The 144,179-nt window shown below is 52.8% G+C and overlaps 2 protein-coding genes and 1 long non-coding RNA gene across 3 annotated transcripts; 1 reads left to right on the top strand and 2 right to left on the bottom strand.

The window, feature by feature from the left end:
* Positions 1–61,139: 61,139 nt before the first annotated feature.
* On the bottom strand, positions 61,140–74,170 carry TIMM10B (translocase of inner mitochondrial membrane 10B). The gene is made up of 3 exons (XM_076063395.1): positions 73,310–74,170; positions 68,981–69,076; positions 61,140–61,559 (listed from the first exon to the last, which is right to left on the bottom strand). The coding sequence occupies exons 1-3, from the start codon at positions 73,337–73,339 to the stop codon at positions 61,275–61,277; spliced, it is 411 nt and encodes a 136-aa protein (XP_075919510.1). The 5' UTR covers positions 73,340–74,170; the 3' UTR covers positions 61,140–61,274.
* Positions 74,171–78,218: 4,048 nt separating this feature from the next.
* Positions 78,219–122,067, top strand: LOC116958375 (palmitoyltransferase ZDHHC20-B-like). Its single transcript, XM_076063394.1, has 11 exons — positions 78,219–78,357; positions 83,400–83,426; positions 86,104–86,198; positions 88,509–88,656; positions 93,746–93,815; positions 98,920–98,952; positions 104,914–105,034; positions 106,501–106,633; positions 112,148–112,274; positions 115,040–115,188; positions 121,503–122,067. Exons 1-11 carry the CDS (start codon positions 78,255–78,257, stop codon positions 121,562–121,564), a joined length of 1,068 nt encoding a protein of 355 aa, XP_075919509.1. The 5' UTR covers positions 78,219–78,254; the 3' UTR covers positions 121,565–122,067.
* Positions 122,068–124,273: 2,206 nt separating this feature from the next.
* LOC142922588 (uncharacterized) lies at positions 124,274–129,412 on the bottom strand. The gene is made up of 2 exons (XR_012940182.1): positions 129,217–129,412; positions 124,274–124,884 (listed from the first exon to the last, which is right to left on the bottom strand). It is a non-coding gene; the product is annotated as an uncharacterized LOC142922588 (long non-coding RNA).
* Positions 129,413–144,179: the final 14,767 nt, after the last annotated feature.

Here is a 144,179-nt window from a genome sequence, read left to right as displayed (position 1 = left end):
CCTCTCACAGCTCTTCCTTCACCCACAGCTCTCTCCTTCACCCATAGCTCTCTCCTTCACCCACAGCTCTCTCCTTCACCCACATCTCCATCCTTCAACCACAGCTCTCTCCTCTACCCACAGCTCCCTCCTTCACCCACAGCTCTCTACTTCACACACAGCTCTCTCCTTCACCCACAGCTCTCTCCTTCACTCACAGCTCTCTACTTCACCCACAGAACCCTCTTTCACACACAGCTCTCTCATTCACCCACAGCTCTCTCCTTCACCCACAGCTCTCTCCTTCACCCACAGCTCCCTCTTTCACACACAGCTCTCTCATTCACCCACAGCTCTCTCCTTAACACACAGCTCTCTACTTCACCTGCAGCTCTCTCCTTCACCCACAGCTCTCTCCTTCATTCACAGCTCTCTCCATCACCCACAGCTACCTCCTTCACTCACCGTTCTCTCCTTCACCCACAGCTCTCTCCTTCACACACATCGCTCTCCTTCACACACAGCTCTCTCCTTCACACACAGCTCTCTCCTTCACCCACAGCTCCCTCCTTCACACAAAAGTCTCTCCTTCACACAGCTCTCTCCTTCACCCACAGTTATCTCCTTCACACAGAGCTCTCTCCTTCACCCACAGCTCTCTCCTTCAACCAAAGCTCTCTCCTTCAGACAGCTCTCTACTTCACCCACAGCTCCCCCTTTCACACACAGCTCTCTCATTCACCCACAGCTCTCTCCTTCACCCACAGCTCTCTCCTTCACCCACAGCTCCCTCTTTCACACACAGCTCTCTCATTCACCCACAGCTCTCTCCTTAACATACAGCTCTCTACTTCACCCACAGCTTTCTCCTTCACCCACAGCTCCATCCTTCACCTGCAGCTCTCTCCTTCACCCACAGCTCTCTCCTTCACCCACAGCTCCCTCCTTCACACACAAGTCTCTCCTTCACACAGCTCTCTCCTTCACCCACAGTTCTCTCCTTCACACACAGCTCTCTCCTTCACCCACAGCTCTCTCCTTCACCCACAGCTCTCTCCTTCACACACAGCTCTCTCCTTCACCCACAGCTCTCTCCTTCACACAGCTCTCTACTTCACCCACAGCTCCCTCTTTCACACACAGCTCTCTCATTCACCCACAGCTCTCTCGTTCACCCACAGCTCCCTCTTTCACACACAGCTCTCTCATTCACCCACAGCTCTCTCCTTAACACACAGCTCTCTACTTCACCCACAGCTTTCTCCTTCACCCACAGCTCCATCCTTCACCTGCAGCTCTCTCCTTCACCCACAGCTCTCTCCTTCACTCACAGCTCTCTCCGTCACCCACAGCTCCCTCCTTCACTCACAGCTCTCTCCTTCACCCACAGCTCTCTCCTTCACACACAGCTCTCTCCTTCACCCACAGCTCTCTCCTTCACCCACAGCTCTCTCCTTCACCCACAGCTCTCTCCTTCACACACATCGCTTTCCTTCACACACAGCTTTCTCCTTCACTCACAGCTCTCTCCTCCACCCACAGCTCTCTCCTTCACACACAGCTCTTTCCTTCACACACAGCTCTCTCCTTCACCCACAGCTCTCTCCTTCACTCACAGCTCTCTCCTCCACCCACAGCACTCTCCTTCACACACAGCTCCCTCCTTCGCCCACAGCTCTCTCCTTCACACACAGCTCTCTCCTTCACCCACAGCTCCCTCTTTCACCCACAGCTCTTTCCTTCACATACAGCTCTCTCATTCACCCACAGCTCTCTCCTTCACACACAGCTCCATCCTTCACACACAGCCTTCTCCTTCACGCACAGCTCTCTCCTCTCACAGCTCCTCCTTCACCCACAGCTCTCTTCTTCACCCACAGCTCTCTCCTTCACCCACAGCTCTCTCCTTCACCCACATCTCCATCCTTCAACCGCAGCTCTCTCCTCTACCCACAGCTCCCTCCTTCACCCACAGCTCTCTACTTCACACACAGCTCTCTCCTTCACCCACAGCTCTCTCCTTCACTCACAGTTCTCTACTTCACCCACAGAACCCTCTTTCACACACAGCTCTCTCATTCACCCACAGCTCTCTCCTTCACCCACAGCTCTCTCCTTCACCCACAGCTCCCTCTTTCACACACAGCTCTCTCATTCACCCACAGCTCTCTCCTTAACACACAGCTCTCTACTTCACCTGCAGCTCTCTCCTTCACCCACAGCTCTCTCCTTCATTCACAGCTCTCTCCATCACCCACAGCTACCTCCTTCACTCACCGTTCTCTCCTTCACCCACAGCTCTCTCCTTCACACACATCGCTCTCCTTCACCCACAGTTATCTCCTTCACACAGAGCTCTCTCCTTCACCCACAGCTCTCTCCTTCAACCAAAGCTCTCTCCTTCACACAGCTCTCTACTTCACCCACAGCTCCCCCTTTCACACACAGCTCTCTCATTCACCCACAGCTCTCTCCTTCACCCACAGCTCTCTCCTTCACCCACAGCTCCCTCTTTCACACACAGCTCTCTCATTCACCCACAGCTCTCTCCTTAACACACAGCTCTCTACTTCACCCACAGCTTTCTCCTTCACCCACAGGTCCATCCTTCACCTGCTAGCTCTCTCCTTCACCCACAGTTCTCTCCTTCACCCACAGTTCCCTCTTTCACACACAGCTCTCTCATTCACCCACAGCTCTCTCCTTAACACACAGCTCTCTACTTCACCTGCAGCTCTCTCCTTCACCCACAGCTCTCTCCTTCATTCACAGCTCTCTCCATCACCCACAGCTACCTCCTTCACTCACCGTTCTCTCCTTCACCCACAGCTCTCTCCTTCACACACATCGCTCTCCTTCACACACAGCTCTCTCCTTCACACACAGCTCTCTCCTTCACCCACAGCTCCCTCCTTCACACAAAAGTCTCTCCTTCACACAGCTCTCTCCTTCACCCACAGTTATCTCCTTCACACAGAGCTCTCTCCTTCACCCACAGCTCTCTCCTTCAACCAAAGCTCTCTCCTTCACACAGCTCTCTAATTCACCCACAGCTCCCCCTTTCACACACAGCTCTCTCATTCACCCACAGCTCTCTCCTTCACCCACAGCTCTCTCCTTCACCCACAGCTCCCTCTTTCACACACAGCTCTCTCATTCACCCACAGCTCTCTCCTTAACACACAGCTCTCTACTTCACCCACAGCTTTCTCCTTCACCCACAGCTCCATCCTTCACCTGCAGCTCTCTCCTTCACCCACAGCTCTCTCCTTCACCCACAGCTCCCTCCTTCACACACAAGTCTCTCCTTCACACAGCTCTCTCCTTCACCCACAGTTCTCTCCTTCACACACAGCTCTCTCCTTCACCCACAGCTCTCTCCTTCACCCACAGCTCTCTCCTTCACACACAGCTCTCTCCTTCACCCACAGCTCTCTCCTTCACACAGCTCTCTACTTCACCCACAGCTCCCTCTTTCACACACAGCTCTCTCATTCACCCACAGCTCTCTCCTTAACACACAGCTCTCTACTTCACCCACAGCTTTCTCCTTCACCCACAGCTCCATCCTTCACCTGCAGCTCTCTCCTTCACCCACAGCTCTCTCCTTCACCCACAGCTCTCTCCTTCACACACAGCTCTCTCCTTCACCCACAGCTCTCTCCTTCACACAGCTCTCTCCTTCACCCACAGCTCTCTCCTTCACTCACAGTTCTCTACTTCACCCACAGAACCCTCTTTCACACACAGCTCTCTCATTCACCCACAGCTCTCTCCTTCACCCACAGCTCTCTCCTTCACCCACAGCTCCCTCTTTCACACACAGCTCTCTCATTCACCCACAGCTCTCTCCTTAACACACAGCTCTCTACTTCACCTGCAGCTCTCTCCTTCACCCACAGCTCTCTCATTCATTCACAGCTCTCTCCATCACCCACAGCTACCTCCTTCACTCACCGTTCTCTCCTTCACCCACAGCTCTCTCCTTCACACACATCGCTTTCCTTCACACACAGCTTTCTCCTTCACTCACAGCTCTCTCCTCCACCCACAGCTCTCTCCTTCACACACAGCTCTTTCCTTCACACACAGCTCTCTCCTTCACCCACAGCTCTCTCCTTCACTCACAGCTCTCTCCTCCACCCACAGCACTCTCCTTCACACACAGCTCCCTCCTTCGCCCACAGCTCTCTCCTTCACACACAGCTCTCTCCTTCACCCACAGCTCCCTCTTTCACCCACAGCTCTTTCCTTCACATACAGCTCTCTCATTCACCCACAGCTCTCTCCTTCACACACACCTCCATCCTTTACACACAGCCTTCTCCTTCACGCACAGCTCTCTCCTCTCACAGCTCCTCCTTCACGCACAGCTCTCTCCTCTCACAGCTCCTCCTTCACCCACAGCTCTCTTCTTCACCCACAGCTCTCTCCTTCACCCACAGCTCTCTCCTTCACCCACATCTCCATCCTTCAACCACAGCTCTCTCCTCTACCCACAGCTCCCTCCTTCACCCACAGCTCTCTACTTCACACACAGCTCTCTCCTTCACCCACAGCTCTCTCCTTCACTCACAGTTCTCTACTTCACCCACAGAACCCTCTTTCACACACAGCTCTCTCATTCACCCACAGCTCTCTCCTTCACCCACAGCTCTCTCCTTCACCCACAGCTCCCTCTTTCACACACAGCTCTCTCATTCACCCACAGCTCTCTCCTTAACACACAGCTCTCTACTTCACCTGCAGCTCTCTCCTTCACCCACAGCTCTCTCCTTCATTCACAGCTCTCTCCATCACCCACAGCTACCTCCTTCACTCACCGTTCTCTCCTTCACCCACAGCTCTCTCCTTCACACACATCGCTCTCCTTCACCCACAGTTATCTCCTTCACACAGAGCTCTCTCCTTCACCCACAGCTCTCTCCTTCAACCAAAGCTCTCTCCTTCACACAGCTCTCTACTTCACCCACAGCTCCCCCTTTCACACACAGCTCTCTCATTCACCCACAGCTCTCTCCTTCACCCACAGCTCTCTCCTTCACCCACAGCTCCCTCTTTCACACACAGCTCTCTCATTCACCCACAGCTCTCTCCTTAACACACAGCTCTCTACTTCACCCACAGCTTTCTCCTTCACCCACAGCTCCATCCTTCACCTACAGCTCTCTCCTTCACCCACAGTTCTCTCCTTCACCCACAGTTCCCTCTTTCACACACAGCTCTCTCATTCACCCACAGCTCTCTCCTTAACACACAGCTCTCTACTTCACCTGCAGCTCTCTCCTTCACCCACAGCTCTCTCCTTCATTCACAGCTCTCTCCATCACCCACAGCTACCTCCTTCACTCACCGTTCTCTCCTTCACCCACAGCTCTCTCCTTCACACACATCGCTCTCCTTCACACACAGCTCTCTCCTTCACACACAGCTCTCTCCTTCACCCACAGCTCCCTCCTTCACACAAAAGTCTCTCCTTCACACAGCTCTCTCCTTCACCCACAGTTATCTCCTTCACACAGAGCTCTCTCCTTCACCCACAGCTCTCTCCTTCAACCAAAGCTCTCTCCTTCACACAGCTCTCTAATTCACCCACAGCTCCCCCTTTCACACACAGCTCTCTCATTCACCCACAGCTCTCTCCTTCACCCACAGCTCTCTCCTTCACCCACAGCTCCCTCTTTCACACACAGCTCTCTCATTCACCCACAGCTCTCTCCTTAACACACAGCTCTCTACTTCACCCACAGCTTTCTCCTTCACCCACAGCTCCATCCTTCACCTGCAGCTCTCTCCTTCACCCACAGCTCTCTCCTTCACCCACAGCTCCCTCCTTCACACACAAGTCTCTCCTTCACACAGCTCTCTCCTTCACCCACAGTTCTCTCCTTCACACACAGCTCTCTCCTTCACCCACAGCTCTCTCCTTCACCCACAGCTCTCTCCTTCACACACAGCTCTCTCCTTCACCCACAGCTCTCTCCTTCACACAGCTCTCTACTTCACCCACAGCTCCCTCTTTCACACACAGCTCTCTCATTCACCCACAGCTCTCTCCTTAACACACAGCTCTCTACTTCACCCACAGCTTTCTCCTTCACCCACAGCTCCATCCTTCACCTGCAGCTCTCTCCTTCACCCACAGCTCTCTCCTTCACCCACAGCTCTCTCCTTCACACACAGCTCTCTCCTTCACCCACAGCTCTCTCCTTCACTCACAGTTCTCTACTTCACCCACAGAACCCTCTTTCACACACAGCTCTCTCATTCACCCACAGCTCTCTCCTTCACCCACAGCTCTCTCCTTCACCCACAGCTCCCTCTTTCACACACAGCTCTCTCATTCACCCACAGCTCTCTCCTTAACACACAGCTCTCTACTTCACCTGCAGCTCTCTCCTTCACCCACAGCTCTCTCCTTCATTCACAGCTCTCTCCATCACCCACAGCTACCTCCTTCACTCACCGTTCTCTCCTTCACCCACAGCTCTCTCCTTCACACACATCGCTCTCCTTCACCCACAGTTATCTCCTTCACACAGAGCTCTCTCCTTCACCCACAGCTCTCTCCTTCAACCAAAGCTCTCTCCTTCACACAGCTCTCTACTTCACCCACAGCTCCCCCTTTCACACACAGCTCTCTCATTCACCCACAGCTCTCTCCTTCACCCACAGCTCTCTCCTTCACCCACAGCTCCCTCTTTCACACACAGCTCTCTCATTCACCCACAGCTCTCTCCTTAACACACAGCTCTCTACTTCACCCACAGCTTTCTCCTTCACCCACAGCTCCATCCTTCACCTGCAGCTCTCTCCTTCACCCACAGTTCTCTCCTTCACCCACAGTTCCCTCTTTCACACACAGCTCTCTCATTCACCCACAGCTCTCTCCTTAACACACAGCTCTCTACTTCACCTGCAGCTCTCTCCTTCACCCACAGCTCTCTCCTTCATTCACAGCTCTCTCCATCACCCACAGCTACCTCCTTCACTCACCGTTCTCTCCTTCACCCACAGCTCTCTCCTTCACACACATCGCTCTCCTTCACACACAGCTCTCTCCTTCACACACAGCTCTCTCCTTCACCCACAGCTCCCTCCTTCACACAAAAGTCTCTCCTTCACACAGCTCTCTCCTTCACCCACAGTTATCTCCTTCACACAGAGCTCTCTCCTTCACCCACAGCTCTCTCCTTCAACCAAAGCTCTCTCCTTCACACAGCTCTCTAATTCACCCACAGCTCCCCCTTTCACACACAGCTCTCTCATTCACCCACAGCTCTCTCCTTCACCCACAGCTCTCTCCTTCACCCACAGCTCCCTCTTTCACACACAGCTCTCTCATTCACCCACAGCTCTCTCCTTAACACACAGCTCTCTACTTCACCCACAGCTTTCTCCTTCACCCACAGCTCCATCCTTCACCTGCAGCTCTCTCCTTCACCCACAGCTCTCTCCTTCACCCACAGCTCCCTCCTTCATACACAAGTCTCTCCTTCACACAGCTCTCTCCTTCACCCACAGTTCTCTCCTTCACACACAGCTCTCTCCTTCACCCACAGCTCTCTCCTTCACCCACAGCTCTCTCCTTCACACACAGCTCTCTCCTTCACCCACAGCTCTCTCCTTCACACAGCTCTCTACTTCACCCACAGCTCCCTCTTTCACACACAGCTCTCTCATTCACCCACAGCTCTCTCCTTAACACACAGCTCTCTACTTCACCCACAGCTTTCTCCTTCACCCACAGCTCCATCCTTCACCTGCAGCTCTCTCCTTCACCCACAGCTCTCTCCTTCACCCACAGCTCTCTCCTTCACACACAGCTCTCTCCTTCACCCACAGCTCTCTCCTTCACACAGCTCTCTCCTTCACCCACAGCTCTCTCCTTCACTCACAGTTCTCTACTTCACCCACAGAACCCTCTTTCACACACAGCTCTCTCATTCACCCACAGCTCTCTCCTTCACCCACAGCTCTCTCATTCACCCACAGCTCCCTCTTTCACACACAGCTCTCTCATTCACCCACAGCTCTCTCCTTAACACACAGCTCTCTACTTCACCTGCAGCTCTCTCCTTCACCCACAGCTCTCTCCTTCATTCACAGCTCTCTCCATCACCCACAGCTACCTCCTTCACTCACCGTTCTCTCCTTCACCCACAGCTCTCTCCTTCACACACATCGCTCTCCTTCACCCACAGTTATCTCCTTCACACAGAGCTCTCTCCTTCACCCACAGCTTTCTCCTTCACCCACAGCTCCATCCTTCACCTGCAGCTCTCTCCTTCACCCACAGCTCTCTCCTTCACCCACAGCTCTCTCCTTCACACACAGCTCTCTCCTTCACCCACAGCTCTCTCCTTCACACAGCTCTCTCCTTCACCCACAGCTCTCTCCTTCACTCACAGTTCTCTACTTCACCCACAGAACCCTCTTTCACACACAGCTCTCTCATTCACCCACAGCTCTCTCCTTCACCCACAGCTCTCTCATTCACCCACAGCTCCCTCTTTCACACACAGCTCTCTCATTCACCCACAGCTCTCTCCTTAACACACAGCTCTCTACTTCACCTGCAGCTCTCTCCTTCACCCACAGCTCTCTCCTTCATTCACAGCTCTCTCCATCACCCACAGCTACCTCCTTCACTCACCGTTCTCTCCTTCACCCACAGCTCTCTCCTTCACACACATCGCTCTCCTTCACCCACAGTTATCTCCTTCACACAGAGCTCTCTCCTTCACCCACAGCTCTCTCCTTCAACCAAAGCTCTCTCCTTCACACAGCTCTCTACTTCACCCACAGCTCCCCCTTTCACACACAGCTCTCTCATTCACCCACAGCTCTCTCCTTCACCCACAGCTCTCTCCTTCACCCACAGCTCCCTCTTTCACACACAGCTCTCTCATTCACCCACAGCTCTCTCCTTAACACACAGCTCTCTACTTCACCCACAGCTTTCTCCTTCACCCACAGCTCCATCCTTCACCTGCAGCTCTCTCCTTCACCCACAGTTCTCTCCTTCACCCACAGTTCCCTCTTTCACACACAGCTCTCTCATTCACCCACAGCTCTCTCCTTAACACACAGCTCTCTACTTCACCTGCAGCTCTCTCCTTCACCCACAGCTCTCTCCTTCATTCACAGCTCTCTCCATCACCCACAGCTACCTCCTTCACTCACCGTTCTCTCCTTCACCCACAGCTCTCTCCTTCACACACATCGCTCTCCTTCACACACAGCTCTCTCCTTCACACACAGCTCTCTCCTTCACCCACAGCTCCCTCCTTCACACAAAAGTCTCTCCTTCACACAGCTCTCTCCTTCACCCACAGTTATCTCCTTCACACAGAGCTCTCTCCTTCACCCACAGCTCTCTCCTTCAACCAAAGCTCTCTCCTTCACACAGCTCTCTAATTCACCCACAGCTCCCCCTTTCACACACAGCTCTCTCATTCACCCACAGCTCTCTCCTTCACCCACAGCTCTCTCCTTCACCCACAGCTCCCTCTTTCACACACAGCTCTCTCATTCACCCACAGCTCTCTCCTTAACACACAGCTCTCTACTTCACCCACAGCTTTCTCCTTCACCCACAGCTCCATCCTTCACCTGCAGCTCTCTCCTTCACCCACAGCTCTCTCCTTCACACACAGCTCTCTCCTTCACCCACAGCTCCCTCCTTCACACAAAAGTCTCTCCTTCACACAGCTCTCTCCTTCACCCACAGTTATCTCCTTCACACAGAGCTCTCTCCTTCACCCACAGCTCTCTCCTTCAACCAAAGCTCTCTCCTTCACACAGCTCTCTAATTCACCCACAGCTCCCCCTTTCACACACAGCTCTCTCATTCACCCACAGCTCTCTCCTTCACCCACAGCTCTTTCCTTCACCCACAGCTCCCTCTTTCACACACAGCTCTCTCATTCACCCACAGCTCTCTCCTTAACACACAGCTCTCTACTTCACCCACAGCTTTCTCCTTCACCCACAGCTCCATCCTTCACCTGCAGCTCTCTCCTTCACCCACAGCTCTCTCCTTCACACACAGCTCTCTCCTTCACCCACAGCTCCCTCCTTCACACAAAAGTCTCTCCTTCACACAGCTCTCTCCTTCACCCACAGTTATCTCCTTCACACAGAGCTCTCTCCTTCACCCACAGCTCTCTCCTTCAACCAAAGCTCTCTCCTTCACACAGCTCTCTAATTCACCCACAGCTCCCCCTTTCATCCACAGCTCTCTCATTCACCCACAGCTCTCTCCTTCACCCACAGCTCTCTCCTTCACCCACAGCTCCCTCTTTCACACACAGCTCTCTCATTCACCCACAGCTCTCTCCTTAACACACAGCTCTCTACTTCACCCACAGCTTTCTCCTTCACCCACAGCTCCATCCTTCACCTGCAGCTCTCTCCTTCAACCACAGCTCTCTCCTTCACCCACAGCTCCCTCCTTCACACACAAGTCTCTCCTTCACACAGCTCTCTCCTTCACCCACAGTTCTCTCCTTCACACACAGCTCTCTCCTTCACCCACAGCTCTCTCCTTCACCCACAGCTCTCTCCTTCACACACAGCTCTCTCCTTCACCCACAGCTCTCTCCTTCACACAGCTCTCTACTTCACCCACAGCTCCCTCTTTCACACACAGCTCTCTCATTCACCCACAGCTCTCTCCTTAACACACAGCTCTCTACTTCACCCACAGCTTTCTCCTTCACCCACAGCTCCATCCTTCACCTGCAGCTCTCTCCTTCACCCACAGCTCTTTCCTTCACATACAGCTCTCTCATTCACCCACAGCTCTCTCCTTCACACACAGCTCCATCCTTCACACACAGCCTTCTCCTTCACGCACAGCTCTCTCCTCTCACAGCTCCTCCTTCACCCACAGCTCTCTCCTTCACCCACAGCTCTCTCCTTCACCCACATCTCCATCCTTCAACCACAGCTCTCTCCTCTACCCACAGCTCCCTCCTTCACCCACAGCTCTCTACTTCACACACAGCTCTCTCCTTCACCCACAGCTCTCTCCTTCACTCACAGCTCTCTACTTCACCCACAGAACCCTCTTTCACACACAGCTCTCTCATTCACCCACAGCTCTCTCCTTCACCCACAGCTCTCTCCTTCACCCACAGCTCCCTCTTTCACACACAGCTCTCTCATTCACCCACAGCTCTCTCCTTAACACACAGCTCTCTACTTCACCTGCAGCTCTCTCCTTCACCCACAGCTCTCTCCTTCATTCACAGCTCTCTCCATCACCCACAGCTACCTCCTTCACTCACCGTTCTCTCCTTCACCCACAGCTCTCTCCTTCACACACATCGCTCTCCTTCACCCACAGTTATCTCCTTCACACAGAGCTCTCTCCTTCACCCACAGATCTCTCCTTCAACCAAAGCTCTCTCCTTCACACAGCTCTCTACTTCACCCACAGCTCCCCCTTTCACACACAGCTCTCTCATTCACCCACAGCTCTCTCCTTCACCCACAGCTCTCTCCTTCACCCACAGCTCCCTCTTTCACACACAGCTCTCTCATTCACCCACAGCTCTCTCCTTAACACACAGCTCTCTACTTCACCCACAGCTTTCTCCTTCACCCACAGCTCCATCCTTCACCTGCAGCTCTCTCCTTCACCCACAACTCCCTCCTTCACCCACAGCTCCCTCCTTCACACACAAGTCTCTCCTTCACACAGCTCTCTCCTTCACCCACAGTTCTCTCCTTCACACACAGCTCTCTCCTTCACCCACAGCTCTCTCCTTCACCCACAGCTCTCTCCTTCACACACAGCTCTCTCCTTCACCCACAGCTCTCTCCTTCACACAGCTCTCTACTTCACCCACAGCTCCCTCTTTCACACACAGCTCTCTAATTCACCCACAGCTCTCTCCTTCACCCACAGCTCCCTCTTTCACACACAGCTCTCTCATTCACCCACAGCTCTCTCCTTAACACACAGCTCTCTACTTCACCCACAGCTTTCTCCTTCACCCACAGCTCCATCCTTCACCTGCAGCTCTCTCCTTCACCCACAGCTCTCTCCTTCACTCACAGCTCTCTCCGTCACCCACAGCTCCCTCCTTCACTCACAGCTCTCTCCTTCACCCACAGCTCTCTCCTTCACACACATCGCTTTCCTTCACACACAGCTCTCTCCTTCACCCACAGCTCTCTCCTTCACCCACAGCTCTCTCCTTCACACACATCGCTTTCCTTCACACACAGCTTTCTCCTTCACTCACAGCTCTCTCCTCCACCCACAGCTCTCTCCTTCACACACAGCTCTTTCCTTCACACACAGCTCTCTCCTTCACCCACAGCTCTCTCCTTCACTCACAGCTCTCTCCTCCACCCACAGCTCTCTCCTTCACACACAGCTCCCTCCTTCGCCCACAGCTCTCTCCTTCACACACAGCTCTCTCCTTCACCCACAGCTCCCTCTTTCACCCACAGCTCTTTCCTTCACATACAGCTCTCTCATTCACCCACAGCTCTCTCCTTCACACACAGCTCCATCCTTCACACACAGCCTTCTCCTTCACGCACAGCTCTCTCCTCTCACAGCTCCTCCTTCACCCACAGCTCTCTCCTTCACCCACAGCTCTCTCCTTCACCCACAGCTCTCTCCTTCACCCACATCTCCATCTTTCAACCACAGCTCTCTCCTCTACCCACAGCTCCCTCCTTCACCCACAGCTCTCTACTTCACACACAGCTCTATCCTTCACCCACAGCTCTCTCCTTCACTCACAGCTCTCTACTTCACCCACAGAACCCTCTTTCACACACAGCTCTCTCATTCACCCACAGCTCTCTGCTTCATTCACAGCTCTCTCCATCACCCACAGCTACCTCCTTCACTCACCGTTCTCTCCTTCACCCACAGCTCTCTCCTTCACACACATCGCTCTCCTTCACACACAGCTCTCTCCTTCACACACAGCTCTCTCCTTCACCCACAGTTATCTCCTTCACACAGAGCTCTCTCCTTCACCCACAGCTCTCTCCTTCAACCAAAGCTCTCTCCTTCACACAGCTCTCTACTTCACCCACAGCTCCCCCTTTCACACACAGCTCTCTCATTCACCCACAGCTCTCTCCTTCACCCACAGCTCTCTCCTTCACCCACAGCTCCCTCTTTCACACACAGCTCTCTCATTCACCCACAGCTCTCTCCTTAACACACAGCTCTCTACTTCACCCACAGCTTTCTCCTTCACCCACAGCTCCATCCTTTACCTGCAGCTCTCTCCTTCACCCACAGCTCTCTCCTTCACCCACAGCTCCCTCCTTCACACACAAGTCTCTCCTTCACACAGCTCTCTCCTTCACCCACAGTTCTCTCCTTCACACACAGCTCTCTCCTTCACCCACAGCTCTCTCCTTCACCCACAGCTCTCTCCTTCACACACAGCTCTCTCCTTCACCCACAGCTCTCTCCTTCACACAGCTCTCTACTTCACCCACAGCTCCCTCTTTCACACACAGCTCTCTCATTCACCCACAGCTCTCTCCTTCACCCACAGCTCCCTCTTTCACACACAGCTCTCTCATTCACCCACAGCTCTCTCCTTAACACACAGCTCTCTACTTCACCCACAGCTTTCTCCTTCACCCACAGCTCCATCCTTCACCTGCAGCTCTCTCCTTCACCCACAGCTCTCTCCTTCACTCACAGCTCTCTCCGTCACCCACAGCTCCCTCCTTCACTCACAGCTCTCTCCTTCACCCACAGCTCTCTCCTTCACACACATCGCTTTCCTTCACACACAGCTCTCTCCTTCACCCACAGCTCTCTCCTTCACCCACAGCTCTCTCCTTCACACACATCGCTTTCCTTCACACACAGCTTTCTCCTTCACTCACAGCTCTCTCCTCCACCCACAGCTCTCTCCTTCACACACAGCTCTTTCCTTCACACACAGCTCTCTCCTTCACCCACAGCTCTCTCCTTCACTCACAGCTCTCTCCTCCACCCACAGCTCTCTCCTTCACACACAGCTCCCTCCTTCACCCACAGCTCTCTCCTTCACACACAGCTCTCTCCTTCACCCACAGCTCACTCTTTCACCCACAGCTCTTTCCTTCACATACAGCTCTCTCATTCACCCACAGCTCTCTCCTTCACACACAGCTCCATCCTTCACACACAGCCTTCTCCTTCACGCACAGCTCTCTCCTCTCACAGCTCCTCCTTCACCCACAGCTCTCTCCTTCACCCACAGCTCTCTCCTTCACCCACAGCTCTCTCCTTCACCCACATCTCCATCCTTCAACCACAGCTCTCTCCTCTACCCACAGCTCCCTCCTTCACCCACAGCTCTCTACTTCACACACAGCTCTCTCCTTTACCCACAGCTCTCTCCTTCACTCACAGCTCTCTACTTCACCCACAGAACCCTCTTTCACACACAGCTCTCTCATTCACCCACAGCTCTCTCCTTCACCCACAGCTCTCTCCTTCACCCACAGCTCCCTCTTTCACACACAGCTCTCTCATTCACCCACAGCTCTCTCCTTAACACACAGCTCTCTCCTTCACCCACAGCTCTCTCCTTCACCCACAGCTCTCTCCTTCACCCACATCTCCATCCTTCAACCACAGCTCTCTCCTTCACACACAGCTCCATCCTTCACACACAGCCTTCTCCTTCACGCTCAGCTCTCTCCTCTCACAGCTCCTCCTTCACCCACAGCTCTCTCCTTCACCCACAGCTCTCTCCTTCACCCACAGCTCTCTCCTTCACCCACATCTCCATCCTTCAACCACAGCTCTCTCCTCTACCCACAGCTCCCTCCTTCACCCACAGCTCTCTACTTCACACACAGCTCTCTCCTTCACCCACAGCTCTCTCCTTCACTCACAGCTCTCTACTTCACCCACAGAACCCTCTTTCACACACAGCTCTCTCATTCACCCACAGCTCTCTCCTTCACCCACAGCTCTCTCCTTCACCCACAGCTCCCTCTTTCACACACAGCTCTCTCATTTACCCACAGCTCTCTCCTTAACACACAGCTCTCTACTTCACCTGCAGCTCTCTCCTTCACCCACAGCTCTCTCCTTCATTCACAGCTCTCTCCATCACCCACAGCTACCTCCTTCACTCACCGTTCTCTCCTTCACCCACAGCTCTCTCCTTCACACACATCGCTCTCCTTCACACACAGCTCTCTCCTTCACACACAGCTCTCTCCTTCACCCACAGCTCCCTCCTTCACACAAAAGTCTCTCCTTCACACAGCTCTCTCCTTCACCCACAGTTATCTCCTTCACACAGAGCTCTCTCCTTCACCCACAGCTCTCTCCTTCAACCAAAGCTCTCTCCTTCACACAGCTCTCTACTTCACCCACAGCTCCCCCTTTCACACACAGCTCTCTCATTCACCCACTGCTCTCTCCTTCACCCACAGCTCTCTCCTTCACCCACCACTCCCTCTTTCACACACAGCTCTCTCATTCACCCACAGCTCTCTCCTTAACACACAGCTCTCTACTTCACCCACAGCTTTCTCCTTCACCCACAGCTCCATCCTTTACCTGCAGCTCTCTCCTTCACCCACAGCTCTCTCCTTCACCCACAGCTCCCTCCTTCACACACAAGTCTCTCCTTCACACAGCTCTCTCCTTCACCCACAGTTCTCTCCTTCACACACAGCTCTCTCCTTCACCCACAGCTCTCTCCTTCACCCACAGCTCTCTCCTTCACACACAGCTCTCTCCTTCACCCACAGCTCTCTCCTTCACACAGCTCTCTACTTCACCCACAGCTCCCTCTTTCACACACAGCTCTCTCATTCACCCACAGCTCTCTCCTTCACCCACAGCTCCCTCTTTCACACACAGCTCTCTCATTCACCCACAGCTCTCTCCTTAACACACAGCTCTCTACTTCACCCACAGCTTTCTCCTTCACCCACAGCTCCATCCTTCACCTGGAGCTCTCTCCTTCACCCACAGCTCTCTCCGTCACTCACAGCTCTCTCCGTCACCCACAGCTCCCTCCTTCACTCACAGCTCTCTCCTTCACCCACAGCTCTCTCCTTCACACACATCGCTTTCCTTCACACACAGCTCTCTCCTTCACCCACAGCTCTCTCCTTCACCCACAGCTCTCTCCTTCACACACATCGCTTTCCTTCACACACAGCTTTCTCCTTCACTCACAGCTCTCTCCTCCACCCACAGCTCTCTCCTTCACACACAGCTCTTTCCTTCACACACAGCTCTCTCCTTCACCCACAGCTCTCTCCTTCACTCACAGCTCTCTCCTCCACCCACAGCTCTCTCCTTCACACACAGCTCCCTCCTTCACCCACAGCTCTCTCCTTCACACACAGCTCTCTCCTTCACCCACAGCTCACTCTTTCACCCACAGCTCTTTCCTTCACATACAGCTCTCTCATTCACCCACAGCTCTCTCCTTCACACACAGCTCCATCCTTCACACACAGCCTTCTCCTTCACGCACAGCTCTCTCCTCTCACAGCTCCTCCTTCACCCACAGCTCTATCCTTCACCCACAGCTCTCTACTTCACACACAGCTCTCTACTTCACACACAGCTCTCTCCTTCACCCACAGCTCTCTCCTTCACTCACAGCTCTCTACTTCACCCACAGAACTCTCTTTCACACACAGCTCTCTCATTCACCCACAGCTCTCTCCTTCACCCACAGCTCTCTCCTTCACCCACAGCTCCCTCTTTCACACACAGCTCTCTCATTCACCCACAGCTCTCTCCTTAACACACAGCTCTCTCCTTCACCCACAGCTCTCTCCTTCACCCACAGCTCTCTCCTTCACCCACATCTCCATCCTTCAACCACAGCTCTCTCCTCTACGCACAGCTCCCTCCTTCACCCACAGCTCTCTACTTCACACACAGCTCTCTCCTTCACCCACAGCTCTCTCCTTCACTCACAGCTCTCTACTTCACCCACAGAACCCTCTTTCACACACAGCTCTCTCATTCACCCACAGCTCTCTCCTTCACCCACAGCTCTCTCTTTCACCCACAGCTCCCTCTTTCACACACAGCTCTCTCATTCACCCACAGCTCTCTCCTTAACACACAGCTCTCTCCTTCACCCACAGCTCTCTCCTTCACCCACAGCTCTCTCCTTCACCCACATCTCCATCCTTCAACCACAGCTCTCTCCTCTACGCACAGCTCCCTCCTTCACCCACAGCTCTCTACTTCACACACAGCTCTCTCCTTCACCCACAGCTCTCTCCTTCACTCACAGCTCTCTACTTCACCCACAGAACCCTCTTTCAAACACAGCTCCCTCCTTCACCCACAGCTATCTCCTTCACACACAGCTCTCTCCTTCACCCACAGCTTTGCTCTTTCACCCACAGCTCTTTCCTTCACACACAGCTCTCTCATTCACCCACAGCTCTCTCCTTCACACACAGCTCCATCCTTCACACACAGCCTTCTCCTTCACGCACAGCTCTCTCCTCTCACAGCTCCTCCTTCACCCACAGCTCTCTCCTTCACCCACAGCTCTCTCCTTCACCCACAGCTCTCTCCTTCACCCACATCTCCATCCTTCAACCACAGCTCTCTCCTCTACCCACAGCTCCCTCCTTCACCCACAGCTCTCTACTTCACACACAGGTCTCTCCTTCACCCACAGCTCTCTCCTTCACTCACAGCTCTCTACTTCACCCACAGAACCCTCTTTCACACACAGCTCTCTCATTCACCCACAGCTCTCTCCTTCACCCACAGCTCTCTCCTTCACCCACAGCTCCCTCTTTCACACACAGCTCTCTCATTCACCCACAGCTCTCTCCTTAACAGACAGCTCTCTACTTCACCTACAGCTCTCTCCTTCACCCACAGCTCTCTCCTTCATTCACAGCTCTCTCCATCACCCACAGCTACCTCCTTCACTCACCGTTCTCTCCTTCACCCACAGCTCTCTCCTTCACACACATCGCTCTCCTTCACACACAGCTCTCTCCTTCACACACAGCTCTCTCCTTCACCCACTGCTCCCTCCTTCACACAAAAGTATCTCCTTCACACACAGCTCTCTCCTTCACCCACAGTTATCTCCTTCACACAGAGCTCTCTCCTTCACCCACAGCTCTCTCCTTCACCCAAAGCTCTCTCCTTCACACAGCTCTCTACTTCACCCACAGCTCCCCCTTTCACACACAGCTCTCTCATTCACCCACAGCTCTCTCCTTCACCCACAGCTCTCTCCTTCACCCACAGCTCCCTCTTTCACACACAGCTCTCTCATTCACCCACAGCTCTCTCCTTAACACACAGCTCTCTACTTCACCCACAGCTTTCTCCTTCACCCACAGCTCCATCCTTCACCTGCAGCTCTCTCCTTCACCCACAGCTCTCTCCTTCACCCACAGCTCCCTCCTTCACACACAAGTCTCTCCTTCACACAGCTCTCTCCTTCACCATAGCTATCTCCTTCACCCACAGCTCTCTCCTTCACCCACAGCTCCCTCCTTCACACACAAGTCTCTCCTTCACACAGCTCTCTCCTTCACCATAGCTATCTCCTTCACCCACAGCTCTCTCCTTCACACACAGCTCTCTCCTTCACCCACAGCTCTCTCCTTAACACACAGCTCTCTACTTCACCCACAGCTCTCTACTTCACCCACAGCTTTCTCCTTCACCCACAGCTCCATCCTTCACCTGCAGCTCTCTCCTTCACCCACAGCTCTCTCCTTCACCCACAGTTCTCTCCTTCACACACAGCTCTCTCCTTCACCATAGCTATCTCCTTCACCCACAGCTCTCTCCTTCACACACAGCTCTCTCCTTCACCCACAGCTCTCTCCTTCACACAGCTCTCTACTTCACCCACAGCTCCCTCTTTCACACACAGCTCTCTCATTCACCCACAGCTCTCTCCTTCACCCACAGCTCCCTCTTTCACACACAGCTCTCTCATTCACCCACAGCTCTCTCCTTAACACACAGCTCTCTACTTCACCCACAGCTTTCTCCTTCACCCACAGCTCCATCCTTCACCTGCAGCTCTCTCCTTCACCCACAGCTCTCTCCTTCACTCACAGCTCTCTCCGTCACCCACAGCTCCCTCCTTCACTCACAGCTCTCTCCTTCACCCACAGCTCTCTCCTTCACACACATCGCTTTCCTTCACACACAGCTCTCTCCTTCACCAACAGCTCTCTCCTTCACCCACAGCTCTCTACTTCACTCACATCGCTTTCCTTCACACACAGCTTTCTCCTTCACCCACAGCTCTCTCCTTCACACACAGCTCTCTCCTTCACCCACAGCTCTCTCCTTCACCCACAGCTCCCTCCTTCACCCACAGCTCCTTCCTTCACACACAGCTCTCTCCTTCACACACAGCTCTCTACTTCACACACAGCTCTCTCTTTCACCCACAGCTCCTTCCTTCACCCACAGCTCTCTCATTCACCCACAGCTCTCTGCTTCACCCACAGCTCTCTCCATCACCCACAGCTCTCTCATTCATTCACAGCTTTCTCCTTCACCCACAGCTCTCTCCTTCACCCAGCTCTCTCCTTCACCCACAGCTCTCTCCTTCCCTCACAGCTCTCTCCTTCACCCACAGCTCTCTCTGTCACCCACATCGCTCTCCTTCACCCACAGCTCTCTCCTTCACACACAGCTCTCTCCTTCAGCCACAGCTCCCTGTTTCACCCACAGCTCTCTCCTTCATCAACAGCTCCATCATTCACACAGCTCTCTCCTTCACCCACAGCTCTCTCCTTCACTCACACCTCTCTCCTTCACCCACAGCTCCCTCCTTCACACACAGCTCTCTCCTTCACACACAGCTCGCTCCTTCACACACAGCTCTCTCCTTCACTCACAGCTCTCTCCTTCACACACAGCTCCATCCTTCACGCACAGCTCTCTCCTTCACTCACAGCTCTCTCCTTCACTCACAGCTCCCTGTTTCACCCACAGCTCTCTCCTTCATCAACAGCTCCATCATTCACACAGCTCTCTCATTCACCCACAGCTCTCTCCTTAACACACAGCTCTCTCCTTCACCCACAGCTCTCTCCTTCACACACAGCTCCATCCTTCACACACAGCCTTCTCCTTCACGCACAGATCTCTCCTCTCACAGCTCCTCCTTCACCCACAGCTCTCTCCTTCACCCACAGCTCTCTCCTTCACCCACAGCTCTCTCCTTCACCCACATCTCCATCCTTCAACCACAGCTCTCTCCTCTACCCACAGCTCCCTCCTTCACCCACAGCTCTCTACTTCACACACAGCTCTCTCCTTTACCCACAGCTCTCTCCTTCACTCACAGCTCTCTACTTCACCCACAGAACCCTCTTTCACACACAGCTCTCTCATTCACCCACAGCTCTCTCCTTCACCCACAGCTCTCTCCTTCACCCACAGCTCCCTCTTTCACACACAGCTCTCTCATTCACCCACAGCTCTCTCCTTAACACACAGCTCTCTCCTTCACCCACAGCTCTCTCCTTCACCCACAGCTCTCTCCTTCACCCACATCTCCATCCTTCAACCACAGCTCTCTCCTTCACACACAGCTCCATCCTTCACACACAGCCTTCTCCTTCACGCACAGCTCTCTCCTCTCACAGCTCCTCCTTCACCCACAGCTCTCTCCTTCACCCACAGCTCTCTCCTTCACCCACATCTCCATCCTTCAACCACAGCTCTCTCCTCTACCCACAGCTCCCTCCTTCACCCACAGCTCTCTACTTCACACACAGCTCTCTCCTTCACCCACAGCTCTCTCCTTCACTCACAGCTCTCTACTTCACCCACAGAACCCTCTTTCACACACAGCTCTCTCATTCACCCACAGCTCTCTCCTTCACCCACAGCTCTCTCCTTCACCCACAGCTCCCTCTTTCACACACAGCTCTCTCATTTACCCACAGCTCTCTCCTTAACACACAGCTCTCTACTTCACCTGCAGCTCTCTCCTTCACCCACAGCTCTCTCCTTCATTCACAAATCTCTCCATCAACCACAGCTACCTCCTTCACTCACCGTTCTCTCCTTCACCCACAGCTCTCTCCTTCACACACATCGCTCTCCTTCACACACAGCTCTCTCCTTCACACACAGCTCTCTCCTTCACCCACAGCTCCCTCCTTCACACAAAAGTCTCTCCTTCACACAGCTCTCTCCTTCACCCACAGTTATCTCCTTCACACAGAGCTCTCTCCTTCACCCACAGCTCTCTCCTTCAACCAAAGCTCTCTCCTTCACACAGCTCTCTACTTCACCCACAGCTCCCCCTTTCACACACAGCTCTCTCATTCACCCACAGCTCTCTCCTTCACCCACAGCTCTCTCCTTCACCCACAGCTCTCTCCTTCACCCACAGCTCCCTCTTTCACACACAGCTCTCTCATTCACCCACAGCTCTCTCCTTAACACACAGCTCTCTACTTCACCCACAGCTTTCTCCTTCACCCACAGCTCCATCCTTTACCTGCAGCTCTCTCCTTCACCCACAGCTCTCTCCTTCACCCACAGCTCCCTCCTTCACACACAAGTCTCTCCTTCACACAGCTCTCTCCTTCACCCACAGTTCTCTCCTTCACACACAGCTCTCTCCTTCACCCACAGCTCTCTCCTTCACCCACAGCTCTCTCCTTCACACACAGCTCTCTCCTTCACCCACAGCTCTCTCCTTCACACAGCTCTCTACTTCACCCACAGCTCCCTCTTTCACACACAGCTCTCTCATTCACCCACAGCTCTCTCCTTCACCCACAGCTCCCTCTTTCACACACAGCTCTCTCATTCACCCACAGCTCTCTCCTTAACACACAGCTCTCTACTTCACCCACAGCTTTCTCCTTCACCCACAGCTCCATCCTTCACCTGGAGCTCTCTCCTTCACCCACAGCTCTCTCCGTCACTCACAGCTCTCTCCGTCACCCACAGCTCCCTCCTTCACTCACAGCTCTCTCCTTCACCCACAGCTCTCTCCTTCACACACATCGCTTTCCTTCACACACAGCTCTCTCCTTCACCCACAGCTCTCTCCTTCACCCACAGCTCTCTCCTTCACACACATCGCTTTCCTTCACACACAGCTTTCTCCTTCACTCACAGCTCTCTCCTCCACCCACAGCTCTCTCCTTCACACACAGCTCTTTCCTTCACACACAGCTCTCTCCTTCACCCACAGCTCTCTCCTTCACTCACAGCTCTCTCCTCCACCCACAGCTCTCTCCTTCACACACAGCTCCCTCCTTCACCCACAGCTCTCTCCTTCACACACAGCTCTCTCCTTCACCCACAGCTCACTCTTTCACCCACAGCTCTTTCCTTCACATACAGCTCTCTCATTCACCCACAGCTCTCTCCTTCACACACAGCTCCATCCTTCACACACAGCCTTCTCCTTCACGCACAGCTCTCTCCTCTCACAGCTCGTCCTTCACCCACAGCTCTATCCTTCACCCACAGCTCTCTACTTCACACACAGCTCTCTACTTCACACACAGCTCTCTCCTTCACCCACAGCTCTCTCCTTCACTCACAGCTCTCTACTTCACCCACAGAACTCTCTTTCACACACAGCTCTCTCATTCACCCACAGCTCTCTCCTTCACCCACAGCTCTCTCCTTCACCCACAGCTCCCTCTTTCACACACAGCTCTCTCATTCACCCACAGCTCTCTCCTTAACACACAGCTCTCTCCTTCACCCACAGCTCTCTCCTTCACCCACAGCTCTCTCCTTCACCCACATCTCCATCCTTCAACCACAGCTCTCTCCTCTACGCACAGCTCCCTCCTTCACCCACAGCTCTCTACTTCACACACAGCTCTCTCCTTCACCCACAGCTCTCTCCTTCACTCACAGCTCTCTACTTCACCCACAGAACCCTCTTTCACACACAGCTCTCTCATTCACCCACAGCTCTCTCCTTCACCCACAGCTCTCTCCTTCACCCACAGCTCCCTCTTTCACACACAGCTCTCTCATTCACCCACAGCTCTCTCCTTAACACACAGCTCTCTCCTTCACCCACAGCTCTCTCCTTCACCCACAGCTCTCTCCTTCACCCACATCTCCATCCTTCAACCACAGCTCTCTCCTCTACGCACAGCTCCCTCCTTCACCCACAGCTCTCTACTTCACACACAGCTCTCTCCTTCACCCACAGCTCTCTCCTTCACTCACAGCTCTCTACTTCACCCACAGAACCCTCTTTCAAACACAGCTCCCTCCTTCACCCACAGCTATCTCCTTCACACACAGCTCTCTCCTTCACCCACAGCTTTGCTCTTTCACCCACAGCTCTTTCCTTCACACACAGCTCTCTCATTCACCCACAGCTCTCTCCTTCACACACAGCTCCATCCTTCACACACAGCCTTCTCCTTCACGCACAGCTCTCTCCTCTCACAGCTCCTCCTTCACCCACAGCTCTCTCCTTCACCCACAGCTCTCTCCTTCACCCACAGCTCTCTCCTTCACCCACATCTCCATCCTTCAACCACAGCTCTCTCCTCTACCCACAGCTCCCTCCTTCACCCACAGCTCTCTACTTCACACACAGGTCTCTCCTTCACCCACAGCTCTCTCCTTCACTCACAGCTCTCTACTTCACCCACAGAACCCTCTTTCACACACAGCTCTCTCATTCACCCACAGCTCTCTCCTTCACCCACAGCTCTCTCCTTCACCCACAGCTCCCTCTTTCACACACAGCTCTCTCATTCACCCACAGCTCTCTCCTTAACACACAGCTCTCTACTTCACCTACAGCTCTCTCCTTCACCCACAGCTCTCTCCTTCATTCACAGCTCTCTCCATCACCCACAGCTACCTCCTTCACTCACCGTTCTCTCCTTCACCCACAGCTCTCTCCTTCACACACATCGCTCTCCTTCACACACAGCTCTCTCCTTCACACACAGCTCTCTCCTTCACCCACTGCTCCCTCCTTCACACAAAAGTATCTCCTTCACACACAGCTCTCTCCTTCACCCACAGTTATCTCCTTCACACAGAGCTCTCTCCTTCACCCACAGCTCTCTCCTTCACCCAAAGCTCTCTCCTTCACACAGCTCTCTACTTCACCCACAGCTCCCCCTTTCACACACAGCTCTCTCATTCACCCACAGCTCTCTCCTTCACCCACAGCTCTCTCCTTCACCCACAGCTCCCTCTTTCACACACAGCTCTCTCATTCACCCACAGCTCTCTCCTTAACACACAGCTCTCTACTTCACCCACAGCTTTCTCCTTCACCCACAGCTCCATCCTTCACCTGCAGCTCTCTCCTTCACCCACAGCTCTCTCCTTCACCCACAGCTCCCTCCTTCACACACAAGTCTCTCCTTCACACAGCTCTCTCCTTCACCCACAGTTCTCTCCTTCACACACAGCTCTCTCCTTCACCACAGCTATCTCCTTCACCCACAGCTCTCTCCTTCACACACAGCTCTCTCCTTCACCCACAGCTCTCTCCTTCACACAGCTCTCTACTTCACCCACAGCTCCCTCTTTCACACACAGCTCTCTCATTCACCCACAGCTCTCTCCTTCACCCACAGCTCCCTCTTTCACACACAGCTCTCTCATTCACCCACAGCTCTCTCCTTAACACACAGCTCTCTACTTCACCCACAGCTTTCTCCTTCACCCACAGCTCCATCCTTCACCTGCAGCTCTCTCCTTCACCCACAGCTCTCTCCTTCACTCACAGCTCTCTCCGTCACCCACAGCTCCCTCCTTCACTCACAGCTCTCTCCTTCACCCACAGCTCTCTCCTTCACACACATCGCTTTCCTTCACACACAGCTCTCTCCTTCACCAACAGCTCTCTCCTTCACCCACAGCTCTCTACTTCACTCACATCGCTTTCCTTCACACACAGCTTTCTCCTTCACCCACAGCTCTCTCCTTCACACACAGCTCTCTCCTTCACCCACAGCTCTCTCCTTCACCCACAGCTCCCTCCTTCACCCACAGCTCCTTCCTTCACACACAGCTCTCTCCTTCACACACAGCTCTCTACTTCACACACAGCTCTCTCTTTCACCCACAGCTCCTTCCTTCACCCACAGCTCTCTCATTCACCCACAGCTCTCTGCTTCACCCACAGCTCTCTCCATCACCCACAGCTCTCTCATTCATTCACAGCTTTCTCCTTCACCCACAGCTCTCTCCTTCACCCAGCTCTCTCCTTCACCCACAGCTCTCTCCTTCCCTCACAGCTCTCTCCTTCACCCACAGCTCTCTCTGTCACCCACATCGCTCTCCTTCACCCACAGCTCTCTCCTTCACACACAGCTCTCTCCTTCAGCCACAGCTCCCTGTTTCACCCACAGCTCTCTCCTTCATCAACAGCTCCATCATTCACACAGCTCTCTCCTTCACCCACAGCTCTCTCCTTCACTCACACCTCTCTCCTTCACCCACAGCTCCCTCCTTCACACACAGCTCTCTCCTTCACACACAGCTCGCTCCTTCACACACAGCTCTCTCCTTCACTCACAGCTCTCTCCTTCACACACAGCTCCCTCCTTCACGCACAGCTCTCTCCTTCACTCACAGCTCTCTCCTTCACTCACAGCTCCCTGTTTCACCCACAGCTCTCTCCTTCATCAACAGCTCCATCATTCACACAGCTCTCTCATTCACCCACAGCTCTCTCCTTAACACACAGCTCTCTCCTTCACCCACAGCTCTCTCCTTCACACACAGCTCCATCCTTCACACACAGCCTTCTCCTTCACACAGCTCTCTCCTTCACCCACAGTTATCTCCTTCACACAGAGCTCTCTCCTTCACCCACAGCTCTCTCCTTCAACCAAAGCTCTCTCCTTCACACAGCTCTCTACTTCACCCACAGCTCCCCCTTTCACACACAGCTCTCTCATTCACCCACAGCTCTCTCCTTCACCCACAGCTCTCTCCTTCACCCACAGCTCTCTCCTTCACCCACAGCTCCCTCTTTCACACACAGCTCTCTCATTCACCCACAGCTCTCTCCTTAACACACAGCTCTCTACTTCACCCACAGCTTTCTCCTTCACCCACAGCTCCATCCTTTACCTGCAGCTCTCTCCTTCACCCACAGCTCTCTCCTTCACCCACAGCTCCCTCCTTCACACACAAGTCTCTCCTTCACACAGCTCTCTCCTTCACCCACAGTTCTCTCCTTCACACACAGCTCTCTCCTTCACCCACAGCTCTCTCCTTCACCCACAGCTCTCTCCTTCACACACAGCTCTCTCCTTCACCCACAGCTCTCTCCTTCACACAGCTCTCTACTTCACCCACAGCTCCCTCTTTCACACACAGCTCTCTCATTCACCCACAGCTCTCTCCTTCACCCACAGCTCCCTCTTTCACACACAGCTCTCTCATTCACCCACAGCTCTCTCCTTAACACACAGCTCTCTACTTCACCCACAGCTTTCTCCTTCACCCACAGCTCCATCCTTCACCTGGAGCTCTCTCCTTCACCCACAGCTCTCTCCGTCACTCACAGCTCTCTCCGTCACCCACAGCTCCCTCCTTCACTCACAGCTCTCTCCTTCACCCACAGCTCTCTCCTTCACACACATCGCTTTCCTTCACACACAGCTCTCTCCTTCACCCACAGCTCTCTCCTTCACCCACAGCTCTCTCCTTCACACACATCGCTTTCCTTCACACACAGCTTTCTCCTTCACTCACAGCTCTCTCCTCCACCCACAGCTCTCTCCTTCACACACAGCTCTTTCCTTCACACACAGCTCTCTCCTTCACCCACAGCTCTCTCCTTCACTCACAGCTCTCTCCTCCACCCACAGCTCTCTCCTTCACACACAGCTCCCTCCTTCACCCACAGCTCTCTCCTTCACACACAGCTCTCTCCTTCACCCACAGCTCACTCTTTCACCCACAGCTCTTTCCTTCACATACAGCTCTCTCATTCACCCACAGCTCTCTCCTTCACACACAGCTCCATCCTTCACACACAGCCTTCTCCTTCACGCACAGCTCTCTCCTCTCACAGCTCGTCCTTCACCCACAGCTCTATCCTTCACCCACAGCTCTCTACTTCACACACAGCTCTCTACTTCACACACAGCTCTCTCCTTCACCCACAGCTCTCTCCTTCACTCACAGCTCTCTACTTCACCCACAGAACTCTCTTTCACACACAGCTCTCTCATTCACCCACAGCTCTCTCCTTCACCCACAGCTCTCTCCTTCATCCACAGCTCCCTCTTTCACACACAGCTCTCTCATTCACCCACAGCTCTCTCCTTAACACACAGCTCTCTCCTTCACCCACAGCTCTCTCCTTCACCCACAGCTCTCTCCTTCACCCACATCTCCATCCTTCAACCACAGCTCTCTCCTCTACGCACAGCTCCCTCCTTCACCCACAGCTCTCTACTTCACACACAGCTCTCTCCTTCACCCACAGCTCTCTCCTTCACTCACAGCTCTCTACTTCACCCACAGAACCCTCTTTCACACACAGCTCTCTCATTCACCCACAGCTCTCTCCTTCACCCACAGCTCTCTCCTTCACCCACAGCTCCCTCTTTCACACACAGCTCTCTCATTCACCCACAGCTCTCTCCTTAACACACAGCTCTCTCCTTCACCCACAGCTCTCTCCTTCACCCACAGCTCTCTCCTTCACCCACATCTCCATCCTTCAACCACAGCTCTCTCCTCTACGCACAGCTCCCTCCTTCACCCACAGCTCTCTACTTCACACACAGCTCTCTCCTTCACCCACAGCTCTCTCCTTCACTCACAGCTCTCTACTTCACCCACAGAACCCTCTTTCAAACACAGCTCCCTCCTTCACCCACAGCTATCTCCTTCACACACAGCTCTCTCCTTCACCCACAGCTTTGCTCTTTCACCCACAGCTCTTTCCTTCACACACAGCTCTCTCATTCACCCACAGCTCTCTCCTTCACACACAGCTCCATCCTTCACACACAGCCTTCTCCTTCACGCACAGCTCTCTCCTCTCACAGCTCCTCCTTCACCCACAGCTCTCTCCTTCACCCACAGCTCTCTCCTTCACCCACAGCTCTCTCCTTCACCCACATCTCCATCCTTCAACCACAGCTCTCTCCTCTACCCACAGCTCCCTCCTTCACCCACAGCTCTCTACTTCACACACAGGTCTCTCCTTCACCCACAGCTCTCTCCTTCACTCACAGCTCTCTACTTCACCCACAGAACCCTCTTTCACACACAGCTCTCTCATTCACCCACAGCTCTCTCCTTCACCCACAGCTCTCTCCTTCACCCACAGCTCCCTCTTTCACACACAGCTCTCTCATTCACCCACAGCTCTCTCCTTAACACACAGCTCTCTACTTCACCTACAGCTCTCTCCTTCACCCACAGCTCTCTCCTTCATTCACAGCTCTCTCCATCACCCACAGCTACCTCCTTCACTCACCGTTCTCTCCTTCACCCACAGCTCTCTCCTTCACACACATCGCTCTCCTTCACACACAGCTCTCTCCTTCACACACAGCTCTCTCCTTCACCCACTGCTCCCTCCTTCACACAAAAGTATCTCCTTCACACACAGCTCTCTCCTTCACCCACAGTTATCTCCTTCACACAGAGCTCTCTCCTTCACCCACAGCTCTCTCCTTCACCCAAAGCTCTCTCCTTCACACAGCTCTCTACTTCACCCACAGCTCCCCCTTTCACACACAGCTCTCTCATTCACCCACAGCTCTCTCCTTCACCCACAGCTCTCTCCTTCACCCACAGCTCCCTCTTTCACACACAGCTCTCTCATTCACCCACAGCTCTCTCCTTAACACACAGCTCTCTACTTCACCCACAGCTTTCTCCTTCACCCACAGCTCCATCCTTCACCTGCAGCTCTCTCCTTCACCCACAGCTCTCTCCTTCACCCACAGCTCCCTCCTTCACACACAAGTCTCTCCTTCACACAGCTCTCTCCTTCACCCACAGTTCTCTCCTTCACACACAGCTCTCTCCTTCACCACAGCTATCTCCTTCACCCACAGCTCTCTCCTTCACACACAGCTCTCTCCTTCACCCACAGCTCTCTCCTTCACACAGCTCTCTACTTCACCCACAGCTCCCTCTTTCACACACAGCTCTCTCATTCACCCACAGCTCTCTCCTTCACCCACAGCTCCCTCTTTCACACACAGCTCTCTCATTCACCCACAGCTCTCTCCTTAACACACAGCTCTCTACTTCACCCACAGCTTTCTCCTTCACCCACAGCTCCATCCTTCACCTGCAGCTCTCTCCTTCACCCACAGCTCTCTCCTTCACTCACAGCTCTCTCCGTCACCCACAGCTCCCTCCTTCACTCACAGCTCTCTCCTTCACCCACAGCTCTCTCCTTCACACACATCGCTTTCCTTCACACACAGCTCTCTCCTTCACCAACAGCTCTCTCCTTCACCCACAGCTCTCTACTTCACTCACATCGCTTTCCTTCACACACAGCTTTCTCCTTCACCCACAGCTCTCTCCTTCACACACAGCTCTCTCCTTCACCCACAGCTCTCTCCTTCACCCACAGCTCCCTCCTTCACCCACAGCTCCTTCCTTCACACACAGCTCTCTCCTTCACACACAGCTCTCTACTTCACACACAGCTCTCTCTTTCACCCACAGCTCCTTCCTTCACCCACAGCTCTCTCATTCACCCACAGCTCTCTGCTTCACCCACAGCTCTCTCCATCACCCACAGCTCTCTCATTCATTCACAGCTTTCTCCTTCACCCACAGCTCTCTCCTTCACCCAGCTCTCTCCTTCACCCACAGCTCTCTCCTTCCCTCACAGCTCTCTCCTTCACCCACAGCTCTCTCTGTCACCCACATCGCTCTCCTTCACCCACAGCTCTCTCCTTCACACACAGCTCTCTCCTTCAGCCACAGCTCCCTGTTTCACCCACAGCTCTCTCCTTCATCAACAGCTCCATCATTCACACAGCTCTCTCCTTCACCCACAGCTCTCTCCTTCACTCACACCTCTCTCCTTCACCCACAGCTCCCTCCTTCACACACAGCTCTCTCCTTCACACACAGCTCGCTCCTTCACACACAGCTCTCTCCTTCACTCACAGCTCTCTCCTTCACACACAGCTCCCTCCTTCACGCACAGCTCTCTCCTTCACTCACAGCTCTCTCCTTCACTCACAGCTCCCTGTTTCACCCACAGCTCTCTCCTTCATCAACAGCTCCATCATTCACACAGCTCTCTCATTCACCCACAGCTCTCTCCTTAACACACAGCTCTCTCCTTCACCCACAGCTCTCTCCTTCACACACAGCTCCATCCTTCACACACAGCCTTCTCCTTCACGCACAGCTCTCTCCTCTCACAGCTCCTCCTTCACCCACAGCTCTCTCCTTCACCCACAGCTCTCTCCTTCACCCACAGCTCTCTCCTTCACCCACATCTCCATCCTTCAACCACAGCTCTCTCCTCTACCCACAGCTCCCTCCTTCACCCACAGCTCTCTACTTCACACACAGCTCTCTCCTTTACCCACAGCTCTCTCCTTCACTCACAGCTCTCTACTTCACCCACAGAACCCTCTTTCACACACAGCTCTCTCATTCACCCACAGCTCTCTCCTTCACCCACAGCTCTCTCCTTCACCCACAGCTCCCTCTTTCACACACAGCTCTCTCATTCACCCACAGCTCTCTCCTTAACACACAGCTCTCTCCTTCACCCACAGCTCTCTCCTTCACCCACAGCTCTCTCCTTCACCCACATCTCCATCCTTCAACCACAGCTCTCTCCTTCACACACAGCTCCATCCTTCACACACAGCCTTCTCCTTCACGCACAGCTCTCTCCTCTCACAGCTCCTCCTTCACCCACAGCTCTCTCCTTCACCCACAGCTCTCTCCTTCACCCACATCTCCATCCTTCAACCACAGCTCTCTCCTCTACCCACAGCTCCCTCCTTCACCCACAGCTCTCTACTTCACACACAGCTCTCTCCTTCACCCACAGCTCTCTCCTTCACTCACAGCTCTCTACTTCACCCACAGAACCCTCTTTCACACACAGCTCTCTCATTCACCCACAGCTCTCTCCTTCACCCACAGCTCTCTCCTTCACCCACAGCTCCCTCTTTCACACACAGCTCTCTCATTTACCCACAGCTCTCTCCTTAACACACAGCTCTCTACTTCACCTGCAGCTCTCTCCTTCACCCACAGCTCTCTCCTTCATTCACAACTCTCTCCATCACCCACAGCTACCTCCTTCACTTACCGTTCTCTCCTTCACCCACAGCTCTCTCCTTCACACACATCGCTCTCCTTCACACACAGCTCTCTCCTTCACACACAGCTCTCTCCTTCACCCACAGCTCCCTCCTTCACACAAAAGTCTCTCCTTCACACAGCTCTCTCCTTCACCCACAGTTATCTCCTTCACACAGAGCTCTCTCCTTCACCCACAGCTCTCTCCTTCAACCAAAGCTCTCTCCTTCACACAGCTCTCTACTTCACCCACAGCTCCCCCTTTCACACACAGCTCTCTCATTCACCCACAGCTCTCTCCTTCACCCACAGCTCTCTCCTTCACCCACAGCTCCCTCTTTCACACACAGCTCTCTCATTCACCCACAGCTCTCTCCTTAACACACAGCTCTCTACTTCACCCACAGCTTTCTCCTTCACCCACAGCTCCATCCTTTACCTGCAGCTCTCTCCTTCACCCACAGCTCTCTCCTTCACCCACAGCTCCCTCCTTCACACACAAGTCTCTCCTTCACACAGCTCTCTCCTTCACCCACAGTTCTCTCCTTCACACACAGCTCTCTCCTTCACCCACAGCTCTCTCCTTCACCCACAGCTCTCTCCTTCACACACAGCTCTCTCCTTCACCCACAGCTCTCTCCTTCACACAGCTCTCTACTTCACCCACAGCTCCCTCTTTCACACACAGCTCTCTCATTCACCCACAGCTCTCTCCTTCACCCACAGCTCCCTCTTTCACACACAGCTCTCTCATTCACCCACAGCTCTCTCCTTAACACACAGCTCTCTACTTCACCCACAGCTTTCTCCTTCACCCACAGCTCCATCCTTCACCTGCAGCTCTCTCCTTCACCCACAGCTCTCTCCTTCACTCACAGCTCTCTCCGTCACCCACAGCTCCCTCCTTCACTCACAGCTCTCTCCTTCACCCACAGCTCTCTCCTTCACACACATCGCTTTCCTTCACACACAGCTCTCTCCTTCACCCACAGCTCTCTCCTTCACCCACAGCTCTCTCCTTCACACACATCGCTTTCCTTCACCCACAGCTCTCTCCTTCACCCACAGCTCCCTCTTTCACACACAGCTCTCTCATTCACCCACAGCTCTCTCCTTAACACACAGCTCCCTCCTTCACCCACAGCTCTCTCCTTCACTCACAGCTCTCTCCTCCACCCACAGCTCTCTCCTTCACACACAGCTCCCTCCTTCACCCACAGCTCTCTCCTTCACACACAGCTCTCTCCTTCACCCACAGCTCACTCTTTCACCCACAGCTCTTTCCTTCACATACAGCTCTCTCATTCACCCACAGCTCTCTCCTTCACACACAGCTCCATCCTTCACACACAGCCTTCTCCTTCACGCACAGCTCTCTCCTCTCACAGCTCCTCCTTCACCCACAGCTCTCTCCTTCACCCACAGCTCTCTCCTTCACCCACATCTCCATCCTTCAACCACAGCTCTCTCCTCTACCCACAGCTCCCTCCTTCACCCACAGCTCTCTACTTCACACACAGCTCTCTCCTTCACCCACAGCTCTCTCCTTCACTCACAGCTCTCTACTTCACCCACAGAACCCTCTTTCACACACAGCTCTCTCATTCACCCACAGCTCTCTCCTTCACCCACAGCTCTCTCCTTCACCCACAGCTCCCTCTTTCACACACAGCTCTCTCATTTACCCACAGCTCTCTCCTTAACACACAGCTCTCTACTTCACCTGCAGCTCTCTCCTTCACCCACAGCTCTCTCCTTCATTCACAACTCTCTCCATCACCCACAGCTACCTCCTTCACTCACCGTTCTCTCCTTCACCCACAGCTCTCTCCTTCACACACATCGCTCTCCTTCACACACAGCTCTCTCCTTCACACACAGCTCTCTCCTTCACCCACAGCTCCCTCCTTCACACAAAAGTCTCTCCTTCACACAGCTCTCTCCTTCACCCACAGTTATCTCCTTCACACAGAGCTCTCTCCTTCACCCACAGCTCTCTCCTTCAACCAAAGCTCTCTCCTTCACACAGCTCTCTACTTCACCCACAGCTCCCCCTTTCACACACAGCTCTCTCATTCACCCACAGCTCTCTCCTTCACCCACAGCTCTCTCCTTCACCCACAGCTCCCTCTTTCACACACAGCTCTCTCATTCACCCACAGCTCTCTCCTTAACACACAGCTCTCTACTTCACCCACAGCTTTCTCCTTCACCCACAGCTCCATCCTTTACCTGCAGCTCTCTCCTTCACCCACAGCTCTCTCCTTCACCCACAGCTCCCTCCTTCACACACAAGTCTCTCCTTCACACAGCTCTCTCCTTCACCCACAGTTCTCTCCTTCACACACAGCTCTCTCCTTCACCCACAGCTCTCTCCTTCACCCACAGCTCTCTCCTTCACACACAGCTCTCTCCTTCACCCACAGCTCTCTCCTTCACACAGCTCTCTACTTCACCCACAGCTCCCTCTTTCACACACAGCTCTCTCATTCACCCACAGCTCTCTCCTTCACCCACAGCTCCCTCTTTCACACACAGCTCTCTCATTCACCCACAGCTCTCTCCTTAACACACAGCTCTCTACTTCACCCACAGCTTTCTCCTTCACCCACAGCTCCATCCTTCACCTGCAGCTCTCTCCTTCACCCACAGCTCTCTCCTTCACTCACAGCTCTCTCCGTCACCCACAGCTCCCTCCTTCACTCACAGCTCTCTCCTTCACCCACAGCTCTCTCCTTCACACACATCGCTTTCCTTCACACACAGCTCTCTCCTTCACCCACAGCTCTCTCCTTCACCCACAGCTCTCTCCTTCACACACATCGCTTTCCTTCACCCACAGCTCTCTCCTTCACCCACAGCTCCCTCTTTCACACACAGCTCTCTCATTCACCCACAGCTCTCTCCTTAACACACAGCTCCCTCCTTCACCCACAGCTCTCTCCTTCACTCACAGCTCTCTCCTCCACCCACAGCTCTCTCCTTCACACACAGCTCCCTCCTTCACCCACAGCTCTCTCCTTCACACACAGCTCTCTCATTCACCCACAGCTCACTCTTTCACCCACAGCTCTTTCCTTCACATACAGCTCTCTCATTCACCCACAGCTCTCTCCTTCACACACAGCTCCATCCTTCACACACAGCCTTCTCCTTCACGCACAGCTCTCTCCTCTCACAGCTCCTCCTTCACCCACAGCTCTATCCTTCACCCACAGCTCTCTACTTCACACACAGCTCTCTACTTCACACACAGCTCTCTCCTTCACCCACAGCTCTCTCCTTCACCCACAGCTCTCTACTTCACACACAGCTCTCTACTTCACACACAGCTCTCTCCTTCACCCACAGCTCTCTCCTTCACTCACAGCTCTCTACTTCACCCACAGAACTCTCTTTCACACACAGCTCTCTCATTCACCCACAGCTCTCTCCTTCACCCACAGCTCTCTCCTTCACCCACAGCTCCCTCTTTCACACACAGCTCTCTCATTCACCCACAGCTCTCTCCTTAACACACAGCTCCCTCCTTCACCCACAGCTCTCTACTTCACACACAGCTCTCTCCTTCACCCACAGCTCTCTCCTTCACTCACAGCTCTCTACTTCACCCACAGAACCCTCTTTCACACACAGCTCTCTCATTCACCCACAGCTCTCTCCTTCACCCACAGCTCTCTCCTTGACCCACAGCTCCCTCTTTCACACACAGCTCTCTCATTCACCCACAGCTCTCTCCTTAACACACAGCTCTCTCCTTCACCCACAGCTCTCTCCTTCACCCACAGCTCTCTCCTTCACCCACATCTCCATCCTTCAACCACAGCTCTCTCCTCTACGCACAGCTCCCTCCTTCACCCACAGCTCTCTACTTCACACACAGCTCTCTCCTTCACCCACAGCTCTCTCCTTCACTCACAGCTCTCTACTTCACCCACAGAACCCTCTTTCAAACACAGCTCCCTCCTTCACCCACAGCTATCTCCTTCACACACAGCTCTCTCCTTCACCCACAGCTCCCTCTTTCACCCACAGCTCTTTCCTTCACACACAGCTCTCTCATTCACCCACAGCTCTCTCCTTCACACACAGCTCCATCCTTCACACACAGCCTTCTCCTTCACGCACAGCTCTCTCCTCTCACAGCTCCTCCTTCACCCACAGCTCTCTCCTTCACCCACAGCTCTCTCCTTCACCCACAGCTCTCTCCTTCACCCACATCTCCATCCTTCAACCACAGCTCTCTCCTCTACCCACAGCTCCCTCCTTCACCCACAGCTCTCTACTTCACACACAGGTCTCTCCTTCACCCACAGCTCTCTCCTTCACTCACAGCTCTCTACTTCACCCACAGAACCCTCTTTCACACACAGCTCTCTCATTCACCCACAGCTCTCTCCTTCACCCACAGCTCTCTCCTTCACCCACAGCTCCCTCTTTCACACACAGCTCTCTCATTCACCCACAGCTCTCTCCTTAACACACAGCTCTCTACTTCACCTACAGCTCTCTCCTTCACCCACAGCTCTCTCCTTCATTCACAGCTCTCTCCATCACCCACAGCTACCTCCTTCACTCACCGTTCTCTCCTTCACCCACAGCTCTCTCCTTCACACACATCGCTCTCCTTCACACACAGCTCTCTCCTTCACACACAGCTCTCTCCTTCACCCACTGCTCCCTCCTTCACACAAAAGTATCTCCTTCACACACAGCTCTCTCCTTCACCCACAGCTCTCTCCTTCACCCAAAGCTCTCTCCTTCACACAGCTCTCTACTTCACCCACAGCTCCCCCTTTCACACACAGCTCTCTCATTCACCCACAGCTCTCTCCTTCACCCAGAGCTCTCTCCTTCACCCACAGCTCCCTCTTTCACACACAGCTCTCTCATTCACCCACAGCTCTCTCCTTAACACACAGCTCTCTACTTCACCCACAGCTTTCTCCTTCACCCACAGCTCCATCCTTCACCCACAGCTCTCTCCTTCACCCACAGCTCTCTCCTTCACCCACAGCTCTCTCCTTCACCCACATCTCCATCCTTCAACCACAGCTCTCTCCTCTACCCACAGCTCCCTCCTTCACCCACAGCTCTCTACTTCACACACAGGTCTCTCCTTCACCCACAGCTCTCTCCTTCACTCACAGCTCTCTACTTCACCCACAGAACCCTCTTTCACACACAGCTCTCTCATTCACCCACAGCTCTCTCCTTCACCCACAGCTCTCTCCTTCACCCACAGCTCCCTCTTTCACACACAGCTCTCTCATTCACCCACAGCTCTCTCCTTAACACACAGCTCTCTACTTCACCTACAGCTCTCTCCTTCACCCACAGCTCTCTCCTTCATTCACAGCTCTCTCCATCACCCACAGCTACCTCCTTCACTCACCGTTCTCTCCTTCACCCACAGCTCTCTCCTTCACACACATCGCTCTCCTTCACACACAGCTCTCTCCTTCACACACAGCTCTCTCCTTCACCCACTGCTCCCTCCTTCACACAAAAGTATCTCCTTCACACACAGCTCTCTCCTTCACCCACAGTTATCTCCTTCACACAGAGCTCTCTCCTTCACCCACAGCTCTCTCCTTCACCCAAAGCTCTCTCCTTCACACAGCTCTCTACTTCACCCACAGCTCCCCCTTTCACACACAGCTCTCTCATTCACCCACAGCTCTCTCCTTCACCCAGAGCTCTCTCCTTCACCCACAGCTCCCTCTTTCACACACAGCTCTCTCATTCACCCACAGCTCTCTCCTTAACACACAGCTCTCTACTTCACCCACAGCTTTCTCCTTCACCCACAGCTCCATCCTTCACCTGCAGCTCTCTCCTTCACCCACAGCTCTCTCCTTCACTCACAGCTCTCTCCGTCACCCACAGCTCCCTCCTTCACTCACAGCTCTCTCCTTCACCCACAGCTCTCTCCTTCACACACATCGCTTTCCTTCACACACAGCTCTCTCCTTCACCAACAGCTCTCTCCTTCACCCACAGCTCTCTACTTCACTCACATCGCTTTCCTTCACACACAGCTTTCTCCTTCACCCACAGCTCTCTCCTTCACACACAGCTCTCTCCTTCACCCACAGCTCTCTCCTTCACCCACAGCTCCCTCCTTCACCCACAGCTCCTTCCTTCACACACAGCTCTCTCCTTCACACACAGCTCTCTACTTCACACACAGCTCTCTCTTTCACCCACAGCTCCTTCCTTCACCCACAGCTCTCTCATTCACCCACAGCTCTCTGCTTCACCCACAGCTCTCTCCATCACCCACAGCTCTCTCATTCATTCACAGCTTTCTCCTTCACCCACAGCTCTCTCCTTCACCCAGCTCTCTCCTTCACCCACAGCTCTCTCCTTCCCTCACAGCTCTCTCCTTCACCCACAGCTCTCTCTGTCACCCACATCGCTCTCCTTCACCCACAGCTCTCTCCTTCACACACAGCTCTCTCCTTCAGCCACAGCTCCCTGTTTCACCCACAGCTCTCTCCTTCATCAACAGCTCCATCATTCACACAGCTCTCTCCTTCACCCACAGCTCTCTCCTTCACTCACAGCTCTCTCCTTCACCCACAGCTCCCTCCTTCACACACAGCTCTCTCCTTCACACACAGCTCGCTCCTTCACACACAGCTCTCTCCTTCACTCACAGCTCTCTCCTTCACACACAGCTCCCTCCTTCACGCACAGCTCTCTCCTTCACTCACAGCTCTCTCCTTCACTCACAGCTCCCTGTTTCACCCACAGCTCTCTCCTTCATCAACAGCTCCATCATTCACACTGCTCTCTCCTTCACCCACAGCTCTCTCCTTCACTCACAGCTCTCTCCTTCATCCACAGCTCCCTCCTTCACACACAGCTCTCTCCTTCACTCACAGCTCTCTCCTTCACATACAGCTATCTCCTTCACACACAGCTCTCTCCTTCAGTCACAGCTCCTTCCTTCACACACAGCTCTCTCATTCACCCACAGCTCTCTACTTCACACACAGCTCTCTCCTTCACCCACAGCTCCTTCCTTCACACACAGCTCTCTCATTCACCCACAGCTCTCTGCTTCACCCACAGCTCTCTCCATCACCCACAGCTCGCTCCTTCATTCACAGCTTTCTCCTTCACCCACAGCTCTCTCCTTCACCCAGCTCTCTCCTTCACCCACAGCTCTCTCCTTAACACACAGCTCTCTACTTCACCCACAGCTTTCTCCTTCACCCACAGCTCCATCCTTCACCTGCAGCTCTCTCCTTCACCCACAGCTCTCTCCTTCACTCACAGCTCTCTCCGTCACCCACAGCTCCCTCCTTCACTCACAGCTCTCTCCTTCACCCACAGCTCTCTCCTTCACACACATCGCTTTCCTTCACACACAGCTCTCTCCTTCACCAACAGCTCTCTCCTTCACCCACAGCTCTCTCCTTCACTCACATCGCTTTCCTTCACACACAGCTTTCTCCTTCACCCACAGCTCTCTCCTTCACACACAGCTCTCTCCTTCACCCACAGCTCTCTCCTTCACCCACAGCTCCCTCCTTCACCCACAGCTCCTTCCTTCACACACAGCTCTCTCCTTCACACACAGCTCTCTACTTCACACACAGCTCTCTCCTTCACCCACAGCTCCTTCCTTCACCCACAGCTCTCTCATTCACCCACAGCTCTCTGCTTCACCCACAGCTCTCTCCATCACCCACAGCTCTCTCCTTCATTCACAGCTTTCTCCTTCACCCACAGCTCTCTCCTTCACCCAGCTCTCTCCTTCACCCACAGCTCTCTCCTTCCCTCACAGCTCTCTCCTTCACCCACAGCTCTCTCTGTCACCCACATCGCTCTCCTTCACCCACAGCTCTCTACTTCACACACAGCTCTCTCCTTCAGCCACAGCTCCCTGTTTCACCCACAGCTCTCTCCTTCATCAACAGCTCCATCATTCAAACAGCTCTCTCCTTCACCCACAGCTCTCTCCTTCACTCACAGCTCTCTCCTTCACCCACAGCTCCCTCCTTCACACACAGCTCTCTCCTTCACACACAGCTCGCTCCTTCACACACAGCTCTCTCCTTCACTCACAGCTCTCTCCTTCACACACAGCTCCCTCCTTCACGCACAGCTCTCTCCTTCACTCACAGCTCTCTCCTTCACTCACAGCTCCCTGTTTCACCCACAGCTCTCTCCTTCATCAACAGCTCCATCATTCACACAGCTCTCTCCTTCACCCACAGCTCTCTCCTTCACTCACAGCTCTCTCCTTCATCCACAGCTCCCTCCTTCACACACAGCTCTCTCCTTCACTCACAGCTCTCTCCTTCACATACAGCTATCTCCTTCACCCACAGCTCTCTCCTTCAGTCACAGCTCCCTCCTTCACACACAGCTCTCTCCTTCACACACAGCTCTCTACTTCACACACAGCTCTCTCCTTCACCCACAGCTCCTTCCTTCACACACAGCTCTCTCATTCACCCACAGCTCTCTGCTTCACCCACAGCTCTCTCCATCACCCACAGCTCGCTCCTTCATTCACAGCTTTCTCTTTCACCCACAGCTCTCTCCTTCACCCAGCTCTCTCCTTCACCCACAGCTCTCTCCTTGACTCACAGCTCTCTCCTTCACCCACAGCTCTCTCTGTCACCCACATCGGTCTCCTTCACCCACAGCTCTCTCCTTCACACACAGCTCTATCCTTCAGCCACAGCTCCCTCCTTCATCAACAGCTCCATCATTCACACAGCTCTCTCCTTCACCCACAGCTCTCTCCTTCACCCACAGCTCTCTCCTTCACCCACATCTCCATCCTTCAACCACAGCTCTCTCCTTCACACACAGCTCCATCCTTCACACACAGCCTTCTCCTTCACGCACAGCTCTCTCCTCTCACAGCTCCTCCTTCACCCACAGCTCTCTCCTTCACCCACAGCTCTCTCCTTCACCCACATCTCCATCCTTCAACCACAGCTCTCTCCTCTACCCACAGCTCCCTCCTTCACCCACAGCTCTCTACTTCACACACAGCTCTCTCCTTCACCCACAGCTCTCTCCTTCACTCACAGCTCTCTACTTCACCCACAGAACCCTCTTTCACACACAGCTCTCTCATTCACCCACAGCTCTCTCCTTCACCCACAGCTCTCTCCTTCACCCACAGCTCCCTCTTTCACACACAGCTCTCTCATTTACCCACAGCTCTCTCCTTAACACACAGCTCTCTACTTCACCTGCAGCTCTCTCCTTCACCCACAGCTCTCTCCTTCATTCACAACTCTCTCCATCACCCACAGCTACCTCCTTCACTTACCGTTCTCTCCTTCACCCACAGCTCTCTCCTTCACACACATCGCTCTCCTTCACACACAGCTCTCTCCTTCACACACAGCTCTCTCCTTCACCCACAGCTCCCTCCTTCACACAAAAGTCTCTCCTTCACACAGCTCTCTCCTTCACCCACAGTTATCTCCTTCACACAGAGCTCTCTCCTTCACCCACAGCTCTCTCCTTCAACCAAAGCTCTCTCCTTCACACAGCTCTCTACTTCACCCACAGCTCCCCCTTTCACACACAGCTCTCTCATTCACCCACAGCTCTCTCCTTCACCCACAGCTCTCTCCTTCACCCACAGCTCCCTCTTTCACACACAGCTCTCTCATTCACCCACAGCTCTCTCCTTAACACACAGCTCTCTACTTCACCCACAGCTTTCTCCTTCACCCACAGCTCCATCCTTTACCTGCAGCTCTCTCCTTCACCCACAGCTCTCTCCTTCACCCACAGCTCCCTCCTTCACACACAAGTCTCTCCTTCACACAGCTCTCTCCTTCACCCACAGTTCTCTCCTTCACACACAGCTCTCTCCTTCACCCACAGCTCTCTCCTTCACCCACAGCTCTCTCCTTCACACACAGCTCTCTCCTTCACCCACAGCTCTCTCCTTCACACAGCTCTCTACTTCACCCACAGCTCCCTCTTTCACACACAGCTCTCTCATTCACCCACAGCTCTCTCCTTCACCCACAGCTCCCTCTTTCACACACAGCTCTCTCATTCACCCACAGCTCTCTCCTTAACACACAGCTCTCTACTTCACCCACAGCTTTCTCCTTCACCCACAGCTCCATCCTTCACCTGCAGCTCTCTCCTTCACCCACAGCTCTCTCCTTCACTCACAGCTCTCTCCGTCACCCACAGCTCCCTCCTTCACTCACAGCTCTCTCCTTCACCCACAGCTCTCTCCTTCACACACATCGCTTTCCTTCACACACAGCTCTCTCCTTCACCCACAGCTCTCTCCTTCACCCACAGCTCTCTCCTTCACACACATCGCTTTCCTTCACCCACAGCTCTCTCCTTCACCCACAGCTCCCTCTTTCACACACAGCTCTCTCATTCACCCACAGCTCTCTCCTTAACACACAGCTCCCTCCTTCACCCACAGCTCTCTCCTTCACTCACAGCTCTCTCCTCCACCCACAGCTCTCTCCTTCACACACAGCTCCCTCCTTCACCCACAGCTCTCTCCTTCACACACAGCTCTCTCCTTCACCCACAGCTCACTCTTTCACCCACAGCTCTTTCCTTCACATACAGCTCTCTCATTCACCCACAGCTCTCTCCTTCACACACAGCTCCATCCTTCACACACAGCCTTCTCCTTCACGCACAGCTCTCTCCTCTCACAGCTCCTCCTTCACCCACAGCTCTCTCCTTCACCCACAGCTCTCTCCTTCACCCACATCTCCATCCTTCAACCACAGCTCTCTCCTCTACCCACAGCTCCCTCCTTCACCCACAGCTCTCTACTTCACACACAGCTCTCTCCTTCACCCACAGCTCTCTCCTTCACTCACAGCTCTCTACTTCACCCACAGAACCCTCTTTCACACACAGCTCTCTCATTCACCCACAGCTCTCTCCTTCACCCACAGCTCTCTCCTTCACCCACAGCTCCCTCTTTCACACACAGCTCTCTCATTTACCCACAGCTCTCTCCTTAACACACAGCTCTCTACTTCACCTGCAGCTCTCTCCTTCACCCACAGCTCTCTCCTTCATTCACAACTCTCTCCATCACCCACAGCTACCTCCTTCACTCACCGTTCTCTCCTTCACCCACAGCTCTCTCCTTCACACACATCGCTCTCCTTCACACACAGCTCTCTCCTTCACACACAGCTCTCTCCTTCACCCACAGCTCCCTCCTTCACACAAAAGTCTCTCCTTCACACAGCTCTCTCCTTCACCCACAGTTATCTCCTTCACACAGAGCTCTCTCCTTCACCCACAGCTCTCTCCTTCAACCAAAGCTCTCTCCTTCACACAGCTCTCTACTTCACCCACAGCTCCCCCTTTCACACACAGCTCTCTCATTCACCCACAGCTCTCTCCTTCACCCACAGCTCTCTCCTTCACCCACAGCTCCCTCTTTCACACACAGCTCTCTCATTCACCCACAGCTCTCTCCTTAACACACAGCTCTCTACTTCACCCACAGCTTTCTCCTTCACCCACAGCTCCATCCTTTACCTGCAGCTCTCTCCTTCACCCACAGCTCTCTCCTTCACCCACAGCTCCCTCCTTCACACACAAGTCTCTCCTTCACACAGCTCTCTCCTTCACCCACAGTTCTCTCCTTCACACACAGCTCTCTCCTTCACCCACAGCTCTCTCCTTCACCCACAGCTCTCTCCTTCACACACAGCTCTCTCCTTCACCCACAGCTCTCTCCTTCACACAGCTCTCTACTTCACCCACAGCTCCCTCTTTCACACACAGCTCTCTCATTCACCCACAGCTCTCTCCTTCACCCACAGCTCCCTCTTTCACACACAGCTCTCTCATTCACCCACAGCCATCTCCTTAACACACAGCTCTCTACTTCACCCACAGCTTTCTCCTTCACCCACAGCTCCATCCTTCACCTGCAGCTCTCTCCTTCACCCACAGCTCTCTCCTTCACTCACAGCTCTCTCCGTCACCCACAGCTCCCTCCTTCACTCACAGCTCTCTCCTTCACCCACAGCTCTCTCCTTCACACACATCGCTTTCCTTCACACACAGCTCTCTCCTTCACCCACAGCTCTCTCCTTCACCCACAGCTCTCTCCTTCACACACATCGCTTTCCTTCACCCACAGCTCTCTCCTTCACCCACAGCTCCCTCTTTCACACACAGCTCTCTCATTCACCCACAGCTCTCTCCTTAACACACAGCTCCCTCCTTCACCCACAGCTCTCTCCTTCACTCACAGCTCTCTCCTCCACCCACAGCTCTCTCCTTCACACACAGCTCCCTCCTTCACCCACAGCTCTCTCCTTCACACACAGCTCTCTCATTCACCCACAGCTCACTCTTTCACCCACAGCTCTTTCCTTCACATACAGCTCTCTCATTCACCCACAGCTCTCTCCTTCACACACAGCTCCATCCTTCACACACAGCCTTCTCCTTCACGCACAGCTCTCTCCTCTCACAGCTCCTCCTTCACCCACAGCTCTATCCTTCACCCACAGCTCTCTACTTCACACACAGCTCTCTACTTCACACACAGCTCTCTCCTTCACCCACAGCTCTCTCCTTCACCCACAGCTCTCTACTTCACACACAGCTCTCTACTTCACACACAGCTCTCTCCTTCACCCACAGCTCTCTCCTTCACTCACAGCTCTCTACTTCACCCACAGAACTCTCTTTCACACACAGCTCTCTCATTCACCCACAGCTCTCTCCTTCACCCACAGCTCTCTCCTTCACCCACAGCTCCCTCTTTCACACACAGCTCTCTCATTCACCCACAGCTCTCTCCTTAACACACAGCTCCCTCCTTCACCCACAGCTCTCTACTTCACACACAGCTCTCTCCTTCACCCACAGCTCTCTCCTTCACTCACAGCTCTCTACTTCACCCACAGAACCCTCTTTCACACACAGCTCTCTCATTCACCCACAGCTCTCTCCTTCACCCACAGCTCTCTCCTTCACCCACAGCTCCCTCTTTCACACACAGCTCTCTCATTCACCCACAGCTCTCTCCTTAACACACAGCTCTCTCCTTCACCCACAGCTCTCTCCTTCACCCACAGCTCTCTCCTTCACCCACATCTCCATCCTTCAACCACAGCTCTCTCCTCTACGCACAGCTCCCTCCTTCACCCACAGCTCTCTACTTCACACACAGCTCTCTCCTTCACCCACAGCTCTCTCCTTCACTCACAGCTCTCTACTTCACCCACAGAACCCTCTTTCAAACACAGCTCCCTCCTTCACCCACAGCTATCTCCTTCACACACAGCTCTCTCCTTCACCCACAGCTCCCTCTTTCACCCACAGCTCTTTCCTTCACACACAGCTCTCTCATTCACCCACAGCTCTCTCCTTCACACACAGCTCCATCCTTCACACACAGCCTTCTCCTTCACGCACAGCTCTCTCCTCTCACAGCTCCTCCTTCACCCACAGCTCTCTCCTTCACCCACAGCTCTCTCCTTCACCCACAGCTCTCTCCTTCACCCACATCTCCATCCTTCAACCACAGCTCTCTCCTCTACCCACAGCTCCCTCCTTCACCCACAGCTCTCTACTTCACACACAGGTCTCTCCTTCACCCACAGCTCTCTCCTTCACTCACAGCTCTCTACTTCACCCACAGAACCCTCTTTCACACACAGCTCTCTCATTCACCCACAGCTCTCTCCTTCACCCACAGCTCTCTCCTTCACCCACAGCTCCCTCTTTCACACACAGCTCTCTCATTCACCCACAGCTCTCTCCTTAACACACAGCTCTCTACTTCACCTACAGCTCTCTCCTTCACCCACAGCTCTCTCCTTCATTCACAGCTCTCTCCATCACCCACAGCTACCTCCTTCACTCACCGTTCTCTCCTTCACCCACAGCTCTCTCCTTCACACACATCGCTCTCCTTCACACACAGCTCTCTCCTTCACACACAGCTCTCTCCTTCACCCACTGCTCCCTCCTTCACACAAAAGTATCTCCTTCACACACAGCTCTCTCCTTCACCCACAGTTATCTCCTTCACACAGAGCTCTCTCCTTCACCCACAGCTCTCTCCTTCACCCAAAGCTCTCTCCTTCACACAGCTCTCTACTTCACCCACAGCTCCCCCTTTCACACACAGCTCTCTCATTCACCCACAGCTCTCTCCTTCACCCAGAGCTCTCTCCTTCACCCACAGCTCCCTCTTTCACACACAGCTCTCTCATTCACCCACAGCTCTCTCCTTAACACACAGCTCTCTACTTCACCCACAGCTTTCTCCTTCACCCACAGCTCCATCCTTCACCTGCAGCTCTCTCCTTCACCCACAGCTCTCTCCTTCACTCACAGCTCTCTCCGTCACCCACAGCTCCCTCCTTCACTCACAGCTCTCTCCTTCACCCACAGCTCTCTCCTTCACACACATCGCTTTCCTTCACACACAGCTCTCTCCTTCACCAACAGCTCTCTCCTTCACCCACAGCTCTCTACTTCACTCACATCGCTTTCCTTCACACACAGCTTTCTCCTTCACCCACAGCTCTCTCCTTCACACACAGCTCTCTCCTTCACCCACAGCTCTCTCCTTCACCCACAGCTCCCTCCTTCACCCACAGCTCCTTCCTTCACACACAGCTCTCTCCTTCACACACAGCTCTCTACTTCACACACAGCTCTCTCTTTCACCCACAGCTCCTTCCTTCACCCACAGCTCTCTCATTCACCCACAGCTCTCTGCTTCACCCACAGCTCTCTCCATCACCCACAGCTCTCTCATTCATTCACAGCTTTCTCCTTCACCCACAGCTCTCTCCTTCACCCAGCTCTCTCCTTCACCCACAGCTCTCTCCTTCCCTCACAGCTCTCTCCTTCACCCACAGCTCTCTCTGTCACCCACATCGCTCTCCTTCACCCACAGCTCTCTCCTTCACACACAGCTCTCTCCTTCAGCCACAGCTCCCTGTTTCACCCACAGCTCTCTCCTTCATCAACAGCTCCATCATTCACACAGCTCTCTCCTTCACCCACAGCTCTCTCCTTCACTCACAGCTCTCTCCTTCACCCACAGCTCCCTCCTTCACACACAGCTCTCTCCTTCACACACAGCTCGCTCCTTCACACACAGCTCTCTCCTTCACTCACAGCTCTCTCCTTCACACACAGCTCCCTCCTTCACGCACAGCTCTCTCCTTCACTCACAGCTCTCTCCTTCACTCACAGCTCCCTGTTTCACCCACAGCTCTCTCCTTCATCAACAGCTCCATCATTCACACTGCTCTCTCCTTCACCCACAGCTCTCTCCTTCACTCACAGCTCTCTCCTTCATCCACAGCTCCCTCCTTCACACACAGCTCTCTCCTTCACTCACAGCTCTCTCCTTCACATACAGCTATCTCCTTCACACACAGCTCTCTCCTTCAGTCACAGCTCCTTCCTTCACACACAGCTCTCTCATTCACCCACAGCTCTCTACTTCACACACAGCTCTCTCCTTCACCCACAGCTCCTTCCTTCACACACAGCTCTCTCATTCACCCACAGCTCTCTGCTTCACCCACAGCTCTCTCCATCACCCACAGCTCGCTCCTTCATTCACAGCTTTCTCCTTCACCCACAGCTCTCTCCTTCACCCAGCTCTCTCCTTCACCCACAGCTCTCTCCTTAACACACAGCTCTCTACTTCACCCACAGCTTTCTCCTTCACCCACAGCTCCATCCTTCACCTGCAGCTCTCTCCTTCACCCACAGCTCTCTCCTTCACTCACAGCTCTCTCCGTCACCCACAGCTCCCTCCTTCACTCACAGCTCTCTCCTTCACCCACAGCTCTCTCCTTCACACACATCGCTTTCCTTCACACACAGCTCTCTCCTTCACCAACAGCTCTCTCCTTCACCCACAGCTCTCTCCTTCACTCACATCGCTTTCCTTCACACACAGCTTTCTCCTTCACCCACAGCTCTCTCCTTCACACACAGCTCTCTCCTTCACCCACAGCTCTCTCCTTCACCCACAGCTCCCTCCTTCACCCACAGCTCCTTCCTTCACACACAGCTCTCTCCTTCACACACAGCTCTCTACTTCACACACAGCTCTCTCCTTCACCCACAGCTCCTTCCTTCACCCACAGCTCTCTCATTCACCCACAGCTCTCTGCTTCACCCACAGCTCTCTCCATCACCCACAGCTCTCTCCTTCATTCACAGCTTTCTCCTTCACCCACAGCTCTCTCCTTCACCCAGCTCTCTCCTTCACCCACAGCTCTCTCCTTCCCTCACAGCTCTCTCCTTCACCCACAGCTCTCTCTGTCACCCACATCGCTCTCCTTCACCCACAGCTCTCTCCTTCACACACAGCTCTCTCCTTCAGCCACAGCTCCCTGTTTCACCCACAGCTCTCTCCTTCATCAACAGCTCCATCATTCACACAGCTCTCTCCTTCACCCACAGCTCTCTCCTTCACTCACAGCTCTCTCCTTCACCCACAGCTCCCTCCTTCACACACAGCTCTCTCCTTCACACACAGCTCGCTCCTTCACACACAGCTCTCTCCTTCACTCACAGCTCTCTCCTTCACACACAGCTCCCTCCTTCACGCACAGCTCTCTCCTTCACTCACAGCTCTCTCCTTCACTCACAGCTCCCTGTTTCACCCACAGCTCTCTCCTTCATCAACAGCTCCATCATTCACACAGCTCTCTCCTTCACCCACAGCTCTCTCCTTCACTCACAGCTCTCTCCTTCATCCACAGCTCCCTCCTTCACACACAGCTCTCTCCTTCACTCACAGCTCTCTCCTTCACATACAGCTATCTCCTTCACCCACAGCTCTCTCCTTCAGTCACAGCTCCCTCCTTCACACACAGCTCTCTCCTTCACACACAGCTCTCTACTTCACACACAGCTCTCTCCTTCACCCACAGCTCCTTCCTTCACACACAGCTCTCTCATTCACCCACAGCTCTCTGCTTCACCCACAGCTCTCTCCATCACCCACAGCTCGCTCCTTCATTCACAGCTTTCTCTTTCACCCACAGCTCTCTCCTTCACCCAGCTCTCTCCTTCACCCACAGCTCTCTCCTTGACTCACAGCTCTCTCCTTCACCCACAGCTCTCTCTGTCACCCACATCGGTCTCCTTCACCCACAGCTCTCTCCTTCACACACAGCTCTATCCTTCAGCCACAGCTCCCTCCTTCATCAACAGCTCCATCATTCACACAGCTCTCTCCTTCACTCACAGCTCTCTCCTTCACCCACAGCTCTCTCCTTCAGTCACAGCTCTCTCCTTCACCCACAGCTCCCTCCTTAACACACAGCTCTCTCCTTCACACACAGCTCTCTCCTTCACATACAGCTCTCTCCTTCACACACAGCTCTCTCCTTTACTCACAGCTCTCTCATTCACACACAGCTATCTCCTTCACCCACAGCTCTCTCCAACAGTCACAGCTCTCTCCTTCACACACAGCTCTCTCCTTCACGCACAGTTCTCTCCTTTACACACAGCTCTCTCTGTCTCCCACAGCTCTCTCCTTCAGCCACAGCTCCCTCCTTCATCAACAGCTCCATCATTCACAAAGCTCTCTCCTTTACACACAGCTCCCTGTTTCACCCACTGCTCTCTCCTTCACCCACAGCTCCCTCCTTCACACACAGCTCTCTCCTTCAGTCACAGCTCTCTCCTTCAGTCACAGCTCCCTCCTTCACACACAGCTCTCTCCTTCAGTCACAGCTCTCTCCTTCACACAGCTCTCTCGTTCACACACAGCTCTCTCCTACACCCACAGCTCCCTCCTTCACCCACAGCTCTCTCCTGCAGTCACATCTCTCTCCTTCACCCACAGCTCTCTCCTTCACCCACATCTCCATCCTTCAGTCACAGCTCTCTCCTTCACCCACAGCTCCCTCCTTCACACACAGCTCTCTCCTTCACACACAGCTCTCTCCTTCACCCACAGCTCTCTCATTCACCCACAGCTCTCTCCTTCACCCACAGCTCTCTCCTTCACCCACAGCTCCCTCTTTCACACACAGCTCTCTCATTCACCCACAGCTCTCTCCTTAACACACAGCTCTCTACTTCACCCACAGCTTTCTCCTTCACCCACAGCTCCATCCTTCACCTGCAGCTCTCTCCTTCACCCACAGCTCTCTCCTTCACCCACAGCTCCCTCCTTCACACACAAGTCTCTCCTTCACACAGCTCTCTCCTTCACCCACAGTTCTCTCCTTCACACACAGCTCTCTCCTTCACCCACAGCTCTCTCCTTCACCCACAGCTCTCTCCTTCACACACAGCTCTCTCCTTCACCCACAGCTCTCTCCTTCACTCACAGCTCTCTCCTCCACCCACAGCTCTCTCCTTCACACACAGCTCTTTCCTTCACACACAGCTCTCTCCTTCACCCACAGCTCTCTCCTTCACTCACAACTCTCTCCTCCACCCACAGCTCTCTCCTTCACACACAGCTCCCTCCTTCACCCACAGCTCTCTCCTTCACACACAGCTCTCTCCTTCACTCACAGCTCTCTCCGTCACCCACAGCTCCCTCCTTCACTCACAGCTCTCTCCTTCACCCACAGCTCTCTCCTTCACACACATCGCTTTCCTTCACACACAGCTCTCTCCTTCACCAACAGCTCTCTCCTTCACCCACAGCTCTCTCCTTCACACACATCGCTTTCCTTCACACACAGCTTTCTCCTTCACCCACAGCTCTCTCCTTCACACACAGCTCTCTCCTTCACCCACAGCTCTCTCCTTCACCCACAGCTCCCTCCTTCACCCACAGCTCCTTCCTTCACACACAGCTCTCTCCTTCACACACAGCTCTCTACTTCACACACAGCTCTCTCCTTCACCCACAGCTCCTTCCTTCACCCACAGCTCTCTCATTCACCCACAGCTCTCTGCTTCACCCACAGCTCTCTCCATCACCCACAGCTCTCTCCTTCATTCACAGCTTTCTCCTTCACCCACAGCTCTCTCCTTCACCCAGCTCTCTCCTTCACCCACAGCTCTCTCCTTCACTCACAGCTCTCTCCTTCACCCACAGCTCTCTCTGTCACCCACATCGCTCTCCTTCACCCACAGCTCTCTCCTTCATACACAGCTCTCTCCTTCAGCCACAGCTCCCTCCTTCATCAACAGCTCCATCATTCACACAGCTCTCTCCTTCACTCACAGCTCCCTGTTTCACCCACAGCTCTCTCCTTCATCAACAGCTCCATCATTCACACAGCTCTCTCCTTCACCCACAGCTCTCTCCTTCACTCACAGCTCTCTCCTTCACCCACAGCTCCCTCCTTCACACACAGCTCTCTCCTTCACACACAGCTCTCTCCTTCACACACTGCTCTCTCCTTCACTCACAGCTCTCTCCTTCACACACAGCTCCCTTCTTCACACACAGCTCTCTCCTTCACTCACAGCTCTCTCCTTCATCAACAGCTCCATCATTCACACGGCTCTCTCCTTCACCCACAGCTCTCTCCTTCACTCACAGCTCTCTCCTTCACCCACAGCTCCCTCCTTCACACACAGCTCTCTCCTTCACTCACAGCTCTCTCCTTCACACACAGCTATCTCCTTCACCCACAGCTCTCTCCTTCAGTCACAGCTCCCTCCTTCACACACAGCTCTCTCCTTCACACACAGCTCTCTACTTCACACACAGCTCTCTCCTTCACCCACAGCTCCTTCCTTCACACACAGCTCTCTCATTCACCCACAGCTCTCTGCTTCACCCACAGCTCTCTCCATCACCCACAGCTCTCTCCTTCATTCACAGCTTTCTCCTTCACCCACAGCTCTCTCCTTCACCCAGCTCTCTCCTTCACCCACAGCTCTCTCCTTGACTCACAGCTCTCTCCTTCACCCACAGCTCTCTCTGTCACCCACATCGCTCTCATTCACCCACAGCTCTCTCCTTCACACACAGCTCTCTCCTTCAGCCACAGCTCCCTCCTTCATCAACAGCTCCATCATTCACACAGCTCTCTCCTTCACCCACAGCTCCCTCCTTCACACAAAAGTCTATCCTTCACACACAGCTCTCTCCTTCACCCACAGTTATCTCCTTCACACAGAGCTCTCTCCTTCACCCACAGCTCTCTCCTTCACCCAAAGCTCTCTCCTTCACACAGCTCTCTACTTCACCCACAGCTCCCCCTTTCACACACAGCTCTCTCATTCACCCACAGCTCTCTCCTTCACCCACAGCTCTCTCCTTCACCCTCAGCTCCCTCTTTCACACACAGCTCTCTCATTCACCCACAGCTCTCTCCTTAACACACAGCTCTCTACTTCACCCACAGCTTTCTCCTTCACCCACAGCTCCATCCTTCACACACAAGTCTCTCCTTCACACAGCTCTCTCCTTCACCCACAGTTCTCTCCTTCACACACAGCTCTCTCCTTCACCCACAGCTCTCTCCTTCACCCACAGCTCTCTCCTTCACACACAGCTCTCTCCTTCACCCACAGCTCTCTCCTTCACTCACAGCTCTCTCCTCCACCCACAGCTCTCTCCTTCACACACAGCTCTTTCCTTCACACACAGCTCTCTCCTTCACCCACAGCTCTCTCCTTCACTCACAACTCTCTCCTCCACCCACAGCTCTCTCCTTCACACACAGCTCCCTCCTTCACCCACAGCTCTCTCCTTCACACACAACTCTCTCCTTCACCCACAGCTCACTCTTTCACCCACAGCTCTTTCCTTCACATACAGCTCTCTCATTCACCCACAGCTCTCTCCTTCACACACAGCTCCATCCTTCACACACAGCCTTCTCCTTCACGCACAGCTCTCTCCTCTCACAGCTCCTCCTTCACCCACAGCTCTCTCCTTCACCCACAGCTCTCTCCTTCACCCACAGCTCTCTCCTTCACCCACATCTCCATCCTTCAACCACAGCTCTCTCCTCTACCCACAGCTCCCTCCTTGACCCACAGCTCTCTACTTCACACACAGCTCTCTCCTTCACCCACAGCTCTCTCCTTCACTCACAGCTCTCTACTTCACCCACAGAACCCTCTTTCACACACAGCTCTCTCATTCACCCACAGCTCTCTCCTTCACCCACAGCTCTCTCCTTCACCCACAGCTCCCTCTTTCACACACAGCTCTCTCATTCACCCACAGCTCTCTCCTTAACACACAGCTCTCTCCTTCACCCACAGCTCTCTCCTTCACCCACAGCTCTCTCCTTCACCCACATCTCCATCCTTCAACCACAGCTCTCTCCTCTACGCACAGCTCCCTCCTTCACCCACAGCTCTCTACTTCACACACAGCTCTCTCCTTCACCCACAGCTCTCTCCTTCACACACAGCTCTCTCCTTCACCCACAGCTCCCTCTTTCACCCACAGCTCTTTCCTTCACACACAGCTCTCTCATTCACCCACAGCTCTCTCCTTCACACACAGCTCCATCCTTCACACACAGCCTTCTCCTTCACGCACGGCTCTCTCCTCTCACAGCTCCTCCTTCACCCACAGCTCTCTCCTTCACCCACAGCTCTCTCCTTCACCCACAGCTCTCTCCTTCACCCACATCTCCATCCTTCAACCACAGCTCTCTCCTCTACCCACAGCTCCCTCCTTCACCCACAGCTCTCTACTTCACACACAGCTCTCTCCTTCACCCACAGCTCTCTCCTTCACTCACAGCTCTCTACTTCACCCACAGAACCCTCTTTCACACACAGCTCTCTCATTCACCCACAGCTCTCTCCTTCACCCACAGCTCTCTCCTTCACCCACAGCTCCCTCTTTCACACACAGCTCTCTCATTCACCCACAGCTCTCTCCTTAACACACAGCTCTCTACTTCACCTGCTGCTCTCTCCTTCACCCACAGCTCTCTCCTTCATTCACAGCCCTCTCCATCACCCACAGCTACCTCCTTCACTCACCGTTCTCTCCTTCACCCACAGCTCTCTCCTTCACACACATCGCTCTCCTTCACACACAGCTCTCTCCTTCACACACAGCTCTCTCCTTCACCCACAGCTCCCTCCTTCACACAAAAGTCTCTCCTTCACACACAGCTCTCTCCTTCACCCACAGTTATCTCCTTCACACAGAGCTCTCTCCTTCACCCACAGCTCTCTCCTTCACCCAAAGCTCTCTCCTTCACACAGCTCTCTACTTCACCCACAGCTCCCCCTTTCACACACAGCTCTCTCATTCACCCACAGCTCTCTCCTTCACCCACAGCTCTCTCCTTCACCCACAGCTCCCTCTTTCACACACAGCTCTCTCATTCACCCACAGCTCTCTCCTTAACACACAGCTCTCTACTTCACCCACAGCTTTCTCCTTCACCCACAGCTCCATCCTTCACCTGCAGCTCTCTCCTTCACCCACAGCTCTCTGCTTCACCCACAGCTCCCTCCTTCACACACAAGTCTCTCCTTCACACAGCTCTCTCCTTCACCCACAGTTCTCTCCTTCACACACAGCTCTCTCCTTCACCCACAGCTCTCTCCTTCACCCACATCTCTCTCCTTCACACACAGCTTTCTCCTTCACCCACAGCTCTCTCCTTCACACAGCTCTCTACTTCACCCACAGCTCCCTCTTTCACACACAGCTCTCTCATTCACCCACAGCTCTCTCCTTCACCCACAGCTCCCTCTTTCACACACAGCTCTCTCATTCACCCACAGCTCTCTCCTTAACACACAGCTCTCTACTTCACCCACAGCTTTCTCCTTCACCCACAGCTCCATCCTTCACCTGCAGCTCTCTCCTTCACCCACAGCTCTCTCCTTCACTCACAGCTCTCTCCGTCACCCACAGCTCCTTCCTTCACTCACAGCTCTCTCCTTCACCCACAGCTCTCTCCTTCACACACATCGCTTTCCTTCACACACAGCTCTCTCCTTCACCAACAGCTCTCTCCTTCACCCACAGCTCTCTCCTTCACACACATCGCTTTCCTTCACACACAGCTTTCTCCTTCACCCACAGCTCTCTCCTTCACACACAGCTCTCTCCTTCACCCACAGCTCTCTCCTTCACCCACAGCTCCCTCCTTCACCCACAGCTCCTTCCTTCACACACAGCTCTCTCCTTCACACACAGCTCTCTACTTCACACACAGCTCTCTCCTTCACCCACAGCTCCTTCCTTCACCCACAGCTCTCTCATTCACCCACAGCTCTCTGCTTCACCCACAGCTCTCTCCATCACCCACAGCTCTCTCCTTCATTCACAGCTTTCTCCTTCACCCACAGCTCTCTCCTTCACCCAGCTCTCTCCTTCACCCACAGCTCTCTCCTTCACTCACAGCTCTCTCCTTCACCCACAGCTCTCTCTGTCACCCACATCGCTCTCCTTCACCCACAGCTCTCTCCTTCATACACAGCTCTCTCCTTCAGCCACAGCTCCCTCCTTCATCAACAGCTCCATCATTCACACAGCTCTCTCCTTCACTCACAGCTCCCTGTTTCACCCACAGCTCTCTCCTTCATCAACAGCTCCATCATTCACACAGCTCTCTCCTTCACCCACAGCTCTCTCCTTCACTCACAGCTCTCTCCTTCACCCACAGCTCCCTCCTTCACACACAGCTCTCTCCTTCACACACAGCTCTCTCCTTCACACACAGCTCTCTCCTTCACTCACAGCTCTCTCCTTCACACACAGCTCCCTTCTTCACACACAGCTCTCTCCTTCACTCACAGCTCTCTCCTTCATCAACAGCTCCATCATTCACACGGCTCTCTCCTTCACCCACAGCTCTCTCCTTCACTCACAGCTCTCTCCTTCACCCACAGCTCCCTCCTTCACACACAGCTCTCTCCTTCACTCACAGCTCTCTCCTTCACACACAGCTATCTCCTTCACCCACAGCTCTCTCCTTCAGTCACAGCTCCCTCCTTCACACACAGCTCTCTCCTTCACACACAGCTCTCTACTTCACACACAGCTCTCTCCTTCACCCACAGCTCCTTCCTTCACACACAGCTCTCTCATTCACCCACAGCTCTCTGCTTCACCCACAGCTCTCTCCATCACCCACAGCTCTCTCCTTCATTCACAGCTTTCTCCTTCACCCACAGCTCTCTCCTTCACCCAGCTCTCTCCTTCACCCACAGCTCTCTCCTTGACTCACAGCTCTCTCCTTCACCCACAGCTCTCTCTGTCACCCACATCGCTCTCATTCACCCACAGCTCTCTCCTTCACACACAGCTCTCTCCTTCAGCCACAGCTCCCTCCTTCATCAACAGCTCCATCATTCACACAGCTCTCTCCTTCACCCACAGCTCCCTCCTTCACACAAAAGTCTATCCTTCACACACAGCTCTCTCCTTCACCCACAGTTATCTCCTTCACACAGAGCTCTCTCCTTCACCCACAGCTCTCTCCTTCACCCAAAGCTCTCTCCTTCACACAGCTCTCTACTTCACCCACAGCTCCCCCTTTCACACACAGCTCTCTCATTCACCCACAGCTCTCTCCTTCACCCACAGCTCTCTCCTTCACCCACAGCTCCCTCTTTCACACACAGCTCTCTCATTCACCCACAGCTCTCTCCTTAACACACAGCTCTCTACTTCACCCACAGCTTTCTCCTTCACCCACAGCTCCATCCTTCACCTGCAGCTCTCTCCTTCACCCACAGCTCTCTGCTTCACCCACAGCTCCCTCCTTCACACACAAGTCTCTCCTTCACACAGCTGTCTCCTTCACCCACAGTTCTCTCCTTCACACACAGCTCTCTCCTTCACCCACAGCTCTCTCCTTCACCCACATCTCTCTCCTTCACACACAGCTTTCTCCTTCACCCACAGCTCTCTCCTTCACACAGCTCTCTACTTCACCCACAGCTCCCTCTTTCACACACAGCTCTCTCATTCACCCACAGCTCTCTCCTTCACCCACAGCTCCCTCTTTCACACACAGCTCTCTCATTCACCCACAGCTCTCTCCTTAACACACAGCTCTCTGCTTCACCCACAGCTTTCTCCTTCACCCACAGCTCCATCCTTCACCTGCAGCTCTCTCCTTCACCCACAGCTCTCTCCTTCACTCACAGCTCTCTCCGTCACCCACAGCTCCCTCCTTCACTCACAGCTCTCTCCTTCACCCACAGCTCTCTCCTTCACACACATCGCTTTCCTTCACACACAGCTCTCTCCTTCACCAACAGCTCTCTCCTTCACCCACAGCTCTCTCCTTCACACACATCGCTTTCCTTCACACACAGCTTTCTCCTTCACCCACAGCTCTCTCCTTCACACACAGCTCTCTCCTTCACCCACAGCTCTCTCCTTCACCCACAGCTCCCTCCTTCACCCACAGCTCCTTCCTTCACACACAGCTCTCTCCTTCACACACAGCTCTCTACTTCAAACACAGCTCTCTCCTTCACCCACAGCTCCTTCCTTCACCCACAGCTCTCTCATTCACCCACAGCTCTCTGCTTCACCCACAGCTCTCTCCATCACCCACAGCTCTCTCCTTCATTCACAGCTTTCTCCTTCACCCACAGCTCTCTCCTTCACCCAGCTCTCTCCTTCACCCACAGCTCTCTCCTTCACTCACAGCTCTCTCCTTCACCCACAGCTCTCTCTGTCACCCACATCGCTCTCCTTCACCCACAGCTCTCTCCTTCACACACAGCTCTCTCCTTCAGCCACAGCTCCCTCCTTCATCAACAGCTCCATCATTCACACAGCTCTCTCCTTCACTCACAGCTCCCTGTTTCACCCACAGCTCTCTCCTTCATCAACAGCTCCATCATTCACACAGCTCTCTCCTTCACCCACAGCTCTCTCCTTCACTCACAGCTCTCTCCTTCACCCACAGCTCCCTCCTTCACACACAGCTCTCTCCTTCACACACAGCTCTCTCCTTCACACACAGCTCTCTCCTTCACTCACAGCTCTCTCCTTCACACACAGCTCCCTTCTTCACACACAGCTCTCTCCTTCACTCACAGCTCTCTCCTTCATCAACAGCTCCATCATTCACACGGCTCTCTCCTTCACCCACAGCTCTCTCCTTCACTCACAGCTCTCTCCTTCACCCACAGCTCCCTCCTTCACACACAGCTCTCTCCTTCACTCACAGCTCTCTCCTTCACACACAGCTATCTCCTTCACCCACAGCTCTCTCCTTCAGTCACAGCTCCCTCCTTCACACACAGCTCTCTCCTTCACACACAGCTCTCTACTTCACACACAGCTCTCTCCTTCACCCACAGCTCCTTCCTTCACACACAGCTCTCTCATTCACCCACAGCTCTCTGCTTCACCCACAGCTCTCTCCATCACCCACAGCTCTCTCCTTCATTCACAGCTTTCTCCTTCACCCACAGCTCTCTCCTTCACCCAGCTCTCTCCTTCACCCACAGCTCTCTCCTTGACTCACAGCTCTCTCCTTCACCCACAGCTCTCTCTGTCACCCACATCGCTCTCCTTCACCCACAGCTCTCTCCTTCACACACAGCTCTCTCCTTCAGCCACAGCTCCCTCCTTCATCAACAGCTCCATCATTCACACAGCTCTCTCCTTCACTCACAGCTCTCTCCTTCACCCACAGCTCTCTCCTTCAGTCACAGCTCTCTCCTTCACCCACAGCTCCCTCCTTCACACACAGCTCTCTCCTTCACTCACAGCTCTCTCCTTCACTCACAGCTCTCTCCTTCATCCACAGCTCTCTCCTTCACACACAGCTCCCTCCTTCACACACAGCTCTCTCCTTCACACACAGCTCCCTCCTTCACACACAGCTATCTCCTTCACACACAGCTCCCTCCTTCACACACAGCTCTCTCCTTCACACACAGCTCCCTCCTTCACCCACAGCTCCCTCCTTCACACACAGCTCTCTCCTTCACCCACAGCTCTCTCCTTCACACACAGCTCTCTCCTTCAGTCACAGCTCTCTCCTTCACACAGTTCTCTCCTTCACCCGCAGCTCTCTCCTTCACTCACAGCTCTCTCCTTCACTCACAGCTCTCTCCTTCATCCACAGCTCTCTCCTTCACACACAGCTCCCTCCTTCACACACAGCTCCCTCCTTCACACACAGCTCTCTCCGTCACCCACAAATCCTTGGCGGTTCCGGCTGCCTCTCTCTGTTGGTTCCGGCCACGCCTGCTCCGAGCTTTATTCCGCACAAACCAACAGCTCCTCAGGACTTTCCCGGTGACGCTCCGGACCCTCTCCGACACGGCTACCGGTGAGTCTGCCGAGACCCCCGCCGGTCCCAGGTACCGGCAGAACCTTCCGAGACGGAACACACCGGCAACTCGGGCGAACCGGTTCTCGAGCGATATTCGCGAACGATCAGTTTATTATTTTTTTATTTTTTGTTTTTTGTTTGCCCCGGGATAACCGAGCGGACGTTTGAAAGGCGGGACGGGCAATCGCGACGTGAAAAGAAGCGGTACTCGGACGAGCCCCGCGTGGCCCAGCGTGGACGCCGCTTTGCCCAGGCAGAAGGTTTTACCGTGCGAGAGGCCCGGCTAATGGGGCGGCTCCCACGCAGTGCAGTGAGCAGCGAGATGCCGTGCCTGAACTTTCTCGTTGATTTAAAAAGAACCCCCCCCCCGGAAGGGCAGGTACCCCATGTTGTTATTGAAGGCGACTCCCCTTCCAAAACAATAACACCAACACCATCATCGCCATCACCACCAACACCACCTACTCACCACCTACTCACCATCATCACCACCATCATCACCATCATCATCACCATCACCATCGCCACCACCACCACCATCACCACCACTACCATCATCTTCACCACCGCCAACACCATCATCACCACCATCACAAACACCACTAACACCACCATCATCACCATCACCACCATCACCACCATCACCATCACCACCATCATCACCACCGTCACCACCATCACCACCACCATCACCACCACCACCATCACCACCACCATCACCACCACCATCACCACCTCCCACTCACTCCACAAACTCTCCGTGCTATGGCTAAAAGTGAAGCTCAACGTTCATTTATTTCATCCTTTCCATTTATTTAATCATTGTTTCTCGCTCGCTCGCTTGCCACGATTGCCACGATGGCACGCACGCAATTACAGCGAAACCTCGCATTGTGCCGGGGGCAATAATTGGTTCCCCAAACGTGTTTGTGACCCAAGCTGACGTTTTACCAAGCTAACGTTTACCAAGCTAACATTAACCAAGCTAACGTTTCACCAAGCTAACGTTTACCAAGCTAACTTTTACCAAGCTAACGTTTACCAAGCTAACTTTTACCAAGCTAACGTTTACCAAGCTAACGTTTTACCAAGCTAACGTTTTGCCAAGCTAACGTTAACCAAGCTAACGTTGGCCAAGCTAACGTTTACCAAGCTAACGTTAACCAAGCTAACTTTTACCAAGCTAACGTTTACCAAGCTAACGTTTTACCAAGCTAACGTTTACAAAGCTAACGTTTTACCAAGCTAACGTTTTACCAAGCTAACGTTTTACCAAGCTAACGTTTACAAAGCTAACATTTACCAAGCTAACGTTTACCAAGCTAACGTTTTACCAAGCTAACGTTTTGCCAAGCTAACGTTTACCAAGCTAACGTTTTACCAAGCTAACGTTTACCAAGCTAACGTTTTACCAAGCTAACGTTTTACCAAGCTAACATTTACCAAGCTAACGTTTACCAAGCTAACGTTTACCAAGCTAACATTTACCAAGCTGACGTTTACCAAGCTAATGTTTTACCAAGCTAACGTTTTACCAAGCTAACGTTTACCAAGCTAACGTTTACCAAGCTAACGTTTTACCAAGCTAACATTTACCAAGCTAACGTTTTACCAAGCTAACGTTTACCAAGCTAACGTTTACCAAGCTAACGTTTTACCAAGCTAACGTTTTACCAAGCTAACATTTACCAAGCTAACGTTTACCAAGCTAACGTTTACCAAGCTAACATTTACCAAGCTGACGTTTACCAAGCTAATGTTTTACCAAGCTAACGTTTTACCAAGCTAACGTTTACCAAGCTAACGTTTACCAAGCTAACGTTTTACCAAGCTAACATTTACCAAGCTAACGTTTTACCAAGCTAACGTTTACCAAGCTAACGTTTACCAAGCTAACGTTTTACCAAGCTAACGTTTTACCAAGCTGATGTTTTAACATTTTCAAAACCAATGTCCGGGGCACCCCGCGTCTCGCGAAACTCTCGCTAGGCCAGGGCCACTCCCGCCACACACGCGCGAGGTTTTCCGCCCGGCGATGTGAACCGGTGAAAGTCACCGGCGTGAATTCCTCTGGGGAGGGGGGGGTTGGTGAGAGAGTTGAATTCACGCCGGTGAAAGTCACCGGCGTGAATTCCTCTGGGGAGGGGGGTTGGTGAGAGAGTTGAATTCACGCCGGTGAAAGTCACCGGCGTGAATTCCTCTGGGGAGGGGGGTTGGTGAGAGAGTTGAATTCACGCCGGTGAAAGTCACCGGCGTGAATTCCTTTGGGGGGGTTGGTGAGAGTTGAATTCGGTGTCAGAACGGCCGCCGGCGGCAAACGCGGTTCCACCTCAGGGGCTGCCGGCGGCTTCGGGGCGATCAGCCGGCGAGGTCCCGTGCCGGCCCCGGTGGTGCCGGCGGCTCCGGTGCTGGCGACTCCGGTGACTCCGGCACTGGTGACTCCGGCGCTGGTCCCGGTGACTCCGGTGACTCTGATGGTGGCACCGGTGACTCCGGCACTGGCAGCGGTGACTCCGGTGACTCTGATGGATGGCACCGGTGACTCCGGTGCTGGCACCGGTGACTCTGATACTGGCACCGGTGACTCCGGCACTGGTCCCGGTGACTCTGGTGACTCTGATGGTGGCACCGGTGACTCCGGTGCTGGCACCGGTGACTCTGATACTGGCACCGGTGACTCCGGCACTGGTCCCGGTGACTCTGGTGACTCTGATACTGGCACCGGTGACTCTGATACTGGCACCGGTGACTCTGATACTGGCACCGGTGACTCCGGCACTGGTCCCGGTGACTCCGGCACTGGCACCGGTGACTCCCGCAACGGCTCCGGTGACTCAGGTGTCACCGGCACTGGTCCCGGTGATTCCGGCGGCGACTCCCTCGGTGACCCCGGGGGTGACCCCGGGGGTGACCCCCTCGGTGACCCCCTCGGTGACCCCCTCGGTGACCCCCTCGGTGACCCCGGTGACCCCGGCGGCGGCGGCGGCGGCGTTGTCGAGGGCCTGGCGTTGCTCCTGCGAGCGGCGCTCCACAACGCCCGGCATCATCGCCAGGTAGGAAGTCATCACACGGTGGGACGTGCGAACACCACGGCCAGCACAGCGGGAGACACAGCTCTCCTGTGGAGACACGGAGACACACACAGAGACACAGCTCTCCTGTGGAGACACGGAGACACACACAGAGACACAGAGACACAGACAGAGACACAGCTCTCCTGTGGAGACACGGAGACACACACAGAGACACAGCTCTCCTGTGGAGACACGGAGACACACACAGAGACACAGCTCTCCTGTGGAGACACGGAGACACACACAGAGACACAGCTCTCCTGTGGAGACACGGAGACACACACAGAGACACAGAGACACAGGCAGAGACACAGCTCTCCTGTGGAGACACGGAGACACACACAGAGACACAGCTCTCCTGTGGAGACACGGAGACACACACAGAGACACAGAGACACAGGCAGAGACACAGCTCTCCTGTGGAGACACGGAGACACAGAGACACAGCTCTCCTGTGGAGACACGGAGACACGGAGACACAGAGACACGGAGACACAGACAGAGACACAGCTCTCCTGTGGAGACAGAGACACGGAGACACAGAGACACGGAGACACAGACAGAGACACAGCTCTCCTGTGGAGACAGAGACACGGAGACAGAGACAGAGACACAGAGACACAGCTCTCCTGTGGAGACACGGAGACACGGAGACATAGAGACACGGAGACACAGCTCTCCTGTGGAGACAGAGACACGGAGACACAGACAGAGACACAGCTCTCCTGTGGAGACACGGAGACACGGAGACACAGAGACACAGCTCTCCTGTGGAGACAGAGACACGGAGACACACACAGAGACACAGCTCTCCTGTGGAGACAGAGACACGGAGACACAGAGACACGGAGACACAGACAGAGACACAGCTCTCCTGTGGAGACAGAGACATGGAGACACAGAGACACGGAGACACAGACAGAGACACAGCTCTCCTGTGGAGACAGAGACACGGAGACACAGACAGAGACACAGCTCTCCTGTGGAGACACGGAGACACAGACAGAGACACAGCTCTCCTGTGGAGACACAGAGACACAACTCTCCTGTGGAGACAGAGACACAGAGACACAGACAGAGACACAGCTCTCCTGTGGAGACAGAGACACGGAGACACAGCTCTCCTGTGGAGACACGGAGACACAGACAGAGACACAGAGACACAGCTCTCCTGTGGAGACAGAGACACGGAGACACAGAGACACGGAGACACAGCTCTCCTGTGGAGACAGAGACACGGAGACACAGCTCTCCTGTGGAGACAGAGACACGGAGACACAGCTCTCCTGTGGAGACAGAGACACAGAGACACAGCTCTCCTGTGGAGACACGGAGACACAGACAGAGACACAGCTCTCCTGTGGAGACACGGAGACACGGAGACACAGACAGAGACACAGCTCTCCTGTGGAGACACGGAGACACAACTCTCCTGTGGAGACACGGAGACACGGAGACACAGACAGAGACACAGCTCTCCTGTGGAGACACGGAGACACGGAGACAGAGACACAGCTCTCCTGTGGAGACAGAGACACAGACAGAGACACAGCTCTCCTGTGGAGACACGGAGACACAGACAGAGACACAGCTCTCCTGTGGAGACACAGAGACACAACTCTCCTGTGGAGACAGAGACACAGAGACACGGAGACACAGCTCTCCTGTGGAGACAGAGACACGGAGACACAGCTCTCCTGTGGAGACAGAGACACAGAGACACAGCTCTCCTGTGGAGACAGAGACACAGAGACACAGCTCTCCTGTGGAGACAGAGACACGGAGACACAGCTCTCCTGTGGAGACAGAGACACGGAGACACAGCTCTCCTGTGGAGACACGGAGACACAGACAGAGACACAGCTCTCCTGTGGAGACAGAGACACGGAGACACAGCTCTCCTGTGGAGACAGAGACACGGAGACACAGCTCTCCTGTGGAGACACGGAGACACAGAGACAGAGACAGAGACACGGAGACACAGCTCTCCTGTGGAGACAGAGACACGGAGACACAGCTCTCCTGTGGAGACAGAGACACAGAGACACAGACAGAGACACAGCTCTCCTGTGGAGACAGAGACACAGAGACACAGCTCTCCTGTGGAGACAGAGACACGGAGACACAGCTCTCCTGTGGAGACAGAGACACGGAGACACAGACAGAGACACAGCTCTCCTGTGGAGACAGAGACACAGCTCTCCTGTGGAGACAGAGACACGGAGACACAGCTCTCCTGTGGAGACAGAGACACGGAGACACAGCTCTCCTGTGGAGACACGGAGACACAGACAGAGACACAACTCTCCTGTGGAGACACGGAGACACAGACAGAGACACAACTCTCCTGTGGAGACACGGAGACACAGACAGAGACACAGCTCTCCTGTGGAGACAGAGACACGGAGACAGAGACACAGAGACACAGAGACACAGCTCTCCTGTGGAGACAGAGAGACACGGAGACACGGAGAGAGAGACAGAGACAGAGACACAACTCTCCTGTGGAGACAGAGACACGGAGACACAGCTCTCCTGTGGAGACAGAGACACGGAGACACAGCTCTCCTGTGGAGACACGGAGACACAGAGACAGAGACAGAGACACGGAGACACAGCTCTCCTGTGGAGACAGAGACACGGAGACACAGCTCTCCTGTGGAGACAGAGACACGGAGACACAACTCTCCTGTGGAGACAGAGACACAGAGACACAGCTCTCCTGTGGAGACAGAGACACGGAGACACAGCTCTCCTGTGGAGACAGAGACACAGAGACACAGCTCTCCTGTGGAGACAGAGACACGGAGACACAGCTCTCCTGTGGAGACAGAGACACAGAGACACAGCTCTCCTGTGGAGACAGAGACACAGAGACACAGCTCTCCTGTGGAGACAGAGACACGGAGACACAACTCTCCTGTGGAGACAGAGACACGGAGACACAGCTCTCCTGTGGAGACACGGAGACACAGAGACACAGCTCTCCTGTGGAGACAGAGACACGGAGACACAACTCTCCTGTGGAGACACAGAGACACAGAGACACAACTCTCCTGTGGAGACACGGAGACACGGAGACAGAGACACAGAGACACAGCTCTCCTGTGGAGACAGAGACACAGAGACACAGCTCTCCTGTGGAGACAGAGACACAGAGACACAGCTCTCCTGTGGAGACAGAGACACGGAGACACAGCTCTCCTGTGGAGACACGGAGACACAGCTCTCCTGTGGAGACACGGAGACACAGACAGAGACACAGAGACACAGCTCTCCTGTGGAGACACGGAGACACAGAGACACAACTCTCCTGTGGAGACACAGAGACACAACTCTCCTGTGGAGACAGAGACACGGAGACACAGCTCTCCTGTGGAGACAGAGACACGGAGACACAGCTCTCCTGTGGAGACACGGAGACACAGACAGAGACACAGCTCTCCTGTGGAGACACGGAGACACAGAGACACAACTCTCCTGTGGAGACACAGAGACACAGCTCTCCTGTGGAGACACGGAGACACAGAGACACAACTCTCCTGTGGAGACACAGAGACACAGCTCTCCTGTGGAGACAGAGACACGGAGACACAGCTCTCCTGTGGAGACAGAGACACAGACAGAGACACAACTCTCCTGTGGAGACACAGACAGAGACACAGCTCTCCTGTGGAGACAGAGACACGGAGACACAGCTCTCCTGTGGAGACACGGAGACACAGAGACACAACTCTCCTGTGGAGACACGGAGACACAGAGACACAGCTCTCCTGTGGAGACAGAGACACGGAGACACAGCTCTCCTGTGGAGACACGGAGACACAGACAGAGACACAGCTCTCCTGTGGAGACACGGAGACACAGACAGAGACACAGCTCTCCTGTGGAGACACGGAGACACAGACACACAGCTCTCCTGTGGAGACAGAGACACAGCTCTCCTGTGGAGACATGGAGACACGGAGACACAACTCTCCTGTGGAGACACGGAGACACAGACAGAGACACAGCTCTCCTGTGGAGACACGGAGACACAGACACACAGCTCTCCTGTGGAGACAGAGACACAGCTCTCCTGTGGAGACATGGAGACACGGAGACACAGACAGAGACACAGCTCTCCTGTGGAGACATGGAGACACGGAGACACAGACAGAGACACAGCTCTCCTGTGGAGACACGGAGACACAGACACACAACTCTCCTGTGGAGACAGAGACACAGCTCTCCTGTGGAGACATGGAGACACGGAGACACAACTCTCCTGTGGAGACACGGAGACACAGACAGAGACACAGCTCTCCTGTGGAGACACGGAGACACAGAGACACAACTCTCCTGTGGAGACACAGAGACACAACTCTCCTGTGGAGACAGAGACACGGAGACACAGCTCTCCTGTGGAGACACGGAGACACAGAGACACAACTCTCCTGTGGAGACACGGAGACAGAGACACAGAGACAGAGACACAGAGACACAGCTCTCCTGTGGAGACACGGAGACACAGAGACACGAGACACAGCTCTCCTGTGGAGACAGAGACACGGAGACAGAGACAGAACTCTCCTGTGGAGACAGAGACACGGAGACACAGCTCTCCTGTGGAGACACGGAGACACAGAGACAGAGACACGGAGACACGGAGACAGAGACATAGCTCTCCTGTGGAGACACGGAGACACGGAGACACGGAGACAGAGACACAGAGACACAACTCTCCTGTGGAGACAGAGACACGGAGACACAGCTCTCCTGTGGAGACACGGAGACACAGACAGAGACACAGAGACACAGAGACACAGCTCTCCTGTGGAGATACAGAGACACAGAGACACAGAGACACAACTCTCCTGTGGAGACAGAGACACGGAGACACAGAGACAGAGACACGGAGACAGAGACACAGCTCTCCTGTGGAGACACGGAGACACAGAGACACAACTCTCCTGTGGAGACACGGAGACACGGAGACACGGAGACAGAGACACAGAGACACAGAGACACAGAGACACAGCTCTCCTGTGGAGACAGAGACAGAGACACAGCTCTCCTGTGGAGACACGGAGACACAGAGACAGAGACAGAGACACAGAGACACAGCTCTCCTGTGGAGACACGGAGACACGGAGACAGAGACACAGCTCTCCTGTGGAGACAGAGACACGGAGACAGAGACACAGAGACACAGAGACACAGCTCTCCTGTGGAGACAGAGACACGGAGACAGAGACAGAGACACAGAGACACAGCTCTCCTGTGGAGACAGAGACACGGAGACAGAGACAGAGACACAGAGACACAGCTCTCCTGTGGAGACACGGAGACACGGAGACAGACACAGAGACACAGCTCTCCTGTGGAGACAGAGACACGGAGACAGAGACACAGAGACACAGAGACAGAGACACAGAGACACAGCTCTCCTGTGGAGACAGAGACAGAGACACAGCTCTCCTGTGGAGACAGAGACAGAGACACGGAGACAGAGACAGAGACACAGCTCTCCTGTGGAGACAGAGACACGGAGACAGAGACAGAGACACAGCTCTCCTGTGGAGACAGAGACACGGAGACAGAGACAGGGACACAGCTCTCCTGTGGAGACAGAGACATCGTCACCTCGTCTGCCGTGAGGTTGCGGACGTTCAGGTTGGAGACACAGTGAGACAGAGACACAGTGAGACAGAGAGAGACACAGAGACACAGTGAGACAGAGACACAGTAAGACAGAGACACAGTGAGACACAGTGAGACAGAGACACAGTGAGACACAGTGAGACAGAGACACAGTGAGACAGAGAGAGACACAGAGACACAGTGAGACAGAGACACAGTGAGACAGAGACACAGTGAGACAGAGAGAGACACAGAGACACAGTGAGACAGAGACACAGTAAGACAGAGACACAGTGAGACACAGTGAGACAGAGACACAGTGAGACACAGTGAGACAGAGACACAGTGAGACAGAGAGAGACACAGAGACACAGTGAGACAGAGACACAGTAAGACAGAGACACAGTGAGACACAGTGAGACAGAGACACAGTGAGACACAGTGAGACAGAGACACAGTGAGACAGAGAGAGACACAGAGACACAGTGAGACAGAGACACAGTGAGACAGAGACACAGTGAGACAGAGAGAGACACAGAGACACAGTGAGACAGAGACACAGTAAGACAGAGACACAGTGAGACACAGTGAGACAGAGACACAGTGAGACACAGTGAGACAGAGACACAGTGAGACAGAGAGAGACACAGAGACACAGTGAGACAGAGACACAGTGAGACAGAGACACAGTGAGACACAGAGACACAGTGAGACAGAGACACAGTGAGACAGAGACACAGTGAGACAGAGACACAGTGAGACAGAGACACAGTGAGACAGAGACACAGTGAGACAGAGACACAGTGAGACAGAGACACAGTGAGACAGAGACACAGTGACACAGAGACACAGTGAAACAGAGACACAGTGAGACAGAGACACAGTGAGACAGAGACACAGTGAGACAGAGACACAGTGAGACAGAGAGAGACACAGAGACACAGTGAGACAGAGACACAGTGAGACAGAGACACAGTGAGACAGTGACACAGTGAGACAGAGACACAGTGAGACAGAGACACAGAGACACAGTGAGACACAGTAAGACAGAGACACAGAGACACAGTGAGACACAGTGAGACACAGTGAGACAGAGACACAGTGAGACAGAGACACAGTGAGACAGAGACACAAAGACACAGTGAAACAGAGACACAGTGAGACAGAGACACAGTGAGACAGAGACACAGTGAGATAGAGACACAGTGAGATAGAGACACAGTGAGACAGAGACACAGTGAGACAGAGAGAGACACAGAGACACAGTGAGACAGAGACACAGTGAGACAGAGACACAGTGAGACAGAGAGAGACACAGAGACACAGTGAGACAGTGAGACAGAGACACAGAGAGACAGAGACACAGTGAGACAGAGACACAGAGACACAGTGAGACAGAGACACAGTGAGACAGAGACACAGTGAGACAGAGACACAGAGACACAGTGAGACAGAGACACAGTGAGACACAGAGACACAGTGAGACAGAGACACAGTGAGACAGAGACACAGAGACACAGTGAGACAGAGACACAGTGAGACAGAGAGAGACAGAGACACAGTGAGACAGAGACACAGTGAGACAGAGACACAGTGAGACAGAGACACAGTGAGACAGAGACACAGTGAGACAGAGACACAGTGAGACAGAAACACAGTGAGACAGAGACACAGTGAGACAGAGACACAGTGAGACAGAGAGAGACACAGAGACACAGTGAGACAGAGACGCAGTGAGACAGAGACACAGTGAGACACAGAGACACAGTGAGACAGAGACACAGTGAAACAGAGACACAGAGGCACAGAGACACAGTGAGACAGAGACACAGAGACATCGTCACCTCGTCTTCCGTGAGGCTACGGACGTTCAGGTTTGAGACACAGTGAGTGAAGCAGTGCTCGGACATCGCGTTGTAGACGAGCAGGAAGTCTTTCAGCTGCACGCGGACACGGGGACAGGGGGACAAGGGGACAGGGGGACACGGGGACAGGGGGACAAGGGGACAAGGGGTCACGTGAGACACGGAGACACGGGGACAAGGGGACAAGGGGTCACGTGAGACACGGAGACACGGGGACAAGGGGTCACGTGAGACAAACACACACTGACACAGACACACACACACAGTGACACACACAATGACACACACACAGAGTGACACACACACACAGTGACACACACACAGAGTGACACACACACACAGTGACACACACAGTGACACACACACACAGTGACACACACACACAGTGACACACACAGTGACACACACAGAGTGACACACACACACAGTGACACACACAATGACACACACACAGTGACACACAGAGTGACACACACACACAGTGACACACACAGTGACACACACACACAGTGACACACACAGTGACACAAAGACAAAGATCCCCCATATAGCCTTAACAGACTGTAGGGGCAAGTGCTGTTAGCGAGCACCTATGAAGGCCGGAACGGTACACGAGGGGGTGGGTGGCCAGCACCACGCCCAACCGCCTTTGTCTCCCTAGTGACGATGTTTACACATCGCACCAGGTACTCATTTGAGGCTGAGTCGACCTAGGGGAGGCCCGGGACCGGTTCAGATAATCGTCACTGGTGTTGGCCGTGAGCGGGAATCGAACCCGGGTCGCCAGGTTCATAGCGCAGCGTAGCGCTAACCGCTACACTATCGCTCCCCTGTAACACACAACAACAACCGCCATTCGCCACTAAGTGGCGGTGACGTCACCACGACGCTTGTGCCAGGCTATGTGCACCCTGAGGCCACGTGAAGTGTCGAACGCCCGCTGGCAGGAGGTCACGGGGCAGACCCAGGTGCCACGGGTCGACTGACTGAGATGACTGGCTGATGCACCACCTGTGCCCCCTACTGTGCCAACCTGCTGTGCTTTAGCTACCCGGCGCTCCGCTCGTTGTTGTGAGCGTCGCTCCTCCGCCCTCCGTTGTTGTTGGAGGGCGACTGCCTCCAACTGCCCAGTAGCATCCTTCACGAGCCTCCTCCACAGAGGCCGATCTTGACACCGCTGGTACCGGTCATCGGTAAGTCCACTCAGCTCCACGTCCTCCTGTACCACATCACTCCATCTCTTCTCTAGCCCGTGCCGCGCCCGTTTAGCCCATTAGGGGGGTCCACGTTTCGCAAGTGTAGAGAAGGGAGGGAATGACCGTGGCCGAGAAGACCTGAAGCTTAGTGCGGAGCGACAGACCAGGTAGCTTCCACACAGCGTTACGCAACCGATGAAAAGATATTGCCGCTCGACTGATTCGGAGTGAGACCTCTGCTGTTAAACTGGAGCCAGTCATAAGCACACTGCCCAGGTATGGCAAACTCTCCACTCTCTCCACAACTGCCCCATCACCGATTGGGAGTTGTGGGGGTGGAGTGTCCGATGGTACAAAATACCCAGGCAGGTGCTTAGTTTTAGTGGGGCTGATGGTTAAGGCCCCACCTCTAAGTGGCACGCTCCAGTCTCAGCAGCAGCGTCTCCAACTCCACCTCTGAGTGAGCAGCAATCACCAGATCATCGGCATACATAACGTGGTTGAGCAATAGGGAGCCATCCCTTGACCGCACCCGGGCATCGATCAGCCTCCCATTATATCTGTACCATATGGAGATTCCCCCGATACAGCTATTGAAGGCTTCAAGAACTACGTGGTCAAAATAGATGTTAAATAATGTGGGAGCGAGAGGACATCCCTGTCGCACCCCAAGGTGTACAGGGAATGGCTCTGACTCCCGGCCACGTAGTTTTACCTGGGCCCGCTCACCATCATGAAGGTCCTTAATGATCGTGAGCAGAGGGTCAGGGACTCTAAAAGCACGAAGAACAACCCAGAGCCCAGGCCTACTGATGGTATCATAGGCCTTGCCCAGGTCAATAAAGCAGAGATGTAGGTCTTGCTGGAATTCCCTACACCTCTGCTGTAGCAGACGGACAGAAAATATGGCATCTGTGCAGGACCGCCCTTTCCTGAAGCCGCATTGGGGCTCCGCAAGCCTCTCCTCAGCGTGCCTCGCAAGGCAATGTTGAATAATCCTTGCCAGGACCTTTCCTGGCACACTGAGGAGTGAGATGCCCCTGTAGTTGTTACAGTCTGTGCGGTCCCCCTTCTTAAAGAGGGGGACCACCAGGGCATCCTTCCAATCCTGTGGAACCCGTCCAGTGATCCAGACTGTTGTTATGATGTCATATAGGGCAGTCTGTGCACAAACGCCACCCTCCCTCAGCATTTCGCTTGGGAGATCATCTCTGCCCGGTGCCTTTCCTGGTCTCAGACTCTGGATCGCCTTCAGTACTTCCTCAACAGATGGCACCTCAGCCAGCCACTCACAGGGGGTGACTTCTTCCAATATTTGAGGTACCGCAGCCTCAGCAGGGTCATCCTGACTTTGTGCCACGATGTTTTCCTGGCTGAGGGATTTTCCCTCCCCCAGGACCTCACAGAAATGCTCAGCAAATCTGCAAACCTGTTCCTGGGGGTCGGAGATTGGATCACCATTTTTCTCCTAATGATGGTAATAGGTGTGGCGCTGCAGGTTACTTTTTTGATGGAGTTAAATAGAGTTTTGTGATCACAGGCCACTGAGGCAGACTCCATCTCCTCACCAACCCGCGACCACCACCCATCCTTGCAGCGCCTCACGGCTCTCCGAACCTCTGAGCGAAGGCTGCGGTAAGCCTCCTCATTCTCTGACGTGGGATTCTGTAGCCGATGACAGTGGGCCTGTCGCTTTTTCTTTGGGGAGGTCTGGACCACGTACCCAAAGCAGCCATTGCAGCTGCATGAGTCACAGTCCTAAACCTCGCCCATTTACCCTCGACATCAGGAGGCGTGGGGGACGATGCTAACTCCAGCTGCAAGCGATGATGAAATTCTCGCTTGCAACTTTCATCAGATAACTGAGACCAGGCCACTTTAGGTTGGAATGGGGTCCTGGGTGTACACCCACCACCGGAGTGGAAGAATGGCAGGCGCATCTTACAGATGACTAGTCGATGGTCAGAGGGCAGATCAGCTCCACGGTAGGTCCTGGTGTCAAGGACATGGGCTCGCACCCGCTGGTCCGTCACTATGTAGTCCAGCAGATGTTCTTGCTTGGACCCGGCATGCATCCATAATGTTGTGTGGATGCGCCGATGCCGGAACAGCGTGTTGGTAATTACAAGCCCATGGGCTGCACAAAAATCTAGCAGCCTCCTACCGTTGTTATTGAACTGATCTGGCCCATGCCTTCCAATTACTCCAGACCAGGTGCCAGCATCATGACCAACTCAGGCATTGAAGTCACCCAACATGATGACTCTATCCCGAGGGGCCACTTTAGCCAGCACCTGTGACAGGAGGTCATAGAAGGAATCTGACTCATCGGCCTTGACTGCATCCCTCCACGGATGTTCGTCTTCGGTGGGGGCATAAGTAACCACGACCACCACTCCTCGCCTCCGGTCGATGGGAAAGCGAGCCCAAAGTAGCCTGGCGCTTACAGCTTCCCACACCTCACCGCCACGCTCCCACACCCCCTTCATTCACACACGTGCACACACACAGACACACACACACAGACACACATACACACAGACACACACACACAGACACACACACACAGACACACACACAGACACACACACACAGACACACACGCACACACACAGACACACACACAGACACACACACACAGACACACACACATACACAGACACACACACAGAGACACACACACAGACACACACACACAGAGACACACACACACAGACACACACACACACAGACACACACAGACACACACACACACAGACACACACACAGAGACACACACACACAGACACACACAGACACACACACACAGACACACACAGACACACAGACACACACACAGACACACACACAGACACGCACACAGACACACACACACACAGACACACACACAGACACACACACAGACACACACACCACACACACAAACACACACAGACACACACACAGACACAGACACACACACATACACACACACACAGACACACACACAGACACACACACACAGACACACACACAATCACACACACACAGACACACACACACAGACACACACACAGACACACACACATACACACACACAGACACACACACCACACACACAGACAGTCCGTACGTTTCGCATCTGCATCTGTGCTTCGTCCATTTCTTCTCTGCTTGCCCCTTGTCTGTCTCCTTGTCTCTGTCTCTGTGTGTCTGTGTCTCTGTCTGTGTGTCTGTGTCTCTGTGTGTCTGTCTGTGTGTCTGTGTCTCTGTTTCTGTGTCTGTGTGTCTCTGTCTCTGTGTCTCTGTGTCACTGTGTCTCTGTGTCACTGTGTGACTGTGTCTCTGTGTGACTGTGTCTCTGTGTCTCTGTCACTGTGTCTCTGTGTCACTGTGTCTCTGTGTCACTGTGTCTCTGTGTCACTGTGTCACTGTGTCTGTGTCTCTGTGTGTCTGTCTCTCTCTGTGTGTCTGTGTCTCTGTGTCTGTGTGCCTGTGTGTCTCTGTCTCTGTGTCTCTGTCTCTCTGTGTGTCTCTGTGTGTCTGTGTGTCTCTGTGTGTCTGTGTGTCTCTGTGTGTGTCTGTGTGTCTCTGTGTGTGTCTCTGTGTGTCTCTGTGTGTGTATGTCTCTCTCTGTGTCTCTCTCTGTGTCTCTGTGTGTGTCTCTGTGTGTGTCTCTCTGTGTGTCTCTCTGTGTCTCTGTCTCTCTGTGTCTGTGTGTCTGTGTGTGTCTCTGTGTGTGTCTGTGTGTCTCTGTGTCTGTGTGTGTCGCTGTGTGTCTATGTGTCTCTGTGTGTGTCTCTGTATGTGTCGCTGTGTGTCTCTGTGTCTCTGTGTGTGTCTCTGTGTCTCTGTGTGTGTCTCTGTGTCTCTGTGTGTGTCTGTCTCTCTCTGTGTCTCTGTGTGTGTCTCTGTGTCTGTGTCTCCGTTTCTCCTCTGACCTTCCCCAAACCACGTGGAGGTTCTGCCAGAAGTTATCTTCCACAACCAGAAGATCTCTTCCAGAACCAGAAGATATCTTCCATAACCAGAAGTTATCTTCCACAACCAGAAGATCTCTTCCACAACAGAAGTTATCTTCCACAACCAGAAGTTATATCTTGCACAACCAGAAGATATATCTATCAAAATTTGAATAAAAAATATTCTACAATCAGAAGATATATCTTTCAAACTATTAATGTAGAACTTCTAGGTATATTAGCGGGTCGCTAATCCGAACTGGGAAATACAAATCGCCTATCCGCGCTGCGGAATTCGATTTGCTCCGCCACGACGCGCGTGATTGGCTTAGAGGAACCGCACCACGTGGTACGCGAGCTCAGCCAATGGCGTGCGCTCGTCAGGATTTCCCCCCCCCACCCTCTCATTCCCCGCACGTAGTCGCGGCAGCCATCTTAGGTAGGGGCCCAGCCTATCGCCACCGTTGCTGTGGAAACGCGCGGCGCCCTCGCCCCGCCCTCACCCCGCCCTGACCCCGCCCACCTTCCCTCTTGCCCCGCCCACCTCCCCTCTCGCCCCGCCCACCTTCCCTCTCCCCCCCTCCCTCCCCCCTCCCTCCACTCTCCCCCTCCTCCCCACTCCCCCTTCCCGAGGCCCCACGTCCCTGACCAAGATGGCGGCCGCGGCGTCATCGCGGAGCCGGGGACGAGGAAGCGGCAGACACAGACAGGACAGACAGAGACACACAGACACACAGACAGAGACACAGACAGAGACAGACAGAGACACACAGACACAGATACACACAGACACAGACAGAGACACACAGATACACACAGACAGAGACACACAGATACACACAGACACAGACACACACAGACAGAGACAGACAGAGACACACAGACACAGATACACACAGACACAGACACACACAGACAGAGACAGACAGAGACACACAGACACAGATAGACACAGATAGACACATACATAGACAGACAGAGACACACAGACACAGATACACACAGACGCAGATACACACAGACACAGACAGAGACACACAGATACACACAGACACAGACACACAGATACACACAGACAGAGACAGACAAGAGACACACAGACACAGATACACACAGACACAGACAGAGACACACAGAGACACACAGACACACACATACACACAGACACAGACAGATACACACAGACAGAGACACAGACACAGAGAGATAGACACAGACAGATAGACACACAGACACAGAGAGATAGGCACAGATACACACACAGACACAGATACACACAGACACAGATACACACAGACACAGATACACACAGACACAGACACACACAGACACAGATAGACACACACACACACACACAGATAGACACAGATACACACAGACACACAGACAGAGGCACACAGACAGAGACACAGATACACACAGACACAGATACACACAGACACAGATACACACAGAGATAGACACAGATACACACAGACACACAGACAGAGGCACACAGATACACACAGACAGAGATACACACAGACAGATACACACAGACACACAGACACAGATACACACAGACACAGATACACACACAGACAGAGACACACAGACACAGATACACACAGACAGAGACAGAAACAGAGAGATAGACACACACAGACAGAGACACACACAGACACAGACAGATAAACATACACAGACAGAGACACAGATATACACAGACACAGAGAGATAGACACACAGACAGAGACACACAGACACAGATACACAGAGACAGACACAGAGAGATAGACACACATACAGAGATACACACAGACACACAGACAGATACACACACAGACACACAGATAGAGACACACACAGACACAGAGAGACACACACACAGACACAGATACACGCAGACACACACAGAGAGACACAGACAGACACACACAGAGACAGGGACACGGGGAGACAGAGACACGGGGAGACAGAGACACGGGGACTGTGGTGAGGAGGTGGTGAGGAGGTGGTGTTGGTGAGTAGCTGGTGAGTAGTAGGTGGTGTTGGTGAGTAGGTGGTGAGTAGGTGGTGGTGAGTAGTTGGTGGTGGTGGTGAGTAGGTGGCGTTGGTGGTGAGTAGGTGGTGAGTAGTAGGTGTTGGTGGTGAGTAGGTGGTGAGTAGTAGGTGGTGTTGGTGGTGGTGAGTAGGTGGTGAGTAGGTGTTGGTGGTGGTGAGTAGGTGGTGGTGGTGATGGTGTTGGTGGTGGTGAGTAGGTGGTGAGTAGGTGGTGAGTAGGTGGTGGTGAGTAGTTGGTGGTGGTGAGTAGGTGGCGTTGGTGGTGATGGTGGTGAGTAGGTGGTGAGTAGTAGGTGTTGGTGGTGAGTAGGTGGTGAGTAGTAGGTGGTCTTGGTGGTGGTGAGTAGGTGGTGAGTAGGTGTTGGTGGTGGTGAGTAGGTGGTGGTGAGTAGGTGGTGATGGTGTTGGTGGTGGTGAGTAGGTGGTGAGTAGGTGTTGGTGGTGGTGAGTAGGTGGTGAGTAGGTGTTGGTGGTGGTGAGTAGGTGGTGAGTAGGTGGTGGTGGTGTTGGTGGTGGTGAGTAGGTGGTGAGTAGGTGGTGAGTAGGTGTTGGTGGTGGTGAGTAGGTGGTGATGGTGGTGAGGAGGAGGTGGTGGTGAGTAGGTGGTGAGTAGGTGGTGAGTAGGTTGTGGTGGTGAGGAGGTGGTGAGTAGGTGGTGGTGAGTAGGTGGTGGTGAGTAGGTGGTGTTGGTGTTGGTGGTGAGTAGTGGGTGGTGAGGAGGAGTTGGTGAGGAGGAGGTGAGGAGGTGTTGGTGGTGGTGAGTAGGTGGTGGTGAGTAGGTGGTGGTGAGTAGTTGGTGTTGGTGGTGAGTAGTGGGTGGTGGTGAGTAGGTGGTGGTGAGGAGGAGTTGGTGAGGAGGAGGTGAGGAGGTGTTGGTGGTGGTGAGTAGGTGGTGGTGAGTAGGTGGTGAGTAGGTGGTGGTGTTGGTGGTGAGTAGGTGGTGAGTAGGTGGTGTTGGTGGTGGTGAGTAGGTGGTGAGTAGGTGGTGGTGTTGGTGGTGAGTAGGTGGTGTTGGTGAGTAGGTGGTGAGGAGGAGGTGGTGAGGAGGAGGAGGAGGTGGTGAGTAAGTGGTGGTGTTGGTGGTGAGTAGGTGGTGGTGGTGGTGAGTAGGTGTTGGTGTTGGTGGTGGTGAGTAGGTGTGGTGAGTAGGTGGTGAGGAGGAGGTGGTGAGTAGGTGGTGAGTAGGTATTGGTGTTGGTGGTGAGTAGGTGTTGGTGGTGAGTAGGTGGTGGTGTGGTGGTGGTGAGTAGGTGGTGAGGAGGAGGAGGAGGTGGTGAGGAGGTGGTGAGGAGGAGGTGGTGAGTAGGTATTGGTGTTGGTGGTGAGTAGGTGTTGGTGGTGAGTAGGTGGTGGTGTGGTGGTGGTGAGTAGGTGGTGAGGAGGAGGTGGTGAGGAGGTGGTGAGGAGGAGGTGGTGAGTAGGTGGTGTTGGTGGTGGTGAGTAGGTGGTGAGGAGGAGGTGGTGAGGAGGAGGAGCTGGTGAGGAGGAGGTGGTGAGGAGGAGGAGGAGGTGGTGGTGAGGAGGAGGAGGTGGTGAGGAGGTGGTGAGGAGGAGGAGGAGGAGGTGGTGAGGAGGAGGTGGTGAGGAGGTGGTGAGGAGGAGGAGGAGGTGGTGAGGAGGAGGAGGAGGTGGTGAGGAGGAGGAGGAGGTGGTGAGGAGGAGGAGGTGGTGAGGAGGAGGAGGAGGAGGTGGTGAGGAGGAGGTGGTGAGGAGGAGGAGGTGGTGAGTAGGTATTGGTCATAATAAAGGTTTTTGGGTTAGATCGCGTTTATTTATAAATGTGTCGTAACCCTCCACCACCCGACACGGCCAATCAGCAAAAAAAGTGTCACGTTGACAAAAGACAAATAATTCACTACTTCAGCCCACCGGTGTGTTGAAGAGTGAATCCACATTTACAGTTTGAGTACGACGTTTCGCTGGTAAATACATCCAGCATCATCGGGCAATTCGGTATTGGTGTTGGTGGTGAGTAGGTGGTGAGGAGGAGGTGGTGAGGAGGAGGAGGAGGTGGTGAGGAGGAGGAGGAGGAGGTGAGGAGGAGGAGGAGGTGGTGAGGAGGAGGAGGAGTTGATGTCTCTGCGAGGCTGTTCACTGCTGTCCTGGCTGCCCGTGGTCTTCATCTGTGGAGTCCTGGCTTGGGCCTACTACGCCTACCTCCTACCTCTTTGTGTGTGTAAGTACCTCTAGTACTACTAGTACTAGTACCACTACTAGTACTAGCACCACTACTACTACTACACTACTACTACTACACTACCACTACATTACCACTACTACTACACTACCACTACTACTACACTACTACTACATTACCACTACTACGCCTACCTGCTACCTCTTTGTGTGTGTAAGTACCACTAGTACTAGTACCACTACTATTACACTAGTACTACACTACTACTACACTACCACTACTACACTACCACTACTACGCCTACCTCTTTGTGTGTGTGAGTACCACTAGTACTAGTACCACTACTATTACACTAGTACTACACTACTACTACACTACCACTACTACACCTACCTCCTACCTCTTTGTGTGTGTAAGTACCACTAGTACTAGTACCACTACTATTACACTAGTACTACACTACCACTACTACGCCTACCACTACTACACTACTACCACTACTACTACTACACTACCACTACTACTACACTACTACTACACTACTACTACACTACTACTACTACACCTACCTCCTACCTCTTTGTGTGTGTAAGTACCACTAGTACTAGTACCACTACTATTACACTAGTACTACACTACTACTACACTACTACACTACTACTACTACCACTACTACGCCTACCTCCTACCTCTTTGTGTGTGTGAGTACCTCTACTACTACTAGTACTAGTACCACACACTACTACTACACTACTACTACTACACTACTACTACACTACTACTACTACACTACCACTACTACGCCTACCACTACTAGTACCACTACCACACACTACTACTACACTACCACTACTACACTACTACTACACTACTACTACTACACTACCACTACTACGCCTACCTGCTACCTCTTTGTGTGTGTAAGTACCACTAGTACTAGTACCACTACTATTACACTAGTACTACACTACTACTACACTACCACTACTACGCCTACCTCTTTGTGTGTGTGAGTACCTCTACTAGTACTAGTACCACTACCACACACTACTACTACACTACTACTACTACACTACCACTACTACACCTACCTCCTACCTTTTTGTCTGTGTGAGTACCTCTAGTACTAGTAGTACAATTACTACTAGTACTAGTACCACTACTACACTACTACTACTACACTACCACTACTACTACACTACTACTACACTACTACTAGTACTACTACTACAACACTACTACTACACTACTACTACAACACTACTACCACTACTACTACACTACTACTACACTACTACACTACTACTACACTACTACTACACGACCACTACTACACTACTACTACACTACTACTACTACACTACTACTACACTACTACTACACTACCACTACTGCTACACTACCACTACTACTACACTACTACTACACTACTACACTACTGCTACTACTACACTACTACTACTACACTACTACTACACTACCACTACTACTACACTACCACTACTACTACTAGTACTACTACTAGTACCACTACTACTACACTACTACTACTACACTACCACTACTACGCCTACCTCCTACCTCTATGTCTGTGTAAGAACCTCTAGTACTAGTACTACTAGTACTACACTACTACTACACTACTACTACCACTACTACTACACTACTTCTACTACACTACCACTACACTACTACTACCACTACTACTACTACTACACTACTAATACACTACCACTACTACTACACTACCACTACTACGCCTACCTCCTGCCTCTATGTCTGTGTAAGTACCACTAGTACTACTACTAGTACCACTACTACTACTACACTACTACTTCTACACTACTACTACTACTACACTACTAGTACTACTACTAGTACCACTACTACTACCACTACTACTACACTACCACTACTACGCCTACCTACTACCTCTTTGCCTGTGTAAGTACCACTACTACTAGTACTACTATTACACTACCACTACTACTACCACTACTACTACACTACCACTACACTACCACTACTACACTACCACTACTATGCCTACCTCCTACCTCTGTCTGTGTAAGTACCACTACTAGTACCACTAGTACTACTAGCACCAAACTACTACACTACTACTATCACTACTACTACCACTACTACTATCACTACTACTACCACTACTACTACACTACTACTACACTACCACTGCTACTACCACTACTACTACACTACTACTACTACACTACTACTACCACTACTGCTACACTACTACTACTACATTACCACTACTACACTACCACTACTACTACACTACCACTATTACACTACTACACTACTACTACTACACTACCACTACTACTACACTACCACTACTACTACACTACTACTACACTACCACTACTACTACACTACCACTACACTACTACTACACTACTACTACACTACCACTACTACTACACTACTACTACACTACCACTACTACTACACTACCACTACACTACTACTACACTACTACTACACTACCACTACTACTACACTACCACTACTACGCCTACCTCCTACCTCTATGCCTGTGTAAGTACCACTAGTACTAGTACCACTACTACTATCACTACTACTACTACACTACCACTACTACTACACTACTACTACACTACTACTACACTACCACTACTACTACACTACTACTACACTACTACTACACTACTACTACTACTACGCCTACCTCCTACCTCTCTGCCTGTGTAAGTACCACTAGTACTACTACTAGTACTACCACTACTACACTACTACTATCGTCGGTGCTCTGCGCTAAAGTGTTTTGCCACAGACTCACCACACAGAGACCCATAGACTCACCACACAGAGACCCATAGACTCACCACACAGAGACCCATAGACTCACCACACAGAGACCCACAGACTCACCACACAGAGACCCATAGACTCACCACACAGAGACCCATAGACTCACAACACAGAGACCCACAGACTCATCACACAGAGACCCATAGACTCACCACACAGAGACCCACAGAATCATCACACAGAGACTCATAGACTCACCACACAGAGACCCATAGACTCATCACACAGAGACCCATAGACTCACCACACAGAGACCCATAGACTCACCACACAGAGACCCATAGACTCACCACACAGAGACCCACAGAATCATCACACAGAGACCCATAGACTCACCACACAGAGACCCATAGACTCACCACACAGAGACCCATAGACTCACCACACAGAGACCCATAGACTCATCACACAGAGACCCATAGACTCACCACACGGAGACCCATAGACTCACCACACAGAGACCCATAGACTCACCACACAGAGACCCATAGACTCACCACACAGAGACCCACAGAATCATCACACAGAGACTCATAGACTCACCACACAGAGACCCATAGACTCACCCACACAGAGACCCACAGACTCACCACACAGAGACCCATAGACTCACCACACAGAGACCCACAGACTCACCACACAGAAACCCACAGATTCACCACACAGAGACCCACAGACTCACCACACAGAGACCCACAGATTCACCACACAGAGACCCATAGATTTACCACACAGAGACCCATAGACTCACCACACAGAGACCCACAGACTCACCACACAGAGACCCACAGATTCACCACACAGAGACCCATAGACTCACCACACAGAGACCCATAGACTCACCACACAGAGACCCACAGTCTCACCACACAGAGACCCATAGACTCACCACACAGAGATCCAGAGACTCACCACACAGAGACCTATAGACTCACCACACAGAGACCCACAGACTCACCACACAGAAACCCACAGACTCACCACACAGAGACCCACAGACTCACCACACAGAGACCCATAGACTCACAACACAGAGACCCATAGACTCACCACACAGAGACCGATAGACTCACCACACAGAGACCCATAGACTCATCACACAGAGACCCACAGACTCACCACACAGAGACCCATAGACTCACCACACAGAGACCCATAGACTCACCACACATAGACCCACAGAATCATCACACAGAGACTCATAGACTCACCACACAGAGACCCATAGACTCACCACACAGATACCCATAGACTTACCACACAGAGACCCATAGACTCACTACACAGAGACCCATAGACTCAACCACACAGAGACCCGCAGACTCACCACACAGAGACCCATAGACTCACCACACAGAGACTCATAGACTCACCACACAGAGACCCACAGACTCACCACACAGAGACCCATAGACTCACCACACACAGAGACCCATAGACTCACCACACAGAGACCCACAGACTCACCACACAGAGACCCATAGACTCACCACACAGAGACCCATAGACTCACCACACAGAGACCCATAGACTCACCACACAGAGACCCATAGACTCACCACACAGAGACCCATAGACTCACTACACAGAGACCCATAGACTCACCCACACAGAGACCCACATACTCACCACACAGAGACCCATAGACTCACCACACAGAAACCCACAGACTCACCACACAGAAACCCACAGACTCACCACACAGAGACCCACAGACTCACCACACAGAGACCCACAGACTCACCACACAGAGACCCATACACTCACCACAGACTCACCACACACTCACCACAGACTCACCACACAGAGACCCATAGACTCACCACACACTCACCACAGACTCACCACACAGAGACCCACAGACTCACCACACAGAGACCCACAGACTCACCACACAGAGACCCATAGACTCACCACACAGAGACCCATAGACTCACCACACAGAGACCCATAGACTCACCACACAGAGACCCATAGACTCACTACACAGAGACCCACAGACTCACCACACAGAGACCCACACACTCACCACACACTCACCACACACTCACCACACACTCACCACACACACACGGCGAGAAATAGCGAGCGAGCCATCAGCTCACTGCTCACCGCTCGCTGACGGCCATTGGGGGAGGGGGAAGGGTCAAAGAGCTTCACGGCTCTTTGGATTTGTCCGCCCAGCCGCCTCCCACAATCGACTTTCCGCTTCTTTTGCTTTCCAGACACGGTGACGGACACCACGGAGAAGGGTGAGGCACTGACCCCGGCCGCACGCGACCTTGACCCCGGCCGCACACGACCTTGACCACACGTGACCTTGACCCTTGCCACACGCGACCTCGACCACACACGGCCTTGACCGCTGACCACGTGCGTCCTTGACTCCGACCACACACGACCTTGACCCCGACCATACACGACCTTGACCCTGACCACACCCTAATGACATTGACCTCATGACCTTGACTGTCTAGTAACCTGCAGAAGGCGGTGAGGATGGTGGTGAGTAGGTGAGTGAAGTGAGTGGGTGAGTGAAGTGAGTGGGTGAGTGAAGTGAGTGGGTGAGTGAGTGATTGAGTGAGTGGGTGAGTGAGTGGGTGAGCGAGTGGTTGAGTTAGTGAGTGGGTGAGTGGTTGAGTGAGTCAGTGGTTGAGTGGGTGAGTAAGTGAGTGAGTGGGTGAGTGAGTGAGTATCTGTGTGTCTCTCCCCTAGTCTGAGTGAGTGAGCGAGTGGGTGAGTGAGTGGGTGAGTGAATGAGTGGGTGAGTAAGTGAGTGAGCGAGTGGGTGATTGAGTGAGTGAGTGAGCGAGCGAGTGGTTGAGTGAGTGAGTAAGTTGGTGACTGAGTCAGTGAGCGAGTGGATGAGTGAGTGAGTGGTTGAGCGAGTGAGTGACTGAGTGAGCGAGCAAGTGGTTGAGTGAGTGAGTGAGTTGGTGACTGAGTAAGTGAGCGAGTGGGTGAGTGGGTGAGTCTCTGTGTGTGTCTCTCCCCGAGTCTGAGTGAGTGAGTGACTGAGTGAGCGAGCAAGTGGGTGATTGAGTGAGTGAGTTGGTGACTGAGTAAGTGAGCGAGTGGATAAGTGAGTGAGTGGTTGAGTGAGTGAGTGGTTGAGTGAGTGAGTGAGTTGGTGACTGAGTAAGTGGGTGAGTGACTGGGTGAGTAAGTGGGTGAGTGAGTGAGTGAATGAATGAGTGGGTGAGTAAGTGAGTGAGCGAGCGAGTGATTGAGTGAGTGAGTTGGTGACTAAGTGAGCGAGTGGGTGAGTGGGTGAGTGAGTGAGTGAGTTGGTGACTGAGTAAGTGAGCGAGTGGTTGAGTGAGTGAGTGGTCGAGTGAGTGTGTGACTGACTGAGTGAGTGAGTCTCTGTGTGTGTCTCTCCCTTAGTCTGAGTGAGTGAGCGAGTGGGTGAGTGAGTGAATGAGTGAGTGGTTGAGCGAGTGGGTGAGTGAGTGAGTGAGTGACTGAGTGAGTGAGCGAGTGGGTGAGTGAGTGAGTCTCTGTATGTGTCTCTCCCTTAGTCTGAGTGAGCGAGTGGGTGAGTGAGTGGGTGAGTGAGTGAGTGGGTGAGTTAGTGGGTAAGTGGGTGAGTCTCTGTGTGTGTCTCTCCCTTAGTCTGCGTGAGTGAGCGAGTGGGTGAGTGAGTGAGCGGGTGAGTAAGTGAGCGAGTGGATGAGTGAGTGAGTGGTTGAGTGAGTGACTGAGTGAGTGAGCGAGTGGATGAGTGAGTGGTTGAGCGAGTGAGTGACTGAGTGAGTGAGTGACTGAGTAAGTGAGCGAGTGGTTGAGTGAGTGAGTGAGTGGGTGAGTGAATGAGTGAGTGACTGAGTGAGTGAGCGAGTGGGTGAGTCGGTGAGTCTCTGTGTGTGTCTCTCCCTTAGTCTGAGTGAGTGAGTGGGTGAGTGACTGAGTGAGCGAGCGAGTGGTTGAGTGACTGAGTGACTGAGTGAATAAGTGAGTGACTGAGTGAGTGAGTGACTGAGTGGGTGAGCAAGTGGTTGAGTGAGTGAGTGGGTGAGTGAGTGAGTGACTGAGTAAGTGAGCGAGTGGTTGAGTGACTGAGTGACTGAGTGAATGAGTGAGTGACTGAGTGAGTGAGTGGTTGAGCGAGTGGGTGAGTCTCTGTGTGTGTCTCTCCCTTAGTCTGAGTGAGTGAGTGGTTGAGTGAGTGAGTGACTGAGTGAGTGAGTGAGTAAGTGAGCGAGTGGTTGAGTGAGTGAGTGAGTGGGTGAGTGAATGAGTGAGTGACTGAGTGAGTGAGCGAGTGGGTGAGTCTCTGTGTGTGGTTCTCCCTTAGTCTGAGTGAGTGAGTGGTTGAGCGAGTGAGTGACTGAGTGAGTGAGTAAGTGAGCGAGTGGTTGAGTGAGTGAGTGGGTGAGTGAATGAGTGAGTGACTGAGTGAGTGAGCGAGTGGGTGAGTCTCTGTGTGTGTCTCTCCCCTAGTCTGAGTGACTGAGTGGGTGAGCGAGTGGGTGAGTGAGTGACTGAGTGAGTGAGCGAGTGGGTGAGTGGGTGAGTCTGTGTGTGTCTCTCCCTTAGTCTGAGTGAGTGAGTGAGTGGGTGAGTGAGTGAGCGAGTGGGTGACTGAGTGACTGAGTGACTGAGTGGTTGAGTGACTGAGTGAATGAGTGAGTGACTGAGTGACTGAGTGGGTGAGCGAGTGGGTGAGTCTCTGTGTGTGTCTCTCCCTTAGTCTGAGTGAGTGAGTGGGTGAGTGGGTGAGTGGGTGAGTGAGTGGGTGAGCGAGTGGGTGAGTGAGTGACTGGGTGAGTGACTGACTGAGTGGGTGAGCGAGTGGGTGAGTCTCTCTGTGTGTCTCTCCCTTAGTCTGAGTGAGTGAGCGAGTGGGTGAGTGAGTGGGTGAGTGACTGACTGAGTGGGTGAGCGAGTGGGTGAGTGGGTGAGTCTCTGTGTGTGTCCCTCCCTTAGTCTGCTACCTCATCAGCTACCACGGCAGCCTGGCCATGCTGCTTTGGGCATTCTTCCAGACGGTGTTCACTCCGCTCAGCCGCCCAAGCAAGGAGGTGAGGGAGTCTCACAGAGACTCACAGAGTCTCACAGAGACTCACAGAGACTCACAGAGTCTCACAGAGACACACAGAGACTCACAGTCTCACAGAGACTCAGGGACTCACAGAGTCACTCAGGGACTCACAGAGTTTCACAGAGACTCACAGAGACTCGCAGAGACTCACAGAGACACACAGAGATCTACAGAGACTCACAGAGACTCGCAGAGACTCACAGAGACTCACAGAGACTCGCAGAGACTCACCGAGTCTCACAAAGACTCACAGAGACTCGGAGAGACTCGCAGAGACTCACAGAGACTCACAGAGACTCACAGTCTCACAGAGACTCAGAGACTCACAGAGTCTCACAGAGACTCACAGAGACAGAGACTCACAGAGACCCACAGAGTCTCACAGAGACTCACAGAGACTCACAGAGATCTACAGAGACTCACAGAGACTCGCAGAGACTCACAGAGACTCACAGAGACTCGCAGAGACTCACCGAGTCTCACAGAGACTCACAGAGACTCGGAGAGACTCGCAGAGACTCACAGAGACTCACAGAGACAGAGACTCACAGAGACTCACAGTCTCACAGAGACTCAGAGACTCACAGAGTCTCACAGAGACTCGCAGAGACTCACAGAGACTCACAGAGACTCACAGAGACAGAGACTCACAGAGACCCACAGAGGCTCACAGAGACTCAAAGATTCTCACAGAGACAGAGACTCACAGAGACCCACAGAGTCTCACAGAGACCCACAGAGTCTCACAGAGACTCACAGAGATCTACAGAGACTCACAGAGACTCACAGAGACAGAGACTCACAGAGATCTACAGAGACTCACAGAGACTCACAGAGACTCACAGAGACCCACAGAGGCTCGCAGAGACTCACAGCGCCTCACAGAGACTCACAGAGACACACAGAGACTCACAGAGACTCACAGAGACTCACAGAGTCTCACAGAGACTCACAGAGACTCACAGAGACTCACAGATTCTCACAGAGACTCGCAGAGTCTCACAGAGACAGAGACTCACAGAGACTCGCAGAGTCTCACAGAGACTCACAGAGATCTACAGAGACCCACAGAGGCTCGCAAAGACTCACAGCGCCTCACAGAGACTCACAGAGACTCACAGAGACACACAGAGACTCACAGTCTCACAGAGACTCAGAGACTCACAGAGTCTCACAGAGACTCACAGAGACTCGCAGAGACTCACAGAGACTCACAGAGTCTCACAGAGACTCACAGAGATTCGCAGAGACTCACAGAGACTCACAGAGGCTCACAGAGACTCGCAAAGATCCACAGAGACACAGAGACTCAAAGAGTCTCACAGAGACTCACAGAGACACACAGAGACTCACAGAGTCTCACAGAGTCTCACAGAGACGCACAGAGACACACAGAGACTCACAGAGTCTCACAGAGTCTCACAGAGACTCACAGAGACTCACAGAGTCTCACAGACTCGCAGAGACTCGTAGAGTCTCACAAAAACTCACAGAGTCTCACAGACTCACAGAGTCGCACAGAGACTCACAGACACACATAGACACATACAGACAGACAGAGACACAGACAGACAGAGACACACAGAAAGATAGAGAGACACACAGAGACATACACAGACAGATAGACACACAGACAGACAGAGACACACACAGAGACACGCAGAGTGGACTTGCCGATGACTGGTACCAGCGGTGTCAAGATCGGCCTCTGTGGAGGAGGCTCGTGAAGGACGCTACTGGGCAGTTGGAGGCAGTCGCCCTCCAACAACAACGGAGGGCGGAGGAGCGACGCTCACAACAACGAGCAGAGGGCCGGGTGGCTAAAGCACAGCAGGTTGGCACAGTAGGGGGCACAGGTGGTGCATCAGCCAGTCATCTCAGTCGACCCGTGGCACCTGGGTCTGCCCCGTGACCTCCTGCCAGCGGGCGTTTGACACTTCACGTGGCCTCAGGGTGCACATAGCCTGGCACAAGCGTCGTGGTGACGTCACCGCCACTTAGTGGCGAATGGCGGTTGTTGTTGTTGTTGAGTGTCTGTCGGTCTGTGTGTGTGTGTCTCTGTCTCTGTGTGTGTGTGTCTGTCTGTCTCTGTCTGTGTGTGTCTCTGTCTCTGTCTGTGTGTCTCTGTCTCTGTGTGTGTGTCTCTGTCTGTCTCTGTGTGTGTGTCTCTGTCTCTGTGTGTGTGTCTCTGTCTGTCTCTGTGTGTGTGTGTGTCTCTGTCTGTGTGTGTCTGTGTGTCTCTGTCTCTGTGTGTGTGTGTGTGTCTGTGTGTCTCTCTGTCTGTCTGTAGTTCTCTCTGTGCAAGGCTGAGCGTCAGGCCCTCGAGGGAGATGGTGGTGATGATGGTGGTGGTGCTGAGCGAGGGGTGGACATGCAGAGGGAGCTCCTCAGATGCTCGGCTCACTCCCTGCCACTCGCGACCTGCACCGAGTCTGGGGGTGAGACGGGAGAGCGGTGGGGTCAAGGTCACCGCTTGTCAAGGTCATAGCTGTTGAGGTCACCGCTTTTCAAGGTTATAGTTGTCAAGGCTATAGTTGTCGAGGCTATAGTTGTCAAGGTTATAGTTGTCAAGGTTATAGTTGTCAAGGTTATAGTTGTCGAGGTTATAGTTGTCAAGGTTATAGTTGTCAAGGTTATAGTTGTCAAGGTTATAGTTGTCGAGGTTATAGTTGTCAAGGTTATAGTTGTCAAGGTTATAGTTGTCAAGGTTATTGTTGTTGAGGTCATTGTTGTCAAGGTTATAGTTGTCAAGGTTATAGTTGTCAAGGTTATAATTGTCGAGGCTATACTTGTCAAGGTTATAGTTGTCAAGGTTATAGTTGTCAAGGTTATAGTTGTCAAGGTTATTGTAGTTGAGGTCATTGTTGTCAAGGTTATAGTTGTCAAGGTTATAGTTGTCAAGGTTATAGTTGTCAAGGTTATAGTTGTCAAGGTTATAGTTGTCGAGGTTATAGTTGTCAAGGTTATAGTTGTCAAGGTTATAGTTGTCAAGGCTTTAGTTGTCAAGGTTATAGCTGTCAAGGCTATAGTTGTCAAGGTTATAGTTGTCGAGGTTATAGTTGTCAAGGTTATTGTTGTCATGGTTATAGTTGTCGAGGTTATAGTTGTCAAGGTTATAGTTGTCAAGGTTATAGTTGTCAAGGCTATAGTTGTCAAGGTTATCGTTGTCAAGGTTATTGTTGTCAAGGTTATTGTTGTCAAGGTTATAGTTGTCAAGGTTATAGTTGTCAAGGTTATTGTTGTCAAGGCTATAGTTGTCAAGGTTATTGTTGTCAAGGCTATAGTTGTCAAGGTTATCGTTGTCAAGGTTATAGTTGTCAAGGTTATTGTTGTCAAGGTTATAGTTGTCAAGGATATTGTTGTCAAGGTTATAGTTGTCAAGGTTATAGTTGTCAAGGCTTTAGTTGTCAAGGTTATAGTTGTCAAGGTTATAGTTGTCAAGGTTATAGTTGTCAAGGTTATAGTTGTCAAGGCTTTAGTTGTCAAGGTTATAGCTGTCAAGGCTATAGTTGTCAAGGTTATAGTTGTCAAGGTTATAGTTGTCGAGGCTATAGTTTTCAAGGTTATAGTTGTCAAGGTTATTGTTATAGTTGTCAAGGTTATAGTTGTCGAGGTTATAGTTGTCAAGGTTATTGTTGTCATAGTTATAGTTGTCGAGGTTATAGTTGTCAAGGTTATAGTTGTCAAGGTTATAGTTGTCAAGGCTATAGTTGTCAAGGTTATCGTTGTCAAGGTTATTGTTGTCAAGGTATAGTTCATAATAAAGGTTTTTGGGTTAGATCGCGTTTATTTATAAATGTGTCGTAACCCTCCACCACCCGACACGGCCAATCAGCAAAAAAAGTGTCACGTTGACAAAAGACAAATAATTCACTGCTTTAGCCCACCGGTGTGTTGAAGAGTGAATCCACATTTACAGTTTGAGTACTCGAGTGGTGGAGGGTTTCGACACATTTATAAATAAACGCGATCTAACCCAAAAACCTTTATTATGAATAATATTGGTCGCGAAAGCCTACATGTTAAAGGTTATAGTTGTCAAGGTTATAGTTGTCAAGGTTATAGTTGTCGAGGTTATAGTTGTCAAGGTTATAGTTGTCAAGGTTATTTTTCTCAAGGATATAGTTGTCAAGGTTATAGTTGTCAAGACTATAGTTGTCAAGGTTATAGTTGTCAAGGTTTTAGTTGTCAAGGTTATAGTTGTCAAGGTTATAGTTGTCAAGGTTATAGTTGTCGAGGTTATAGTTGTCAAGGTTATAGTTGTCGAGGTTATAGTTGTTGAGGTTATAGTTGTCAAGGTTATAGTTGTCAAGGTTATTGTTGTCAAGGTTATTGTTGTCAAGGTTATAGTTGTCGAGGCTATAGTTGTCAAGGTTATAGTTGTCAATACTATAGTTGTCAAGGTTATTGTTGTCAAGGTTATTGTCAAGGTTATAGTTGTCAAGGTTATAGTTGTCAAGGCTATGGTTGTCGAGGTCACAGCTGTCGAGGTCACAGCTATCCAGCTAATCTTGTGCCGGAGGCCCCGGGGGGACAGGCGTCTATGACGTCTCCTGGCCAAACCCCATTTGGCGGAGCCAGGAGATTGAATCTTTACCCTCGGGGCTCCTCCAGAAACAACGAAAAGCCACTACGGGTGGCCACGTGGAATGTTCGAACGCTCACTGCGGAGGAGAGGCTGCCACTCCTCTGTCGGGAGCTGGACCGGTACCACCTGGATCTCTGTGGCATTCAGGAAGTCCGGTGGACCGGTTCTGGCTCCTGCCACCATGAGGGGTGGACAGTCCTCTACTCGGGGCAGCAGACCGCCAAACAACAGGGAGTGGCTCTTCTGAACAAAAGAATGAAGGGGGCGTGGGAGCGTGGCGGTGAGGTGTGGGAAGCTGTAAGCCCCAGGCTACTTTTGGCTCGCCTTCCCATCAACCAGAGGCGAGGAGTGGTGGTCGTGGTTACTTATGCCCCCACCGAAGATGAATATCCATGGAGGGATGCAGGCAAGGCCGATGAGTCAGATGCCTTCTATGACCTCCTGTCACAGGTGCTGGCTAAAGTGACCCCTCGGGATAGAGTCATCTTGTTGGGTGACTTCAATGCCCGAGTTGGTCATGATACTGGCACCTGGTCTAGAGTGATTGGAAGGCATGGGCCAGATCAGCTCAATAACAACGGTAGGAGGCTGCTAGATTTTTGTGCAGCCCATGGGCTTGTAATTACCAACACACTGTTCCGGCATCGGCGCATCCACACAACATCATGGATGCATGCCGGGTCCAAGCAAGAACATCTGCTGGACTACATAGTGACGGACCAGCGGATGCGAGCCCATGTCCTTGACACCAGGACCTACCGTGGAGCTGATCTGCCCACGGACCATCGACTAGTCATCTGTAAGATGTGCCTGCCATTCTTCCACTCCGGTGGTGGGTGTACACCCAGGACCCCATTCCAACCTAAAGTGGCCTGGTCTCAGGTAGCTGATGAAAGTTGCAAGCGAGAATTTCATCATCGCTTGCAGCTGGAGTTAGCATCGTCCCCCACTCCTCCTGATTTCGAGGGGAAATGGGTGACGTTTAGGACTGTAGCTTATGCAGCTGCAATGGCTGCTTTGGGTACGCGGTCCAGACCTCCCCAGAGACCCTGGCTGACGGAAGAGGTGTTCAGGCTGGCTGAGAAAAAGCGACAGGCCCATGGTCATCGTCTACAGCATCTCACGTCCGAGAATAAGGAGACTTACCGCAGCCTTCGCTCAGAGGTTCGGAGAGCCGTGAGGCACTGCAAGGATGGGTGGTGGTCGCGGGTTGCTGAGGAGATGGAGTCTGCCTCAGTGGCCCGCGATCACAAATCACTTTTTAATTCCACCAAAAAAGTCACTTGCAGCGCCACACCTATTACCATCATTCGGGGAAAGAACAGTGATCCAATCTCAGGAACAGGTTTGCAGATTTTCTGAGCATTTCTGAGGTCTTGGGGGAGGGGAAATCCCTCAGCCAGGAAACACATCGTGGCACAAAGTGGGGATGACCCTGCTGAGGCTGCGGTGCCTGAAATATTGGGGGAAAAAGTCACCCCCTGTGATTGGCTGGCTGAGGTGCCATCTGTTGAGGAAGTACTGAAGGCGATCCGGAGTCTGAGACCAGGAAAGGCAGCGGGCAGAGATGATCTCCCAAGCGAAATGCTGAGGGAGGGTGGCGTTTGTGCACAGACTGCCCTACATGACATCATAACAACAGTCTGGACCGCTGGACGGGTTCCGCAGGACTGGAAGGATGCACTGGTGGTCCCCCTCTTTAAGAAGGGGGACCGCACAGACTGTAACAACTACAGGGGCATCTCACTCCTCAGTGTGCCAGGTAAAGGTCCTGGCAAGGATTATTCAGCATCGCCTTGCCAGGCACGCTGAGGAGAGGCTTGCGGAGCCCCAATGTGGTTTCAGGAAAGGGCGGTCCTGCACAGATGCCATATTTACTCTTTGGTTTTATTCGGTAAAGTCACGTAGATAAAATAAAACAAAATAAAACAATTAAATCACGACGTTTCGGAGGCGACACAAGCTTCCGTCTTCAGGTGGAAAAGTCAACGTAGAATATCTGTGTCAGGAGCACAGTTCAGAGACGACCTTGGATTATATATACAGGTTAAGGGAGGGGGGAGGAGTCAGTAAGGGGGCGTGGGTGGGTGGGAGGGCTGGGCTAAGCAACCTTTTGATAGAATGCTGCGGGTAACACCCACTTCTCAAAGCTCACATCAAAGGGCCCTCCAACAACAACGGAGGGCGGAGGAGCGACGCTCACAACAACGAGCGGAGCTCCGGGTGGCTAAAGCACAGCAGGTTGGCACAGTAGGGGGCACAGGTGGTGCATCAGCCAGTCATCTCAGTCATCTCAGTCAGTCGACCCGTGGCACCTGGGTCTGCCCCGTGACCTCCTGCCAGCGGGCGTTCGACACTTCACGTGGCCTCAAGGTGCACATGGCCTGGCACAAGCGTCGTGGTGACGTCACCGCCACTTAGTGGTGAATGGCGGTTGTTGTTATTGTATCATGTGTGTGTGTGTGTCACCGTGTGTGTATCACCGTGTGTGTGACCATGCGTCACCGTGTGTGTGTCTCCGTGTGTGTCACCGTGTGTGTGTGTCACCGTGTGTGTCACCGTGTGTGTGTGTGTGTGTCACCGTGTGTGTCACCGTGTGTGTGTGTCACCGTGGGTGTGTGTGTGTGTCACCGTGTGTGTGTGTCACCGTGTGTGTGTCACCGTGTGTGTATGTGTCACCGTGTGTGTGTCACTGTGTGTGTGTCACTGTGTGTGTGTCACTGTGTGTGTGTCACCGTGTGTGTGTGTCACCGTGTGTGTGTCACCGTGTGTGTGTCACCGTGTGTGTGTGTCACCGTGTGTGTGTGTCACCGTGTGTGTCACCGTGTGTGTGTGTGTGTGTCACCGTGTGTGTGTCACGGTGTGTGTGTGTGTCACCGTGTGTGTGTGTGTCACCGTGTGTGTGTCACTGTGTGTGTGTGTCACCGTGTGTGTCACAGCGATCCGCTACTGTGAGCGGTGTCAGCTGGTGAAGCCGGATCGGTGTCACCATTGCTCTGTCTGTGATTCGTGAGTGACCCACACACTATACCCACACACTACACACTAACACTACACACTAACACTACACACTAACACTACACACTAACACTAACACTACACACTAACACTACACACTACACACTAACACTACACACTAACACTACACACTAACACTACACACTAACACTACACACTAACACTACACACTAACACTACACACTAACACTACACACTAACACTACACACTAACACTACACACTAACACTACACACTAACACTACACCCACACACTACACACTAACACTACACACTAACACTACACCCACACACTACACACTAACACTACACACTAACACTACACACTAACACTATACACTAACACTACACACTAACACTACACACTAACACTACACACTAACACTATACACTAACACTACACACTAACACTACACACTAACACTACACACTAACACTACACACTACACCCACACACTAACACTACACACTAACACTACACCCACACACTACACACTAACACTACACACTAACACACTAACATACACTACACACTAACACTACACACTAACACTACACACTAACACTACACACTAACACTACACACTAACACTACACACAAACACTACACCCACACACTACACCCACACACTACACACTAACACTACACACTAACACTACACACTAACACTACACACTACACCCACACACTAACACTACACACTAACACTACACCCACACACTACACACTAACACTACACACTAACACTAACACACTAACATACACTACACACTAACACTACACACTAACACTACACACTATACACTACACCCACACACTACACACTAACACTACACACTAACACTACACGCACACACTACACACTAACACTACACACTAACACTACACACTAACATACACTACACACTAACACTACACACTATACACTAACACTACACACTAACACTACACACTAACACTAAACACTACACACTACACACTAACACTACACACTAACATACACTACACACTAACATACACTACACACTAACACTACACCCACACACTACACACTACACACTAACACTACACACTAACACTATACACTACATACACTACACCCACACACTAACACTACACACTAACACTACACACTAACTCTACACACTAACACTACACACTAACACTACACCCACACACTACACACTAACTCTACACACTAAGATTATACACTACATACACTACACACTACACCCACACACTAACACTACACACTAACACTACACACTAACACTGCACACTAACACTATACACTAACATTACACACTAACACTACACACTAACACTACACACTAACACTACACACTACACACTAACACTACACACTAACACTACACACTAACACTACACACTAACACTACACACTAACACTACACACTAACACTACACACTAACACTACACCCACACACTACACACTAACACTACACACTAACACTACACACTAACACTACACCCACACACTACACGCTAACACTACACACTAACACTACACACTAACACGATACACTAACACTACACACTAACACTACACACTAACACTACACACTAACACTACACACTAACACTACACACTACACCCACACACTAACACTACACACTAACACTACACCCACACACTACACCCACACACTACACACTAACACTACACACTAACACTAACACACTAACATACACTACACACTAACACTACACACTAACACTACACACTAACACTACACACTAACACTACACCCACACACTACACCCACACACTACACACTAACACTACACACTAACACTACACACTATACACTACACCCACACACTACACACTAACACTACACACTAACACTACACCCACACATTACACACTAACACTACACACTAACATACACTACACACTAACACTACACACTAACACTATACACTAACACTACACACTAACACTACACACTAACACTAAACACTACACACTACACACTAACACTACACACTAACATACACTACACACTAACATACACTACACACTAACACTACACCCACACACTACACACTAACACTACACACTAACACTACACACTAACACTACACACTAACACTACACACTAACACTACACACTAACACTACACACTAACACTACACACTAACACTACATACTAACACTACACACTAACACTACACACTAACACTACACACTAACACTATACACTAACACTACACACTAACACTACACACTAACACTACACACTACACACTAACACTACACACTAACATACACTACACACTAACATACACTACACACTAACACTACACCCACACACTTCACACTAACACTACACACTAACACTACACACTAACACTACACACTAACACTACACACTAACACTACACACTAACACTACACACTAACACTACACGCTAACACTACACGCTAACACTACACGCTAACACTACACACTAACACTACACACTAACACTACACGCTAACACTACACGCTAACACTACATGCTAACACTACACGCTAACACTACACGCTAACACTACACGCTAACACTACACACTAACACTACACACTAACACTACACACTAACACTACACACTAACACTACACACTAACACTACACACTAACACTACACACTAACACTGCACAGTAACACTACACACTAACACTACACACTAACACTACACACTAACACTACACACTAACTCTACACACTAACACTACACACTAACACTACACACTAACACTACACGCTAACACTACACGCTAACACTACACGCTAACACAAACACACTAACACTACACGCTAACACTACACGCTAACACTACACGCTAACACTACACGCTAACACTACACGCTAACACTACACGCTAACACTACACACTAACACTACACACTAACACTACACCCTTGCACTATACACTAACACCACACCACGACCATCTGTGTCTCCCTGTGTGTCTCCGTGTCTCCCCGTGTGTCTCTGTGTGTCTGTGTCTCCCCGTGTGTCTCTGTGTCTCCCCGTGTCTCCCCGTGTCTCCCCGTGTCTCCCCGTGTGTCTCTGTGTGTCTGTGTCTCGCCGTGTGTCTCTGTGTCTCCCCGTGTGTCTCTGTGTGTCTGTGTCACCCCGTGTGTCTCCCCGTGTGTCTCTGTGTCTCCCCGTGTCTCCCCGTGTCTCCCCGTGTGTCTCCGTGTCTCTCTGTGTGTCTGTGTCTCCCCGTGTCTCCCCGTGTCTCTCCGTGTGTCTCCGTGTCTCTCTGTGTGTCTGTGTCTCCCCGTGTGTTCCCGTGTCTCCCCGTGTCTCCCCGTGTCTCTCTGTGTCTCTGTGTGTCTGTGTCTCCCCGTGTGTCTCCATGTCTCCCCGTGTGTCTCCGTTTCTCCCCGTGTCTCCCTGTGTCTATCTGTGTCTCTCTGTGTGTCTGTTTCTCCCCGTGTGTCTCAGTGTCTCCCCGTGTGTCTCTGTGTCTCGCTGTGTGTCTCTATGTCTCCTCGTGTGTCTCTGTGTCTCCCCGTGTGTCTCTGTGTCTCCCTGTGTGTCTCCGCGTCTCTGCGTGTCTCCCCGTGTCTATCTGTGTCTCACCGTGTGTCTCCCTGTCTCTCCGTGTCTCCCCGTGTGTCTCTGTGTCTCCGTGTGTCTCCGTGTCTCCCACGTGTCTCTCCGCGTCTCCCCGTGTGTCTGCCTGTCTCCCCGTGTGTCTCCCACGTATCACCATGTGTCTCCCTGTCTCCCCGTCTCCGTGTCTCTCTGTGTCTCGCCGTGTGTCTCTTTGTCTCCCTGTGTCTCCGTGTCTCTCCGTGTGTCCCCGTGTCTCCCACGTCTCCCCATGTGTCTCCCTGTCTCCCCGTGTGTCTCTGTGTCTCCATGTCTGTCTGTGTCTCGCCGTGTGTCTCTTTGTCTCCCTGTGTCTCCGTGTCTCTCCGTGTGTCCCCGTGTCTCCCACGTCTCCCCATGTGTCTGCCTGTCTCCCCGTGTGTCTCCCTGTCTCCCCGTGTGTCTCTGTGTCTCCGTGTCTCTCTGTGTCTCGCCGTGTGTCTCTTTGTCTCCCTGTGTCTCCGTGTCTCTCCGTGTGTCCCCGTGTCTCCCACGTCTCCCCATGTGTCTGCCTGTCTCCCCGTGTGTCTCCCTGTCTCCCCGTGTGTCTCTGTGTCTCCGTGTCTCTCTGTGTCTCGCCGTGTGTCTCTTTGTCTCCCTGTGTCTCCGTGTCTCTCCGTGTGTCCCCGTGTCTCCCACGTATCACCGTGTGTCTCCCTGTATCCCCGTGTGTCTCTGTGTCTCCGTGTCTCTCTGTGTCTCGCCGTGTGTCTCTTTGTCTCCCTGTGTCTCCGTGTCTCTCCGTGTGTCTCCCTGTCTCTCCCTGTGTCTCCCACGTATCACCGTGTGTCTCCCTGTATCCCCGTGTGTCTCTGTGTCTCCGTGTCTCTCCGCGTCTCCCCGTGTGTCTCCCTGTCTCTCCCTGTGTCTCCCTGTCTCCCCGTGTGTCTCCCTGTCTCCCCGTGTGTCTCTGTGTCTCCGTGTCTCTCCGCGTCTTGCCGTGTGTCTCCCTGTCTCTCCCTGTGTCTCCCTGTCTCCCCGTGTGTCTCCCTGTCTCCCCGTGTGTCCCCGTGTGTCTCCCACGTATCACCGTGTGCCTCCCTGTCTCTCCCTGTGTCTCTTTGTCTCCGTGTGTTTCCCACGTATCACCGTGTGTCCCCGTGTCTCCCTGTCTCCCCGTGTCTCCCTGTCTCTCCCTGTGTCTCCATGTCTCCCCGTGTCTCCCACGTATCACCGTGTGTCTCCCTGTCTCCCCGTGTGTCTCCGTCTTCCCGTGTCTCCCACGTATCTCCCTGTGTCTCCCTGTCTCCCCGTGTGTCTCTGTGTCTCCGTGTCTCCTTGTCTCCCCGTGTGTCTCCGTGTCTCCCTGTCTCCCACGTGTCTCCCACGTATCACCGTGTGTCTCCCTGTCTCTCCGTGTGTCTCCCACGTGTCTCCCACGTGTCACCGTGTGTCTCTGTGTCTCCGTGTCTCCGTGTGTCTCCCACGTGTCTCCGTGTGTCCCCGCCGCGTGTCTGCCCATTGTCTGCCTCTTTCAGGTGCGTATTGAAGATGGACCATCACTGCCCTTGGTGAGTGATGGTGGTGGTGAGGGGCAGTGGTGGTGGTGGTGAGCATTGGCACTGGTGAGCGGTGGTGGTGAGGGGTGGTAGTGGTGAGCATTGGCACTGGTGAGTGGTGGTGGTGAGGGGTGGTAGTGGTGAGTGGTGGTGGTGGTGAGCATTGGCACTGGTGAGTGGTGGTGGTGAGGGTTAGTAGTGGTGGTGAGCATTGGCACTGGTGAGTGATGGTGGTGGTGAGGGGTACTAGTGGTGAGCATTGGCACTGGTGAGCGGTGGTGGTGGTGAGCGGTGGTGGTGAGGGGTGTAGGCGCAGCTTTCGACGAACCAAAAAAAAAACAAGCTACGCCTTAACCTGTGCTTGAGGCGCCCGCGAATCAAACTCTTGATTTATTTACCCTTCGTATTGGCATGCGACGTTTCGACTTGCAACACGAGCTACAGAAGAGCTACATTTAAGAGAGAGAGAGAGGGAGAGGATACACAGAACGGCAGATGTATGTACACGGGCCACCCTAAGCGGAGGGGATTAACACAGAGACACCAGGGGATGCAGAGAGAGAGAGATGGAGGAGCACACTAAATCAGTGTCCGTCTCTCTCTCTCTGTATCCCCCTGGTGTCTCTGTGTTAATCCCCTCCGCTTAGGGTGGTCCGTGTATATACATTCTGCCGTTCTGTGTATCCTCTTCTGTGCCTGACGATGATGATGATGATTGCTCGCGTTGCAAATCGAAACGCAGGATGCTGTTGTGTCATTGTATTCTTTACTATTTCTACGTGACTTTGCCGAAATAAAAGCAAAGAGTCATGCCTGCAGTGACGAAAGCCCCAAATCTTGTTTCTTTATGTCTTAGTGGCACAAAAACTAGCGTTTTCTAAAGTCATATCATCGCCTGTTCACGTTCTGTGTCACCCCGTCGCACGCGCTGTGTCACCCTGTCTCACGTGCTGTGTCACCCTGTGTCACTGTGTCACCCTGTGTCACGTGCTGTGTCACCCCGTCTCACGTACTGTGTCACCCTGTCTCACTGTGTCACCCCGTCACACGTACTGTGTCACCCTGTACTGTGTCACCCTGTCTCACGTACTGTGTCACCCTGTCACACTGTGTCACCCTGTACTGTGTCACCCTGTCTCACTGTGTCACCCTGTACTGTGTCACCCTGTCTCACGTACTGTGTCACCCTGTCTCACTGTGTCACCCTGTACTGTGTCACCCCGTCTCACGTACTGTGTCACCCTGTCTCACTGTGTCACCCTGTACTGTGTCACCCTGTCTCACGTACTGTGTCACCCTGTCACACTGTGTCACCCTGTACTGTGTCACCCTGTCTCACTGTGTCACCCTGTACTGTGTCACCCTGTCTCACGTACTGTGTCACCCTGTCACACTGTGTCACCCTGTACTGTGTCACCCTGTCTCACTGTGTCACCCTGTACTGTGTCACCCTGTCTCACGTACTGTGTCACCCTGTCTCACTGTGTCACCCTGTACTGTGTCACCCCGTCTCACGTACTGTGTCACCCTGTCTCACTGTGTCACCCTGTACTGTGTCACCCTGTCTCACGTACTGTGTCACCCTGTACTGTGTCACCCTGTCTCACGTACTGTGTCACCCTGTCTCACTGTGTCACCCACGTACTGTGTCACCCTGTCACATGTACTGTGTCACCCTGTCACACGTACTGTGTCACCCTGTCACACGTACTGTGTCACCCTGTCACACGTACTGTGTCACCCTGTCACACGTACTGTGTCACCCTGTCACATGTACTGTGTCACCCTGTCACACGTACTGTGTCACCCTGTCACACGTACTGTGTCACCCTGTCACATGTACTGTGTCACCCTGTCACACGTACTGTGTCACCCTGTCACACGTGCTGTGTCACCCTGTCACACGTGCTGTGTCACCCTGTACTGTGTCACTCCGTCTCACGTACTGTGTCACCCTGTCTCACGTACTGTGTCACCCTGTACTGTGTCACCCTGTCTCACGTACTGTGTCACCCTGTACTGTGTCACCCCGTCACACGTACTGTGTCACCCCGTCACACGTACTGTGTCACCCTGTCTCACGTACTGTGTCACCCTGTCTCACGTACTGTGTCACCCCGTCACATGTACTGTGTCACCCCGTCACACGTACTGTGTCACCCTGTCTCACGTACTGTGTCACCCTGTACTGTGTCACCCTGCTCACGTACTGTGTCACCCTGTCACACGTGCTGTGTCACCCTGTACTGTGTCACCCCGTCACACGTACTGTGTCACCCTGTCTCACTGTGTCACCCCGTCACATGTACTGTGTCACCCCGTCACACGTACTGTGTCACCCCGTCACACGTACTGTGTCACCCCGTCACACGTGCTGTGTCACCCTGTCACATGTACTGTGTCACCCTGTCTCACTGTGTCACCCTGTCTCACGTGCTGTGTCACCCTGTCACACGTACTGTGTCACCCTGTCTCACTGTGTCACCCTGTCACACGTACTGTGTCACCCCGTCACACGTACTGTGTCACCCTGTCTCACGTACTGTGTCACCCTGTCTCACGTACTGTGTCACCCCGTCACACGTACTGTGTCACCCCGTCACACGTACTGTGTCACCCCGTCACATGTACTGTGTCACCCCGTCACACGTACTGTGTCACCCTGTCTCACGTACTGTGTCACCCTGTCTCACGTACTGTGTCACACCGTCACACGTACTGTGTCACCCTGTATCACTGTGTCACCCTGTCTCACGTACTGTGTCACCCCGTCACATGTACTGTGTCACCCTGTCACACGTACTGTGTCACCCTGTCTCACGTACTGTGTCACCCCGTCACACGTACTGTCACCCTGTCACACGTACTGTGTCACCCTGTCTCACGTACTGTGTCACCCTGTCTCACTGTGTCACCCTGTCTCACGTACTGTGTCACCCTGTCACACGTACTGTGTCACCCTGTCTCACGTACTGTGTCACCCCGTCACACGTACTGTGTCACCCCGTCTCACGTACTGTGTCACCCTGTCACACGTACTGTGTCACCCTGTCTCACGTGCTGTGTCACCCTGTCACACGTACTGTGTCACCCCGTCACACGTACTGTGTCACCCTGTCTCAAGTACTGTGTCACCCCGTCACACGTACTGTCACCCTGTCACACGTACTGTCACCCTGTCACACGTACTGTGTCACCCTGTCTCACGTGCTGTGTCACCCTGTCACACGTACTGTGTCACCCCGTCACACGTGCTGTGTCACCCCGTCACATGTGCTGTGTCACCCTGTCTCACATACTGTGTCACCCTGTACTGTGTCACCCTGTCACACGTACTGTGTCACCCCGTCACACGTGCTGTGTCACCCCGTCACACGTGCTGTGTCACCCCGTGACACAGCACGTGTGACGGGGTGACACAGTGGGTTGGTGACGGGGTGACACAGTGGGTTGGTGAGTGAGTGAGTCGTAGTGGTGATGGTAGACGCAGTTCGAAAGGCAGTGCTTTGCAGGGTGAACAACTTAGTGGGCTACTACTACTACATGTGTTGGGGTGTTGTCTGTGCAGGGTGAACAACTTAGTGGGCTACCACGTGTGGTGGGGTGTTGTCTGTGCAGGGTGAACAACTTAGTGGGCTACTACGTGTGGTGGGGTGTTGTCTGTGCAGGGTGAACAACTTAGTGGGCTACTCCAACTACTACCACGTGTGGTGGGGTGTTGTCTGTGCAGGGTGAACAACTTAGTGGGCTACTCCAACTACTACCACGTGTGGTGGGGTGTTGTCTGTGCAGGGTGAACAACTTAGTGGGCTACTACAACTACTACCACGTGTGGTGGGGTGTTGTCTGTGCAGGGTGAACAACTTAGTGGGCTACTCCAACTACTACCACGAGTGGTGGGGTGTTGTCTGTACAGGGTGAACAACTTAGTGGGCTACTCCAACTACTACCACGTGTGGTGGGGTGTTGTCTGTGCAGGGTGAACAACTGCGTGGGCTACTCCAACTACTACCACGTGTGTTGGGGTGTTGTCTGTGCAGGGTGAATAACTGCGTGGGCTACTCCAACTACTACCACGTGTGGTGGGGTGTTGTCTGCAGGGTGAACAACTGCGTGGGCTACTCCAACTACTACCACGTGTGTTGGGGTGTTGTCTGTGCAGGGTGAATAACTGCGTGGGCTACTCCAACTACTACCACGTGTGTTGGGGTGTTGTCTGTGCAGGGTGAACATCTTAGTGGGCCTCTCCAACTACTACCACGTGTGTTGGGGTGTTGTCTGTGCAGGGTGAACAACTGCGTGGGCTACTCCAACTACTACCACGTGTGGTGGGGTGTTGTCTGTGCAGGGTGAACAACTGCGTGGGCTACTCCAACTACTACCACGTGTGTTGGGGTGTTGTCTGTGCAGGGTGAACAACTTAGTGGGCTACTCCAACTACTACCACGTGTGGTGGGGTGTTGTCTGTGCAGGGTGAACAACTTAGTGGGCTACTCCAACTACTACCACGTGTGGTGGGGTGTTGTCTGTGCAGGGTGAACAACTTAGTGGGCTACTACGTGTGGTGGGGTGTTGTCTGCAGGGTGAACAACTGCGTGGGCTACTCCAACTACTACCACGTGTGTTGGGGTGTTGTCTGCAGGGTGAACAACTTAGTGGGCTACTACTACTACCACGTGTGTTGGGGTGTTGTCTTTGCAGGGTGAACAACTGCGTGGGCTACTCCAACTACTACCACGTGTGGTGGGGTGTTGTCTGTGCAGGGTGAACAACTTAGTGGGCTACTCCAACTACTACCACGTGTGTTGGGGTGTTGTCTGCAGGGTGAACAACTTAGTGGGCTACTACCACGTGTGTTGGGGTGTTGTCTGTGCAGGGTGAACAACTTAGTGGGCTACTCCAACTACTACCACGTGTGGTGGGGTGTTGTCTGTGCAGGGTGAACAACTTAGTGGGCTACTCCAACTACTACCACGTGTGGTGGGGTGTTGTCTGTGCAGGGTGAACAACTTAGTGGGCTACTACAACTACTACTATGTGTGTTGGGGTGTTGTCTGCAGGGTGAACAACTGCGTGGGCTTCTCCAACTACTACCACGTGTGTTGGGGTGTTGTCTGCAGGGTGAACAACTGCGTGGGCTACTCCAACTACTACCACGTGTGGTGGGGTGTTGTCTGTGCAGGGTGAACAACTTAGTGGGCTACTACAACTACTACCACGTGTGTTGGGGTGTTGTCTGTGCAGGGTGAACAACTTAGTGGGCTACTCCAACTACTACCACGTGTGGTGGGGTGTTGTCTGTGCAGGGTGAACAACTTAGTGGGCTACTCCAACTACTACCACGTGTGGTGGGGTGTTGTCTGTGCAGGGTGAACAACTGCGTGGGCTACTCCAACTACTACTATGTGTGTTGGGGTGTTGTCTGTGCAGGGTGAACAACTGCGTGGGCTACTCCAACTACTACTATGTGTGTTGGGGTGTTGTCTGTGCAGGGTGAACAACTGCGTGGGCTACTCCAACTACTACTATGTGTGTTGGGGTGTTGTCTGTGCAGGGTGAACAACTGCGTGGGCTACTCCAACTACTACTATGTGTGTTGGGGTGTTGTCTGTGCAGGGTGAACAACTGCGTGGGCTACTCCAACTACTACCACGTGTGTTGGGGTGTTGTCTGCAGGGTGAACAACTTAGTGGGCTACTACCACGTGTGTTGGGGTGTTGTCTGTGCAGGGTGAACAACTGCGTGGGCTACTCCAACTACTACCACGTGTGTTGGGGTGTTGTCTGCAGGGTGAACAACTGCGTGGGCTACTCCAACTACTACCACGTGTGTTGGGGTGTTGTCTGCAGGGTGAACAACTGCGTGGGCTACTCCAACTACTACCACGTGTGTTGGGGTGTTGTCTGTGCAGGGTGAACAACTGCGTGGGCTACTCCAACTACTACCACGTGTGTTGGGGTGTTGTCTGTGCAGGGTGAACAACTGCGTGGGCTACTCCAACTACAAGTTTTTTCTGCTCTTCCTACTCTACGCGGCGCTCCACTGCGTCCTGGTCACATTCACCGTGCTGCGATACTTCCTGCGATTCTGGACGGTGAGCGGGGCGGGGGGGAGGGGATAGAGGAGGTGAGAGAGGAGGTGAGAGAGAGAGGGGGAGAGAGAGAGGGGGAGAGAGAGAGGGGGATAGAGAGGGTGAGGAGGAGGTGAGTGAGAGAGGAGGTGAGAGAGGAGGTGAGAGAGGTGGTGAGAGAGAGAGGGGGAGAGAGGGGGGAGAGGGGGAGAGCGAGGAGGTGAGAGAGAGAGAGGGTGAGGAGGTGAGAGAGGAGGTGAGAGAGGAGGTGAGAGAGGAGGTGAGAGAGAGAGGGAGAGAGAGGGTGAGGAGGTGGTGAGAGAGAGAGAGGGTGAGGAGGAGGTGAGGGAGGAGGTGAGAGAGAGAGAGGGGGAGAGAGAGGGTGAGGAGGTGAGAAAGGGAGGAGGGGTCTCCGTGTCTCCCCGTGTCTCTCTGTGTCTCCCCCCGTGTCTCCCCGTGTCTCCGTGTCTCCCCATGTCTCCGTGTCTCTCCGTGTCTCCCCATGTCTCTCCCCATGTCTCTCCCCGTGTCTCCCCGTGTCTCCCCGTGTCTCCGTGTCTCTCCGTGTCTCCCCATGTCTCTCCCCGTGTCTCCCCGTGTCTCCCCGCGTGTCTCCCCGTGTCTCCCCCCGTGTCTCCCCGTGTCTCCCCGTGTCTCTCCTTGTCTCTCTGTGTCTTTCCGCGTGTCTCCCCGTGTCTCTCCCCGTGTCTCCCCGCGTGTCTCCGTGTCTCTCCGTGTCTCTCCACGTGTCTCCCCGCGTGTCTCCCCGTGTCTCCCCGTGTCTCCCCGCGTCTCCCCGCGTCTCCCCGTGTCTCCCCGTGTCTCCCCGCGTGTCTCCCCGTGTCTCCCCCCGTGTCTCCCCGTGTCTCCCCCCGTGTCTCCCCGTGTCTCTCCCCGAGTCTCCCCGTGTCTCCCCGTGTCTCTCCGTGTCTCTCTGTGTCTCTCTGTGTCTCTCCCCGTGTCTCCCCCCGTGTCTCCCCGTGTCTCCCCGCGTGTCTCCCTCCTCGTGTCTCCCCGTGTCTCTCCCCGAGTCTCCCCGTGTCTCCCCGTGTCTCCCCGCGTCTCCCCGTGTCTCCCCGTGTCTCCCCGTGTCTCCCCGCGTGTCTCCCCGTGTCTCCCCCCGTGTCTCCCCGTGTCTCCCCCCGTGTCTCCCCGTGTCTCTCCCCGAGTCTCCCCGTGTCTCCCCATGTCTCTCCGTGTCTCTCTGTGTCTCTCTGTGTCTCTCCCCGTGTCTCCCCCCGTGTCTCCCTCCTCGTGTCTCCCCGTGTCTCTCCCCGAGTCTCCCCGTGTCTCCCCGTGTCTCCCCGAGTCTCCCCGTGTCTCCCCGTGTCTCCCCGCGTGTCTCCCCGTGTCTCCCCGTGTCTCCCCGCGTGTCTCTCCGTGTCTCTCCCCGCGTGTCTCTCCGTGTCTCTCCCCGCGTGTCTCCCCGCGTCTCCCCGCGTGTCTCCGTGTGTCTCCCCGTGTCTCCCCGCGTGTCTCCCCGCGTGTAGGAGGGTCTGGCCGACACCCAGGCACGATTCCACATCCTGTTCCTGTTCCTCGTGGCCGCGATGTTCTCTGTGAGTCTCCTGTCCCTGCTCGGGTACCACGGCTGGCTACTCGCCATCAACTCCACCACGCTCGGTGCGGACTCGTAGACACACACACAGACACACACACACAGACACACACAGAGACACACACACAGAGAGACACACAGAGACACACACACACAGAGACACACACACACACACATAGACACACACACAGATACACACACACATAGAGACACACACAAAACAACAACAACCGCCATTCGCCACTAAGTGGCGGTGACGTCACCACGACGCTTGTGCCAGGCTATGTGCACCTTGAGGCCACGTGGAGTGTCGAACGCCCGCTGGCAGGTCACGGGGCAGACCCAGGTGCCACGGGTCGACTGACTGAGATGACTGGCTGGTACACCACCTGTGCCCCCTACTGTGCCAACCTGCTGTGCTTTAGCCACCAGGCGCTCCGCTCGTTGTTATGAGCGTCGCTCCTCCGCCTTCCGTTGTTGTTGGAGGGTGACTACCTCCAACTGCCCAGTAGCATCCTTCACGAGCCTCCTCCACAGAGGTCGATCTTGACACCGCTGGTACCAGTCATCGGCAAGTCCACTCAGCTCCACGTCCTCCTGTACCACATCACTCCATCTCTTCTCTAGCCCGTGCCGCGCCCGCTTAGCCCCCTCAATCCGGCCGAACAAAAGCTGTTTCGGCATGCGTTGGCTGGGCATGCGGGCTACATGACCCAGCCATCGCAGCCTTGCCCGCCGGAGGAGCTCACCGATGGGACCTTGCCCAGATCTTTCAAGGATTTGTGAGCTCCTCACACAATCCAGTCTGGTTAAACCCAGGATGGATCGTAGGCAGGCCAGCCTAAATGTTTCTCACCGGCGAAGATGTTCCATTAGGGGGGTCCACGTTTCGCAAGCGTAGAGAAGGGAGGGAATGACCGTGGCCGAGAAGACCTGAAGCTTAGTGCGGAGCGACAGACCAGGTAGCTTCCACACAGCGTTACGCAACCGATGAAAAGATATTGCCGCTCGACTGATTCGGAGTGAGACCTCTGCTGTTAAACTGGAGCCAGTCATAAGCACACTGCCCAGGTATGGGAAACTCTCCACTCTCTCCACAACTGCCCCATCACCGATTGGGAGTTGTGGGGGTGGAGTGTCCGATGGTACAAAATACCCAGGCAGGTGCTTAGTTTTGGTGGGGCTGATGGTCAAGGCCCCACCTCTTAGTTGCACGCTCCAGTCTCAGCAGCAGCGTCTCCAACTCCTCCTCTGAATGAGCAGCTATTACCAAATCATCAGCATACATAACGTGGTTGAGCAATAGGGAGCCATCCCTTGACCGCACCCGGGCATCGATCAGCCTCCCATTACATCTGTACCATATGGAGATTCCCCCGGTACAGCTATTGAAGGCTTCACAAACTACGTGGTCAAAATAGATGTTAAATAATGTGGGAGCCAGAGGATATCCCTGTCGCACCCCAAGGTGTACAGGGAATGGCTCTGACTCCCGGCCACGTAGTTTTACCCGGGCCCGCTCACCATCATGAAGGTCCTTAATGATCGTGAGCAGAGGGTCAGGTACTCCAAAAACACGAAGAACAACCCAGAGCCCAGGCCTACTGATGGTATCATAGGCCTTGAGCAGGTCAATAAAGCAGAGATGTAGGTCTTGTTGGAATTCCCTACACCTCTGCTGTAGCAGACGGACAGAAAATATGGCATCTGTGCAGGACCGCCCTTTCCTGAAACCGCATTGGGGCTCCGCAAGCCTCTCCTCAGCGTGCCTGGCAAGGCGATGTTGAATAATCCTTGCCAGGACCTTTCCCGGCACACTGAGGAGTGAGATGCCCCTGTAGTTGTTACAGTCTGTGCGGTCCCCCTTCTTAAAAAGGGGGACCGCCAGGGCATCCTTCCAATCCTGCGGAACCCATCCAGTGGTCCAGACTGTTGTTATGATGTCATATAGGGCAATCTGTGCACAAACGCCGCCCTCCCTCAGCATTTCGCTTGGGAGATCATCTCTGCCCGCTGCCTTTCCTGGTCTCAGACTCCGGATCGCCTTCAGTACTTCCTCAACAGATGGCACCTCATCCACTCACAGGGGGTGACTTCTTCCAATATTTGAGGCACCGCAGCCTCAGCAGGGTCATCCTCACTTTGTGCCACGATGTTTTCCTGGCTAAGGGATTTTCCCTCCCCCAGGACCTCACAAAAATGCTGAGCAAATCTGCAAACCTGTTCCTGGGGGTCGGAGATTGGGTCACCGTTTTTTCCCCTAATGATGGTAATAGGTGTGGCGCTGCAGATTACTTTTTGATGGAGTTAAATAGAGATTTGTGATCACGGGCCACTGAGGCAGACTCCATCTCCTCAGCAACCCGTGACCACCACCCATCCTTGCAGTGCCTCACGGCTCTCCGAACCTCCGAGCGAAGGCTGCGGTAAGCCTCCTCATTCTCTGACGTGGGATTCTGTAGCCGATGACAGTGGGCCTGTCGCTTTTTCTCAACCATCCTGAACACCTCCTCTGTCAGCCAGGGTCTCTGGGGAGGTCTGGATCGCGTACCCAAAGCAGCCATTGCAGCTGCATGAGTCAGTCCTAAACCTCGCCCATTTACCCTCGACATCAGGAGGAGTCGGGGACGATGCCAATCCCAGCCGCAAGCGATGATGAAATTCTCGCTTGCAACTTTCATCAGATAACTGAGACCAGGCCACTTTAGGTTGGAATGGGGTCCTGGGTGTACACCCACCTTTGGAGTGGAAGAATGGCAGGCGCATCTTTCAGATGACTAGTCGATGGTCAGAGGGCAGATCAGCTCCACGGTAGGTCCTGGTGTCAAGGACATGGGCTCGCATCCGCTAGTCCATCACTATGTAGTCCAGCAGATATTCTTGCTTAGACCCGGCATGCATCCATGATGTTGTGTGGATGCGCCAATGCCAGAACAGCGTGTTGGTAATTACACGCCCATGGGCTGCACAAAAATCTAGCAGCCTCCTACCGTTGTTATTGAGATGATCTGGCCCATGCCCTCCAATCACTCCAGACCAGGTGCCAGTATCATGACCAACTCGGGCATTGAAGTCACCCAACATGATGACTCTATCCCGAGGGGCCACTTTAGCCAGCACCTGTGACAGGAGGTCATAGAAGGCATCTGACTCATCGGCTTTGCCTGCATCCCTCCACGGATGTTCATCTTCGGTGGGGGCATAAGTAACCACGACCACCATTCCTCGCCTCCGGTTGATGGGAAGGCGAGCCTAAAGTAGCCTGGGGCTTACAGCTTCCCACACCTCACCGCCACGCTCCCACGCCCCCTTCATTCTTTTGTTCAAAAGAAGAGCCACACCCTGTTGTTTGGCAGTCTGCTGCCCCGAGTAGAGGACTGTCCACCCCTCATGGTGGCAGGAGCCAGAGCCGGTTCACCGGACCTCCTGAATGCCACATAGATCCAGGCGGTACCGGTCCAGCTCCCGACAGAGGAGTGGCAGCCTCTCCTCCGCAGTGAGCGTTCGAACATTCCACTTGGCCATCCGTAGTGGCTTTTCGTTGTTTCTGGAGGAGCCCCGAGGGTAGATATTCAATCTCCTGGCTCCGCCAATTGGGGTTTGACCAGGAGATGTCATAGACGCCTGGCCCCCCGGGGCCTCCGGCACAAGCTTATTAGTTATATATTTCAGTCGTAGTTTTGTGGTAATTAATTGAAGGTGGAGGGGTTACCAGCCCCTCGCACCCGTCCAGAGCCCCCGTTTAGCCCCTGTGGTGGACACATATGCCATGAGGGGAGGAGCCAATCGGAATTGGCCCTCCCCCCACAGCACTGTCCACGACAGAGTTGCCCGTCTGGCACCGCGATGAGGTAGGTGGTTGTTTTGCTGGACACAACAACAACAACAACCGCCATTCGCCACTAAGTGGCGGTGACGTCACCACGACGCTTGTGCCAGGCTAGGTGCACCCTAGGCGACGTGAAGTGTCGAACGCCCGCTGGCAGGAGGTCACGGGGCAGACCCAGGTGCCACGGGTCGACTGACTGAGATGACTGGCTGATGCACCACCTGTGCCCCCTACTGTGCCAACCTGTTGTGCTTTGGCCACCCGGCGCTCCGCTCGTTGTTCTGAGCGTCGCTCCTCCGCCCTCCGTTGTTGTTGGAGGGCGACTGCCTCCAACTGCCCAGTAGCATCCTTCACGAGCCTCCTCCACAGAGGCCGATCTTGACACCGCTGGTACCAGTCATCGGCAAGTCCACTCAGCTCCACGTCCTCCTGTACCACATCCCTCCATCTCTTCTCCAGCTCGTGCCGCGCCCGTTTAGCCCCCTCGATCCGGCCGAACAAAAGCTGTTTCGGCATGCGTTGGCTGGGCATGCGGGCTACATGACCCAGCCATCGCAGCCTTGCCTGCCGGAGGAGCTCACCGATGGGACCTTGCCCAGATCTTTCAAAGATTTGTGAGCTCCTCACACAATCCAGCCTGGTTAAACCCAGGATGGATCATAGGCAGGCCAGCCTAAATGTTTCTAACCGGTGAAGATGTTCCATTAGGGGGGTCCACGTTTCGCAAGCGTAGAGAAGGGAGGGAATGACCGTGGCCGAGAAGACCTGAAGCTTAGTGCGGAGCGACAGACCAGGTAGCTTCCACACAGCGTTACGCAACCGATGAAAAGATATTGCCGCTCGACTGATTCGGAGTGAGACCTCTGCTGTTAAACTGGAGCCAGTCATAAGCACACTGCCCAGGTATGTCCAGATCTTTCAAGGATTTGTGAGCTCACCGCCACCCTCACCACCACCCTCACCACCACCCTCACCACCACCCTCACCACCACCCTCACCACCTCCCTCACCACCCTCACCACCTCCCTCACCACCTCCCTCACCACCATCCTCACCACCACCCTCACCACCACCCTCACCACCTCCCTCACCACCCTCACCACCTCCCTCACCACCTCCCTCACCACCACCCTCACCGCCTCCCTCACCGCCACCCTCACCGCCACCCTCACCACCTCCCTCACCACCTCCCTCACCACCACCCTCACCACCACCCTCACCACCACACTCACTACCCTCACCACCACCCTCACCACCTCCCTCACCACCACACTCACCACCACCCTCACCACCACCCTCACCACCACCTCCCTCACCACCTCCCTCACCACCACCACCACCACCACCCTCACCACCTCCCTCACCACCTCCCTCACCTCCCTCACCACCACCCTCACCACCACCACCCTCACCACCTCCCTCACCACCTCCCTCACCGCCACCCTCACCACCACCCTCACCACCACCCTCACCACCACCCTCACCACCTCCCTCACCACCTCCCTCACCACCTCCCTCACCACCACACTCACCACCTCCCTCACCACCTCCCTCACCACCTCCCTCACCACCTCCCTCACCACCACCCTCACCACCTCCCTCACCACCTCCCTCACCACCTCCCTCACCACCACCCTCACCACCACCCTCACCACCACCCTCACCACCTCCCTCACCACCACCACCACCCTCACCACCTCCCTCACCACCTCCCTCACCACCTCCCTCACCACCTCCCTCACCACCCTAGAGGCGTTTCGTGCTCCGGTATTCCGTGGTGGTGATGAGGCCGGAGACTTCAGCCTTGGTCTGGTGCAGAATGTTCGCCAGGTGCTGGGTGAGGATCCACGACTCTGGCTACTGCCGATATTCACCAGGTAGCGAGCAACAACATCACCAACATCATCATCATCAACAACAACATCATCACCAACATCATCATCAACAACAACAACATCATCACCAACATCATCATCAACACCATCACCATCACCAACAACATCATCACCATCAACATCATCACCATCACCAACATCATCACCATCACCATCAACATCACCAACAACATCACCATCACCAACAACAACACCATCACCAACATCATCACCATCAACATCACCATCACCATCACCAACAACATCACCATCAACATCACCAACACCAACATCATCACCATCAACATCACCAACACCAACAACATCACCAACACCAACATCATCACCAACATCACCATCAACATCACCAACATCATCACCATCATCATCACCATCAACACCAACACCAACAACATCACCATCAACATCACCAACAACATCACCAACACCAACAACATCACCAACACCAACATCATCACCAACATCACCATCAACATCACCAACATCATCACCATCATCATCACCATCAACATCATCACCAACACCGACAACATCACCATCAACATCACCATCACCAACAACATCACCAACACCAACATCATCACCATCACCAACAACATCATCACCAACAACATCACCAACAACATCACCAACTACAACAACATCACCAACAACATCACCATCACCATCACCAGGTAGCTAGCAACAACATCACCATCATCATCATCACCAACATCATCACCAACAACATCACCAACACCAACAACATCACCAACACCAACAACATCACCAACAACATCACCATCACCAACAACATCACCATCACCAACAACATCACCAACAACATCACCATCACCAACAACATCACCAACAACATCACCAACAACATCACCAACAACATCACCAACAACATTACCATCACCAACAACATTACCATCACCAACAACATCACCAACACCAACAACATCACCAACACCAACAACATCACCAACAACATCACCAACAACATCACCAACATCATCACCATCAACATCATCACCATCAACATCATCAACAACATCACATCACCCAACATCACCAGGTAGCGAGCAACAACATCACCAACACCAACAACATCATCACCATCACCAACAACATCATCACCAAAAAACATCACCATCACCAACATCACCATCAACATCACCAACAACATCAACATCAACAACAACATCACCATCACCAACATCACCATCAACATCACCAACAACATCACTAACACCAACAACATCACCAACATCACCATCAACATGACCAACAACATCACCATCAACATCACCAATAACATCACCAACATCACCAACAACAACAACATCACCAACAACATCACCATCAACATCACCATCAACATCACCAACAACATCGCCAACAGCATCACCATCAACATCATCACCAACAACATCACCAGGTAGCTACTACCACTCACCAACAACATCACGAACAACATCACCAACAACATCAACAACATCACCACTACCATCGTCGCTGTCTCCCACCCACCCACTCACCACTCGCTCACTCACCCACTCCTCACTCACTCACCCACCCACTCACCCACCCACCCACTCACCACTCACTCACCCACTCACTCACCCACTCACCCACCCACTCACTCACCCACTCACCCACTCACGCACTCACTCACCCACTCACCCACTCACTCACTCACCCACTCACGCACTCACTCACTCACCCACTCACCCACCCACTCACCCACTCACTCACTCACTCACCCACTCACTCACCCACTCACTCACTCACCACTCACCCACTCACTCACTCACCACTCACTCACTCACCCACCCACTCACTCACTCACTCACCCACTCACTCACTCACCCACTCCTCACTCACTCACCCACCCACTCACTCACTCACCCACTCCTCACTCACTCACTCACCCACCCACTCACTCACTCACCCACTCACTCACTCACCCACTCACTCACTCCTCACTCACTCACTCACCCACCCACCCGCCCACTCACTCACTCACTCACCCACCCACTCACTCACTCACTCACCCACCCACTCACTCACCCACTCACTTCTCACTCACTCACCCACCCACCCACTCACCCACCCACCCACTCACTCACTCACTCACCCACTCACTCACTCACTCACCCACTCACTCACTCCTCACTCACTCACTCACTCCTCACTCACTCACTCACCCACCCACCCACTCACTCACCCACCCACTCACTCCTCACTCACTCCTCACTCACTCACTCACCCACCCACCCACTCACTCACCCACCCACTCACTCACCCACTCACTCACTCACCCACTCACTCACTCACCTACTCACCCACTCACTCACCCACCCATTCACCCACTCACTCACTCACCTACTCACCCACTCACTCATCCACACACGCACCCACTCACCCACTCACTCACCCACACACTCACCCACTCATCCACTCACTCACCCACCCACTCACCCACTCACCCACCCACTCACTCACTCACTCATCCACTCACCTACTCACCCACTCACCCACTCACCCACCCACTCATCCACCCACTCACCCACTCACCCACTCACTCACTCACTCACCCACACACTCACTCACTCACTCACCCACCCACTCACTCACCACTCACTCACTCACCCACTCACTCACTCACCCACTCACCCACTCACTCACTCACCCACCCACTCACCCACCCACTCACCCACCCACCCACTCACTCACCCACTCACTCACCACCCACCCACCAGTGTAGGGGATGGACAGTCGTTCCCCACGAGACGGAGGGACGAGGCCACCAGCCGCTTGCTGGGCCCTCGGCACCGCCACGTTGGGCGCACACTCGCCGTGCCGGATGATGAAGAGGACGACGAGGAGGGGGAGGAGCACACCGTGTTCGGTGACTCACCCGCCCACTCACTCACTCACCAACTCACTCACTCACTGTCTCACTCACTCACTGTCTCACTCACCAACCTACTCACCCACTCACTCACTGTCTCACTCACTCACTGTCTCACTCACCAACCTACTCACCCACTTACTCACTGTCTCACTCACTCACTGTCTCACTCACCAACCTACTCACCCACTCACTCACTGTCTCACTCACTCACTCACTGTCTCACTCACCAACCTACTCACCAACTCACTCACTGTCTCACTCACCAACCTACTCACCAACTCACTCACTGTCTCACTCACCAACCTACTCACTCACTGTCTCACTCACTCACTGTCTCACTCACTGTCTCACTCACCAACCTACTCACCCACTCACTCACTGTCTCACTCACTCACTGTCTCACTCACCGATTCACTCACTGTCTCACTCACCGACTCACTCACTGTCTCACTCACCAACTCACTCACCAACCTACTCACTCACTCACTCACTGTCTCACTCACTCACTCACTGTCTCACTCACCAACCTACTCACCCACTCACTCACTGTCTCACTCACTCACTGTCTCACTCACCGATTCACTCACTGTCTCACTCACTCACTGTCTCACTCACTCACCAACTCACTCACTGTTTCACTCACCAACCTACTCACTGTCTCACTCACCAACTCACCCACCAACTCACTCATCCACTCACCCACCCACTCACTCACTGTCTCACTCACCAACTCACCCACTCACTCACTCACCCACTCACTCACTGTCTCACTCACTCACTGTCTCACTCACCAACCTACTCACCCACTCACTCACTGTCTCACTCACCGATTCACTCACTGTCTCACTCACCGACTCACTCACTGTCTCACTCACCAACTCACTCACCAACCTACTCACTCACTCACTCACTGTCTCACTCACTCACTCACCAACTCACTGTTTCACTCACCAACCTACTCACTGTCTCACTCACCAACTCACCCACCCACTCACTCATCCACTCACCCACCCACTCACTCACTGTCTCACTCACCAACTCACCCACTCACTCACTCACCCACCCACTCACTCACCCACTCACGCACTGCCTCACTCACTGTCTCACTCACTCACTCACTGTCTCACTCACCAACCTACTCACCAACTCACTGTCTCACTCACCAACTCACCCACTCACGCACTGCCTCACTCACTGTCTCACTCACCCACTCACCAACTCACTCACCAACCCACTGTCTCACTCACCAACCTACTCACCAACTCACTGTCTTACTCACCAACTCACTGTCACTCACCAACTCACTGTCTCACTCACCAACTCACTGTCTCACTCACCAACTCAGTCTCACTCACCAACCCACTCACCAACTCACTGTCTCACTCACCAACCCACTCACCAACTCACTGTCTCACTCACCAACCTACTCACCAACTCACTGTCTCACTCACCAACCTACTCACCAACTCACTGTCTCACTCACCAACTCACTGTCTCACTCACCAACTCACTGTCTCACTCACCAACCTACTCACTGTCTCACTCACTTACTCACTGTCTCACCAACTCACTCTCTCACTCACTGTCTCACTCACCAACCCACTCACCCACTCACTGTCTCACTCACCAACTCACTGTCTCACTCACCAACTCACCCACTCACTCACTGTCTCACTCACCAACCCACTCACCCACTCACTGTCTCACTCACCAACTCACTGTCTCACTCACCAACTCACTGTCTCACTCACCAACCTACTCACTCACCAACCTACTCACCAACTCACTGTCTCACTCACCAACCTACTCACCAACTCACTGTCTTACTCACCAACTCACTCACTCACTGTCTCACTCACCAACCAACTCACTCACCAACCCACTGTCTCACTCACCAACCTACTCACCAACTCACTGTCTTACTCACCAACTCACTGTCTCACTCACCAACCTACTCACTGTCTCACTCACCAACTCACTGTCTCACTCACCAACCCACTGTCTCACTCACCAACTCACTGTCTCACTCACCAACTCAGTCTCACTCACCAACCCACTCACTGTCTCACTCACCAACCCACTCACCAACTCACCAACCCGCTCACCAACTCACTGTCTCACTCACTCACCAACCTACTCAACAACTCACTGTCTCACTCACCAACTCACTCACTGTCTCACTCACCAACCTACTCACCAACTCACTGTCTCACTCACTCAGTCTCACTCACCAACTCACTGTCTCACTCACCAACCCACTCACCAACTCACTGTCTCACTCACCAACCTACTCACCAACTCACTGTCTCACTCACCAACCTACTCACCCACTCACTGTCTCACTCACCAACTCACTGTCTCACTCACCAACTCAGTCTCACTCACCAACCCACTCACTGTCTCACTCACCAACCCACTCACCAACTCACCAACCCGCTCACCAACTCACTGTCTCACTCACCAACCTACTCAACAACTCACTGTCTCACTCACCAACTCACTCACTGTCTCACTCACCAACCTACTCACCAACTCACTGTCTCACTCACTCAGTCTCACTCACCAACTCACTGTCTCACTCACCAACCCACTCACCAACTCACTGTCTCACTCACCAACCTACTCACCAACTCACTGTCTCACTCACCAACCTACTCACCCACTCACTGTCTCACTCACCAACTCACTGTCTCACTCACCAACTCACTGTCTCACTCACCAACCTACTCACTGTCTCACTCACTTACTCACTGTCTCACCAACTCACTCTCTCACTCACTGTCTCACTCACCAACCCACTCACCCACTCACTGTCTCACTCACCAACTCACTGTCTCACTCACCAACTCACCCACTCACTCACTGTCTCACTCACCAACCCACTCACCCACTCACTGTCTCACTCACCAACTCACTGTCTCACTCACCAACTCACTGTCTCACTCACCAACCTACTCACTCACCAACCTACTCACCAACTCACTGTCTCACTCACCAACCTACTCACCAACTCACTGTCTTACTCACCAACTCACTCACTCACTGTCTCACTCACCAACCAACTCACTCACCAACCCACTGTCTCACTCACCAACCTACTCACCAACTCACTGTCTTACTCACCAACTCACTGTCTCACTCACCAACCTACTCACTGTCTCACTCACCAACTCACTGTCTCACTCACCAACCCACTGTCTCACTCACCAACTCACTGTCTCACTCACCAACTCAGTCTCACTCACCAACCCACTCACTGTCTCACTCACCAACCCACTCACCAACTCACCAACCCGCTCACCAACTCACTGTCTCACTCACTCACCAACCTACTCAACAACTCACTGTCTCACTCACCAACTCACTCACTGTCTCACTCACCAACCTACTCACCAACTCACTGTCTCACTCACTCAGTCTCACTCACCAACTCACTGTCTCACTCACCAACCCACTCACCAACTCACTGTCTCACTCACCAACCTACTCACCAACTCACTGTCTCACTCACCAACCTACTCACCCACTCACTGTCTCACTCACCAACTCACTGTCTCACTCACCAACTCAGTCTCACTCACCAACCCACTCACTGTCTCACTCACCAACCCACTCACCAACTCACCAACCCGCTCACCAACTCACTGTCTCACTCACTCACCAACCTACTCAACAACTCACTGTCTCACTCACCAACTCACTCACTGTCTCACTCACCAACCTACTCACCAACTCACTGTCTCACTCACTCAGTCTCACTCACCAACTCACTGTCTCACTCACCAACTCACTGTCTCACTCACCAACCCACTCACCAACTCACTGTCTCACTCACCAACCTACTCACCAACTCACTGTCTCACTCACCAACCTACTCACCCACTCACTGTCTCACTCACCAACTCACTGTCTCACTCACCAACTCACTGTCTCACTCACCAACCTACTCACTGTCTCACTCACTTACTCACTGTCTCACCAACTCACTCTCTCACTCACTGTCTCACTCACCAACTCACTGTCTCACTCACCAACTCACTGTCTCACTCACCAACCTACTCACTCACCAACCTACTCACCAACTCACTGTCTCACTCACCAACCTACTCACCAACTCACTGTCTTACTCACCAACTCACTCACTCACTGTCTCACTCACCAACCAACTCACTCACCAACCCACTGTCTCACTCACCAACCTACTCACCAACTCACTGTCTTACTCACCAACTCACTGTCTCACTCACCAACCTACTCACTGTCTCACTCACCAACTCACTGTCTCACTCACCAACCCACTGTCTCACTCACCAACTCACTGTCTCACTCACCAACTCAGTCTCACTCACCAACCCACTCACTGTCTCACTCACCAACCCACTCACCAACTCACCAACCCGCTCACCAACTCACTGTCTCACTCACTCACCAACCTACTCAACAACTCACTGTCTCACTCACCAACTCACTCACTGTCTCACTCACCAACCTACTCACCAACTCACTGTCTCACTCACTCAGTCTCACTCACCAACTCACTGTCTCACTCACCAACCCACTCACCAACTCACTGTCTCACTCACCAACCTACTCACCAACTCACTGTCTCACTCACCAACCTACTCACCCACTCACTGTCTCACTCACCAACTCACTGTCTCACTCACCAACTCAGTCTCACTCACCAACCCACTCACTGTCTCACTCACCAACCCACTCACCAACTCACCAACCCGCTCACCAACTCACTGTCTCACTCACTCACCAACCTACTCAACAACTCACTGTCTCACTCACCAACTCACTCACCAACCTACTCACCAACTCACTGTCTCACTCACTCAGTCTCACTCACCAACTCACTGTCTCACTCACCAACTCACTGTCTCACTCACCAACCCACTCACCAACTCACTGTCTCACTCACCAACCTACTCACCAACTCACTGTCTCACTCACCAACCTACTCACCCACTCACTGTCTCACTCACCAACTCACTGTCTCACTCACCCACTCACTGTCTCACTCACCAACTCACTGTCTCACTCACCAACTCACTGTCTCACTCACCAACTCACTGTCTCACTCACCAACCTACTCACTCACCAACCTACTCACCAACTCACTGTCTCACTCACCAACCTACTCACCAACTCACTGTCTTACTCACCAACTCACTCACTCACTGTCTCACTCACCAACCAACTCACTCACCAACCCACTGTCTCACTCACCAACCTACTCACCAACTCACTGTCTTACTCACCAACTCACTGTCTCACTCACCAACCTACTCACTGTCTCACTCACCAACTCACTGTCTCACTCACCAACCCACTGTCTCACTCACCAACTCACTGTCTCACTCACCAACTCAGTCTCACTCACCAACCCACTCACTGTCTCACTCACCAACCCACTCACCAACTCACCAACCCGCTCACCAACTCACTGTCTCACTCACTCACCAACCTACTCAACAACTCACTGTCTCACTCACCAACTCACTCACTGTCTCACTCACCAACCTACTCACCAACTCACTGTCTCACTCACTCAGTCTCACTCACCAACTCACTGTCTCACTCACCAACCCACTCACCAACTCACTGTCTCACTCACCAACCTACTCACCAACTCACTGTCTCACTCACCAACCTACTCACCCACTCACTGTCTCACTCACCAACTCACTGTCTCACTCACCAACTCAGTCTCACTCACCAACCCACTCACCAACTCACTGTCTCACTCACCAACCTACTCACCAACTCACTGTCTCACTCACCAACCTACTCACCAACTCACTGTCTCACTCACCAACCTACTCACTGTCTCACTCACCAACTCACTGTCTCACTCACCAACTCAGTCTCACTCACCAACCCACTCACTGTCTCACTCACCAACCCACTCACCAACTCACCAACCCGCTCACCAACTCACTGTCTCACTCACTCACCAACCTACTCAACAACTCACTGTCTCACTCACCAACTCACTCACTGTCTCACTCACCAACCTACTCACCAACTCACTGTCTCACTCACTCAGTCTCACTCACCAACTCACTGTCTCACTCACCAACTCACTGTCTCACTCACCAACCCACTCACCAACTCACTGTCTCACTCACCAACCTACTCACCAACTCACTGTCTCACTCACCAACCTACTCACCCACTCACTGTCTCACTCACCAACTCACTGTCTCACTCACCCACTCACTGTCTCACTCACCAACTCACTGTCTCACTCACCAACTCACTGTCTCACTCACCAACCCACTCTCCCCCCACCCCCACAGTGAACCCTGCTGCCTGCAGCAGCAGCAGTGCGGTCATCTTCATGCAGCAGGAGGAGCCGTAGCTGCCGCTAGGGATTGTGGGAAGGCTCGCGGGGACCACGTGGCCAACACACACCCCAACACACACACCAACTCCAACACACACACTCTCCAACACACACACACTCTCCAACACACACACACTCTCCAACACACACTCTCCAACAATCTCACACCCCAACACACACACACTCTCCAACACACACTCCAACACACACACTCCAACACACACTCTCTCCAACACACACACTCTCTCCAACACACACACCAACACTCCAACACACACTCCAACAATCACACACTCCAACACACACACACTCTCCAACACACACTCCAACACACACACTCTCTCCAACAATCACACACTCTCCAACAATCACACACTCTCCAACACACACACACTCTCCAACACACACCCCAACACATCACACACTATAAATTTATAACATTTTTGACATGCGTTTTTCTGGATTTTGTTGTTGTTATTCTGTCTCTCACTGTTCAAATAAACCTACCATTAAAATTATAGACTGATCATTTCTTTGTCAGTGGACAAACGTACAAAATCAGCAGGGGATCAAATACGTTTTACCCTCACTGTACCTGGTCTATCGCTCCGCACTAAGCTTCAGGTCTTCTTGGCCACGGTCATTCCCTCCCTTCTCTACGCTTGCGAAACGTGGACCCCCCTAATGGAACATCTTCGCCGGTTAGAAACATTTAGGCTGGCCTGCCTACGATCCATCCTGGGTTTAACCAGGCTGGATTGTGTGAGGAGCTCACAAATCCTTGAAAGATCTGGGCAAGGTCCCATCGGTGAGCTCCTCCGGCAGGCAAGGCTGCGATGGCTGGGTCATGTAGCCCGCATGCCCAGCCACCGCATGCCGAAACAGCTTTTGTTTGGCCGGATTGAGGGGGCTAAACGGGCGCGGCACGGGCTAGAGAAGAGATGGAGTGATGTGGTACAGGAGGACGTGGAGCTGAGTGGACTTGCCGATGACTGGTACCAGCGGTGTCAAGATCGACCTCTGTGGAGGAGGCTCGTGAAGGACGCTACTGGGCAGTTGGAGGCAGTCGCCCTCCAACAACAACGGAGGGCGGAGGAGCGACGCTCAGAACAACGAGCGGAGCGCCGGGTGGCTAAAGCACAGCAGGTTGGCACAGTAGGGGGCACAGGTGGTGCATCAGCCAGTCATCTCAGTCAGTCGACCCGTGGCACCTGCTGGGTCTGCCCCGTGACCTCCTGCCAGCGGGCGTTCGACACTTCACGTGGCCTCAAGGTGCACATAGCCTGGCACAAGCGTCGTGGTGACGTCACCGCCACTTAGTGGCGAATGGCGGTTGTTGTTGTGTGTGTCTGTGTGTGTATCTGTGTGTTGGGGGAGCGATAGTGTAGCGGTTAGCGCGCTGCGCTATGAACCTGGCGACCCGAGTTCGATTCCCGCTCACGGCCAACACTAGTGACGATTATCTGAACCAGTCCCAGGCCTCCCCTAGGTCGACTCAGCCTCAAAATGAGTACCTGGTGCGGTGTGTAAATATCGCCACTGGGGAGACAAAGGCGGTCGGGCGTGGTGCTGGCCACCCACCCCCTCGTGTACCGTTCCGGCCTTCATAGGTGCTCGCTAACAGCACTTGCCCCTACAGTCTGTTAAGGCTATATGGGGGATCTTTGTTTTGCTTTGTATCTGTGTGTGTATCTGTGTGTGTGTATCTGTGTGTGTGTGTCTGTGTATCTGTGTGTGTGTATCTGTGTGTGTGTCTGTGTATCTGTGTGTGTCTGTGTGTCTGTGTATCTGTGTGTATCTGTCTGTGTGTGTGTCTCTGTGTGTCTGTATCTGTGTGTGTCTCTGTGTGTGTGTCTGTGTGTGTATCTGTGTGTGTGTATCTGTGTGTGTGTATCTGCGTGTGTTTATCTGTGTGTGTGTATCTGTGTATCTGTGTGTATCTGTCTGTGTGTGTGTGTATCTGTGTGTGTGTGTCTGTGTGTGTATATGTGTGTGTGTGTATCTGTGTGTGTATATATCTGTGTGTGTGTATCTGTGTGTCTGTCTCTGTGTGTATCTCTGTGTGTGTGTGTATCTCTGTGTGTGTATCTGTGTGTGTGTCTGTGTGTGTGTATCTGTGTGTGTGCGTATCTGTGTATGTGGCTGTGTCTGTCTGTGTGTGTGTATCTGTGTGTCTGTGTGTGTGTATCTGTGTGTGTGTATATCTGTGTATCTGTGTGTGTCTGTCAGTGTGTATGTATCTGTGTCTGTGTGTATGTATCTGTGTCTGTGTGTATGTATCTGTGTCTGTGTGTATCTGTGTATCTGTGTGTGTGTATCTGTGTGTGTATCTGTGTGTGTATCTGTGTGTGTATATCTGTCTGTGTGTATCTGTGTGTGTATCTGTGTGTCTGTCTGTGTATCTGTATCTGTGTATCTGTCTGTGTATCTGTGTATCTGTCTATGTGTGTCTCTGTATCTGTCTGTGTGTGTGTGTGGAAGCGTAACGCATTGCAGTGTAGCCGTTCAGCGCTATGCCGCGCTACGATTCCCGCTCACGACCGCCACCACCGGTGACGATTATTTTAACCGGTCCTGGGCCTCCCCAAGGTCGACTCAGCCTCAAGCGAGTAACTTCTGTGGTGTGTCAACGTCACCCACTGGGCAGACAAAGGCGGCCGGGTGTGGTGAACCCAAGTCCCGGGCGAAGCCGGCCAGTACAGCTCTGACAACCGTAAACCACAATCATGTAAACACAAATCTATTTTATAGCAATATATTGGGGGTGGGGGTGTGTATGTGTGTGTGTGTGCCCCCCAATATAAATTATAATTACAGCCTTGGTGTCACGTGCTAATGCTCCACCACACACCGTGTTCTAAAATCGATTACACATTGCATATTGAACTGAAGTTGGACTTCACGTGAATCAAATCACAAATCACAAATCGCAAATCGACCGGACAGGAAAATCGCAGTGAGATCTTTCACTCAAAACCGTGCAGCCCTGGTGGTATAGGCCACACCACCACCACCCTCTGTGTGTCACTGGGAAGACAAAGACGGCCGGGCGTGGTGGTTCAGGCCACACCACCACCACCCCCTCTGTGTGTGTCACTGGGAAGACAAAGACGGCCGGGCGTGGTGGTTCAGGCCACACCACCACCACCCCCTCTGTGTGTGTCACTGGGAAGACAAAGACGGCCGGGCGTGGTGGTTCAGGCCACACCACCACCACCCCCTCTGTGTGTGTCACTGGGAAGACAAAGACGGCCGGGCGTGGTGGTGCATCATCATCAGCATCATCATCAGCTGCTGCTGCTGCTTGTGGACGCCGCTTTCCTGTCTACAAAGAACTGCGGAGGGGGAGACAGGGTGACAGACAGGGTGACTCACTGGGTGACTCACTGGGTGACTCAGAGGGTGACTCACTGGGTGACAGACAGGGTGACAGACAGGGTGACAGACAGGGTGACTCACTGGGTGACTCACTGGGTGACTCACTGGGTGACTCAGTGGGTGACTCAGAGGGTGACTCACTGGGTGACAGACAGGGTGACTCACTGGGTGACTCACTGGGTGACTCAGTGGGTGACTCAGTGGGTGACTCAGTGGGTGACTCACTGGGTGACTCAGTGGGTGACTCAGTGGGTGACTCACTGGGTGACTCAGAGGGTGACTCAGTGGGTGACTCACTGGGTGACTCAGAGGGTGACTCACTGGGTGACAGACAGGGTGACAGACAGGGTGACTCACTGGGTGACTCAGAGGGTGACTCACTGGGTGACTCACTGGGTGACTCAGAGGGCGACTCACTGGGTGACAGACAGGGTGACTCACTGGGTGACTCACTGGGTGACTCAGAGGGTGACTCAGAGGGTGACTCAGTGGGTGACTCAGTGGGTGACTCACTGGGTGACTCACTGGGTGACTCAGAGGGTGACTCAGTGGGTGACTCAGTGGGTGACTCACTGGGTTACTCAGAGGGTGACTGAGGGTGACTCAGTGGGTGACTCAGTGGGTGACTCAGTGGGTGACTCAGAGGGTGACTCAGTGGGTGACTCAGAGGGTGACAGACAGGGTGACTCAGAGGGTGACTCACTGGGTGACTCAGTGGGTGACTCAGACGGTGACTAAGAGGGTGACTCAGAGGGTGACAGACAGGGTGACTCACTGGGTGACTCACTGGGTGACTCACTGGGTGACTAAGAGGCTGACTCAGAGGGTGACTCAGAGGGTGACTCAGTGGATGACTCAGTGGGTGACTCAGTGGGTGACAGACAGGGTGACTCAGTGGGTGACTCACTGGGTGACTCAGTGGGTGACTCACTGGGTGACAGACAGGGTGACTCAGTGGGTGACTCACTGGGTGACTCAGTGGGTGACTCAGTGGGTGACAGACAGGGTGATTCAGTGGGTGACTCAGTGGGTGACTCACTGGGTGACTCACTGGGTGACAGACAGGGTGACTCACTGGGTGACTCACTGGGTGACTCACTGGGTGACTCACTGGGTGACTCACTGAGTGACAGACAGGGTGACAGACAGGGTGACTCACTGAGTGACAGACAGGGTGACAGACAGGGTGACTCACTGGGTGACTCAGAGGGTGACTCAGAGGGTGACTCAGTGGGTGACTCAGTGGGTGACTCAGAGGGTGACTCAGAGGGTGACTCAGTGGGTGACTCAGAGGGTGACTCAGAGGGTGACTCAGTGGGTGACTCAGTGGGTGACTCACTGGGTGACGAAGTGGGTGACTCAGAGGGTGGCTCAGTGGGTGGCTCAGTGGGTGACTCAGTGGGTGACTCAGGGGGTGACTCAGTGGGTGACTCAGAGGGTGACTCACTGGGTGACTCAGAGAGAGAGAAGAGTTGGTGGTGGCGATGGTGGTGGCGTTGGTGGTGGCGTTGGTGGTGGTGGCGTTGGTGGTGGTGGTGGCGTTGGTGGTGGCGTTGGTGGTGTTGGTGGTGGTGGCGGTGGTGGTGGTGGCGTTGGTGGTGGTGTTGGTGGTGGTGTTGGTGGTGGTGTTGGTGGTGGTGTTGGTGGTGGCGACGGTGGTGGTGGTGGTGTTGGTGACGGTGTTGGTGGTGGTGGTGTTGGTGGTGGTGTTGGTGGTGTTGGTGGTGTTGGTGGTGGCGTTGGTGGTGGTGTTGGTGGTGGTGTTGGTGGTGGTGTTGGTGTTGGTGGTGTTGGTGGTGGTGTTGGTGGTGGTGTTGGTGGTGTTGGTGTTGGTGGTGTTGGTGGTGTTGGTGGTGTTGGTGGTGGTGTTGGTGGTGGTGTTGGTGGTGTTGGTGGTGTTGGTGGTGTTGGTGGTGGTGTTGGTGGTGGTGTTGGTGGTGTTGGTGTTGGTGGTGTTGGTGGTGTTGGTGGTGGTGTTGGTGGTGTTGGTGTTGGTGGTGTTGGTGGTGTTGGTGGTGGTGTTGGTGGTGGTGTTGGTGGTGTTGGTGGTGGCGTTGGTGGTGGCGTTGGTGGTGGTGGTGGTGGTGGCGTTGGTGGTGGCGTTGGTGGTGTTGGTGGTGGTGGCGGTGGTGGTGGTGGCGTTGGTGGTGGTGGTGGTGATGGTGGTGGTGTTGGTGGTGGTGTTGGTGGTGGTGTTGGTGGTGGTGTTGGTGGTGGTGGTGTTGGTGGTGGCGACGGTGGTGGTGGTGGTGGTGGTGTTGGTGGTGTTGGTGGTGTTGGTGGTGTTGGTGGTGGCGTTGGTGGTGGTGTTGGTGGTGGTGTTGGTGGTGGTGTTGGTGGTGGTGTTGGTGGTGTTGGTGTTGGTGGTGTTGGTGGTGTTGGTGGTGGTGTTGGTGGTGGTGTTGGTGGTGGTGTTGGCGTTGGTGGTGGTGTTGGTGGTGTTGGTGGTGGTGGTGGTGTTGGTGGTGTTGGTGGTGTTGGTGGTGGTGTTGGTGTTGGTGGTGGTGGTGTTGGTGGTGGTGGTGTTGGTGGTGGTGGTGTTGGTGGTGGTGTTGGCGTTGGTGGTGGTGTTGGTGGTGTTGGTGGTGGTGGTGTTGGTGGTGGTGTTGGCGTTGGTGGTGGTGTTGGTGGTGGTGGTGGTGGTGTTGGTGGTGTTGGTGGTGGTGTTGGCGTTGGTGGTGGTGTTGGTGGTGTTGGTGTTGGTGGTGGTGTTGGTGGTGTTGGTGGTGGTGTTGGCGTTGGTGGTGGTGTTGGTGGTGTTGGTGTTGGTGGTGGTGTTGGTGGTGGTGTTGGTGTTGGTGGTGGTGTTGGTGGTGGTGTTGGTGGTGTTGGTGTTGGTGGTGTTGGTGGTGTTGGTGGTGGTGGTGTTGGTGGTGTTGGTGGTGTTGGTGGTGTTGGTGGTGGTGGTGTTGGTGGTGGTGTTGTTGTTGGTGGTGTTGGTGTTGGCGTTGGTGGTGGTGTTGGTGGTGGTGTTGGTGGTGTTGGTGGTGTTGGTGTTGGTGGTGTTGGTGGTGTTGGTGGTGGTGTTGGTGGTGGTGTTGGTGGTGGTGGTGTTGTTGGTGGTGTCGTTGGTGGTGTTGGTGGTGGTGGTGTTGGTGGTGTTGGTGGTGGTGTTGGTGTTGTTGGTGGTGTTGGTGTTGGTGGTGTTGGTGGCGTTGGTGGTGGTGTTGGTGGTGGTGTTGGTGGTGTTGTTGGTGGTGGTGTTGGTGGTGGTGGTGTTGGTGGTGGTGTTGGTGGTGTTGGTGTTGGTGGTAGTGTTGGTGGTGGTGTTGGTGGTGTTGTTGGTGGTGGTGTTGGTGGTGTTGTTGGTGGTGTTGGTGGTGGTGTTGTTGGTGGTGGTGTTGGTGTTGGTGGTGTTGGTGGTGGTGTTGTTGGTGGTGGTGTTGGTGGTGGTGTTGGTGGTGTTGTTGGTGGTGTTGGTGGTGGTGTTGTTGGTGGTGGTGGTGGTGTTGGTGGTGGTGTTGGTGGTGTTGGTGTTGGTGGTGTTGTTGGTGGTGTTGGTGGTGTTGGTGGTGGTGTTGGTGTTGGTGGTGTTGGTGTTGGTGGTGTTGGTGGTGTTGGTGGTGGTGTTGGTGGTGGTGTTGGTGTTGGTGGTGGTGGTGTTGTTGGTGGTGTCGTTGGTGGTGTTGGTGGTGGTGGTGTTGGTGGTGTTGGTGGTGGTGTTGGTGTTGTTGGTGGTGTTGGTGTTGGTGGTGTTGGTGGCGTTGGTGGTGGTGTTGGTGGTGGTGTTGGTGGTGTTGTTGGTGGTGGTGTTGGTGGTGGTGGTGTTGGTGGTGGTGTTGGTGGTGTTGGTGTTGGTGGTAGTGTTGGTGGTGGTGTTGGTGGTGTTGTTGGTGGTGGTGTTGGTGGTGTTGTTGGTGGTGTTGGTGGTGGTGTTGTTGGTGGTGGTGTTGGTGTTGGTGGTGTTGGTGGTGGTGTTGTTGGTGGTGGTGTTGGTGGTGGTGTTGGTGGTGTTGTTGGTGGTGTTGGTGGTGGTGTTGTTGGTGGTGGTGGTGGTGTTGGTGGTGGTGTTGGTGGTGTTGGTGTTGGTGGTGTTGTTGGTGGTGTTGGTGGTGTTGGTGGTGGTGTTGGTGTTGGTGGTGTTGGTGTTGGTGGTGTTGGTGGTGTTGGTGGTGGTGTTGGTGGTGGTGTTGGTGTTGGTGGTGTTGGTGTTGGTGGTGTTGGTGGTGTTGGTGGTGTTGGTGTTGGTGGTGTTGGTGTTGGTGGTGGTGTTGGTGGTGGTGTTGGTGGTGTTGGTGGTGGTGTTGGTGGTGTTGGTGGTGGTGCTGGGCTAGATGCGTGCACCGTACCTGGCGCAGAGTGGTGATGGCGACCGCCAGCGATGGGGGCGCCACGACGCTGCCCCTCAGCCAGCCGGGCAGCTGAGAGCCGTGAGAGCGGTAGCGGTGGTCCAGCAGCAACACCGCTGCATAGTCACCACGGTGACGCACCGCACGGCCTGGGACAACACACACACACTACACTACACTATACACTACACTGTACACTACATACTATACTACTATACTATACACTACACTATATACTATACTACTACACTATACACTACATACTATACTACTATACTATACACTACACTATATACTATACTACTACACTATACACTACACTACACACTACACTATACACACACTACACTATACACTACACTATACACTACACTATACACTACACTATACACTACACACTATACAATACACTATACACTATATACTACACTACACACTATACACTACACTATACACTACACTATACACTACACTATACACTACACTACACTATACACTACACTGTACACTACACTATACTACTATACACTACACTGTACACTACACTATACACTACACTATACACTACACTACTATACTATACACTACTATACTATACACTACTATACTATACACTACACTGTACACTACACTATACACTACACTATACACTACACTATACACTACACTATACACTACACTATACACTACACACTACACTACACACTACACTATACACTACACTATACACTATACTATACACTACACTATACACTACACTATACACTACACTATACACTATATACTACACTACATACTACACTACACACTACACTATACACTACACACTACACTATACACTACACTATACACTACACTATACACTACACTATACACTATATACTACACTACATACTACACTATACACTACACTATACAATACATACTATACTACACAAACACCACACAATACACTACACAAACACCACACTATACACTACACTATACACTACACTATACACTACACTATACACTACACTATACACTACACTATACTACACTATACTACACTATACACTACACTATACACTACACTATACACTACACTATACACTACACTATACACTACACTACATACTACACTATACACTACACTATACTACTATACACTACACTATACACTACACTTTACACTACTATACACTACACTATACACTAAACTATACACTACACAGACACCACACTATACACTACACTTTACACTACTATACACTACACTATACACCACACTATACACTACACTATACACTACACTATACTACTATACACTACACTATACACTACACTTTACACTACTATACACTACACTATACACTACACTATACACTACACTATACACTACACTATATACTACACTACACACTACACTATACACTACACTATACAATACATACTATACTACACAAACACCACACAATACACTACACAAACACCACACTATACACTACACTATACACTACACTATACACTACACTATACACTATACTACACTATACACTACACACTATACTACACTATACACTACACTATACACTACACTATACACTACACTATACACTACACTATACACTACACTATACACTACACTACATACTACACTATACACTACACTATACACTACACTATACTACTATACACTACACTATACACTACACTTTACACTAATATACACTACACTATACACTACACTATACACTAAACTATACACTACACAGACACCACACTATACACTACACTTTACACTACTATACACTACACTATACACCACACTATACACTACACTATACACTATACTACTATACACTACACTATACACTACACTTTACACTACTATACACTACACTATACACTACACTATACACTAAACTATACACTACACAGACACCACACTATACACTACACTTTACACTACTATACACTACACTATACACCACACTATACACTACACTATACACTACACTATACACTAAACTATACACTACACAGACACCACACTATACACTACACTTTACACTACTATACACTACACTATACACTACACTATACACTATACTACTATACACTACACTATACACTACACTTTACACTACTATACACTACACTATACACTACACTATACACTAAACTATACACTACACAGACACCACACTATACACTACACTTTACACTACTATACACTACACTATACACCACACTATACACTACACTATACACTACACTATACAGTGAGGGAAAAGAGTATTTGATCCCCTGCTGATTTTGTACGTTTGCCCACTGACAAAGAAATGATCAGTCTTTGGTTCTATTGGGTAAAGTCACTTAGGTAAAAAATAAAATAACAAAAATCACGACGTTTCGGCCACAACACAAGCGGCCTTCATCAGGTGAAGGGACGAGACTGTCTGGTAGGACAGCGCTGGAGTGAACACAGCCAAACTCAGACCGCGACCTTTAAGCTGTGTGAGAAGAAACAAAGCGCCTTGACAAAGGAATTAGCATATAATTTAGCATTGAAATGGCTCATTGAAATAGCTAAGTTAAAGTATACACATCCGCAGAGGCACCCCTTGACAAAGGAATTAGCATAGAATTTATCATTGAAATGGCTCATTGAAATAGCTAAGTTAAAGTATACACATCCACAGAGGCACCCCTTGACAAAGGAATTAGCATAGAATTTAGGATTGAAATGGCTCATTGAAATAGCTAAGTTAAAGTATACACATCCGCAGAGGCACCCCTTGACAAAGGAATTAGCATAGAATTTAGCATTGAAATGGCTCATTGAAATTGCTAAGTTAAAGTATACACATCCACAGAGGCACCCCTTGACAAAGGAATTAGCATAGAATTTAGCATTGAAATGGCTCATTGAAATAGCTAAGTTAAAGTATACACATCCGCAGAGGCACCCCTTGACAAAGGAATTAGCATAGAATTTAGCATTGAAATGGCTCATTGAAATAGCTAAGTTAAAGTATACACATCCGCAGAGGCACCCCTTGACAAAGGAATTAGCATAGAATTTAGCATTGAAATGGCTCATTGAAATAGCTAAGTTAAAGTATACACATCCACAGAGGCACCCCTTGACAAAGGAATTAGCATAGAATTCAGCATTGAAATAGCTCATTGAAATAGCTAAGTTAAAGTATACACATCCGCAGAGGCACCCCTTGACAAAGGAATTAGCATAGAATTTAGCATTGAAATGGCTCATTGAAATAGCTAAGTTAAAGTATACACATCCACAGAGGCACCCCTTGACAAAGGAATTAGCATAGAATTTAGCATTGAAATGGCTCATTGAAATTGCTAAGTTAAAGTATACACATCCGCAGAGGCACCCCTTGACAAAGGAATTAGCATAGAATTTAGCATTGAAATGGCTCATTGAAATAGCTAAGTTAAAGTATACACATCCGCAGAGGCACCCCTTGACAAAGGAATTAGCATAGAATTTAGCATTGAAATGGCTCATTGAAATAGCTAAGTTAAAGTATACACATCCGCAGAGGCACCCCTTGACAAAGGAATTAGCATAGAATTTAGCATTGAAATGGCTCATTGAAATAGCCAAGTTAAAGTATACACATCCGCAGAGGCACCCCTTGACAAAGGAATTAGCATAGAATTTAGCATTGAAATAGCTGAGTGATTAGCTTGCAACTGGTCACAGAAATAGCTATGGATTGTGTTGTTGTTATTCTGTCTCTCACTGTTCAAATAAACCTACCATTAAAATTATAGACTGATCATTTCTTTGTCAGTGGGCAAATGTACAAAATCAGGAGGGGATCAAATACTTGTTTCGCTCACTGTACACTACACTATATACTACACTACACACTACACTATATACTCTACACTAAACACTCCACTATACACTACTAAACACTACACTGCAATACAATACACTATACACTACTATACACTACACTATATACTATACTACACCATACACTACACTACTACACACTACACTACTATACGCTACATTATACTATAAACTACTATACACTACACTATACTATACACTACGATACACTACACTATACACTACTATACACTACACTATACACTCTAATACACTACTATACACTAGACTATACACTCTAATACACTACTATACACTACTACGTGCCAATCGGAGGTGTGGGCGTGAGTGAGTGGGTGGGTGAGTGGGTGAGTGAGTGGGTGGGTGAGTGGGTGAGTGAGTGAGGGAGTGGGTGAGTGAGTGGGTGAGTAAGTGGGTGAGTAAGTGGTTGAGTGAGTGGGTGAGTGAGTGGGTGAGTGAGTGGGTGGGTGAGTGAGTGAGTGGTGAGTGAGTGGTGAGTGAGTGGTGAGTGAGTGGGTGAGTGAGTGGGTGAGTGAGTGGTGAGTGAGTGGTGAGTGAGTGGTGAGTGAGTGAGTGGTGAGTGAGTGAGTGGTGAGTGAGTGGTGAGTGAGTGGTGAGTGAGTGGTGAGTGATCCTCACCTATGGACTGGTTCACTGCCTTCATACACAAGTTCTCACAGAGCGAGCTGGGTGAGTGAGTGGTGAGTGAGTGAGTGGTGAGTGAGTGGTGAGTGAGTGGTGAGTGAGTGGTGAGTGAGTGGTGAGTGATCCTCACCTATGGACTGGTTCACTGCCTTCATACACAAGTTCTCACAGAGCAAGCTGGGTGAGTGAGTGGTGAGTGAGTGGTGAGTGAGAGAGTGAGTGGTGAGTGAGTGAGTGGGTGAGTGAGAGAGTGAGTGGTGAGTGAGTGGTGAGTGAGTGGGTGAGTGAGTGAATGAGTGGTGAGTGAGTGGTGAGTGAGTGGTGAGTGGTGAGTGAGTGGTGAGTGAGTGAGTGAGTGGTGAGTGAGTGAGTGAGTGGTGAGTGAGTGGTGAGTGGTGAGTGAGTGGTGAGTGAGTGGTGAGTGAGTGGTGAGTGGTGAGTGAGTGGTGAGTGAGTGGTGAGTGAGTGGTGAGTGAGTGAGTGGTGAGTGAGTGGTGAGTGAGTGGTGAGTGAGTGGTGAGTGATCCTCACCTATGGACTGGTTCACTGACTTCATACACAAGTTTCACAGAGCGAGCTGGGTGAGTGAGTGGTGAGTGAGTGGTGAGTGAGTGGTGAGTGAGTGGTGAGTGATCCTCACCTATGGACTGGTTCACTGACTTCATACACAAGTTTCACAGAGCGAGCTGGGTGAGTGAGTGGTGAGTGAGTGGTGAGTGAGTGGTGAGTGAGTGGTGAGTGATCCTCACCTATGGACTGGTTCACTGACTTCATACACAAATTCTCACAGAGCGAGCTGGGTGAGTGAGTGGTGAGTGAGTGGTGAGTGAGTGGTGAGTGAGTGAGTGGTGAGTGGTGAGTGAGTGGTGAGTGAGTGGTGAGTGGTGAGCGAGCGGTGAGTGAGTGGTGAGTGAGTGGTGAGTGAGTGGTGAGTGAGTGGTGAGTGAGTGGTGAGTGAGTGGTGAGTGAGTAGTGAGTGATCCTCACCTATGGACTGGTTCACTGCCTTCATACACAAGTTCTCACAGAGCGAGCTGGGTGAGTGAGTGGTGAGTGAGTGGTGAGTGAGTGGTGAGTGATCCTCACCTATGGACTGGTTCACTGACTTCATACACAAGTTCTCACAGAGCGAGCTGGGTGAGTGAGTGGTGAGTGAGTGGTGAGTGGTGAGTGAGTGGTGAGTGAGTGGTGAGTGAGTGGTGGATGAGTGGTGAGTGAGTGAGTTAATGAGTGAGTGAGTGAATGAGTGAGTGAGTGGGTGAGTGAGTGGCTGAGTGAGTGAGTGGATGAGTGAGTGGTGAGTGAGTGGTGAGTGAGTGAGTGAGTGGTGAGTGAGTGGTGAGTGAGTGAGTGGTGAGTGAGTGGTGAGTGAGTGGTGAGTGAGTGGGTGAGTGAGCGGTGAGTGAGTGGTGAGTGAGTGGTGAGTGAGTGGTGAGTGAGTGGTGAGTGATCCTCACCTATGGACTGGTTCACTGCCTTCATACACAAGTTCTCACAGAGCGAGCTGGGTGAGTGAGTGGTGAGTGAGTGGTGAGTGAGTGGTGAGTGAGTGGTGAGTGATCCTCACCTATGGACTGGTTCACTGACTTCATACACAAGTTCTCACAGAGCGAGCTGGGTGAGTGAGTGGTGAGTGAGTGGTGAGTGAGTGGTGAGTGAGTGAGTGGTGAGTGAGTGGTGAGTGAGTGAGTGGTGAGTGAGTGGTGAGTGAGTGGTGAGTGAGTGAGTGGTGAGTGAGTGGTGAGTGGTGAGTGAGTGGTGAGTGAGTGGTGAGTGATCCTCACCTATGGACTGGTTCACTGCCTTCATACACAAGTTCTCACAGAGCGAGCTGGGTGAGTGAGTGGTGAGTGAGTGGTGAGTGAGTGGTGAGTGAGTGGTGAGTGATCCTCACCTATGGACTGGTTCACTGACTTCATACACAAGTTCTCACAGAGCGAGCTGGGTGAGTGAGTGGTGAGTGAGTGGTGAGTGAGTGGTGAGTGAGTGGTGAGTGAGTGGTGAGTGAGTGGTGAGTGATCCTCACCTATGGACTGGTTCACTGACTTCATACACAAGTTCTCACAGAGCGAGCTGAGTGAGTGAGTGGTGAGTGAGTGGTGAGTGAGTGGTGAGTGAGTGGTGAGTGAGTGAGTGGTGAGTGAGTGGTGAGTGAGTGGTGAGTGAGTGAGTGAGTGGTGAGTGAGTGGTGAGTGAGTGGTGAGTGGTGAGTGAGTGGTGAGTGAGTGGTGAGTGAGTGGTGAGTGAGTGGTGAGTGATCCTCACCTATGGACTGGTTCACTGACTTCATACACAAGTTCTCACAGAGCGAGCTGGGTGAGTGAGTGGTGAGTGAGTGGTGAGTGAGTGGTGAGTGAGTGGTGAGTGAGTGGTGAGTGAGTGGTGAGTGAGTGAGTGGTGAGTGAGTGGTGAGTGAGTGGTGAGTGAGTGGTGAGTGAGTGAGTGGTGAGTGAGTGGTGAGTGGTGAGTGAGTGGTGAGTGAGTGGTGAGTGAGTGGTGAGTGAGTGGTGAGTGATCCTCACCTATGGACTGGTTCACTGACTTCATACACAAGTTCTCACAGAGCGAGCTGGGTGAGTGAGTGGTGAGTGAGTGGTGAGTGAGTGGTGAGTGAGTGGTGAGTGAGTGGTGAGTGAGTGGTGAGTGATCCTCACCTATGGACTGGTTCACTGACTTCATACACAAGTTCTCACAGAGCGAGCTGGGTGAGTGAGTGGTGAGTGAGTGGTGAGTGAGTGGTGAGTGAGTGGTGAGTGAGTGGTGAGTGAGTGGTGAGTGAGTGGTGAGTGATCCTCACCTATGGACTGGTTCACTGACTTCATACACAAGTTCTCACAGAGCGAGCTGGGTGAGTGAGTGGTGAGTGAGTGGTGAGTGAGTGGTGAGTGAGTGGTGAGTGAGTGGTGAGTGAGTGGTGAGTGATCCTCACCTATGGACTGGTTCACTGACTTCATACACAAGTTCTCACAGAGCGAGCTGGGTGAGTGAGTGGTGAGTGAGTGGTGAGTGAGTGGTGAGTGAGTGGTGAGTGATCCTCACCTATGGACTGGTTCACTGACTTCATACACAAGTTCTCACAGAGCGAGCTGGGTGAGTGAGTGGTGAGTGAGTGGTGAGTGAGTGGTGAGTGAGTGGTGAGTGAGTGGTGAGTGAGTGGTGAGTGAGTGGTGAGTGATCCTCACCTATGGACTGGTTCACTGACTTCATACACAAGTTCTCACAGAGCGAGCTGGGTGAGTGAGTGGTGAGTGAGTGGTGAGTGAGTGGTGAGTGAGTGGTGAGTGATCCTCACCTATGGACTGGTTCACTGACTTCATACACAAGTTCTCACAGAGCGAGCTGGGTGAGTGAGTGGTGAGTGAGTGGTGAGTGAGTGGTGAGTGAGTGGTGAGTGAGTGGTGAGTGATCCTCACCTATGGACTGGTTCACTGACTTCATACACAAGTTCTCACAGAGCGAGCTGGGTGAGTGAGTGGTGAGTGAGTGGTGAGTGAGTGGTGAGTGAGTGGTGAGTGAGTGGTGAGTGAGTGGTGAGTGATCCTCACCTATGGACTGGTTCACTGACTTCATACACAAGTTCTCACAGAGCGAGCTGGGTGAGTGAGTGGTGAGTGAGTGGTGAGTGAGTGGTGAGTGAGTGGTGAGTGATCCTCACCTATGGACTGGTTCACTGACTTCATACACAAGTTCTCACAGAGCGAGCTGGGTGAGTGAGTGGTGAGTGAGTGGTGAGTGAGTGGTGAGTGAGTGGTGAGTGAGTGGTGAGTGAGTGGTGAGTGATCCTCACCTATGGACTGGTTCACTGACTTCATACACAAGTTCTCACAGAGCGAGCTGGGTGAGTGAGTGGTGAGTGAGTGGTGAGTGAGTGGTGAGTGAGTGGTGAGTGAGTGGTGAGTGATCCTCACCTATGGACTGGTTCACTGACTTCATACACAAGTTCTCACAGAGCGAGCTGGGTGAGTGAGTGGTGAGTGAGTGGTGAGTGAGTGGTGAGTGAGTGGTGAGTGATCCTCACCTATGGACTGGTTCACTGACTTCATACACAAGTTCTCACAGAGCGAGCTGGGTGAGTGAGTGGTGAGTGAGTGGTGAGTGAGTGGTGAGTGAGTGGTGAGTGAGTGGTGAGTGATCCTCACCTATGGACTGGTTCACTGACTTCATACACAAGTTCTCACAGAGCGAGCTGGGTGAGTGAGTGGTGAGTGAGTGGTGAGTGAGTGGTGAGTGATCCTCACCTATGGACTGGTTCACTGACTTCATACACAAGTTCTCACAGAGCGAGCTGGGTGAGTGAGTGGTGAGTGAGTGGTGAGTGAGTGGTGAGTGATCCTCACCTATGGACTGGTTCACTGACTTCATACACAAGTTCTCACAGAGCGAGCTGGGTGAGTGAGTGGTGAGTGAGTGGGTGAGTGAGTGGTGAGTGAGTGGTGAGTGAGTGGTGAGTGATCCTCACCTATGGACTGGTTCACTGACTTCATACACAAGTTCTCACAGAGCGAGCTGGGTGAGTGAGTGGTGAGTGAGTGGTGAGTGAGTGGTGAGTGAGTGGTGAGTGAGTGGTGAGTGATCCTCACCTATGGACTGGTTCACTGACTTCATACACAAGTTCTCACAGAGCGAGCTGGGTGAGTGAGTGGTGAGTGAGTGGTGAGTGAGTGGTGAGTGAGTGGTGAGTGATCCTCACCTATGGACTGGTTCACTGACTTCATACACAAGTTCTCACAGAGCGAGCTGGGTGAGTGAGTGGTGAGTGAGTGGTGAGTGAGTGGTGAGTGAGTGGTGAGTGATCCTCACCTATGGACTGGTTCACTGACTTCATACACAAGTTCTCACAGAGCGAGCTGGGTGAGTGAGTGGTGAGTGAGTGGTGAGTGAGTGGTGAGTGAGTGGTGAGTGAGTGGTGAGTGATCCTCACCTATGGACTGGTTCACTGACTTCATACACAAGTTCTCACAGAGCGAGCTGGGTGAGTGAGTGGTGAGTGAGTGGTGAGTGAGTGGTGAGTGAGTGGTGAGTGAGTGGTGAGTGAGTGGTGAGTGATCCTCACCTATGGACTGGTTCACTGACTTCATACACAAGTTCTCACAGAGCGAGCTGGGTGAGTGAGTGGTGAGTGAGTGGTGAGTGAGTGGTGAGTGAGTGGTGAGTGAGTGGTGAGTGAGTGGTGAGTGAGTGGTGAGTGAGTGGTGAGTGAGTGGTGAGTGATCCTCACCTATGGACTGGTTCACTGACTTCATACACAAGTTCTCACAGAGCGAGCTGGGTGAGTGAGTGGTGAGTGAGTGGTGAGTGAGTGGTGAGTGAGTGGTGAGTGAGTGGTGAGTGAGTGGTGAGTGATCCTCACCTATGGACTGGTTCACTGACTTCATACACAAGTTCTCACAGAGCGAGCTGGGTGAGTGAGTGGTGAGTGAGTGGTGAGTGAGTGGTGAGTGAGTGGTGAGTGAGTGGTGAGTGAGTGGTGAGTGATCCTCACCTATGGACTGGTTCACTGACTTCATACACAAGTTCTCACAGAGCGAGCTGGGTGAGTGAGTGGTGAGTGAGTGGTGAGTGAGTGGTGAGTGAGTGGTGAGTGAGTGGTGAGTGAGTGGTGAGTGAGTGGTGAGTGAGTGGTGAGTGATCCTCACCTATGGACTGGTTCACTGACTTCATACACAAGTTCTCACAGAGCGAGCTGGGTGAGTGAGTGGTGAGTGAGTGGTGAGTGAGTGGTGAGTGAGTGGTGAGTGAGTGGTGAGTGAGTGGTGAGTGAGTGGTGAGTGAGTGGTGAGTGATCCTCACCTATGGACTGGTTCACTGACTTCATACACAAGTTCTCACAGAGCGAGCTGGGTGAGTGAGTGGTGAGTGAGTGGTGAGTGAGTGGTGAGTGAGTGGTGAGTGAGTGGTGAGTGAGTGGTGAGTGAGTGGTGAGTGAGTGGTGAGTGATCCTCACCTATGGACTGGTTCACTGACTTCATACACAAGTTCTCACAGAGCGAGCTGGGTGAGTGAGTGGTGAGTGAGTGGTGAGTGAGTGGTGAGTGAGTGGTGAGTGAGTGGTGAGTGAGTGGTGAGTGAGTGGTGAGTGAGTGGTGAGTGATCCTCACCTATGGACTGGTTCACTGACTTCATACACAAGTTCTCACAGAGCGAGCTGGGTGAGTGAGTGGTGAGTGAGTGGTGAGTGAGTGGTGAGTGAGTGGTGAGTGAGTGGTGAGTGAGTGGTGAGTGATCCTCACCTATGGACTGGTTCACTGACTTCATACACAAGTGCTCACAGAGCGAGCTGGGTGAGTGAGTGGTGAGTGAGTGGTGAGTGAGTGGTGAGTGATCCTCACCTATGGACTGGTTCACTGACTTCATACACAAGTTCTCACAGAGCGAGCTGGGTGAGTGAGTGGTGAGTGAGTGGTGAGTGAGTGGTGAGTGAGTGGTGAGTGAGTGGTGAGTGATCCTCACCTATGGACTGGTTCACTGACTTCATACACAAGTTCTCACAGAGCGAGCTGGGTGAGTGAGTGGTGAGTGAGTGGTGAGTGAGTGGTGAGTGAGTGGTGAGTGATCCTCACCTATGGACTGGTTCACTGACTTCATACACAAGTTCTCACAGAGCGAGCTGGGTGAGTGAGTGGTGAGTGAGTGGTGAGTGAGTGGTGAGTGAGTGGTGAGTGAGTGGTGAGTGAGTGGTGAGTGATCCTCACCTATGGACTGGTTCACTGACTTCATACACAAGTTCTCACAGAGCGAGCTGGGTGAGTGAGTGGTGAGTGAGTGGTGAGTGAGTGGTGAGTGAGTGGTGAGTGAGTGGTGAGTGAGTGGTGAGTGATCCTCACCTATGGACTGGTTCACTGACTTCATACACAAGTTCTCACAGAGCGAGCTGGGTGAGTGAGTGGTGAGTGAGTGGTGAGTGAGTGGTGAGTGAGTGGTGAGTGAGTGGTGAGTGAGTGGTGAGTGATCCTCACCTATGGACTGGTTCACTGACTTCATACACAAGTTCTCACAGAGCGAGCTGGGTGAGTGAGTGGTGAGTGAGTGGTGAGTGAGTGGTGAGTGAGTGGTGAGTGAGTGGTGAGTGATCCTCACCTATGGACTGGTTCACTGACTTCATACACAAGTTCTCACAGAGCGAGCTGGGTGAGTGAGTGGTGAGTGAGTGGTGAGTGAGTGGTGAGTGAGTGGTGAGTGATCCTCACCTATGGACTGGTTCACTGACTTCATACACAAGTTCTCACAGAGCGAGCTGGGTGAGTGAGTGGTGAGTGAGTGGTGAGTGAGTGGTGAGTGAGTGGTGAGTGAGTGGTGAGTGAGTGGTGAGTGAGTGGTGAGTGATCCTCACCTATGGACTGGTTCACTGACTTCATACACAAGTTCTCACAGAGCGAGCTGGGTGAGTGAGTGGTGAGTGAGTGGTGAGTGAGTGGTGAGTGAGTGGTGAGTGAGTGGTGAGTGAGTGGTGAGTGATCCTCACCTATGGACTGGTTCACTGACTTCATACACAAGTTCTCACAGAGCGAGCTGGGTGAGTGAGTGGTGAGTGAGTGGTGAGTGAGTGGTGAGTGGTGAGTGAGTGGTGAGTGAGTGGTGAGTGAGTGGTGAGTGATCCTCACCTATGGACTGGTTCACTGACTTCATACACAAGTTCTCACAGAGCGAGCTGGGTGAGTGAGTGGTGAGTGAGTGGTGAGTGAGTGGTGAGTGATCCTCACCTATGGACTGGTTCACTGACTTCATACACAAGTTCTCACAGAGCGAGCTGGGTGAGTGAGTGGTGAGTGAGTGGTGAGTGAGTGGTGAGTGAGTGGTGAGTGAGTGGTGAGTGAGTGGTGAGTGATCCTCACCTATGGACTGGTTCACTGACTTCATACACAAGTTCTCACAGAGCGAGCTGGGTGAGTGAGTGGTGAGTGAGTGGTGAGTGAGTGGTGAGTGAGTGGTGAGTGAGTGGTGAGTGAGTGGTGAGTGAGTGGTGAGTGAGTGGTGAGTGAGTGGTGAGTGATCCTCACCTATGGACTGGTTCACTGACTTCATACACAAGTTCTCACAGAGCGAGCTGGGTGAGTGAGTGGTGAGTGAGTGGTGAGTGAGTGGTGAGTGAGTGGTGAGTGAGTGGTGAGTGATCCTCACCTATGGACTGGTTCACTGACTTCATACACAAGTTCTCACAGAGCGAGCTGGGTGAGTGAGTGGTGAGTGAGTGGTGAGTGAGTGGTGAGTGAGTGGTGAGTGAGTGGTGAGTGAGTGGTGAGTGAGTGGTGAGGGGTGGTGAGTGAGTGGTGAGTGAGTGGTGAGTGAGTGGTGAGTGATCCTCACCTATGGACTGGTTCACTGACTTCATACACAAGTTCTCACAGAGCGAGCTGGGTGAGTGAGTGGTGAGTGAGTGGTGAGTGAGTGGTGAGTGAGTGGTGAGTGAGTGGTGAGTGATCCTCACCTATGGACTGGTTCACTGACTTCATACACAAGTTCTCACAGAGCGAGCTGGGTGAGTGAGTGGTGAGTGAGTGGTGAGTGAGTGGTGAGTGAGTGGTGAGTGAGTGGTGAGTGAGTGGTGAGTGAGTGGTGAGTGAGTGGTGAGTGATCCTCACCTATGGACTGGTTCACTGACTTCATACACAAGTTCTCACAGAGCGAGCTGGGTGAGTGAGTGGTGAGTGAGTGGTGAGTGAGTGGTGAGTGAGTGGTGAGTGAGTGGTGAGTGAGTGGTGAGTGATCCTCACCTATGGACTGGTTCACTGACTTCATACACAAGTTCTCACAGAGCGAGCTGGGTGAGTGAGTGGTGAGTGAGTGGTGAGTGAGTGGTGAGTGAGTGGTGAGTGAGTGGTGAGTGAGTGGTGAGTGAGTGGTGAGTGAGTGGTGAGTGAGTGGGAGTGAGTGGTGAGTGAGTGGTGAGTGATCCTCACCTATGGACTGGTTCACTGACTTCATACACAAGTTCTCACAGAGCGAGCTGGGTGAGTGAGTGGTGAGTGAGTGGTGAGTGAGTGGTGAGTGAGTGGTGAGTGAGTGGTGAGTGAGTGGTGAGTGATCCTCACCTATGGACTGGTTCACTGACTTCATACACAAGTTCTCACAGAGCGAGCTGGGTGAGTGAGTGGTGAGTGAGTGGTGAGTGAGTGGTGAGTGAGTGGTGAGTGAGTGGTGAGTGAGTGGTGAGTGAGTGGTGAGTGATCCTCACCTATGGACTGGTTCACTGACTTCATACACAAGTTCTCACAGAGCGAGCTGGGTGAGTGAGTGGTGAGTGAGTGGTGAGTGAGTGGTGAGTGAGTGGTGAGTGATGAGTGGTGAGTGAGTGGTGAGTGAGTGGTGAGTGAGTGGTGAGTGATCCTCACCTATGGACTGGTTCACTGACTTCATACACAAGTTCTCACAGAGCGAGCTGGGTGAGTGAGTGGTGAGTGAGTGGTGAGTGAGTGGTGAGTGAGTGGTGAGTGAGTGGTGAGTGATCCTCACCTATGGACTGGTTCACTGACTTCATACACAAGTTCTCACAGAGCGAGCTGGGTGAGTGAGTGGTGAGTGAGTGGTGAGTGAGTGGTGAGTGAGTGGTGAGTGATCCTCACCTATGGACTGGTTCACTGACTTCATACACAAGTTCTCACAGAGCGAGCTGGGTGAGTGAGTGGTGAGTGAGTGGTGAGTGAGTGGTGAGGTGAGTGGTGAGTGAGTGGTGAGTGATCCTCACCTATGGACTGGTTCACTGACTTCATACACAAGTTCTCACAGAGCGAGCTGGGTGAGTGAGTGGTGAGTGAGTGGTGAGTGAGTGGTGAGTGAGTGGTGAGTGAGTGGTGAGTGATCCTCACCTATGGACTGGTTCACTGACTTCATACACAAGTTCTCACAGAGCGAGCTGGGTGAGTGAGTGGTGAGTGAGTGGTGAGTGAGTGGTGAGTGAGTGGTGAGTGATCCTCACCTATGGACTGGTTCACTGACTTCATACACAAGTTCTCACAGAGCGAGCTGGGTGAGTGAGTGGTGAGTGAGTGGTGAGTGAGTGGTGAGTGAGTGGTGAGTGAGTGGTGAGTGATCCTCACCTATGGACTGGTTCACTGACTTCATACACAAGTTCTCACAGAGCGAGCTGGGTGAGTGAGTGGTGAGTGAGTGGTGAGTGAGTGGTGAGTGATCCTCACCTATGGACTGGTTCACTGACTTCATACACAAGTTCTCACAGAGCGAGCTGGGTGAGTGAGTGGTGAGTGAGTGGTGAGTGAGTGGTGAGTGATCCTCACCTATGGACTGGTTCACTGACTTCATACACAAGTTCTCACAGAGCGAGCTGGGTGAGTGAGTGGTGAGTGAGTGGTGAGTGAGTGGTGAGTGAGTGGTGAGTGAGTGGTGAGTGATCCTCACCTATGGACTGGTTCACTGACTTCATACACAAGTTCTCACAGAGCGAGCTGGGTGAGTGAGTGGTGAGTGAGTGGTGAGTGAGTGGTGA

The sequence above is a fragment of the Petromyzon marinus genome, unplaced genomic scaffold (genome assembly GCF_048934315.1).
Source record: "Petromyzon marinus isolate PM22_M1 ecotype Great Lakes invasive population unplaced genomic scaffold, UKy_Petmar_22M1.pri1.0 PM_Scaffold_110, whole genome shotgun sequence".
Taxonomy (NCBI): Eukaryota; Metazoa; Chordata; class Hyperoartia; order Petromyzontiformes; family Petromyzontidae; genus Petromyzon; species Petromyzon marinus.
Note: the sequence above shows the minus strand (reverse complement) of the source record. Positions and strands in the feature narration are given on the sequence as shown.

Excerpts from the sequence above, each read along its gene's own strand:
- TIMM10B (XM_076063395.1), bottom strand. The coding sequence starts at position 73,339 with ATGGACGAAGCACAGATGCAGATGCGAAAC. Across the intron at positions 69,077-73,309 it reads CACAGATGCAGATGCGAAAC|CTGAAAGACTTCCTGCTCGT; the intron begins GTACGGACTGTC and ends GTCCGCGTGCAG. Across the intron at positions 61,560-68,980 it reads GTAGCCTCACGGAAGACGAG|GAGAGCTGTGTCTCCCGCTG; the intron begins GTGACGATGTCT and ends GTGTCTCCACAG.
- LOC116958375 (XM_076063394.1), top strand. The coding sequence starts at position 78,255 with ATGTCTCTGCGAGGCTGTTCACTGCTGTCCTGGCTGCCCGTGGTCTTC. Across the intron at positions 83,427-86,103 it reads GACGGACACCACGGAGAAGG|TCTGCTACCTCATCAGCTAC; the intron begins GTGAGGCACTGA and ends TCCCTCCCTTAG. Across the intron at positions 105,035-106,500 it reads ACTTCCTGCGATTCTGGACG|GAGGGTCTGGCCGACACCCA; the intron begins GTGAGCGGGGCG and ends CCCCGCGTGTAG.